The 144,179-nt window shown below is 42.6% G+C and overlaps 2 protein-coding genes, 1 long non-coding RNA gene and 2 pseudogenes across 6 annotated transcripts; 1 reads left to right on the top strand and 4 right to left on the bottom strand.

Moving 5' to 3' along the window:
• Positions 1-899: 899 nt before the first annotated feature.
• Fbxo16 (F-box protein 16) lies at positions 900-53,729 on the bottom strand. 4 transcript variants are annotated; one of them, XM_085828725.1, is made up of 9 exons: positions 53,254-53,729; positions 49,196-49,331; positions 38,905-38,940; positions 36,429-36,502; positions 31,862-32,068; positions 30,293-30,457; positions 26,371-26,600; positions 22,795-22,897; positions 900-2,295 (listed from the first exon to the last, which is right to left on the bottom strand). In XM_085828725.1, the coding sequence occupies exons 3-9, from the start codon at positions 38,906-38,908 to the stop codon at positions 2,131-2,133; spliced, it is 948 nt and encodes a 315-aa protein (XP_085684851.1). In that variant the 5' UTR covers positions 38,909-38,940; positions 49,196-49,331; positions 53,254-53,729; the 3' UTR covers positions 900-2,130. The 4 variants fall into 4 exon arrangements, with proteins under 4 accessions (XP_085684851.1, XP_021038175.1, XP_029325052.1 ...); XM_029469192.2 differs by lacking the exon at positions 36,429-36,502 and adding an exon at positions 3,430-3,465 and having other exon boundaries at positions 2,159-2,295; positions 53,254-53,723; XM_029469191.2 differs by lacking the exon at positions 36,429-36,502 and adding an exon at positions 3,440-3,465 and having other exon boundaries at positions 2,241-2,295; positions 53,254-53,724.
• A 3,714-nt stretch (positions 53,730-57,443) lies between these two features.
• Fzd3 (frizzled class receptor 3) lies at positions 57,444-129,238 on the top strand. The gene is made up of 7 exons (XM_021181966.3): positions 57,444-57,566; positions 66,553-67,071; positions 79,974-80,170; positions 84,065-85,082; positions 109,225-109,373; positions 111,490-111,723; positions 118,796-129,238. Exons 2-7 carry the CDS (start codon positions 66,883-66,885, stop codon positions 119,007-119,009), a joined length of 2,001 nt encoding a protein of 666 aa, XP_021037625.1. The 5' UTR covers positions 57,444-57,566; positions 66,553-66,882; the 3' UTR covers positions 119,010-129,238.
• On the bottom strand, positions 91,805-92,591 carry LOC110309354 (securin-like; annotated as a pseudogene).
• LOC110309353 (RNA polymerase I subunit H pseudogene) lies at positions 114,038-114,882 on the bottom strand (annotated as a pseudogene).
• Positions 129,239-137,383: 8,145 nt separating the features above from the next.
• Positions 137,384-143,801, bottom strand: LOC110308933 (uncharacterized). The gene is made up of 3 exons (XR_003834833.2): positions 143,733-143,801; positions 139,471-139,646; positions 137,384-137,989 (listed from the first exon to the last, which is right to left on the bottom strand). It is a non-coding gene; the product is annotated as an uncharacterized LOC110308933 (long non-coding RNA).
• Between the last annotated feature and the right edge of the window lie 378 nt (positions 143,802-144,179).

Below are 144,179 nucleotides of genomic sequence, written 5' to 3'. Positions count from 1 at the left end.
TGCGACCCCAAGTTATGTACAAAAATCACATCCTGGTTGTCACACTCGACTTAGCAAGGAGCAGAAAGACAGAAGCCGAAAAGCAAGGTGAGTACACGTAAGGACTTTCCTGGAACTGCCCCCTAGGTGTTGGATGTGTTAGGTCTTTGTTTCCATGTTGGCAGGTACTGGGGCCTGTTGTGTTGTGTTTTAAGATCAAAATGGTGCCTCTAACATTCATGAGTTGTGTTAAGGTCTGGGAGCCTGTTACATGAACATTCACGTCTGTACCGAGTTGTTGTGGATTTGGTTTCATGCTTGCATTATGTTATTTGGGTTTCCAGAATCACGGAACCCGCATGTCTGCATGTAAATGCTGAGGGTCCCTACCCCAAGTTGGCTTTGATTGGTAAATAAAGATGCCAGTGGCCAATGGTTGGGCAGGGAGACAGAGACAGGACTCCAGGGAAAGGGGGGGGGGAGGCAGGGGGAGAATGCGACATGTTGGGGAAGAAGAAGGACCAGGCCTGGGAAATGTAGGACACAGAGAGACAGGTAGACTACCAACATGTAAGAGTCATGGATCATGGCCCAGGAAAGCTGCAGGCCTGGATCCAGGGTGGCCAGGATGGAATACAGGTTTTGGTAAGTAATAAATCAGGAGTATGGGAGGGGAGAGTGTGCTAGCGACATGGAGGAATGAAGTGGCCCAGCCACTGGGCAGATTAAGGCAAATTAAATATAAGGCTGTGTGTGTGTGTGTGTGTGTGTGTCTGTGAGTGTGTGTCTGTGTGTGTGTGTCTCTCTGTGTGTGTGTGTGTGTGTGTGTGTGTCTTTCATTCCTAGAATCCAGAGCATTGGGGTGGGTAGCAAGGAGCGTGTGTTCCGCCACAGGGGAGGTAAGAGTAGATTAATCTACTCCCGCTACACTAAGTGATTTTGTTCTGTTTTCCAGCTACTCCAAAGCTCTTTTAAATTGCTTACATGCCATTGTCACTCCTTCAGACATGTGCTCTGTTACTGCTGGAGTGGGAAGTTGGTGCGTGCAGAGGCCAGAGGTCACCTTTCAGGAGTTAAGTTCTCGCCTTCCACCATGGATTCTGAGAATGGAACTCGGGTCATCAGGCCTACACAGGATGCTTTCTTTGGCTGAGGCATCTCACTGGTCCCAGCCCTGTACTCTTTCCCTCCATGATGCTGATTATTTTCCATGGTTCTGCCTAGACTTACTGCTCAGCCTTGCCAGTTCTGCTCTCTTGCCTCAGGAGGCTGGCAGCTAAGGGCAGAACCACTAGTACCTTTTCTTCTAGTTCCAGATGGGTGACGCCAGGAGTGTGGGAGAGTGTAAGAGAGAAGAAGAGTTGGGTATCACTGCTTCCCTCCCCACATTCCTCTGCCACCTCCAACACACCATGTCTGCCAGCCTCTCTCTGAAGGCCGCCGCAGAAGCTGGACCCAAGACCTCCACTCTCCCTGCTCTCTTCATCTCTTTGGCGCAAAGGATGACAGTTTCTCACTGCTGCCAGGTCCAGGGGCTTCAGCATCCTATCTTGATTTTCTTAATCCTGCCCCATAGCATGTGTTTCTGGCTGAACCATGTCTCTTATAAATCTACACGCTGAACTCCTATCTTCGATATCTTATAAAGGGCCTGCCTTTGACTTAGAAGAGGAAACTCATGTAAAGACAGGAAGAAGATGGCCAATGGAGAGAGACCTCGAGACCTTGGTGTCACTTGCTGACACATCATCTCAGACTTCCAGTATTCAGACTGTGAGCTAATGCACTTCTGTTGCAGAAACCTCTCAATTTGTGCTATAGCTAACGCCCTAAGCATCTCCTTTACCAACTTCTGAAGGAGCCTGGGGGGTGTCATTGCCTTCCCAGGCCTGATTTTCCCAGTATTACCAACGAGGACATTAGACATCCCCCCATCAAACCCAAGATGTCTATTGCCACATTTCCAAGAGTCTGCGTTTGTCACCATTTCTGCTGTTCATTCTCTTTTCCTGAGATACACAAACTCGCAGGACCATTCACAGTAAGGTACTTAAGCCAAAAGAGTTTAATGGCGGGACTAGCTAGAATCCAACTCTCAGCTGTGAAGAACACCTTGTCGTTTCTAGAAAAAGTCCTTTTCCAACCCTTTAATCAGCTTTGACTCTGGAGCCTCAGCGAGGGTGACTGAAGCCCGGGGTGTTTCTGAAGATGCTCCAGGAGAGCTTCCGTTGCTGCTTCAGGGTCTGAGGGTGCCACTGGCAGATGCAGAGGCCAGGCGAGACGAACTGGAAGTTTTGGAGGGGAACTCAGGGACATCTAGGGAAGAAAGAATGCCGTTAGAGGGAAGGTTGTAGAAGTGCCAAAGGAAGCCATGCATTTAAACTTCCTATAATAATGTGATGTAACATAATGCAGTCATAAGGCAGGTGGGGATTTCTGAAATTCCCTAGGAACTTCTACATCACTCCTATGCAGTCTTTACCTTGAACTACAACTAGTAAAGTTTCACCTTCAAATGGTCTTTCACAAACTCAATGTGTGTGTGTGTGTGTGTATGTGTGTATCTTAGCACATACCCATGCACACACGTCAGGACATTAAGTTCATTCCTTAAGAATTGCCCATCAGGCTGGAGAGATGGCTCAGTGGTTAAGAACACTGACTGCCCTTCCAAAGGTTCTGAATTTAAATCCCGGCAACCACATGGTGGCTCACAACCATCCGCAATGAGATCTGGCGCCCTCTTCTGGTGTGTCTGAAGACAGCTACGATGTACTTATATATAATAATAAGTAAGTCTTTGGGAGAGTGGACTGAGTGAGTGGGGTTGACCAGAGTGAGCAGAGATCCTAAAAATCAATTCCCAGCAATCACATGAAGGCTCACAACCATCTGTAGAGCTACAGTGTACTCCTATACATAAAATAAATAAATAAATCATTTTTTTTAAAGGAGTTACCCATCTAGATTTTTGTTTTGTTTTGTAATACAGGGTTGGTCAGTGGTCTGGGCCTCACCAGTTAGGCTAGGCTAACTGAGCCCCAGGGATCCACCTGTCTAAACCTCCTAAGTGCCGAGGTTATAAGCACACACCACCATCCTTTGCTTTTCACACGGGTGCTGAGGATCAACCTCAGGTCCTCATGCTTGCTGGGCAAGCACATTACAGACCGAGCCATCTCCCCACACCCACCACATTTTATATGGACTTTGAGAAAATCATAAAAGAGAAAGGGAGGGATGGAGCCATCCACAGTCTCCATTTTAGAAGTAAATACAAGGGGGGAACAGTGACAGGGCACAGTCACAGCTTCAATGTCACAGCTGGCTCTGGAGACTTCCGAGTCTTAGACCAGGGAATGCCAGCACTGTCCCCATGCCTTTCACCATACGCATGTATCTGCATGCACCCTTTTAAACAAGACAAATGGCCCAAGGTGACATCCCCACCTCAACTCACAGTGACCACAGATCTCTCCTTGATGGCTGGCCGTGGGCAGGAAAGGGAGAGGGAAAGCAGAGAGTGAGAAGATAAGGCAAGCTGAGCTTGAGGCAAGAGTTCGGAAGTGCTTGATAAAGTTGGCCTTTGAGGCCAGGCACTTGGGAGGAAGAGGCAGGTAGGTTTCTGTGGACTTGAAGCTGGATCGGTCTACACAGTGAGATCCTATCTCAAACACTAAATTAAACTTTTAAAAGTTTGCCCTTGGATTTCTGAGTTCGAGGCCAGCCTGGTCTACAAAGTGAGAGCCAGGGCTATACAGAGAATCCCTGTCATGAAAAAAAAAAAAAAGTTTGCCCTTGAGCCCATTATGAAGGCATACATCTATCATCCCAGCTGTCTGAACTTAGAGGAAGGAGGGGCTGCTGAAAGCTCAAGGCCAGCCTGGGCCTTGAAACATACCAAACAAACACAAAAAGCAAAGTCAATAGTTTGCCTTTCCCTTGGCTTCAATTGCATAGCAATGAAAGATGATTCTCATGGCCACAGACCCTTGCCCTCTGTCATTTCCCGCCATGCCACCCCACCCCACCCCATGTACGTGCTCCCCCTGACCCCCTACTCCAACTTGTCAGGCAAGGTGCAGATCACGTGAAATCATTAATCCGTCTTATGCTCTGACTCATGCGTTCAGGCTTCCTCAGAACCTTGGAAATCTCTTCATTTTCATTGATTCAGAAACCAGGGATTGCTGTCACTTTCTCTCCCCTTGGCTAACTTTCCCTCAAGGTTACACTGTGTGGAATGGTCTTCCCCCACACCTCTGACCTGCCTGAATTCCTAACAGCTAACTCACCCTCCAAGGTCCACTTTTCTCCTAGAAGTATCAATGTACAAAGTCTCACATAGCCCAGGCTAGCCCCTTCGAACTCTTCTCAAATCCTTCTGCCTCTGCCTCCCGAGTGCTGGGATTACACGGGACGACACTCAGAGATTCTAATGTATTGTAGACATTTTCACACTCAGTACATTGGAGGCCTGAGGGTGACACCAGATGCTTTTCTCAATTGCTTTCCAACTTGATTTCCGAGGCACCATCTTTTGTTGGCCTGGAGGTTGCTGACTCAGCTAGACTGGCTGTCCAGGAAGCACCACTCTTGTCTCTGTCTTCCCAGAGCTGGGATCTTGGGTAAACACATGCCACCATGATCAACTGGGCACTGGCTAGGTGTCAAACTCAGGTCCCCATGCTTGTATGGTAAACATTTTATACTCCGAGCCATCTCCCCAGCCCTGTCTTTTGAGTTTTAGGATAAGATTTCTCTGTGTAGCCCAAGTTGTCCTTGAACTTGCAACAATGCTCCTGCTTCTGCCTCAAGCGCAGGGATTACACATTTGCATGAGCCTGCCCAACTTGAATGCTTTCATCTTCTGGCGTTCTCAGAACATCACTGATCCCTCCATCTTGGCCTTGGTGGCTTGGTCTTGTGAATCACTGTTCATCTCTGTGTCTTGGTCTCCATGCCTGCAAAGCTGGGGCCTTGTGCTTCACTGTTTCAACAGGGGCCATCTACAGAGGTCCAGAATATATTGGGTGGTGATTTTTTAAAAATATTCATTTATTTATTGTATGTAAGTACACTGTAGCTGTCTTCAGACACACCAGGAGAGGGCATCAGATCCCATTACAGATGGTTGTGAGTCACCATGTGGTTGCTGGGCTTTGAACTCAGGACCTTTTGAAAAGTCGTCAGTACTCTTAACAGCTGAGCCTTCTCTCCAGCCCTGGATGGTGAGTCCCCCCCACACCCCCCAAAGTAGACAAAACAAGGGCTGAAGTAACAAGTAGGAAGCGGCAGTATTGAGGGTGGGGGCAGGGGGATAAGAGCACAGAACCTTCCCTTGTTTGGTGTTTTCAGTGTTGGTTTAAGATCCCTGTAGAGACAGATGAGCTCATGCAGGGGACCGAGGCAGAAAGGTTAAAGTTCAAAGCCTACCTGGGCTACAAAAAGAGTTCTAGGCCAGCCCCAGGGAATTTAGCAATTTAGTTAAACCTTGTCTCAAAATAAAGCTGGGTGTGGTGGCACACACACACACACATCTTGGATCCCAGCACTCAGGAGGTAGAAGCAGGTGGATCTCTGTGAGTTCGAGGCCAGCCTGGTCTACAGAGTGAGTTCCAGGACAGCCAGGGATACACAGAGAAACATTGTTTCGAAAAGGAAAGGAAAGGAAAGGAAAGGAAAGGAAAGGAAAGGAAAGGAAAGGAAAGGAAAGGAAAGGAAAGGAAAGGAAAGGAAAGGAAAGGAAAAAGGAAAAGAAAAGAAAAGAAAAACAATACACAGAGAGAGAGAGAGAGAGAGAGAGAGAGAGAGAGAGAGAGAGAGAGAGAGAGAGAGAGAGAGAAGAGCAAGCTCAATGGTAGAACAATTGCCAAACATATGGGAGACCCTAGGTTCCCTCAACCCTCAACACCACAAAAAGGAAAACAAAACAAAAAAATAAATAAGCAAATAAATCATAGATCGGTTGATTTCAGATCCACAGAAGGCAAGAGAATAAACTGGAGTGTTCCTCTGTGCCCTCTCAGGAACAATACAAAGTGCTGCCTACTGAAGGAGGCCAAGGCCTGGCTCTCCTGATAACAAGACAGGGCTTGTCTGCTCTCACCTGTAACACTTTCAGGTTTAATCCTATTACTGAGCCCTGCTTATCTGTCACTGAATTAGAGGAACCCTTTGCTCGGGAGCCCCAGGCAGCCACAGGCCTGGGCAGGCTCTTTGCCGCCCTCCTTCATGGTGGCAGGTCCCAGGGGCTCCCACTGCCTTGCTCCCCCCACACACCCCCATGGTAGCTGTCCCCGCCTGTCCAGTTTGTTGGCTTTCTCTCTTCTGCTGAGAGCAGCTCTGGGAAGCTGGTTTTCTTATATCTATTTTTCTTGTCCTAGAAAGCAGTTACAGACCCTCTGCAGTTTAAGGCTGGGGTTTTGTCTGTTTTGTCTTTTGGGTGTGTGTATATAAGCACACATGGGCATGTGAATGTCCATACATGTGGGAGCATGTAGATGTGTGGATGTCCATGTGAACGCCAGAGGACAACCAGTGTCATTTCTCAGGGGTCATGCATCTTATTTTTTGAGACAAGATTTCTCAATGGCCTAAAACATGGCTCCCAAGAGAGGCCAGGGACCAGCACTGATCTGTTTGTCTTCACCCTCCCAGCTCTGGGATTACAAGTGTTCACTGCCATGACCAGCTCCCTGTCTCACACACCTTACATGGGTTCTGGGACCAAATTCAGGTCCTCATGCTTGCAAGGCAAGCACTTTCCCAATGGAGCCATCTCCCTAGACCCAGTTTACAACTTTAGTGTCAGCCTGGTGGTGGTGGCACACACCTTTAATCCCAGCACTTGAGAGGCAGAGGCTAGCCTGATCTACAGAGAGAATTCCAGGACATCCAGGGCTAGATGGAGAAACTCTGTCTTCAAAAAAAGCAGGAGGGCTGGAGAGATGGCTCAGCAGGTAAGAGCACTGACTGCTCTTCCAAAGGTCCTGAGTTCAAATCCCAGCAACCACATGGTGGCTCACAACCACACGTAATGAGATCTGATGCCCTCTTCTGGTGAGTCTGAAGTCAGCTACAGTGTATTTATGTATAATAATAAAGAAATCTTTAAAAGAAAAAAGCAGGAAGAGGAGGAGGAGGAATAAGGGGAGGAGGAGGAGGAGACGACGACTTTAGTGTCTGCTTTTTTATTGTTGTGTGTGTGTGTGTCTCTCTCTCTCTCTCTCTCTGTGTGTGTGTGTGTGTATGTGTGTCTTTGAGACAGTGTCTTACACTGTAGCCCAAGATGGCTTGGAACTTATCAATATAGCACATGATAGTCTCAAACTCATAGCAATCCTCCTGCCTCAGCCTCCCAAAGGATTACAGGCATGAGCCATAAGCCATGAAAAACAGGGAAGATATATAAAAGGGTGGAAACCTTACAGGCCTGGCCCATGATCTGCGACACCTGACTGTTGTTGAAATAACTAGAAATGTTCCTTACCCTAATCCCAGGGCCCTCCAAATCTTCTCCTTCCTACTGATCTTTGCTACGTTGCCATGAGCTCCCCAAAATAGTCACCTTCTCAAACATAAACTTAGCAACGAGGAAAGTGTTAGGAAGGTGACTGTCTTAGTTAGGGTTTTACTGCTATGAATAGACACCACGACCAAGGCAACTCTTATAAAAGACATTTCATTGGGACTGGCTTACTGATTCTGAGGTTCCATCCATTATCATTATGGTGGTGTCTTAGTTAGGGTTTTACTGCTGTGAACAGACACCAGGACCAAGGCAAGTCTTATAAAAAGCAACATTTAATTGGGGCTGGCTTACAGGTTCAGAGGTTCAGTCTATTATCATCAAGGTGGGAGCATGGCAGTATCCAGGCAGGCATGGTGCAGGAGGAGCTGAGAGTTCTATGTCTTCATCCAAATGCTGTTAGTGGAAGACTGACTTCCAGGCAACTAGGGTGAGGATTTTATACCCACACCCACAGTGACACACCCATTCCAACCAGGCCACACCTATTCCAACAAGGCCACACCTTCAGATGGTGCCACTCCCTGGTCCAGTGATATACAAACCATCACATTCCACTCCCTGGTCCCCATAGACTTGTTCAAAAACATGAGTCTAAGGGGGCCATACTTAAACATAGCATAATGCAAAATGCATTTAGTCCAACTTTCAAAGTCCTCATCGTCTATAACAGTTGCAACAATGTTAAAAGTCCAAAGTTCAAGGTCTCTTCTGAGATTCATTCAACTTAATTAACTGTAATCCCCAAAGCAAGGCAGGAAACCAGCTGGGCAAACTCCAAACTCTGCATCTCCATGGCTGATGTCAAAGTGGTCTTCAGATCTCCACTCTTTTTTCATCTTTGTTGACTGCAACAAACTGCTTTCTCCTGGGCTGGTTCCACTCCCTGTTAGCAGCTTTCCTCAGCATGTATCCCATGGCTCTGGCATCTTTAACATCTGTGAGTCTCCAAGGCAATTTCAATGTTACAGCTTCTTGTTTCAGTATCTGGGATTCCACTTGATCTTTTGGACTCCTCCTAAGGGCTGGCCTCACTTTTCCAGCTCTGCCCTCTGTAGCACTCTAAGCTCAGGATGATCCACTCCACTACGGCTGCTGTTCTTGGTGATCATCCCATGGTACTGACATCTCCAATACACTGGGGTGTTCCACTCCAACTAGGCTTCACCAATAGCCTCTCATAGGCTCTCTTCATGGTGCCAAGCCTCAAATTCTTTGCATGACTCCTTCAGTCCTGGGCCATCAACTACAGCTGAGGCTTCACCTTCTCCAATGGCCTTCCCTGGCCTCTCACAGTGCTAAGCCTCAGCTTCTCTCCATGATCCCTTCATTCCTTCACAAGCAGTACCACCTGAGTGACTCTTACACATTACCAAGTCCAGCCGCAGCATGAGGTACAACCTCGGGTATCTCTGGAACACAGCTTCTTTGTGCTCCCAGAAAACAATTTCCAGAAGATTTCACCTCAGTGATGCTGGTCTCTTCTTAATCACTGCTAATTCCTTAGCTCCAGCTAACCAGCATCAATTTTCCCAGTAGTTCCTTCCATTCTTAACTCTAGAGCCAGAGCCACGTGGCTGAAGCTGCGAGTTCTGCTGCTTACAGGAACTAGAACATGATCCCCTTGTACTATAACATTACCATTAGCTTTATGTTTTCTAAATCCTTCACTGCCTAAGCTTGGCTATCCTGGTTCTTGCTCTGTAGATTGACCTTGAATGCAGAGATCAGTATTCGATTAAAGGTGTGTACCACCATGCCTGGATCTAATTAAGCTGGGTAGAATCTTGCCCCAAGGTCACACTCCCTTAATCTGTTATCTCCTAGAACAACAAGATTTTGCTCCATTTCACTTCCTGGTACTCCTTTAATATTCGAACAATTTATTTTATATTTTGCCTTTCTAAGCTTGCTATGCTTGTTCAAACTTCTCTTTGTGAGACTTAACCAGAGAACAAAGTCTCTGCTGGGCTTTTTTGAAACTTCCTTTGTCAATGCAATTAATCCAAGTCTCTTCACCTTAGCCTCAGGCAAACTTTTCAGACAAGGGCAAAAAGTAGCCACACTCTTCACCAAAATACCACAAAACCAGTCTTTATGCCACATTCTGAAATTCTTCTCCTTTGAAATCTCTTGGGCCAGGTCAACACAGTTCAAATTACTCCCAGCAACTAAGTCTTCCATATTCCTACTAGGATGACCCATTAAGCCCCATTTAAAGCATTCCATTGCTTTCCAAATACAAAGTCCCCAAATCCACATTCTTTCAAATAGAAACATGGTCAGGCCTATCACAGCAATACCCCACTCCCAGTACCAATTTGTCTTAGTTAGGGTTTTACTGCTGTGAACAGACACCAGGACCAAGGCAAGTCTTATAAAAAGCAACATTTAATTGGGGCTGGCTTACAGGTTCAGAGGTTCAGTCTATTATCATCAAGGTGGGAGCATGGCAGTATCCAGGCAGGCATGGTGCAGGAGGAGCTGAGAGTTCTATGTCTTCATCCAAATGCTGTTAGTGGAAGACTGACTTCCAGGCAACTAGGGTGAGGATTTTATACCCACACCCACAGTGACACACCCATTCCAACCAGGCCACACCTATTCCAACAAGGCCACACCTTCAGATGGTGCCACTCCCTGGTCCAGTGATATACAAACCATCACAGGTGGGAAGCATGACAGCATCCAGGCAGGCATGGTGCTGGAGGAACTGAGAACTCTAGATTTTGTTCTGAAGGCTTTTAGGAGAAAATTAGCTCCCACGTGGCCAGGAGAAGGATCTTAAAGCCCAATCGTACAGTGACACACTTCCTGCAACAAGGCCACATCACCTAATAGTGCCACTCCCTGGGCCAAGCATATTCAAACCACCACAGTGACAGAACTAATTTCAAGTTGTTCATTTAATCCCTGAGCACTTCAGGTTAAATCTGTTTTCACTAACCCCCCCCTCCTACATGGGGCTTCTTCCCCAAGGGCTCCAATAGGGTCTTGGAGATTTTTCTCCCTTTCTTTAAAATTTGGGTTTCTTGGTTTTTTTGCATAGGCTACTTTTCTGCATAATTTAATTCTCAAAAATTGAGAAAGTGCTCAATTAAACTTTCCTCTGTTCATCTCCCATGTTCCCCTTTACGAGGCCAGCCAAGGTTATCTGTTGCTTTATAATCTTCTAAAGATATTGTGTGCAATCACAATGTTCACAATAAATATAAGTGCAAATGTACACAAGAAAATACAAGCATTGTCTATGGGAACACACATGCACAAGTGTGCACACCACACACATGTCAACACAAAAACACAGGATTAGCTATTGTTCCTCTCTCTTTAAAAATATTTTTGTTTCTTCTTTGACAAGTTCACAATGCATATAATTTATTTTGATCATATCTGTCCCCTACTACCCTCCATGACCCCTCTTACACCCTCTGAATCTCTTCTTCCCAGCAAGTCCTCCTCCTGCCTTCATGGCTTTTAAATTTTCATTATTATAACTCTGAGTTTAATTAGTGTTTACTGGAACATGGGCAACTTACCAGCGGCCACAGCACTGAAGAAAAGTGACTCCTGTTCCTCCAGCAGTCATAATGTCAACGCTCCTTAGCTAGAGCTGGGACTGCATGAACCTGCCCCCGTTCATGATGGACAGCTGAGTGGCCTCTTCTTGTGTGGGTCTTGCGCAGCTAACCACAGCTGCTTCAAGTTCAGCATCTCTACAGTGGAGTCGATGGAATTCACTTACGTCCTTGGCAGCTACCTAGATCATCATGGCTGAATCTACTTCTACTCTTGTCCAGATTTCTGGCCCTTACATCCAGACCTCCTTTGAATGGTTCACTTGGAGACCCACAAGTCCCTCAAATCTGCCATGTCTGCTGGGTTCTGGCCTCAGTTGGTGCTTTCCCACCTTAGCCTACAAGCCACCAGAGGGCAGGAACGGTGTCTTATCCTGCAGTTTCCCTAGTGCCTGGTCCAATGCCTGCCAAATATTTGTTGAATCGGTGCGATCTATCCCAGTGGCTCCGTTTTTTATTATAGGACAGCGGATGCTGCTGATAGGTTGGATGCCAGAAAAGTGGGTGAGAGGACCCAGAGGCCACTAAAGTGGAGGGATTCATAAAACAGTAGTGCCCTAGAAAAGTGGTAATCTGGAAACCACCTGAATGAATAAGTTGATAGACAGACCTGCGATTTTCATCCTGTAGTTGATTTTTAAAAAATTCATGTTATGTGCACACACACACACACACACACACAGAGGGCTTGGCATGGGCTTCTGAAACCTCAAAGCCAACTCCTACTGACATACCTCCCCAACAAGGTCACACCTCCTAACCCTTCCAAACAATTCTTCAGCTAGGAAGCAAGCATTGGAATATATAATGCTATGGGGCCATTCTGCTTCAAACCACCATTCTGCATGTGACATTATGATGCCAGGACCCTGACTCCACTGACTCCTCCCTTGGGCCTGAAAAGGTGCCGGATGGGTTGCCACCATTTTCTGAACATGTGACCAATGGAGATCAATAATTATACCTAAGCATGCCGCTGATCGTCTCACTTCGAGACTCCCCTTTCCCCAAATCATAAATCATCTATAACTATCCAAAAGCCCTATCCTCAGGGAGACAGATTTCAGACTCGAAGCACCCTGGAATACTTCAAGAATAGTGCTTTCTCTTTGCTTAACTCCCAGTTTTGGTGACTGGCATATATGTGGTCACTGTTACCCCTGTAACAAAATGCCCAAGAAAGATAACTTCACAGAGAACAGGGTTCTGTTCTGGTTTAAGAAGTTTCAGTTCATGGCAGGCTAGTTCCATTGTTTTGGGGCCTGTGGTGAGTCAGAGCCTCTGGCAGAGTGTGGTGAATATAGTTGTTTACCTTGCGGTGTAATGGATACACACAGGCAACAAAGAGAAGTCCTGAGACAATGTTTGTCTTTTCCAACCCCTGCAAAGCATTTTGTCCAATCAGGCCCCAGTTTCACAGCTACTTGGAAATTATCAGTTATATGAACAACACCATTGGATACACCCATCAATTAAGAGCATTAGGCAAAGCACTTAGAGAGTATGGCAAATAAAGAGATACAGTACTGAGGATAGCATGTAAGTTGCGCCAGTCGCTCTTCCAGAAAGCAAATGGCCATCGATGTAAGTACCTGGAATCAAACATTCCTTAGTTCATTTAATCTTCCTAGCACTTCTATGATGTGGAAAAGAAAAGGAAGGGGCAGAGCCGAGCACAGGCATGTACCTACAGTCCCAAGTACTTGGGAAGCTGAAGCAGGAGGATCATTTGAGTTCACTTATTTGAGGCCAATAGAATGAGATTCCATGCTGGGCAGTGGTGGAGCACGCCTTTAATCCCAGCACTTGGGAGGCAGAAGCAGGCGGATTTCTGAGTTAGAGGCCAGCCTGGTCTACAGAGTGAGTTCCAGGACAGCCAGGGCTACACAGAGAAACCCTGTCTTGAAAAAACAAACAAACAAACAAACAAACAAACAGAATGAGATTGCATGTCGGAGAGGTGGGGATGAGACATGGCAAATCTTTACTTTGTAGGAGACCTCACCACCTCCTTCAGGGTTTAGGAATTATGTCCCTTATTTTTATATCATGACTCCTAGTTAAGGTGATTACACTGTGTCTAAGTGTGGACTACTATTTGACCAAGATGATTTAAGCACTGGCTGGTGACTGTCAGGGGAGATGAAGGCTCACTGAGTGAGTTCTCAGTCCTCCAGGGCAGGATTTATGACAAGCAATGGCTGATCTATTTCTGCCAGGGATTCTGTAAGGAAGACCCCTGCCCTGGGGAAACAGAAATGCTGTATTAGGGGGAAATCACCAGCACTGCCTGAAGATGCTTCCAGCATGGCTTTGTGCTTGGTTTTCCTGAGGCAAAACTGTCAGCTGCAGAGGAAGATGAGGCAATGTAGCCAGGGTTTTGAAACTGTAACCCAAGACTTCAAGTTTCTGCCACTCAGCCATCCAAGTAGGTGAAATAAGGCAGATACCTTGCAAAATACACACAGGCCATACATGTGGGCCAAGGGCTCACTCCTGCTTCAAAACACCCACATCTTAGCGCATGGGATTCTAGCAGAATTTTAACAAAGCCCCATATTACCAAATGCTGCATACACAGAGAAATACATAAATATACATATGTACATACATATACAGAAATACATAATATATGCATACACATAAAATACACATTTACATATATGCATACACACAAATATACATACATACAAACATAAACACATAATTCTCACAATTCAGATGTATATGAAATATACACATACACAAATCCACATACATACACACATATGCATACATTTATACATAAATACACACATATACACATACATTAACACAATACATACATATAAATACATACATACAAATATACATTCACACATATACACACATGCATGTATACACACAGATGCATATACATATACACCCTCCACTACCTACATTCTTATATAGTTAAATACTATGAGAGGAGTGATTAAAACCTGTCATCATGGATACAACAACATATAATTCACAAGTAAAATTCTTTCCTGGTAGATCCTAAGTAGATGCTACTTTGTGCCAAATGTTTTGGTTTAAATAGCCATTTGACATCTGTCTAAATGTTTGGTGACAGAGAAGCAGGAAGGCCCCTCTTAGTTGGAAATGCCGAGGTCATTCATTATGTCTAGAATGCCGACACAGGAGGCTATGAAACAGAGCATACACTCAGCCCCCTGAACAGTAAAGGAGAAATGCTGGCTCTAGACAGGTTTTCCAGGCCTTTTTCTTTCAGGAATTAACGCCACCAGCCAAAGTTGGTGGTAGTGTACTCAGTACCCTGGGCTTCAGTATAGGAGGGTGGAGTGAAACATGGCAGTACCAGGGAGCCAGTGTAGGGAATGTACACAGATACACAACACATATACAAACAGATACATAATATATATAAAACAGATACACAACATATATACAAACAGATGCATAATATATATAAAACAGAAACGGATACACAGTGATGCAGAGGCCATATGGGCAAAGAAAACACATGGCTTGCACTTCCACTTTGACTTTATTTTGAGACAGAGTTTCTAGCCCAGGCTGACCTTGAACTCCTGTAGTCAAGATTGACGTTGAACTGATTCTTTCTCTGCATCACCTGATGCTCAGCTGATGTGGTGCTGAGGATTGAACGTGGGGCTTTATGAATGCTAGGCAAGCACTGAGCCACAGCCCCACCCACTCCAGAAGGCAAACAAAGAGGAAAGGAGACTGGGGGGAGATGGGGATAGTCCGGACATTCCCATGACTGGTTGGAACCCCTGTGTCGCTACCTTCGGTCTGTAGGGCTGGTCTCTCTGCCAGTTCCTCCTTTGTCTGCTTCTCAGCAGCTGTCCCTCACACCTGCTGTGTGGTCCCAGGTGTGATTTAGGTTTGTTTGTTTGTTTGTTTGTTTGTTTATCTACTGTGGCTAGTTACAGTAGTCATTATCTGAAATGTAGGGGAGCAGAGGTATTTGATTTGGGAACATTTGCGTATGGGTGATGAGACACCTTCGGGATGAGTCCTGAGTCTACAGAGGAAATTCACTGATGTTTTGTGTACACCGCATACACGTACCCTGAAGGTGAGTGTCTGGGTTATTTTTCATGCACTTGACATCTTTCTGTGACCTGTGTTAGGAGGTCAGGTGTGGAATTTTCCCTGGTGTCACTCGGAAAATGTGATGTTTAGTTTTAGTTGTCAACTTGACACAATCTGAAATCACTTGGAAAAAAGAGTCCCAGTGGGAGAATGCCTGCAGACATGTCTATGGGGGTTTGTCTTTATTGCCTTAATTGATGTGGGAAAACACTGCCTGAAGAAAGCAATGGGTGGCACTAGTTTGGGGTTCTGGCCTATACAAATGTAGAGAGATGCTGAGCACCAACAAACCTGCATGCATCCGTTTTCTCTCCGCTCTTCAGATATAACTACATGCTTCTAGTTTCTGCCTTGAATTTACCGCAATGATGGATTGTAACTCAGGATTGTGAGCCAAATAAGCCACTCCTCCCTTAAGGTGCTTGATGTCAGGGTATTGTATACAGTCAACACAAGCGACAGGAGAACACAGAGCATTTCAGATTTGGGCTTTTCAGATTAGGGATGTGCCCCACATATTACCATGACTGGCAACTACTTGAGGGTGCTCACTTTGAGCTAAGAACTAACTGCTTCGCCTCCTCCCAACCCTGTGTCAGTCCTATTAACTCTCTCCATTTTTCCAGATGAGGAAATCGTCCCCAGAAAGCTTAAATGCCCTGGGTTAAATTTCCAAGCTACTGAAGTCAGGATGCTGGGCATTGAGGCTACCCTGTGTTCTTAGACAGCAAAGTAAACAACAAGGATGGTGTGTAACAGAGGAGAATGTAGACACGTAGTAGGTGCTTGTGATGGCTAGTGTTGGTGTCAGCTTAACAAGATCTCAAATCAGCTGGGAGTTGGGTCTGTGAGTCTATCTGTGGGGGACTGTCTTAAGTTAATGGATGTGGAAATACCCTTCTTGATTATGGGTGAGACCACAAGCAGGGAATGCAGAACCGTAGAGAGCGAAGAGGATAAACTGAGCTCCACCATTTACTCATTCGGTCATTGCTTTGGGGCTTAACTGTGAATGGAATGCGGCAGGCTGTTTCAAGTCCCTGCTGCCTTGATTTCCCCACAATCACAAACTATAACCCCAAGCTGCTAGCGAGATGAACCGTTTCCCCATAAGTTGCTTTCGTTGGAGTATTTTAACGCAGCATTGGAAAAAGAAACAGAGACAGATATAGGTATCAAGGTGTGTTTTTGCTGCTGTTATAAACCCAACCATATGGCTCCTAGGCCTTTGGAATTATTCTGTGGGAGGAATATGGAAGACATTGAAACTTGTGCTAGAACAACCATTGAATGCTGTGATGGTTTGAATAGGTCCCTATGGCCCCTATAAACTCATGTGTTTGGATGCTTGGCCCATGGGGAGTGGCAGTATTAGTAGGTGTGGTCTTGGAGTAGGAGTGGCCTTGTTGGAGGAATTGTGTCACTGTGGGGGGTGGGCTTTGAGATCTCATAGTGCTAAAACACCAGTGTGGAGTAAGAGTCTCCTCCTGGCTGCCTGTGGAAGACAGCCCCTCCTGTCTGTCTTCAGATCAAGATGTAGAACTCTCAGCTCCTTCTCCAGCACCATGTCTGCCTGGACACTGCCATGCTTCCTACCACGATGATAATGGACTGAACCTCTGAAACTGTAAGCCAGTCCCAACTAAATGTTGTCCTTTATAAGTGTTGCCTTGGACATGGTATCACTCCACAGCCGTAAACCCCTAACTAAGACAAATGCTATGAGCCCTGCCAAGGTGGACTGTTCTCTAGACCTGTGAGTCAAACCAATTCTTTCTTCCTTAAATTGCCTATGCCAGGGTATTTAATCTCAAGAGTGAAAGAAACCAACATGATCCTTATTTATATCTTACATTTATGTGCTAACACAAACCCTGTAAGATAAAGGCCATGATTCCCATTTTATAGATGGAGAAAATGAGGCTCAGAGAGACTATCTCACCCACAGTCATGCCATTTAGCAAAAGATCCCAATTTCACCTCTATGTATAGCCACATTCTTTCTGCTTTTCTCCAAATGACATCTCCAGATGTTTCTTTGGTGGAATTAGATTATTTTAAATCGCTCCTGTGGAAATGTGTAGTTTTGCATACCCAAACCAAATAGATATTATAAAACAAACAGGGAGAGTTTGCTGGAATTTGAAAGCAGTCATTGATGACTGTCAGCAGGAAACCAGTTTAGGTTCTCTTTTGTAACTTCCTTCATCTTAGGGAATCTTATTTTCCAAAGTTCAAAGAAAAAGATGAGAGGGTAAACAAGAATTATTGGCTTAAAATTCTCAAATGGAATGGCTTACCTTTGGTATTCTACCTCATGTTAGGTTAATCACAGCCATGGCCTCCAGGAAAGGAGAAAAGGAAGCAATCACACATTCATTAGGTGACTAGGGGACTCTGTAGAGTCAGATCCAACCTGGAATGTGTGTGTGCATGTGTGTGCATTTGTAGGTAAAAGCCAGATAACTTCTGGTGTGGTTCCTCGGATATAATCTACCTTGATATTTGAGACAGGGTCTCATATGGGCCAAGGATTTAGCAATTAGGCCAGGCTGGCTAGTTAGGGAGCCTTAGGCATCCCCTCATCCTTGCCTACCCAGCACAAGGACTGCAAGCACATAGCACCACTCCCGGCTCCCCCCAACGCCCTCTCAGCCCTGCAGGTTCTAGGAATTGAACTGCGGGATGGCCATATTCTTAAAAGGCAAGCCCTTTGCCAACAAATTATCTCTCTAAGGTCCACCCCCCCCCCCAAGCTTAGAATAGACTTTAACAATGACACATTTTATACACAGGAAGACAGAAGCTCTAAAAGACTGGCTGTTAGAGTTGAAATGGGACCCTAGCTTCTTCTACTCTTTCTACCACACCGTCTGGAATTATTTTAGCGTATATTTTCTCTCCTCCTATTTGATTTAGCAAGGCACAATGAGAATACTTAAACATTAAAAAAAAAGTCAGGACACTAAGAGTAAAGTGAGCCTGGAAAGAGGTGAACAAAGTAATTGCCTTCTGGAGGCTGGAATTAGCAGTGGGTCTTATCTAAGGCAATTAGGGAGAATCAGTGGGTAATTAAAGGCTCAAGAGCTTGCTGAAATCCCCAGCCCAAACACGACCTGGGAAGCAAGAGCTAATTTCCAAGGAAAGGTCCAATGGAGATAAAGCTGTGTGCATTTTATACTCAACCTGGTGGGAAGGAAAGGTCAAAATAAGAGGTCAGCTGAGGGATGTGTGTGTGTGTGTGTATGTGTGTGTGTGTATGTGTGTGCGCGCGCGCGTGCTGGAGAGCTGAGCGGGTTCAGTGGTTAAGAGCACTGACTGCTCTTCCAGAGGACTGAGGTTGGAGTCCCAGCTCCACACAGCAGTACACAATCACCTGCTGCTCCACTTCCAGAGGATCTGACACCCTCTTCTGGCTTCTGTAGACACTCGTAATGTGGGGTGCCAACATACATGCAGGCAAAACACATGAACATTCTAAAATGAATCCTCTCTCTCTCTCCCCTCCCCTACTGTGTGCGTATCTATGTCATCTGTGGTCTTACGAGTCTAATTCCGGGAAGTCTGATACTCACAAGAGACTTGTCTTCTTGAGCGTTTAGATGTGTAAGCCCTTACTTGTATGTATATATATATATATGGTGAGTAGAATTTACCACAGATCCTTTCCCTGGTCTCAAGCACCATAAGCACTGTAGGCTTAGGCTTCCCCTTCTCTGCATCCTGGTGTCTGCTAACACATGCTTTTCCTGCCCCATTCCTCTCTACAAAGTCACCAAAGCCTCCCTGCAGGGAGACAGACCCTCCTTCTTTAGAGGCCAGCTGTCAAGATGTGATGTGTGTGTGTGTGTGTATGTGTGTGTGTGTGTGTGTGTGATTGATACCAGACTGGGAAACCTTTGAAGTTTAAAGACGAGGGCATGGTGGCATTGTGGTGTGTGTGCTTTCTAGTTGCTTTGTTTGGGATGGGGTCCTGTCATGACTAATAGTGGTGGGGATTTCTTCATCTGAATGGACATTTCCCAGAAAATCTTGGAGAACTCAAAGCATCCCCAACCAGAGATAAGCTTGATTCCCATCTTCTAACAGATGCTAGCAGTCGGCTACATCCCAGGCAGCCCCTGGGGATCTCATGTAGAAGAGAGAACACAAGAGAAAGCCGCCTTCCAATATCTTCAGTGCTGTTAAGCCGGAATCAGGCAAGCTCACAGTTCCACGTGTAAATTAGAAGTGGGTGCCCTGGGGACATTTCTCTTTAGACGGAGCCTCATCTCACTTGCTCTGAGGACACAGGCAGAAGAGAAGCTGGTCCCCACAGCTGCAGCTGGGACCCTAGCGCAGGCCCACAGAGTGTCTGTTGTGCTCTTTCCTAGTGTGTTTCTGCTTCCTTCTTCCCCAGAGCTTTCCGTTTAACACTTTACCTTCTCCGGCTACCACACATCCCTCTCACATAGGACAGGCACACGCCCCAGATTACAGTAGTCTCAGGCAGTCCTCTGGTTGGGTGATGGAGGCATGCCAGTTTATCTGTGCAGTTAGCACTGGCTGCTCCCCAAACACGTTGCTCTTCCACCACAAACCTGCTGAAAAGATCCTAGAATTTCCCATCAAAGTCCTCCTTGGAATCACTGAGGATGCGGTCTCATGTGTGTAATATTCCCCCTCCTTATGAAGGATAAAGTCTTCAGTGCCTGCTCCCTCCCCTCTCTAGGCTCCCTCAGCACCTTGTCACTATCACAAGGCAGGGAGAGGGAGTGGGAGGTGAGGAGTGGGGATGGGTGGGGACAGACGCAGGGTCTGGGTTAGCTCAGGCTGACCTTGAACTTGCTAAGTAGCTGAGGATAACCTTGAAGTTCTGATCCTCCTGCCTCACCCCCCAGTACTGGGTTTACAGGTATGAGCCACCATGACCAGGTACTGGGTTTACAGGTATGAGCCACCATGACCAGGTACTGGGTTTACAGGTATGAGCCACCATGACCAGGTACTGGGTTTACAGGTATGAGCCACCATGACCAGGTTGTGCGGTGCTGGGGATTGAACCCAGGGCTTCATGCGTGCTAGGTGGTAGATTTTCCTTTTCTAGGACTGTAGCCTATAGTGAGGGCAAGCTGCCGCGCTGTAAGAGAGAGGCCCTGAACACATTGCAGCCTCAACAGCCAAGCTTGTCCCGTGGGCCAGCACGTCACAGGCATGAGTCAAAGTCCACATCATAGTTCAGGGGTGGGGGTAGGGGTGAGGTCAGTAAATTATACTCCATCTTCTTTATCAAAACTACCAAATGTATGATGTAATTATAATTAGTGTACTTATAAAGCCAAACAAGTAGATATAATAATCATATGTTTAGTAATTGCTAATTGTCCTCTGTCACTAATTCATTTGGTCTTCTCTGTTAGCCCTAATTAGCACAATCTCTTCATGGTTATTGTATTCATTCATTCATTCATCTATTCACTCATTCATCTACTCATTCATTCATCCTTTTACCTATGCTTTTGAGGCAACGTCTTGCAGTTGGCTCTGGCTGTCCTGGAACTTGTGCCGATCCTTCTCATGCCTCAACTTCCCCAATTTTGGGATTACAGGGTGTATCAGCACACCTAACCAATTTTTTCCTTTGGTATTTCGAGAGAGGGTTTCTTTGTGTAGCTCTGGCTGTCCTGGAACTTGCTCTGTAGACCAAGCTAGCCTTGGACTCACAGAGATCCACCTGCCTCTCCCTCCTGGTGCTGGAATTAAAGGCGTGCACCACCACTGCTCAGCACCTAAACAGTTTTTAATGTCTTCATTGGTGGTGGGGGCACAGGGTCTCACCTAGCCCAGGCTGGCCTTGAACTTGCTGTGTAGCCAAAGATTACCTTGAAGTTCTGATCGCCCTGCCTCACCATCCCCCCCCCCCCAGTACTGGGTTTACAGGTATGAGCCACCATGACCAGGTTGTGCAGTGCTAGGGATTGAACCCAGGGCTTCATGCGTGCTAGGTAAGTACTCCAGCTGCTGAGTTACGCCTCCAGCCCTCTACTTTTACATCTTTTTTAAAAAAATAATTTATTCAATTTTATTTTATGTGCATTGGTGTGAGGGTGTCAGATTCCCTGGAACTGGAGTTAGAGACAGTTGTGAGCCTCCATGTGGGTGCTATGAATTGAACCCGAGACCTCTGGAGGAGTAGCCAGTGCTCTTAACTATTAAGCCATTTCTCCAGCCCCTACTTTTGAATTCTAAAGAATATTTTAAGAAAGCTCTGCCAGTGTTTGATAGATGGTTAATGTCCAAAGCTATCTATTTTTGTTCTTTTCAAGCTGGAGAAACATTCAATTGCATTGATTATTTCTAAGCATACATTAGCACCAACCCTTATTATCTTCATAGTCCCTCCCTCCCTCCCTCCCTTCCTCCCTCCCTCCCTCCCTCCCTCCCTCTCCCTTCTCTCTATCTCTGTCTCTTGGTATTTTGAGTTCTGTCTCCAACCCAGGCTCCTGAGTGCTAGAATCGAGTGAGCCACAGCATCCTGCTCAAATTCTGGTAGCAACTAGGTAGAAGGTCTCACAATGGCCTATGTGATAAGATTCATACTGTCTGTTGTTGGTGTTGTGTTTCTACTTTGGTCGTTGCAATCAGCAGATTCACGGACAACTTTCTGCTTTGGTCCAAGCCTCACAGCCTGTACATACCTACAAGGAACCTCCCCCAGTGCAGTAGAACTAGTCTTCAGCACAGAGGCAGGTCTATTTTAAGAAGCTCATTTCTCTCTCTCTCTCTCTCTCTCTCTCTCTCTCTCTCTCTCTCCCTCTCTCCCTCCTTCCTTCCCCTCCTCTTTCCCTCCCTCCCTCCCTCCTTCCCTCCCCCATCTCTCTCTCCCTCTCCCTTTCTAAAATAACACTTGAAAATACATTTCAGTAGAAACTAACATGTTCTCAATCAGAACTGTAGAAGAGATTTACTCCCAAGTGGGTGCAGATTAGCCCACCAATTGATCTCCATTCTCTATTAATTTTCCTGCAGTGTGTTCTCAGTTTTTCTCTCCATTCTTATTACGTCGCGTGCACTTTTCATCTCACCCATATCCTTCTGACTTTGCTCTAAAGCCTCTCATAATGTGATAAAAGGGAACCCCTGTGGCCCAAATCACAATTTCGGAAACTCTGCTACAAATGAACTGTGCTCCCTAGGCACAGTCACTGACATTATTTTGTTGCTGATTACCTGCTTTTTAACTGGAGACAGAAAAAAAATTTTAACTCAGTGTTTTGGAGTCAGTTTATCTATTTATTTGTTCATTTCTTTCTGAGGCTAGGTTGGCTTTGAGCTTGCTTTATAGCCAAAGATGACCTGGACCTTCTAATCCTTCTGCCTCTATCTCCCAAGGGCCGAGATTACAGGCAGGTGCCACTGAGAGGTTGTTGCTGTGCTGGGGATGGAAGCCAGGACTGCGTGCTGGCAGTTGCTCCAGCAACGGAGCAGCACCCCTAGCCCCAGAGACCAAGGTTTAAACAACCACTTGATGATTCTGATTTAGCCAACAAATTCAATTTCGCAAATAGGATTAAGGATCAGGGTAATTTCCTGATTGCGGGAGGAGTGTTCTGTAAGCAGACTCACCAATGACTGTGCTTTCCTGAGCCTGGCTCTGTCTTGAAGCTTATTTTTCTTATCTTGCAACTGGCGCTTGAAGTCTGGGGTCACTTCGCTTCTTTTTCTTCTTCTGCAAAATTGCAAAGTGATGAGGACATTATAACGGATCATTTTAAGTCTTTAGCAATCCACATAGTTATTTTTTCATTTTGTTGACTCTTGTTGGTGTAGTGATTCAAAGACTGCCTGTACACCACTGGAAATGAATCAAATGTCCATCTATAGAGAGCTTGTACAACTAACCCTGGCCCCATAACACAACAGAGAGCTATGAGCTGTAAAACGGAAGGCAGAATGTTTCTGCAGACAGTGCACAGTGAGCCTCAGGATACAACACATGAAAAAGAAAACCAGGTCAAGAAAGGCAAACATATTATGCTGCTGTTCATCTCAGGAGACATCTAAAAACATGTCTGCTACTTGCCAATACTTTTTAAAACATTGTTTTTATTTTATGTGTATGAGTGTTTTGCCTACATGTTTATATATGCAGTGTCTGTAGGAACCAGAAGAGGGCGTCAGATCCCCTGGAACTAGAGTTACATTTTGAGCTGCCATGGAAGGGGCTGGAAACTGAACTCAGGTCCTCTGCAAGAACAGTAGTCCCTGTACTTTCTAGTTGTTAAATTTAATTATTACTTTGGCTTGTACTTTTTAGTTATTATTGATTTGTTTGTTGTTTGTTTGTTTCTGAGGCAGGGTCTTACTATATGACCCCTGTTGGCTGTTTTTGAAGCTTACCGTGTGCAGACCAGGCTGCCCTAAAACTGCCCAGTCTTAGGAAATAAACATTGTTTAATATCGTTTAATACACAATCCATATTTGAATTCCTGCAGTTGTTCTAAGAATGCCGTTTGTCGTTTCTTTTCCCTTCCCTCCCTCCCTCCTTCCCTCCACCTCTTTCTCCCTCCTTCGCTCCCTTCTTCTTTTCTCCCTCTCTCTTCTGTCCATTCCACTAGGAGCTCCTCTAGATTCAAGCTACATTTGGTTATAGATCCTATAACTTTCCTGCACCTCCTCCTTTCCTCAGTACACAGATTTTTTTTTTTTTAAGCCAGCTTCTACAACATTCCAGGGAACTTAGCACAGGCTAGCTTCCCTTCATTGTTTCCTTACAGTGTCTCTTATTTACTTCTTTGTTACCTATATGTTAACAAAAATAGAATGTTCTTCCAGACACATGATTAGTTTCCAGTCAGACTTTGGGCAAGATGTTTGTATTTAAAAGTCTTGTATTCTATCAGAATAGTTGATGATCAGGTTTTCTGGCTATCAGTGATGGTAACATTGATCACTTAACTAAGGTGGTGACTGTTGGTTCTCTCAACTGTGTTGATACATTTTTTATTTATTTTTTTTTTTTTTTGGTTTTTTCGAGACAGGGTTTCTCTGTGTAGCCCTGGCTGTCCTGGCACTCACTTTGTAGACCAGGCTGGCCTCGAACTCAGAAATCCGCCTGCCTCTGCCTCCCGAGTGCTGGGATTAAAGGCGTGCGCCACCACGCCCGGCTCTAATTTTTATTTTTTTTAGCCTTTCCAGTTAGTGTGTAAGTATTACAATACTGTTTTGTCACCCTGAGAACTTCTAAGTTCCAAATTTCCAGCAGGGCCTGGTACCCTACACCTGGAACTCCAGCACTTAAGAAGCTGAAACAGGAGAATTGTGTTGAGTTTGAGGCCAGCCTGCCTTACATGGTGAGTTCTAGAACAGACTATTCAGGCTAAGAGACTTTGTCTCAGAAAATGAAACAAAGAAACAAGCAAAAAACAACAAACAAAAGCAATTTTTAACTTCTGCCTTCCTCTCTGTCCCTCATGCCCCAGTCTGTCCTGTTTCTGGTGTGCACGCAATGCTTTGTGTGCCCCAGGAAGAGCTACCTACACACGATGGACTCTGATTGCCAAGCCTCACATCCCCCATTCACTCTTTCAAATGCAGGACAGGAAGGGAACTTCCAGATCATGTTTGATCCTGAAACTACCTTAAATTGGCTTTGTCTGTCTGATTTTGCCACTCCATCCAGCTTGGCCACACGCAGGGAAAATGAACAGCCACCAAATTACAATTTGATGGAGCGTGTCGATATAGAGGAATTTCAGAGGTACAGGAAAGCCAGACATGGAGGCACACATTTATAATCCCAGTACTCAGGGTTCTGAGGCAGGAGGAGCACAGATTCAAGACAAGCCTGGGCTACAAAAGGAGACTCTATCTCCACCAACAAAGCAGCCTCCAAGAGGCAGGAAAGTTTAGAGATTAACAGTACAGTGAGGAACCACACTGTCTCCATTTCACTTTGACAACTGATAGTATATTACTACATATACCTTAACTTTCTACTTCATCATACTACACTTTTTGGTCTGTGTTTTCTGTTTTGGGAACAAGATATCTTTATGTAGCCCAGGCTGGCCTTGAATGTGCTACCCTCCTGCCTCAGCCTCCTCAGGGCTAAGATTACAGGTCTGTATCACCATTATTTCAACTACCATTTTCCTTTTGAGACAGGGCCCCATTACTTAGCTCAGGATGCCTTGAACTTGGTCTGACTTTTTTTTACAAGTTCGTCCCTACTTACCTCGGTTTCCCTGGCCATGAATCTGACAGAAAGATCAGTAGCTGTCTTACTACCTTATGTTCTACATGGGGGGATCAAAATCAGTCCCTCCCTCCTTTTGTTTGCTGACTCACTGATAAAGGAAGGAAGTATAAAAAAAACCCACTTGATGCAGGCTTATAATTAATATTAAAATACTGAATGACAGCTGGGGCTGGAGAGGCAGCTCATCAGTTAAGAGCTCTTACTGCTTTTAAAAGGACCTGTCTGTGTTCAGTTCCCAGTATCCGTACTGGTCAGCACACAATCACCTGTAACTCCAGTTCAAAGGCCAGACAGCCACCCTCCTCCCCCAACATACACACACACAAAATAAATAAATTATATACACACACACAAAATGATGATATATATATATATCACATTTACACACACACACTTACACACACACACATATACACATACATATAAACACTCACAAAATGATGATACATATACACACGCACACACACATATATATATATATATATATGTATGTATATATATATATATATATATATACACATACATATACACATACACTAAATGATAGGCTGGCCAGATTGCTCAGTGGGTTACAGCCCTTACTATACACCTCTAATGATCTGAATTTGATTCCCTGAACCCAGAGTGGAAGCAGAGAATTGACTCCTAGAAGTTGTCCTCTGACATCCACACACATGTGCCGTGGCATGCACACACAGTAGCCACAGTATTTAAAATACTAAGGCACTTGTACTGCTGAGTCATCACAGCTATAAGAACTGGACAGATGAGGACCAAAAGGCCAACTTGTTAAGGCCGGTCAGCCCACACCCACCTATGGAAAAGCTCTGTAGTTCACAGTGAGTTCCAGGATTACCTCCCCCGCAGCCCCGCACCTACTCAAGTGTCAATAAACGATTCTGCAGAACAAATAGGCTGAGAGGGGCGTGGAGCTTCTCACCCTAGCCTGAAGAGCGTGGGGTCACAGTTGTCTAGATAATTAAAGCGGATGATGTCAGTGGGATGCTTATCTGACGATCGCCAAGGTGGAAGCTCTTTCTCCCCGGGGTTATTCTTCTTTCTTAAGGAGGAGGAGGACCGAAAAGCTAAGGAAGGGGACTGCTTCTCATCTGGAGAATTGCCAGGAATTGGCTGAACATCGGCAGTTGTGAATCCATCCTTTGGAGGTGTCTAGGGGAAGAAAATGAATTACCTCTTCTCTCAGAGTACTGGACTAGCAACAGCAATAGACAAGGAACACAAAAACCTTCACCACCTTCCCAGCCATCCTCATCCTCACTATGGCAACGCTGATAACAGTGATGAGGACTACAGCCACTGTCCCAGGAGCCCTTGGATGTGCATATAAGTTTCGTTGTATTTTCATATTCTATCTTCATAGTGATTTATTTATTATTTACTTATACTAGGTCACGTGTTGTCCAGGCTCACCTCAAACTCCCTATATAGCCCAATATGACCCTGAACTCCTGATCTTCCTGCCTCCGTCTCCTGAATTCTGGGATTACAGGCCTATAACATCAGGCCTGGTTTATCTCGTGCTGAGGATTGAGTTTAGGGCTTTGTGACGGACAGGCAAATGCTCTGCTGGCTGAGCTGTATCACCAACCTTACTTTGGTTTAGAAAGACAGTTCTCAGTCTGTGACCCAGGATGGCCTAGAACCAGGTAACTAGGCTGGCTTTGCATACACTGCAGTCCTTCCCCAAACTCAGAAGTGCTGGGATTACAAATGTGAGCACCACTCCCACCCATCACAGTAAAGAGCTCATCACTGCTCCATTTCACAGAGGCAGAAGCTGAAGCCAGAAGAGATGACTTAAACTGACCCACAAGAACATAAGTAGAATTTGAATTTGAATCCAAAATTCAAATCCTAGGTCCTACCCTTAATGGCCTAACAGGTTCAAGTTGCACCGGGGTGGACGTAGATATGACAATTGTCCAAAGGCAAGCAACTCCCTGAGAACAATTCTATCTCACTTCCCAAATTAGAAATCTTTTCTATGCTCAGTTCAGAAAGTGTTTTCAGTGTGGGTTTAGCCTAAGGGAAGTGGTACTGGTATGTTGGGAAGCCATTAAGAGCTCAATTTTTGTTCATTAAGAGATTAGGGAAGCTTTGCTTGGTAAATTGGCTTGCTTCAAATGTGAGTTTTTAAAAAAAAAAATCAAGAATTTCCCCAGTTGGGACTGGGGTGTAGCTCTGAGGTAGAATCTTTGCTAGGGTCTTATATTCCAAGCCCAGCATCACCAACAAAAATAAAGAAGGAAGGGAGGAAGGAAGGAAGGAAGGGAGGGAGGGAGGGAGGGAGGGAGGGAGGGAGGGAGGGAGGGAGGGAGGGAGGGAGGGGGAGGGAAGGAAGGAAGGAAGGAAGGAAGGAAGGAAGGAAGGAAGGAAGGAAGGGAGGGAGGGAGGGAGGGAGGGAGGGAGGGAGGGAGGGAGGGAGGGAGGGAGGGGGGAAGGAGGGAAGGAGGGAAGGAGGGAAGGAGGGAAGGAGGGAGGGAGGGGAGAAAAGCAACCCTCTTAGTTCCTCAAGCATAACAAGGTGGCTGTGCATTGAGACACTCCTTGTTTGTCGAATTCATTTCTACTCCGAGATTATCCTTCGTAGTGTTTCAGATGCAGTGTTTATTTGGGTGTGTCATGGCTACGAGGCTGAGGTCTGTGGAGCCCTTGGTTAGGATGTTTGTACTCTTATCACCTAGCACATAACAGTGTTTGATAAATGCTCACTTCATGAATGGCTATGGCTATATCAAGTTTGCTGTCTGCTGCTCTGATAAACGCTATGACCAAAGGCAGCTAGGGGAGGAAGAGTCTATTTCATCTTACAGGTTACAGCCCATTGTCGAGGACATTCAGGGAAAGAACTTGAATCGGAAACCATGGAGGAATGCTGCTCGCTAGCTTGCTTCCAGGATCATGCTCAGTTACCTTTCTTATATAGCTCAGGACCACCCAGCCTAGGGTTAGTACTGCCCACAGTGGACTGGGCCCTCCTCTATCAATTCATAATCAAGACAATGCCTCACTGATACGGCAACAGGCCAATCACAGGTATGACAATCAAGGTTACCCATCACTCTAGCCCAGTAGCCAACTAAGAAGACATTTAATATTTGTAAAATTCTGTATGTTATGCAGGTCTCATCTAGAAGGGACATTCATTTCTATTAGCTTATTTAGAAAGAAATTCTTGTGCTTTTGCTGGAGGAGTTCTACTTTTAATCCTTGTAATGGTTGAAATTGTCAATTTGACAGGACCTACAATCATTTAAGAAACAAACCTCTTGGCACGTCTGTGAGGGAGATTCTAGACTGAGAAGACCCACCGGAACTGGGGCAGCAGCGTTCTGTGCATTGAGGTTCCAGACAGAATGAAAAGGAGACAGTGAACTAAGCACCAGCTTTTGATCTCAGCTTCCTGGCTGAGGGCGCAATGTGAGCAGCCACCTCACGACCCTTCAGCCATGACTTCCCACTACTGTGGACTGAATGTGCCCTTGTACCTGGAGCCAGAATAAACCTTCCTTTCTCTGAGTTGCTTTTTCCAGGTGTTCTGTCACAGCAATGAAGAAAGCAAGTTGATACAACAGTGTTGGAAATCATGATCATTTAAAAAAAAAAAAAACAACAAAAAAACAAGGGAAGTATTTAAGTATCAGTGACTGTAACATGTAGAAAAATCAGTAATTCTGAAAGGCACAAAATGCTTGGCCTGCTAACTGGCAATAATGAAATTCACAGCAATGAAGTAAGCAAGTTTTGCTCTTACCATTTGAAATATTTTCTGCTGGGGCTGGGGTTAAACCCTGAGCCTGATGCATGGTAGGAAAGAGCTAAGTCTACCTACTGCTGAGTTATATTTCCACCCTTGATATAGTCATAGCCAATATATTTCCACCTTTCAGGAATTCTGTCATCATGAATGGATGCTGAATTTTGTTAGATGACTTGATTGTATATCTGTATTAAAATGATCTTGTGTCTCTTCTTTGATTCTGTGAATGTTCATATCAAATGACTGTATGTGTGTGTGTGTACTTGTGATTGTACATACATATATGTGTACATGCGTATGTGCACATGTGTATTATGCAGACATGTGTGAATATTATAGTGGAAGACAGAGTTAACCTTTGGGCTCAGGGTCTCTCACCGGGACCTGGCGCTCTCCTATGCGTCTTACCTAGCTGTCCAGTGTGCCCAAGGGTTCCTCCTCTTTCCACCTCCACAGTACTGGGATTGCAATTATATTATGCCACTTCTGGTCTTTTTTATATAGGTGCTGAAGATCAAAACTTAGGCCATGGCGCTTGCATGAGGTCCTAGTGTGGAGCATCCATAACAGCTAATAAATAAATTAACAGCCACGCATGGTGGCACATATCCATAGTAACAGCATCCCTAATGCTGAGGCAGGAGGCTCTTGGGATCAATACCAGTCTAGGACACATTGTCTCAATCACTGAACTAATTAACCCACTGACTGACCAACCAGCACACTTCATCTTAGAGAATCATAGTAAATATGAATGTGTCGATTCTAATGGGCCATAACTGAACATAATGCAGAATTACCATGTCAGAGCTATATGGTGTCTGAGGGAGAGGCAAGTAAGTCGGAGGTGGAGATAGAGAGAGAAGCACCCCAAATCCTCACTTCTAAAGGTATCTGTGTTTGGAAGGCACTGGGTGAGAACTATCCTGAAAGGGTCTGTGAAGCCTCTGAAGAGAAGCTTGGAATCACGGGGTATGTCCTTTGACTTTTCCTACGTTTCAAACTGGATCATGAACTCACAGCGCTAGAATCTGCTACTGGCGCCCGTTTCTGAGTGTGCTGCTCTCTGTCTCAGACTTGCCTTGGGCTTGGTGATGTGAAGTTCTCTCACCATCTGTATGTAGTGCTTTTTCCAGACGCCCTGCTCAAAGGGCGTTGGGGAGAAGCTGATGTACCAGTTGAAGCGCAGGCACTTGAGCATCCAGAGCTGGTCCAGCTCAGCCAAGCTCTTCCAGTACCAGCTCACCTGGGAAGACAAAGCAGCCTGCTCAGTTCCCAAACTCATTTCCTCTCCTGCCTGAGCTGCTTTGGGGAAGCCCAGATGATGTCTGTCATCTGTCATTTTCCTTGAAGGCTCAGCTCCGTAACTTAATACTTCTGACCCTCCTGTGGTGTGCTGGAATTACAGGTACGCCCCACCAGACCTGTGTTACAGGTTTATATCTTAATTTAACTGCAGTTTGACTTTTATTATTTCTGAAACATTTACTTATTTTTACTCTTAGGTGTCTGAGTATTTGCCTGTGTGTATGTATAGGCATACAGTACAGAGTATGGAGTCAGAGTCCCTGGAGCTAGAATTATAGACGGTTGTGAGATATCACATGGGTGCTGAGAACTGGAGCTGGACCCTCTGTAAGAGCAACAAGTGCTCTTAACTGCTGAGCCATCCTTCCAGTCCCTTACCTTCAGTTTAATACAGTAAAAATTACTTGAGAAAAATATTAGCCTCTTTTTTCCCAAGCCCCTGAGGGTATACTGCCGCATTCAGATCTACCTATCTCTTTCTAATTTTTTTTTTTTTTTGAAACAAGGTTTCATTCCACAGCCCAGAGTAGCCCATGGTTAGCCTTAGCTATCCAAGTGCTAAGTTCACAGGTATGCAACCTCGCATCGATACCGTTCATTCTCATCCTCTTTGGACATATCTCATAAACACCCTCTTTTGAGCTTTTTATGTACAGGTGTCCTGCACTGCACAATCTAGGGCAGCGGTTTGCAACATGTGGGTCATGACCCCTTTGGGAAGTCAGATGACACTTACACAGAGGTCACCTAAGACCATGGGAACACACAGATATTTACATTATGATGTGTAACAGTAGCAAACTGAAGTAGCAATGAAATAATTTTATGGTTGGGGGTCACCACAACACGAGGAACTGTATTAAAGGGTTGCAGCATTGGGAAGGTTGAAAACCACTGGTCTAGGGTGTTAGTTTAGCTGTGTGGGAGGTGGCAAGGCTGTCCTACTGAGGATGTATGTAACTGTTAGTCGTTTTTCTTTGATCCTGCAGAGTTAGACAAAAAATAAAAAAATAAAAAAAAGATCAAGGATCATTCAAACTTTGCAGACTGAAATCTATTGCTTGGTGTTATGCACACACATGTGGGTTTCATCTTTTTTTTTTTTTTTTTTTTTTTTGGTTTTTCGAGGCAGGGTTTCTCTGTGTAGCCTTGGCTGTCCTGGAACTCACTCTGTAGACCAGGCTGGCCTCGAACTCAGAAATCCGCCTGCCTCTGCCTCCCGAGTGCTGGGATTAAAGGCGTGCGCCACCACGCCCGGCTCGTGGGTTTCATCTTTAGAATATTCCCCTTTCAGAGCTTCCTAAGTCTGTTCCAACCAAATTCCAAGTGCCATTGCCATTACCTGGGCACAACGGCAAAGACTCCGGGGATCCAGGAAGGAAAAGATGTAGACAGATAACACCCTCGGAAGCTTGGTAGTAAAATCCAGGGCCTCTGCTGGGATTTTTTCCTGCAGCTTTCGACAACAGAACTTCTGCTGGGACAGGGAACAGCGCTCTAGTAGGCCTGTAAGAATTCTTCTCCTTTGAGAGTCTGTCCATTTGTCAAACTGAGGAAACAGGGAACAAGAGAGTCGCAGGTGTATTGTGATTGATTATAGGTAAGAGAATGTCATAGAAAGTGAGTTTAGTAAGTGACTGCTAATACTTAGCATGCATTTGTTTCTGTCTCAGCTCAATACATTCCACATTTCGCCACCTATGTCTCCTTTCTCCCACTTCTGTGCACATGACCAGACTGCTACTACAGAAGCACATCTGACCTACACCTTCAGTGGATCTGCAATGGTTAGTCAAATGATTGTGTGTGTGTGTGTACTTGTGAATTGTGTATACATACATGTCACCCTGACACAATCTAGAACCACCTGAGCCGAGTGTCTCATTGAGGGATTGTTTAGATCAGGTCGGCCTTTGGAAGGATGGTCTTGATTGTGTTCATCGATGTGGAATGATGTAGCTACTGTGGGAGGTGCCATTCCCTGGGCAGGGGATCCTGGACTCCCCCAAGTATAAAGAGAAAGCTGGCCACAAATGTGTATGATGCGCTTCTTTCTTTCTGCTGCTCAACTATAGATGTGACTAGCTATTTTAGGTTACTGCTTTGATGTCCCTACTTTGATGGACCATAACTGGAACTGTGGACTAAGGTGAGCCCTTTCTCCCATTAACTGCTTTTTGGTTGAGGTGTTTTACCACAGTAACAGACACGACACTAGAGAAGTAAAACAAACAAACAAATAAATAAATAAATAAAAAGTGTGCATAGAACAGAGAGAAATGAACTATCTTAGCTTGCTCTCAACTACCTTTCTCCTGTCTGCTATAGTTCAAAAGCTCATGATTAGGACACAGTATTACCTACAGGACCATCTCCCACAGACGTGCCCACAGGCCAACCTAGTCTAGAGAGTTTCTCAACTGAGACTCCCTTCTCAAATCAGTCTAGGTGGTGGCATGTTGACAGTTAAAACTTCCCTTCACAGTGAGTATGTAAATTCACTTTTGTTGGTATACAGATATGAGAGATACCACTTTAGAGTTTGCCCTTCCGGCCCCCCTCATACTCCTTTCCAACATCAAAAGGAACTTTTCTTTCTTTCTTTTTTTTTTTTTAAGATTTATTTATTTATTATTATATGTAAGTACACTGTAGCTGTCTTCAGACACTCCAGAAGAGGGAGTCAGATCTCGTTACGGATGGTTGTGAGCCACCATGTGGTTGCTGGGATTTGAACTCCTGACCTTCAGAAGAGCAGTCGGGTGCTCTTACCCACTGAGCCATCTCACCAGCCCCGGAACTTTTCTTTTGATAATGTAAATTACCTAGTGATGAGTTTAGAACTTGTCTGTAAAAGTCCCACTTTTTCTGCTTTCGTCCAAACATTGATTCAGAGCTATTAGAATCAGTGTCTCCTGGATTACAGTTTCCCAGACCTCACATAAAATTTGCTTACATGTTCTAAGTTTGGATTGTCTGACATTCGTAAATACTCAGGGTCTTGCTCTCAATTATCTACTGTTTGTAATATTCAAAATTTCCTCATTTATACATTAGGGATCATTGTATTTACAGTGTAGGGCATTGTGTGAGGATTACATATATGCATGTATGTATATATGTATGTGTATGCATGTATGTGTGAATAATTATATAAAGGACAACTATTATTCTAAAATGCCATGGCGATCTTAAAAATAATACATGCGTGGTTAAATCAATGTAAAAAAGATATACAAAAAAACTTAAAAAGCACCAAGCTGACATGCTTGTGCCTAGAAAAGGACGAGGCCAGGTAGACTCACCAGATTTCCTTAATGCCACAGAAGAGAATGAACTCAAATTATAATGTGACTTAAAATGAATGTAAAAGAGCATTAGAATCATAAAAACCTATAAAAGAAAACACGGGATCACTCTCTCTGGAGATTAAAAAGATAATTACATGGGTTCTTCATTTGTTTCCCTGATCTAGAAGGTCCAGGATAATTTACATTTGGCACCGATAGGTGTTTCTGCCTCTGGGTTATTCCTTTCTAATTGTGTTTGTTTAAGCTAATAGGAAATGAATTTGCATTCCTTGAACCCCTACCAATTCAAGGTTGGGGGATGACTCAGAATACTGAGCAGCAGGGGAAAACATTCCCTTGGAGAGTGTTCCGACAAACCAGAAGGTAGATAATCCATGCAGAGTTCTCTGTGCCGGAGTTTAATAAATCTCGCTTATTTCTTGCATCAATTTTCCAGTAAAACCCTGCAGCACAAAAGTGAGGGACCAGCATGTGAAGCTGGGGAGCCATTAGGGTTCTCATAGTCTCCTGTCACACGGTATCCGGGTTCTCTCTGGAAGGATCCTGTTCTGTGGGATATACTTGGTAACTTCATGCTATTTTACAGCCCAAGTCGCTGTAGCTAGGGCTGTTGGGGTTTACTAATCTCCAGATGAACCGCAAGCATGTGGAATGATTAGGGAGGTTCCCTCCTCCCACACATGTGGTATGTGTCCAAGATTGACGCTGGGAAGCATTGTCTAGGACTTTATACATCAAGGCAGGGTCTCAGCCAGATGCAGAGGTCACAGCCAGGGTCATCTTTCTAGGCAACTTGCTCTTGGGATTCCTGGCTCTTCCTTCAGAGGCTAGACTTACAGACAGGTACCTAACTTACCTGGAATCTATCTGGGCTCTGGGGATCCAAACTCCCATCCTCACACTTCTGATGTGAGTGAGTACTTTAGTCACTGAGTGATCTCCCTATCCCTACAGAGGATTTTTTTTTTTTTAAGAGAGGGTCTTATTGTGTATCTCAGACCACCCTTGAACTCACAATCCTCCTGCCTCAGCTCCTGGAGTGCTATAATTACAAGTGTGCAATACCACACAGTGCACTGCCATCCACAACTTCAGTTTCTTGTTATTATTTTGTTTGTTGCTATTCTAAATATTAAATAGAACCATGTGTACATGCATGAACATACATGAAATCACTTATGGGGCTGGTGTGTTAAGAGCATACTGTTCTTGCTCAGGACCTGAGTTTGATTCCCAGTACCCCTGTCAGACAGTTCACAACTACCTGTAACTAACTCCAGCTTCAGGGATCTGACACCGTCTTCTTGGCCTCCCTACCAAATCTTGGTGTTGCAGACACTGAAACAAGGGAATCTTTGGGGCTCACTGGTCCCAAGGTCTGGCTGAATTTATGAGTTCCAGGCTTAGTAAGAGACTCTACCTTAAAAGTAAGGTGGAGGGCCAGTAAGATGGCCCAGCAGTTAAAGGAACATGGCATGCATAAAAATCCGGCGACTTGAGTTTGATCTCAGAGATCTACACAAAGGTGGAAGGGGAGAACAGAGTCCACAAAGTTGTCCTATAACCTCCATAAGAGCGTTGTGGTGCATGTGCCCTTATACAGGTGTTTCTCATACACACAGCACGCACTCATGCACTTACACACAAAGGAAAAAAAGTGTACAATGGAGTGTGTTTTAGTATATCCAGGAAATCAGAAAGCCATCACCTCTGTCTAATCTCAGCACATTTTCATCCCTGCTCCAAAAACAAACAAACAAACAAAAAAAACCAGAAATGGTACCCTGTTCTCTGAGGGTTCCCTAAACCCATTTTTTTCATCTGTCAACTGCTAGCTTTCAGAAACTCAGTAACCAAATCTCTCAGCCTGTGAGCCATGAAGTCATCTTCCTGCCCATGTGTTTGGGAGCCAATCTCACCCTCTCCTCAGACTGTAGGCGAGGCACTCACAGCAGCACCCACCAAAAAGCAAACACATTTTACGTTTTTAAATTACCATAAAATTCCCATTATTAAAACAGTTGCCATTAAAAATTACCATTAAAATTCCCATTATTAAAGATGACATGATTTGAGAAAAGGAATACATAAGCATCTCATCCTACTTTAAGCATCTTTGGGGGAGGGAGGAGGAGGGCTGAGGAGGGCTGGGGAGGACTGGTTTATGAAAACAAGAGTCTCATGAGCTCAGGCTAGCCCAGATCTTGGTATGCAGCCTGAGGCTGGCCTTGAGCTGATTCTCTTGCCTCTGTTTCCCAAGTGGTGGGCTTACAGGCTTTTAGTACCCAACCTGGTCTTTTTACTTTGGTAAAAATAAATATAAAATTCACAGTGTTAACTATTTATGTGTAGAGTGGCATTTAAATAAACTCACATTACAGCGCAACCATCACTACCACACGTGTCCAGGACTTTCTCAAACCCATCAAACACTAGCTCCCCAACCCTTGGTCCCCTCTACTCTATTTCCCATCTTTGTGAATTTGCCCACTCTAAGTACCTCATATAAAGTAGAGCTGTACAATATTTGCCTTTGTACCTGGCTTATTCCACTTAGAACACAATGCCTTCAAAGTTTGCCCATGTTATAGCACATACCAGAAACACTTTCAGCTTGTCGATGAATAATAACTCCATCCAATGAGCATAGCACATTTTGTTTATCCATTTACCTGTGGATGGATATTTGGATTATTTGTGCTTTTGACCATTTTGATTACTGTTGCTATAAACACTAATGTGCAAGTTTTTGTATGACCATATGTTTTCAATTCTCTTGAGTGGTGGAAAGTAGTTAGTTGAGACTGTAGAGTAATTCAACACATAATTTGTTGCCCAGAAACACATAATTTGACATTATCCAGTGATGGATAATGACCTTTGGGACTCTGTCTCCTCGTTAGAGGAACAGATGAGAGAGTTCCCATTGATGACGAAGGGTAGCTGTATCTTGTTAGGCAAAAGAATGAAGCCATTAGTGTTCTCATGTGGAAGTTCAAGTGTATACAAAACTGGATGCTGAGAGCCCAATAGATGAGCTGCATTGGCTACTAAGATACTGTCTCTCAGATCCAAACCCGTATCTCTATACTCTGTGAGTCCAGGAGGCTGGGACTCTGTAGCCATATTTCTTCTTTGACAGCCAGCTCTCTGCTAAATGCTGCCTGTGAAGAGGGAGGCACACAGGGAGAAACTGAGGAAGAAGAGACATATTCCTCTCTGTATTGCCTGCTGTTCGTGTCAGAACTACCTTCACCCTGATCCCTGGCTCCAGTTTTTCCCCAGTCAATCTAGAACCATCATGCTTCCTTGGATATATCAGACCCAACTGGCTGTGAGATGCCGACTTCATTCCTCAGGGGTGTGGGTACCGGCTGGGTTGGAGCTCTTCCTTCCAAAGCACAAGGAACTCTGGCATCTGCCCAGGTCTGTCTCCTCCGACCCCCGTTGATTCCTTCCCGAGACTTTGTTTTTTAATATTTGTTCACCAATCCTTTTGATTAAATCATGACCATTAAAATAATGGATGAGTTCTGTTTTTCAGGTAGAAGCTAAATGGAAATAATCAGTCATGCTTCCTAGGAAAGAGCCAACATTGCCTTGGGTACGCATTCCATAGGCACCAAGATAATGCTACAGACTGAACATTTGTGTTCTGAAACATTCACGTGCTGAAATCTTTTTTTTTCATTCATTCATTCATTCATTCATTCATTCTACATTCCAAAGCCAAACCCCACCTCCTTCCAGTCTTCCTCCGATAATCCCTCTCCCACCCCCTCTCCCGCAAGAATGGGGAGGCCCCCTGGGCCAACCTCTCATTCCACACTCCACACCCCCTCGCACCCCTCTCCCCCAACTCCCCCACCCTAACACATCAAATCATTGCAGGACCAGGCACACCCTCCTGCCACCGAGGCCAGACAAGGCAGTCCAGCCAAGGGAACAGGATCCAAAGGCAGACAACAGGTTCAGGGACAGCCCCTGCTCCAGTTGTTGGGGAACCCGAATGAAGACCTAGCTGCACATCTGCTACATATATTTGGGGAGCCCAGGTCCAGCCCATGCTCACTCTTTGGTTGGTGGTTCAGTCTCTGGAGGACCCCTAGGGTCCAGGTTAGTCAACTCTGTTGGTCTTCCTGTGGAGCCTCCATCCTCCTCAGGTCTCTCAAATCTTCCACAAGACTCCTCTTTACCTCAGCTAGGGGGAATATCCACCTCCATAATCCTAGATTTATAAAGATCCTTAAAGGTATGTAAGTTTCAGGCTGGTCTAGTCTGGCCTACCTAGTGAGCTCCAGGACAGTTTGGGCCCACAGAGTGAGATCTGGACTCAAACAACAACAGTAGGGGATACAGAAATGATTCCATGGTCCAGATTTTGCCCCAGTATCTACATGGTGGCTCACAACCATTTATAGCTCCAGTTTCAGAGGATACAATGCCCTTTTCTGGCCTCCATGGGCATCAGGTACCCACATGGTGCAAAACACACATATGTATAAAATAAAATTTTAAAAAGCTAAAAACAACATGAAATTCTAACCTGCAGGGCGAGGGGTGGGGAGGTGGGGTGGGAGTGGGGTTGTAGGTACGATCTTGGGGAGGTGGAGCCCTCAACAGGGCTCCAGATTCCACGAAACCTTTCCCCTTTTTGCCATTTTAGGAGGCAGCAAGATGGCTGCTCTCACCAGACACTCATCACCAGCACCTTGATCTTGAGACTTTCAAACTCCAGAACTATAAAAAAGAATGGATGAATAGCCACTTGGCCTGATTTTTCTGATAGTAGCTTGGATAGACTAAAACAGACAATACTCCACAATGCAGAAACAGGCATATTTTATTTTTATTATCACCTACCTACCTACGTACCTCCCTCCCTCCCTCCCTCCCTCCCTCCCTCCCTCCCTCCCTCCATCCATCCATCTATCTATCTATCTATCTATCTATCTATCTATCCACCCATCCATCTATCTGGTGGTACTGAGAATTGAACCCAAAGCCTTGTGCATTTTAGCCAAGTGCTCTGAGACCCACATATCCCCAGCCTTGTATATTTTAAATACTTTACCCATTTTCCCAGCAGAGCTCTTCGTTCTTCAAATACCTGCAACAAATAAAAGAAAATAGGGTCATTTGTGCATCATGGTTCAAGACATCCATTCTAAACAACATCACTGAAGGGTCAGTGAGTATTCACTATCTCAGCTGAGTAGGAAGAGATGCGTTGCATGCCAGAGGGCATTTCATTTATTTATTAAATGACCTTGAACTCTCTAAGTAAGCCGAGGATGACCTTGAACTTCCTATCCTCCTGTCTCTACTTCCAAAGGACTTGGATTTCATGTCTGGTTTATGTGGTGCTGGGGATCAAACACAGGGCTCTGTGCATACTGGGCAAGCACCCGACTGCTGAGCCACACTACCAGCCCACCTTACTTACTTTTGACCTACAATGAGGCCTCTTTCTCTTTTTAGTTTCTGTATATGGAATAATTCATATAAAGGAAGTAATCTACCCTATCGTCTTTCTTCAGGTCCTTCCTTTCTTTTTCTTTTTCTTTTTCTTTTTCTTTTTTTTACTTCAAGACAGGGTCTTACACTCTGTAGTTCGGGTTGGCCTGGAATTCAATACATAGCCCAAGCTAGCCCAACAGGCTTGATTTTCCTAACTTTGTCTCCCAATACTGGGATGACATATATGTACCGCCAGGATGACTCACTGAGAAACTGTTCTTTAAAAGAAATGAAATATGAGAGAGAAGAAATTGTGAGGAGTATTCACTTATCAAATTTGAAAGGTCATAATCTAACGCAGGTAAGTAAGAAAATGGAGTTCCCAGACATTTTCAGAATTTAATCACACAATATTGTATAAAATACATGAATGAGCAGCTCTCTCTCCCGTGTGCGTGTGCGTGTGCGTGTGTGTGTGTGTGTGTGTGTGGTGTGTGTGTGTGTGGTGTGTGTATGGTGTGTGTGGTGTGTATGTGTGTGGTGTGTGTGTGTGTAGTGTGTGTGTGTGGTGTGTGTGGTGTGTGTGTGTGGTGTGTGTATGGTGTGTGTGTGTGTGGTGTGTGTGTGGTGTGTATGTGTGTGGTGTGTGTGTGTGTGTGTGGTGTGGTGGGAGTGTGTATGTGGTGTGTGTGGTGTGTGTGTGTATGTGTGTGTGTGTATACGTACAAGTATGTGTATGTAGAGGCCAAAGATCAACAACATCAGGTGTCTTCCCTAATCCTCCCAACTTATTTTTTGAGACAGGGCCTCTCACTGAACCTGGAGCGCATCAGCCTGGCTGGCATGGCTGGTCTGCCTGGCCCTTGTTTCTGCCTCCCAGACACTGAGATACAGATGCATATCACTGTGTTCAGCTTTTTTGCAGGTTCTGGGCATCACACTCAGGTCCTCATGTTTGCTGGGCGAGCATCAGTGTATACCCAGATCCATGGTCATCCATGGGCTCACTAATTATAAAATTAGTAATTTCTGTATGTGTGCCTCTGGGCCTGCAACTTTGCGTCTACACAGGTTTGTTCTTATATCCTGTTTTGGATAGAAACCATGTCTGCCTCCTTTGACACATTCAAGCAGAGTACCGGGAGAGCATATCACAAGTCGCCGAGATAGTGGAATCCGATGGATGTGACTGTGAGAATTGATGGCCTTCTGGGTGTTGCATTCCAGTGTGAGGGAATGTATATGTTGGTGTTTCTCTGAGCCCCAGAGCATATGTGGGTTTGAGCAAGTGAAGAGAAGACCAACGTGGGTATATTTGGCAGAGGAAGGGTTATGAAGAGAGGAGGAGAGAATAATGAACATATGCGACTGTCTCTGCGGCGCCAACACAGACACCCTCTGTCGGCTTTCAAACGGGGATCAGTGTTACAGCTCTCGAACAGCTCTGCAGGAACAAGAGGCAGCTAGGCGAGACGGTGCAGACCTCGGGGCCCTCCTGACGGTGGAGGTTGAGAAGATGCCTTCGGGCTGTCAGCGCCTCATCTTTTCCCTTCTTTCTCAGTCGCTCCCACTGTGGTTGCCAAAGGCATATTGAAATAGGGGCTGGAATAGTGGCCTCAACAAGTGCCATGAGAAGTCCCCACTCTCCTGTGTGAGGAATCCCATATACCTCATGCTTTTTGCATATTAAGAAGAGAGAGTGCCCCTCTCACTGCCACAGGGATGTTATGGCCCTATAATAATGGCAGCAGATAAACTCAGGGTAATACATGCAAATAGAAGAAGAAGTAGAAAGCACACAAGAGACAAAACTAAATCTGGATTCAAATGTTTCTGGAGCTCTTTCTCCTCTATATACCTCCTCCCAAGCCAAGCAAAGCCACCAGTGCCAATGCAATCTGATGCCCATGGCCCCTCCCCTTTCTGCTCTATTCAAGCACCATGGGGACTGAAGAGTGTCTGGATTTTTGCTTGTTTGGTTTTTTATTGTCGTTGTTGCTATTTTTTGAGGCAGGGTCTCTCTATGCAGCTTTGGCTAACCTGAAACTCACTATGTAGACCAGGCTGGCCTCAAACTCACAGAGATCTTGCCTCTGCTTCCCATGTTCTGGAGTTAGAGACATGTACCACTATGTTCCGTTGAGAGTGTCTGGTTTTGCCTCTAGTAGCTCTTGTTCATTTTAACTCCCCATATGCCTTGAGAACCCCTTTCTCTTACATGCTCCCCAGAACCAGCAAGAACAGGTTCCATCACAGATTCTCGATGGCACTGCTGGTCAAGCAACGATAATGAAAAGGTTGCTGAAGTCATAGGAGCTCAGAGTTGAAAGAAATCCTAAAGAGGAGCTAGAGAGATGGCCCAGGGGTTAAGAGCACTTGGAAGCGTACATCAACTTGTAACTCCAACTCAAGGAGATCTGACACCCCCTGCTGGACTCTGTAGGCACTGCACTCATGTGAACATAACAATACCCACATATACACATAAATTGAAATATTAAAATAAATAAATAACTTAAAACCCTAAAGAGAATTTTGTCCAACTTCCTTATTTTAGATAGGACATGTAGACTTTCATGAAAGCTGCTTTGTCCAGATTTTTTTTTTTCGAGACAGGGATTCTCTGTGTAGCCCTGGCTGTCCTGGAACTCACTCTGTAGACCAGGCTGGCCTCGAACTCAGAAATCCTCCTGCCTCTGCCTCCTGAGTGCTGAGATTAAAGGCATGTGCCACCACACCCGGCCTTGTCCAGATTTTTAAAAACATAAACAAATCAGCTGGGCACTGTGGTTGTCTAGGTTAGGGTTTTACTGCTGTGAACAGGCACCATGACTAAGACAACTCTTATAAGGGACATTTAATTAGGGCTGGCTCACATTTCAGAGGTTCAGTCCATTATCATCAAGGAAGGAGGGATAGTAGCATCTAGGCAGATATGGCGCTGGAGTTGCTGACAGTTCTATATCTTGATGTAAAGGCTCCGAGGAAGATTGGCTTCTGCAGGAAACCAATGGAGGTTCTCCTCCGCACTGGGCGGAGCCTGAGCATAGGATCTCAAAGCCCACCTACACAGTGACACACTATCTCCAACAAGGCCACACCTCCTAATAGTGTCACTTCCTGTGGGCCAAGGATTCAAACACATGAGCCTATGTGGGGAGTAGAAGGGGCCAAACCTATCAAACCACAGTAGTGGTGCAGGACTGAAATCCCCATACTCAGGAGGGAGAAGCAAGAAAACAGTAAGTTTGAGGCACAAGTGGGCTAACAAAAAGACCAAAGGCCAAGCATAGTGGCACACACCTGCACCCTCAACACTTAGAAAGCAGAGGCAGAAGGATCTATGCAAATGAATCCTCTACTACATAGTCAGTTTAAGGCTAGACTGGCTTACATGAAACCCTGTATCAGAAACAAAAACAAACAAAAAAGGAAGGAAGAAGGAAGGAGGAAGGGAAAAAGAACAGAAGGAAGGGAGGAGAGGAGGGACCCTGGTACCAAACTCCCTATTCAGCTTAACTCTGCCCTGGTCTTTCACTATAATCATGGTCTTCTCCATCCTGACTGCCTGGAACATATTGTGTAGCCCAGATGGCCTGGCATGGATACTTCTGCCGCAGCTTCCTGAGTGTTGAGATTATAGTGAATACCACCAAGTCTGCAGTCCTAAAGTCTTCAGGAGCTCCTGCCTCTGTGCTACCTGGCAGTGGGGTGACGACTGGGTCTTGACGTCATAACTAAATTTTCAAAAGGAGGTTGGGCTGTACCATCACGGTGTTCTCCGTGGGTGTGGCTCACGGAAACAATAGGCACCAGTATGAGAGGAGAAGACAGTCCACAGAAAGGTATCAGAAAAGGAATGAGGTGGGAAGTGGGTTCTGTCACGCAGCAGGCTAAAGCAAACACAATGTCTGACTAAGTCAGACCTGGTGGTGCCTTAGCGACTCAGCTGCTCATCCCAGCTACTCAGGAGGCTGACGCAGGAGGATCACAGATTCAAGACCTGCCTATTTATATTTAAATAAATAATTTGGGCAAATCATTTTGTCGTCAGTCCTCGGTTGGACTTGTACTCTTATGTTCCCTGCATTACAGTGAATTTCCATTCCAAAGATGTGCAATCAGGGTCTTCCTTTTTAAGAAGCTGGAAAACAGACTATCTCTTTGAAATGGCAATATTAAAATGGCTCTTCTTTCACAGACGGCTGCAGTCTGTTTATATCACAGTTTACTCACAACCTGCTGTTAAGTCAAAATCCCTTGGTTGTTATTTTAGTCTGTTGACACTGCAATTACATATTTCCTCGTGTGACATCATTACAGTGGAGGAGGGAGCTATTTGGAAATCCTAAATTATGATCGATGGATGGCCACAGAGGTGCTGTCACCCAGAACAGCTTTTTCTCAGGCACGACGGGGTACATGATTCCATGCCCACAGAAGTGGGGATGTGCACTTTTCGTGTTTCAAAATCATATATATTTAAGGTGTGCAATATGATGGTTTGGGATGCATATACAAGAGAGAAATAATCACTAGAGTGGAGGTAATTATCCTGCCCATCCCTGTCCACGGCTAACTTTGCGTGTAGGGGAACATGATCCTTCTAATTACAACACTGGCTGGCAGCACAGGTACTATTACAACACTCTCCCCTAGGAATCCTCAGTCCCCAAATTACTCTGTAATCGGCTGCATTTGCCTACCTTGATGATGCTTTATATTTTTTTAAGTTATCTAAATTTGAATCCAGTCTCTCCGCTGAAAACCTGCTGTGAAGTTAAAACCCCAAGTCTCTTATTTTAGGCTGAGTTGGTTATTACGTACTTCATATTGTATTACAGAACAGAGGGAAGACAAAACTTAAGACAAAATGAAGGGCTGGAGATGCAGCTCAGTTGGTGGACTTGTTACTTAGCATGCATGATGCCTGGGCTTCAACCTCCAGCCCCTCATACTCGGGGCTTAGAGCCACATGTCCCTAACTCCTGGACTAGGACGGGGAATTCGGGAGGATTAGAAGTACAAGGGTATTTATGGCTACATAATGAGTTCAAGGCCAACTGGGCCTACATGATATCCTGTCCCAAAAGAGGGGAATGGGTGCTAGAGAAGTGGCAAAATGGTTAAGATCACATGCTGCTCTCGTAGGGAACCCATGGTTCAGCTCCCAGCATTGAAGTAGGGAAGGACACAACTGTCTGTAATTCCAGCTCCAGGGGAATCTGAGCACTTACTCTCTCTCTCTCTCTCTCTCTCTCTCTCTCTCTCACACACACACACACACACACACACACACACACACATTAAAAATAAAATATATATATTTACAAAGGATTTCACAATGGTATATATACGTTTTTTAAAAATTCATTTGAAACCAGAAACTAATAACTAAATGATATTTTTTTGCATCTGAGAGTTATGATTGATGAGTATTTTCTCTAAAAAAATCATCACTAGATGTGACCAAAAAATATTAAAGAACAAAGATAAGACCATGCCGTGTTTGCTATGTTGTATTGATCCTTTCTAGAACTGGGGGCTTTGTTTAGTATCCATTGGGAGGCAGATGGTTGACAGCCAGAAGCTCAGTGGAGCTGCCTTGGGCCAAGGTTGTGACCTTGGAGGGGAGAGCAGCTGGTCACTGAAAGGCAGTGTCAACTCCCGAGGCCAGGCCTCCTTGATGAGTTGTGGGATGATTCTGAGGAAACCTAACAGCTGGTGCCCTGTGGGGCCAGTGGAGATGTCACAGTGACTGCACTGCAGTCATCCCTGGCCACAAACCTATACCCTCCCCTTCTGTACCAGCCAGAGTTCTCTAGAGGGACAAAACTTACACACATATGCAATATTTCCTAGGATGGCGTACAGGCTGTGGTCCAGCTAGTTCAACCATGGCTGTCTAGCAAAGGAAGAGCAAGCAGGCAGAGAGCACGCTTCCTTACACTCTGTCCTTTATGTTACTCTGGCTGCCACCAGAAGGTGTGACCTGGATTAAAGATAGATCTTCCCACTTCGAATGATTTAATTAAGAAACAGTCCCTCACAGGTGTTCCCAGCCATTTGGGTTTTAGTTAATTCCAGATGTAGTCAAGCTGACCACCAAGAATAGCCATCACACCTTCTTTCCACCTTCATGAGGGTCAATTCCTACATGCTCAAATCCGCTTTTCAAAGCTGGGGATGTATATCAGTAGGAGAACCCTTTGTGCAGGGATGCAATGACCTATGTTCCATCCCCCAGCACTGCCACATAACACCACCAATAATTAATAAAGGACCATTCTTTATCACTCCACCTACAAATGCACCCAGGTACTTTGCAGACTATTAAGATGATAGTTTTTAAAAGATTTTATTAAAAATTTAATTATGTTTGTTTGTGGGCATGTGCACATGACTGCTAGCACCCCCAAGAAGCCAAAGGTATCAGATTTCCCTGGAACTGGAGGTACAGGAGGTTGTGAGCCACCCCATGTGGATGGTAGGAATTGAACTATGGTCTTCTGCAAGCTCTGATGTGCTCTTAACTGTGGAGCCATCTCCCCCAGCCACCAATTAAAAGAAAAATGGCAACAGAGTCTTGTATGCAGCCTTGCCTGTCCTGGAACTCACTTTGTAGACCAGGCTGACCTTGAACTCACAGACATCCTCTTGCCTCTGAGATCTGGGATTAAAGGCATATGCCACCATGTCTAGATGAAGATTGTTTTGTTTTTTTTTTTTTTTTCACAGTGGCCAAATTGATCAAGAGTTTTCTTGGAAGTTTTCTGAACATGAAGACACTCAACAATTTCATATTTCAACTCAAGTCACTTTCGCACACATGTGCAAAACCTTCACAATTCAACGAGAAAACAGATTTCCAAATCTGACACTGACGTTGGAGGAATAAGCTGTTATATAAACTGTTGGGGAGCTACGAGCGTCACAACAGGTGCTCAATAAATAGTTGTTGTGCTGAAAGAAAAAGATTTCCATACGTTCTTTTGGTGCTGTGAGGCCAGGCTCCATCTGCCTCTGCTTATCCTTTCATTCCCGAGGGCTCCTTTCTTCCATCTCTCCCTGCCTCCTTATGTCATTTCTGCATCTTTTTCCTTTATAGCTTCTCCCCACTTTATTTCTCAGGATTCCAATCTCTTACACACACACACACACACACACACACACACACACACACACACACCATTTACTATTTACTCCTATATCACATGAGATTAGGAGAAAGTTTCTAGTTCTAAGATGAGAGACAGGTTTGACTATGAGCTTTGCTTAGGATTATAGCAACAATAGAGCAACTCCAGCCAAGGAAGGAGCTGAAAGGGCTTGTGATGGTTTGTATATGCTCAGCCCAGGGAGTGGCACTATTAGGAGGTGTGGCCCTGTTGGAGTAGGTGTGGTATTGTTGGAGTAGGTGTGTCACTGTGGGTGTGGGCTTTAAGCTACTTATCCTAGCTGCCTGGAAGCCAGTCTTCCACTAGCAGCCTTCTTATGAAGATGTAGAACTCTCAGCTCCTCCTGTACCATGCCTGCCTGGATGCTGTCATGTTCCTGCCTTGATGATAATGGACTGAATCTCTGAACCTGTAAGCCAGTCCCAATTACATGTTGTCCTATATAAGACTTGCCTTGGTCATGGTGTCTGTTCACAGCAGTAACACCCTAACTAAAACAGGGCCCAAAAATAAAAGGCAATGAATGTCTAAGAAAGGGCCCAGCCAGTGAAATACTTGTCTTGCAAATACAAGTTAATTGCATCCCCCAGAACTCACACTAGAACATCAAGAGTTGTGGTGTGTTTAAAATTCCAGTGCTGGAGAATCAGAGACAAGCAGATCCCTCGGGCTCACTGGATAGCCTGCAGCACCTGCTTGGTGAGATGCAAGCTTATGAGAAACCCTGTCTCAAAACACAAGGTAGATCACACCTGAAGAATAAGAGCTGAAGTTGTCCCTTGGCCTCCGCTCCCATGCACGCACATATATAATTGCAGTTGCATATGCGCGCACGTGCGTGCGCGTGCACACACACACACACACACACACACACACACACACACACACACACACAGTGAGATGACTGGACTTGTGTTCTGGAAGCCACACCCAGACTTGTGTATTCTGAGAGAGTGGGAGAGGAGAAGCATGCCAGTCTCAATGGGCTAAGGCTGAATGGGAAAGCCAGAGACAACAATGAGAAATAGAAGGACACAGGAAGTGGTGGTGCTGTCGAAGAGGACACTGAAGTGACTCACAGGGGGTGGGCAGGAGGTGGGGCGCTGTGCACTTCTCCTGGCTAGCCTCAACTGCCAGGGAGTCACAGCAAGGGTGGGATCTGGAAGGTTAGCTGGGGCCAGGGCCTGAAGGGACCTCAAGGATGTGTATGCATGGTGGGGTTGGAACGTGCCCTTTGGAGTAGACCCCATTTTCAGCCTCACATAATAGGATTGGTGTTTCAGAAAGGTCTTTCTGGAGCCTTAATAGAACAGGTTAGAGACAGTGACAAGAGCCAGGGTGTTATGGTACTGTGCCTGGCAAGGGATGCTGGTGAGGCTGTGAGCAGAGAACATGGAGTTGGGTGGATTAGATCTAGAGAGAAGATTCACAGACCCAGAGAGCACATGGGGTGTGGAGGCAAAGGTGTGCAGATGGATGTTCCTGAACAACCTTCTGTATCCTAAGAGTCTGGGCACGCTGAGAAGTCAAGGCCCTGAGAATTCTTCACGTGGACCTGTTTTCCAAGTTGCAATGCAGGAAGGCATCCTAGAGGGAGGAGTAGTTTGCATTCGCTGCTTGCTGTGATGTAGTGGATTCCCTATGCTCATCGGTCTTCAGCTGCCAGGAAACCCATCTTGTGGGTGATCGGCACCACTCAGTGGGTCAAGGTTGACCAGGAGACCCAGTGGTTAGGCTTGATGCAGAATGGTTGCCCTAACAGCTCTGCTGTGAGGGGAAGTTCTTGGTCCCTGCTCAGATGCTTGTGTCCTTTAGTAATGTGATGAAATAGTACCGTCTTTTGTTCCACCAGCAACAGGCTCATTGTTAGCCTGTAAATTATGGTGAGGAATCAAGCCCCACACCTGACAGGGAAAGGAGAGATTTTCTGTACTGTGTCTGGCAAGGGGTGGTGGTGAGGCTGTGAACTGAGAACATGGAGCGGGGCCGACTAGGTCTCGAGAGAAGAAGACTCACAGACCCAGAGAACACATGGGAGGGTCATGGAGGTAAGAGTGTGCAAATAGATGTTCGTAACATGGGCCGACATGATAAAGCACCTCCGGATGATGGTACGAAGTGGGAAGATAGTGAGGTCGGTTTTACACAGTGAGAGTGGCTGTTTCATTGCCCTGTAGGTGTGGTCCTGATGTTCAGGGACTGATCAGAGTTCTGCAGCTCCCAGAAGCAGGAACACAGTACCCTAGGGGGCTGCCATTCTCACCACCCAGCCACGTACCATGATCCTTTATCACAGGTATTTTACATGTGTCTCCCTAGAAGTCAGCTGGGAAGTAGACTTCTGAGGAGAACATCAGTCTCATGAGTATTTGGCTGACATATAGTCACTAAGTGACCTCCATTTCATCCAGAAACTTAGGGAAATCCCTCCTGGACATCTTTCCTCCCCTCCCCAAATTCTATTGGCTCCAAGGAGATCCAGTGAGGATCCAGTGCAGTAAAGAATGACAACTTTTCCCTTGGGCAGGACTCTGATCTATTTTTCAGTCTTGTCCACATAGCAAAGATACAACTAAAATTATTGTTGTTGTTTAATAGACCTTTTGTTTTGTTTTTTGTTCATAGACTGCCATCTTAAACAATTCCTGCTTATATTCTGATGATCAGAATTTTACTTTTTTTCCCCTCCTCACGGACCCAAATGAGCAAGTCTGTCTGGCCACCTACCTGGTCATTCAGAAGTTGATGGTTGAGAGGTGTCCAGGTACTCATCTTTGTCTGCATTTTGGGGCCATCGATGCTTTTTGGAGGTGCAAATGCCATCATGAAATGAACTGGTATTTTTCCATAAGCAAGACTACACCTATGAGGAGAAATGAATCGCTGAATCTTCTGAGAACCGAGTAAAGTTAATGGTTTTGTTTGATTGTTTGTTAATTTGTTTGTTTTTGTATGTTGAGAGAAGGCATGGGTGGGTAGATTATTTACCGAGAGCCTTGTAAATTTCAAAAACCTCATATGTCTGATCAGTACAAGTGTACAATGAGCTGGTGGCAAGGTTGTGGTTCAGTTCCTTAGACCACTGGAAAAAGTGAGGCTCACTGGGGTTATACACACACCCCCCTGTCCAAGATCATCGTGAGTGGAAGAGAAATGGAACCACTGGGTCATGGGGGTGGGGTGGGGGGCTAGCTCAGAGGCATCCTTAGTTCATAACATAGTTTACTGGCCAGAAAGAGAAGCGTTTCAAATTGAGGGTCACAGTGCAACATAACACTCTTCACCCCAACATAGGGGAGGCAGAGGTAGGTGAGCCTCTTTGAATTTAAGGCCATATTGGTCTCCATAGAGATTTCAAGGCCAGCCCTGGCTACACAGTAAGATCCTGTCTCAAAACAAACGTCTAATTTTTGTCCTTGTGTCATTAACACTCCTCCTCTGGTCTTAGTGTAAAAGAGTTCCAGCCTAAGACATACTCAAGGAGCAGACATGTAGTGGTCAAGGCCACGGCTTTGGAGGTGGACAGACAAGTTTATTGGGAAGAATTCTGCCAGTTTTGATGATCTGGTATACACTCTGCCTACTTTTAATCAACGTAGCTTAATTTCCATAAAAAATTCCTTTTCTCCACTGGTGTGAGTTGGTTGGCTGATTTTCAAGGTGTCCAGTTGCTGCTTTCTGTCTTCCTTTGGGGGCCATCAGTGGCCCTCTCATGACAACAGCTGCTGGGTGATTGGATCACATTACAGATGGACTGACCGTGGCTTACCCTTTTCTGCATTAGTCACCCGAGCAGACTACAATGCTGCCCCCACTCCTCTGACCCCCAGAAGCTACACGCCCTTTCCTCTTCTGCATCTGTTAGCTAGATGCTGTGTCTAGTTTTGTAACATTTTTTTTTAACCTTGTGAAGTTTTTTTTAATACTAGTTCTTCTATTTCTTTAAAAAATTTTTTCTTAAACTTATTTATTTTTGTGTGTGCACGTCTTGTCTGTCTGTATGTATGTGCACCACATGCATGGTTAGTGACTGATGAGTTCAGAACAGGGCATCAGGTCTTCTGGAACTGGAGCTATAGATGGGTTGAACCATCGTGTGGCTGCTGGGAATTGAACCTGGGTCCTCTACAAGAACAACAAGCAGCCCAACTTCTGAGCCATCTCTCGATCCCCACTTTGTGCAGTTTAAAAAAAAAATCCTATGTATGTATATCTCCAAAATCATGCTTGAAAGATAAAGAGAGGAAAAGTCCTGCCAAGGTGGCCTGAGTAACCTCCTTCAATCTTTCTTAGAACTTGTCAGATATAGAACTCCCAAAACCTGTACTTTGGGGGACCATGATGGAATATTTTACAATGGACAGTAGTGTGAGTGCCTGCCCTCAGTGTTTCTAACCCCCCCCCCCAAAAGATGGGTTTGCACATACAAGTAGAATGGTGGCTGAGACGACTCGATAAATGAACAATGTTGAGAAGTGTTCAATAGTCAACACCTTCCCATGGTCCTGCCACTGAAGCCCTGGTATGAAGGGGCTCAGATTAGCCTTTGGCCTTTCTCAGCTCCTAATGTCTAAGTTCCTACATTTTTAGGTAGGTTACAAAAGGCACAGGGAATGCTTTCATTGCAGCATGGCTAACTAGCAGCCACACACACAGGTGAGCAGGCAGACCACAGATACAAAGCAACGCCACCTAGTTCATATCTGTTCAGGTAAAATTGTATACTGCTTGTTGTTTTTTATCTTGAGACAGGGACTTACTGTAGTCCAGGATGCCCTCAAACTCAAGATCCCACCACCTCAATCTTCCCAGTGCTGTGATTACTGGAGTTTGTCACTGTGCCTAGCCCCCCTTCTTCTTCCTTTAAGATAGTAGCTGCTTTAAAAATCATAAAGCTGCCGGGATAAAAATCTATGCATCTCTTCCTAGGAAAATACACAGGAAGCTAAAATTCTGCTTCCCCCAGGTTAAAAAAAATCTCTGTGTTAATCTGAGAAGCTCCCTTGCATGTATGGAAAGCCATTTGATGTATTCTAGGCACCATTTCTGAATGAAGCTAAAGTAGCTTTTCTCAAAGACACCCTAAGGGTCTGCCTAGGCTGTTTTCTTCCTCCTGGTTCCTTGGGACTGAAAACCACTTTAGATTAGGCTTTTTTCAAAGCAGCAGCGGTGGTTTCCAGGAGGTGGGGTTAGCCAGGAGGCACTACTCTTGGTGACAGTCATGGAGAGGCATGCCAGTGGGGATGTCTTATCTATCTTTTGTAATTCTCCTTTTCTGATTCTTCCCTCCTCCCTCAATCCCAGAAGATGAACAGTGTACATAGTTTGTATGCATACACAAGTTCACAAATAGACTACTGGCTACTATTCAAAACACAGAAGTTTTCACATAACACACATAATAAATAATTGCATCCTGTCTACCAAGACAGCAAAGATTGTCTCATCTTTGTCCACAGGTACAAGTTGCGGGTACTTATGACTTCCTTTCCTTTTAATGGCTGCCTGTCATTGTGTTTCATGTTCCTTGGGATAAAACTGTAGAAAGAAGGCCCAGGGATCTCATCCCCCTACATATGGCTCCAGGCTCATGTCCAACACCCAAGCAGAGGTCCCAGTCGTCACATGCTTCCAGTCTGACCTTCTAAATCTTCTGAGCCACTGTCCACACCATCCCCATTACACAGTAATTTTCCTAAGGATCGATCCCAGGCAGGCCTCAAACCTGCTCCTGAAGTCATGGATGACCTTAAACTTCGGATCCTTTTGCCTGCATCTCTCAAGTTCTAGATCGCAGTGTTCGCCGCACGCCTGATTGATGCAGAGTTGGGTTCTGGCTTCATGCATGCTGGACAAGCATTCTACCAAGTATTAGATACGCCAAGCCCTAAGTTTCGTTTTGTTCTGTCTCGATTTTGTTTTTGTTTTGAGATAGAGTCCGCCTCATACCCCTGGTTGGCCCGGAACTTGCTATGTAGACCAGGCTGGCTTTAAAGTAACAAAGATCCACCTGCCTCTTGCAGGGTCTGTGCTGCCAAACCTTCTCATCTCACTAATGATTGGAATTCCAATTCCTCAACTCGAAGCCTTGGGTCAACTCAATGTAACTGTTTCAACCTAGTGCCCCCTTTTCCTGTACTCTCTCCAGATCCACTGACAGCCTGACCACTCTAAGGACGGTGGCATGAGGCCCTGATGCTTTGGGGCTCGTGTATTCTGTCACTGCTCATTTAAACTCCAATCACAGTATCACAGTCATACATAGTAGATGCTCAATAAATGTTATTCAATGGAAGGGGGAAAATGTCCTGGTGGAGCATGGGGAGGGGGAGTTTGAGAATTAAACCTTGTGGGACTGCACACTGAAACTCAGAACAAGCTGACCCTGGCACAGAGGAAATACTCAAGGTTGTCAAGAGTTTTATTTGGAGGTTACAACGAAGACTAGGATTGAGTTTCTCTGCTAACACACAATTCTCCCACAGTACACTGTAATATCACCAGACAAAGGGGATCTCGCACAGTATCAGAAATAGAGGGCGGGTAGGTTTAAATAGGAATTCACCCTATATTCAAATAGTTAAAACCGAAATAAGCACTGTAATGCATGGTTCTCAAAGCTACTGCTTGACCCGCATTGTAATTGTTGGTTGTTAATTGCAGACGTGTGAAGCAGTCATTGAAACCGCAGCGCACTTTAATCCCCAGGAGCCCCAGCAAGCTTTTGGGAAGCTGGGGAGCTCTCTCAGAATCTCCATGTTTTTCCTGCTCTACCCACTGCTCACCTCAGCAGCTGGCTTCCTTCTTCAAGCCTCTGGTTCTGGGGTTGCTATCGTTGCACTAGGGCAGCTTTCTTTGACTCCTTTCAGCCCCCACCTCACCGCTTCCAGCAGTCCAATCGCCATCTATAAATCCTGTCGCTGGCATCCGGGGTCTCTTAGGCAACAATGTGTGGACTCTTGATTGGCCAGGGCATCCAAGGAAGGCTGGCTCCAAAATTGGGCACAGAGATAAAAGGAGAAAGTGTGGCGGTCGGGTGAGTGGGAGGAGCTGTAACATCTTGATAAAATTCTTAGAGGAAGCTGTATCCAGTCCTGAAACCAGCAGCCTTGAGAAACCTCCCTTCAAGACTCGCTGCGTTTATGTTCCAAAACAGCTCTTCGCGACCGAGCATGCTCAGTTGTGTTGCTCTGGTCACTCGGGAGCTCCGAAACGCAAACTCCATTATGCCAGGTTTTAAGACTGCCCAGACGGAGGAAATAACAATTGGCTACGGGTCAGATGGGAAAAAAGCACCTGCAGAGGGGGAAGGGAGGTCGTGGGGGAACTGCCCCAAGCCAAGTGACAGATATGCCAGGGAACCAGCAGATGGCCCTTATAAGAATAACTGTATTTAGGTTTTAAGACCCAGTCACATTTAATTAACTAAATGTATTGAGCACCCACCTTGTAGTGAGAACCACAGAATTCAAGAATTTAAAAAAAGAAGAAAGAAAGAGAGAGAGAAAGAGAAAGAAAGAAAGAAGAAATCTGAAGGCGGCATGGTAGCTGAAGCCTGCAATCCTAGCACTACAGAGGTGGAAGCAAGAGGGTCAGGGTTCCTAGGAAAGTTTTGGCTACAAAGGGAGTTGGAGATTAGCCAGAACTCCAAAACCCTGTCTAAAACATAAGAGAAATCTAATGAGAGAAACTCAACAGTGTAATGTGCAAATAACCAACGGATCTAGTAGCTGTGATAACAAGTTCTGGAGAATTCCGAGAAGTTCGAAATCCCATGCCTGTGTAAACAGTGCAAAACAATTTTGATAAGCAGCAGCAACCCAAAACTTAACCCCAGTACCTAAAAAAAACCCACAACTTTCCAAACTACCTTTGCGTACTAAAACAACGGACACCTCCAACTTAAGCAGTCCTACAGATCCTACGTGTTTCATCATTTTTTTTAAAAAAACAGTGTAGTTTTAAATTTAGGTTTATTTACATGTGTGTATCTATGTCTGAGTGTTAGCCTGTGTCTGCCTGCCATGTGTAGAGGTCAGAAAACAACTTTCAGGAGCCGAGTCTGCATCATGTAAGTCCAGGGCTTGAACTCAGGTCATAAGGCTTGCCACCAAATGCCTTTACCTACGAGCCATTTTGCCAGCCTTCCATTTCATTTATTTATTTTAAATAGGCAGCATTTGCATATCTACCATTTGAATGAAAAGGGGACAGTGGATCTCGAGGAGGTTGGCGCTTTCCCTAAGTTAACAGTGGTTCCGTAAGTGGCCAAGCTGAAATGAGAACCTAGGTTGTCTGGATTCCAACTTAGTGGTTTTTCCAAATGACCAGCTTGTATGTAAATGAATAGACAAAGCCTTTGGGGATGTGAGGGGGTGGCCTGGGGGAGGCAGGTAAAGATGTCATACTAAATTACCATGCATTACCAGTTAACATTTATGGTTTCAAAAAACGGGTTCATCCAGAAAGGCACCAGTTTTAACAATGCCTAGGTGGCTGAGTCTCTCTGTGAAGTTCCCCCCTGTTAAAGACTTTCTATTAGTGGTTACAACATGGAAGGAAAGGGAGATGGGACCTAGAAAGCATCTGGAGTTATCCCCATGGGATTTGAATGTTTCCATTCCTCATAGAGGATCCCCCTTCCTCTCTGCTCTTAACAGTACCTTCTGGGTCTCCTCATGTCCCACAGCTCCTCCAACTGACTGCTCCCCTAAAGGGGAATGAGTCACCCCGTTCCCACTGTGTTCCTTGTGAGTCATCCCATTCCCACTGTGTTCCTAAGGAACATGCACACATAGCCCAGTGTCTTGTGATACTTTGACATTACTTCTATTACTTCTGTATGGAACATATCACACATAAAGAAAAGCTTAGAGATTTTATAACAAATACTTGTATCTCCACAAAGATGTTTCCACCAATATGTGTGCTCTTCTCTCTCTCCTTCCCTCTCTCTCCCTCTCTGTGTGTTTACCAGACATGCATGTAGTAGCCCTTTTCGCACACAGATCCCATTGTCCCCCCCCTATGTCTAGAAAACCATTTGTGCACCGCCTTCTTGTTCCTTTTTTGACAGTTTCATTATATATATGTTCATTCTTTGTTTTGTTTGTTTGTTTGTGTTTTTCAAGACGGGGTTTCTCTGTGTAGCCCTGGCTGTCCTGGAACTCACTCTGTAGACGAGGCTGGTCTTGAACTCAGAAAGTTGCTTGCCTCTGCCTCCCAAGTGCTACGATTAAAGGCATGCACCACCACTGCCCAGCATATATGTTCACTCTTACAAGTGATTTATTCTTGACAGTTTTTAAAGATGCACCACCACTTACCTATAGCAGTTTCCTTTTCTGCTAAGTATTGTATTTATTTATGGGACCTGACGATGTAGATATATTTGTAATTGTGTCTGTGTCATCCCCATCTGCTGATGTGAGCAGTGGCGTGGCCTGTGTCGGTTTTTATAGCGTGCTGTGTACACTGAGTAAGAAGGCTCCTGCAAGCACATTTCCAGTGCCTTAGTAATGGGGATCTAGCACTACATAAAGCTATGACAAAGTTTCTCCTCCGCCCCCATATACCACCTGCCTCTTCATTTACTCTCATCAAGAGACACCACTGGGTCCCTGGGACATGCTGATTTGCCTGGAATGGCCCTAAGAATCAGTATTATTGTCCTGAAAATGTTACTGCACAAGTGCCAATAAGGAAAGTGGAAATTGCTGTTTCAGATTTTGTTTATCACGCAGAATTCTGTCAATTCTGATGTGAGACTGACCTGAGCACAAGATTTTTCAGTATTCACTAAATTACTTGAGAACCTTTTAAAAATTTTATCTGTCTCTCTGTCTCTTGTCTCGGTGTCTCTGTCTCTCTGTACACCTATAGGCCAGAGGTCAACTACAGGTGTGTTAGTCAGTTGCTCTCCACCTAGTTTTTGAGACAAATCTTTCACTGGCCTGGGGATTCACCAAACGGGCTAGGCTGAGTGACTAGCTAGCCCCAGGAATCACCCTGGCTCCACCTCCCCAGCACTGGGACCACAAGTGCCTGCTATTAGGACTGATTTTTGTTGTTGTTGTTGTTGTTTTGTGGGTTCTAGGGATGTAACTCAGGTTCTTCCGCTTGTATAGCAAATGTTTTACCAACAGAACTGTATCTTCAGCCCATATGTTATCATCGTAGCCATTTATAAACATAAGGGTCAGTAGTGTCAAGTACAATCACTTGCAACAGGGCCAACGTTGCTGTATGTCCTGTGAGCTACCAAGAGAACCAAATGAAGCCATGGACTCTAAGTTGAAGATGGACAAAAAGAAAGATAGGTAAAACCCTGTAACAAAGAGAAACGCAATCACAATTAATTGAATACAGGCTCTTCCATTAAAATGCTGTGTGATTAAGTAAGACATCCAACCTTTCTGAGCGTTCTTCTCCCTGTTGGGAAAAAATAAAATTGTGTTTAGATGACCTCTAAAGAATCTTTCAGCTCCTCAAGCCGTGCATATAGCAAAGGGGGTGGGGAGCCCTCTAAGTGGAAGATGAGGCATGTCACCAGCGAGCACAAGCTCCGTCTGTTTATAGTAAGGTCTCGGTGGAGAGGACGCGAAGTGTCCACCTGCTTCGCCGGTCAGAGTGCAGCGTTGCAACAGACCGGGTGTCCCTTGCTACCTGTGCGCGGCACTACCCTTCACCGTGGGTCCCCGAGGTCCGAGGTTGGCACACTGGCTCCCGCACTGGACCCGCACTGAGAACTTGGCTCAGGCGGACTTTGCAAGGACTGGGCACATGTCGGATGAATGCCTCCAGCGCTGGGAACCACCAAACCGACGCGCGGCAGCTCAAGACGTCACTATCACCTAGGACGCCAGGCTGAGAACAACGAAGCCGGTCAGCGCTGCACAGCCAGGAGCAGGCTAGGAGGCTGGCCGTAGCGCGCATGCGCGGCACGTGCGCGCGCACCTCCCTCCCCGGGCCGCGCGCCTCGACGCTCGCGAAGGCTCGGCGCGCCTGCGGTCCTCGGCCGCTCGGGGAACCTGAGGGACGCGCGGCCGCCTGCGGGGCCAGCGGCGCTGCCCGGGAGAGCCCGGAGGCCGGCGGTGAGGTGAGTCCTGCGGCCGACGTTTCCTCCGGGGCCGGGAGGGCGGGAGAGGAGCGGTGCGTGTGGAGAGCGCCGAGGCGCCTGCCCCAGCCCAGCCGCCCCTCGTCAGGCGGCGCTCGCTGCTCGCGTCGCGGCCGAACAAAAGCCCGAGGCCGGCGCTGCCGAGGCGGGCGCGGAGCTGCGGCTGGCGAGCGGCCCGGCCCGAGCCGGGTCGGAGTGGGCGGCGCGGAGTTCGGGGCCGCGGCCGCGCTAAGCGAGGATGCCCTGGGAAAGCGGCGGGGCCGGTACGTCCCGCCCGCGCCGGGCAACCTGTGCGAGTGTGGACGCGGCGGGTCCCCGCGCCGGTCGCCTGCGGGGAACGAGGCCGGCCCCAGCCGGTTTCTGTGCTCGGCGCCGCGGGGGCGTGGGCGGGAGGACGATGCGCCGGGCTCCGGCGCTGCTGCTTCCCTGCAGCCCCCGGCCGACCCCTGACACCCAGCGCCCAAAAGTTGTCCCCTGCCGCCCATCAGTTTGCAAAGTCGGAGGCTCCCAGCGCCGCGCGCTCCCCAGTTACCCCCGCGGTGGGGACTCGGGGTCGGCGGATCTGCCCTGGGATGCGGCGGTGAATTCCTAGCCTCTGGAATAAAGGCACCGAGATGCGGGTAGCGTTAAGGTTGTAAACATCCCATAGGCTTTTCGCATCTTGGGACTCTTGGAGGTAGGGACTTCCCCAAGGGAAGAGGAGAGGGCTTTTTCATTTTTCTTTTCCTCTCCCTTTTCCTATTCTTTCCCCTTTGTGGGTAGAAAAAGAACAAAAGCGCATGCCATTAATTAGGCAGAAGAGACTTAAAGTTGAAAAACGTCTCGAGAGGTCTGGGTTTTCGCCCAATGATAGAATCACAATTTTTAGCTCCCTTCTGAATTTCTCAGACTGCCGAACAGACGCACCAGCTTAAATCTCACGGTGGGAAAGTCCTTCAGTACATCCAGAATGTTTGTTGATGGGAATTGGGTTGCTTTGCAAAACCAGTACATGAGAGCAGGGAAACAAAGGCCAGCTGGGCTTAAGGATGCCACCTCCCTTCTCAGCCTGCTTTGGTCCTCGGTGGTCTACTGGGCATAATGAGCTAGAAGAGGACTAGATCAAATCTAGTTGTGTATTAAGAAGCGGGTACTCAAGTTGTGCATGATAATGGCTCATGCCTGTAATTTGAGTAATCGGAAACTAAAGCAAGAGAATCTCAGAAAGTTATAGGCCAGAATAGGCTGTGTAGTGGACCACTTTCTCAAAAAGGAGGCGATAAGACCTTACATTCTATCTTTACCTTTAAACAAATCAGTGTTCCAACCCCCCACCCCCTGGGAAACAACACATTTTCTTAAACCACAGCATAAAGGTAAAAAGATTCAGGGTTAAGGAGCCAGGGAAAGGAGTGTAAATATTTGGAAGGATAAAACCTAGATAAACTATAACCCGGTTGCAGCTCTTACCATGCTTCCCTAGACTTAGTAAAACAGTGCGTAGTGTTGATCTGTCTGCCCCCAAATGCTTTGAAACTGTTAGCAAAATAGGCATATTTTTAAATAAAGTCTAGAATTCTCTTTCATCTTTCCTGTTTTTTTTTTTTTTCCTTTTGTCTGGTGATAATGTGCCTCTCATCTCTTAAAAGGCTAGTAAGGTTCCATTAATGGGAGAGAAAGTGACTGTGGCCTCCTCGTCCGTTTCCCCCCAGAGTTCTATGAATGTTATTTTCTGTTTTGGGTCTTCAAGTGGATGGTTGTTTTGTTTTGTTTTAATTCCATGCTTGAGATATTTGAAGTAGAAAGGGTTGAGAGGAATTAATAGTGATGTGTATAATACAGTGTAAGTCTTTGTATAATACAGCCTGAAACCTTTATTGTGTAGGAAGAAGAGAGGAGGGGGGTTCTGCTTACAAAAGAGTGTTTCCCTGCTTGACCTCTGGGAGCTGGGAATCTACCCAACTTATGTTTTATATTAGTTTGTTACTAACACTCTATAATGATTTTGTATGTAAAACTTCTGAGCATGAAATCAGGTGTGGTGGCACACACCTTTTATTCCATCACTTAAAGGAGGATCTCTGTGAGTTCAAGGCTGGCTTGGTTTACATAGCCAGTTCCAGGACACCCAGGACTACATAGAGAAACCTTTTCTCAAAGAAAAAAAACCAAAAACCAAAAAAACCCAAAGCCTTCTGAGCATCTTGGTATATTGATTGTTCTTAGGAGGCAGGTGGTAGGTAGCAGTTCTTAGCACATCATTATCTTCATTCAGTAGAGACCTGTGCAGAGAGATACAGTAAGGTTCTGAGGAAAAAAAGGAGTGTTCAGTGGTGGTACTTGTAAGGCTGGGAATAGCAACTCTTCATTGGCTCGCAGAGACTTTTAGCTGCTGTTTCAGAAATGGTCTCCCTCTCCAATTTCTAGTTTATCATTCTGGGAACCACTAGCTTCAGTGCATCCAGGGAATGCACTATAAATGAAGCTTTTGAAGACTATAACTCAGGGAGTGAGCTTAACACATTCCAGTCTCCCCCTCATTATGTCTCACCAAAACAGTACTTCACTGAAAGCACACAAAGCATGTGGTTTCGCTAAGGGGAAAACACGAGGACTTGCTATTTCCTCACAAAAGCTCAGAGTTCTCGGACCACCTCTATTTATTTTATCCTTTTTGCCAGCCTCTATTCAACTTTAGGACTCGGGATACAGCCCAAGATGGTAGACCCTGCTTACCTGGCACCCACAAGACTGCGTCCAGTCCCTAGTACTGCAAACAAAACCAACCACGCGTACAGAGTCTGTCTTTGAATTTGAGTTTTATTTACAGGTTAACTTTGAAAGATTGTTTGCTTGTCTTAGTTTCAGAGCTTATTAGTTTGAAATTTGGTGCCTACCATTTGCTTTAAATTCTGAATCGAAAAGTACTGTTTCTTTAAGCAATACCTTTCAGCACACTGAGAAATGAGAGGATTGTAATTAGTAGATGGCAAAATGAAATTTAAAAGTTAGAAAGATGATGGGCACTAAGGCACATCCCTGTAATTGTAGCACTTGAGAGAGAGGCAGGAGGCTCAGGAGTCAGGTGATAACCTTAGCTGTAAGACATGGTGGCTGACTCCTTGCTTCAGGCAAAAAAAAAAAAAAGAGATTAGAAAAGAGTTACTCTGATATTAATACAAATATAGATTCTATGAATTCAATATGATGTTATATGAACTTTCTTTTTTGGCAATAGCTAAGAGGCAGTTTTGTGAGGATGAATTTTTTTTCTTTAACTGTATGATATAGAGGTCTGAGGAGGTGGCTTCATTGATAACGCGTTTGCTGTGTGTGAATGAGGACCTCCATAGTCATGTAAAAAGCCCTGAGGGGCAGTGGGTGCTTGTAACCCAGTGTTGGCCAGAATGGAAACAAAAAGATCCTGGGGGCTTGAAGCTCTTCTAATCTAGCCAGTTGGCAAGCCCCGGTTTCAGTGAAAAACCTTGTCTCAAAAAAAAAAAAAAAAAAAAAAAAAGGTGTAAGGCACTAGAGGAAGACACCTGGCACCTGGCACGTGCAGGACACACATATACCCCTCCCCCCATAAACAAATGGAAAATAACAGGCCAAATTCTGAGTAGGCTTTAGGAAAAGGGAAGTGATACTGGAGGAGGTAGTAGGAAAAGGTTTCCTTCAGAGGGACTGACTTAAAGCAATCCATTGCTAATCCTTCGCAATGCATTCTTGAAAAATGTGTCTGAAAGATGGGAACATCCTGGCTTTCCATGCTGTAGCTAGTGTATCTAGCATTACAACTTACAGATGAAATTTCTGAACTGCCTGTATTTACAGGGTGTCAAAGTTAAATGTAAACTAAGAATAGTGAGATGGGCCCTGTCTGTGGAGAAAGTGATGCAGAAGCATTTGTGAGCATAGTCTTTTGTTGCCATTTTTCTTGAAAAGTGTGTGCCCCTTGTGCACACATTTTACGTGGTTGCATCTGGTATCTGCTTGCTTTTCCACCTGAGTTGTTTGGTTCTGGCTTTGTTTGCCAGGCTGGGAAGACAGCCCTTCAACATTTCATTCATCTTTTTCTTGCTGTCCTTCAGATCATGTGATCAGTTCATTAATTTTAAAGAACTTTACTTTTTCTCATCAAAATGGGCAATAATTGGAAAATACGAGATTCCCGATGATCTACATTCATAAAACTAAAAACACATACATTTCTAGTATTTCCCATGCCCCACCTAGTATAGGAACTCAAACCATGGCTTCACACACACTAGGAAAGCACTTTAACATCAAGCTATGTCTCTAGCCCCAATCAAGAATGTTACCAAGCACTAACAATCGATTTTCCAAATATTTGATATTGTGCTGTGGAGAGGTGAAAGTGCCTCTTAACTCATAGTGCATGAACTGTCATAGCATTCATTTTTGCTTGGACTCTGGTGCCCAGAACTGCCTACATCTTCTGTTAGCTCAGTGGGCTTCTTTATTCTGTTGGAATCCTACAGATTCTTGCCAAAAAAGAAAAAAAAAAGTATAATAATCAAAATATTGCCTCCAACAACTTTAACCTTTATTTTATTTAATGGGTTGCTATATTTTATCTTTTCGAGTCAGAATTACCTGTTTCTTGCTTTTCCACCTGAGTTGTTTGGATCTGGCTTTGTTAGCCAGCCTGAGAAGACAGCCTTTCAACATTTCACTCATGTTTAGTTTAGAGCTTTTCCATGGATGAGCCTACCTTGAGGAAAAAATGGCACCTTCTCCTGATTCTGATTAGAACCAGATGTTTCAGGGACTCTAGAGATGGTTACTCACTAAATACACAAATGAGCCTGATCCATGGTACATACATAAAAAAGATGCCCTGTGTAGAAGGTGCATGTGTCTGATTCCATCTTCAGAGACAGGTGGATTGTTGAGACTGGCTCACCAGACAGCCTAGCTGGCCCTTGGTAAGTGACTTGGTCATCTCAGCAAAACAATGTGGATGCTTCTGAGAAAGACACCTGAGCCTACACCTTACCTCCAAATGCACGTGTGTATAGGTAATTCACTGTTCAAATGCGATGTGGAGTGTGTGCAGGATGCTTTAAAGCACACACACCATTTTTGGGCTGATAGGTAACCTGAATTTTTCAGTGTTAAAAAAGTCAAGTTTTGCCAGGTGTTGTGTGCCTGCCTTTAATCCCAGCACTCAGGAGGCAGAAGCAGGAGGATCTCTGAGAATTTGAGGCCAGCCTGATCTACAAAGCAAGTTCCAGGACAGCCAAGGCTGTTGTTACACAGAGAAACACTGTCTGGAAAAATCAGACATCATCACCACCAACAAAATAGTCATTTTGTTTGGTGTTTTTGTGTGTGTGTGTGTGTGTGAGACAACACGTGTGTGATGTGTGAGGAGGTCAGAGGATAACTTTGGTGAGGCACTCCTTCCTCTCTGCCCTGAGGCTTCTGAGGCTTGGACTCCTGTCAGCCAGGTCCAGTGGCAAGTGCATTTACCTGATGAACTGGCTGGCTGGCCTGAAAAATCTATTTGCGTTGTACTAAATTATCACTCCTCTGATTTTTTTACTACCTGCAGTGATATATGTAGCATATCCCTTGGCTTGTTGCTTTAATTACCAGCCCATAAACTGTTCAACTAGCATTTATTCTTGTCCTCCACTGAGCACACATTTGTAGATTTGAAGTTACATCCTCTATACACAAAGTAATATAAAGTCAGGTCTTTCATAAAATTCCATAAGGCACTTATATTATTTTTAAATAATTGAAATGCCCTTCCTCTTTTAAAGATGGTCATAATTTGTAGCCCAAACTATTCTCCATTTGTCATCCTTCTGCTGAGTTCTGGGATTATGGGCATGTTCCATGACATCAGGCTGAAATAGCTGGGGTTTTTGCATATATGCTTTTCTGACAGAAGTTAGTTATAGATGCATACTGTTTCTTAACTCCCTTAAGAAACATCTTTGTATTGGGTTGTATGTGGTGACTTATAATCCCAGTCCTTGGGAAGCACAGGCAGGTGGATCTCTGTGAGTTCAAGTCTAGCTAGGGTCAAATAGTGAGATCTTATCTTAAAGAAACAAGTGTGCATTTGTGTGTGTGGTGTGTATTTAAGTGTGTAAATGTAAGAGTACTCATGAATGGCACATGCATGGCAGTTAAGACACCTTTGGATACCAGTGTTTGCCTTCCATCAGAAGACTGGAACAGTCTTCTGCTTACTGCTGTATATGCCAGGCTGGTCGGCTCTCCGGCCTCCGGGGATTCTCCTGTATGCGCTCCCCTCTCCTGTCGCGTGCTGGGATTACGGATGTGTGTTATTGTATCCGGCTTTATCTAGGTTCTGGAAATTGAACTCAGTGCTTCACGCTTAACACCACAGTGCTTTACCTACTGAGCACTTTTCCAATCCTGCTTTTTTTTGCTTATCATTTGTTGTTATGTTAATAAATACAATCCATGTGCATCTTTTGGAAGGAAGGAGCAGTGTCAGGGATTGAACACAGGTCTTTGTGGTGTTGAGTACACAGGACCACTGTGGTGTGCTCTTAGTCATGTTCGTCTTTTTAGTATCTATAGAATAGTCCATCATGTGTTGTACCACCTTAGCTAAACTACTATTGGTAATTTTTTTGGTTAATTTCAGGGTTTTTTTTTATTATAAATTACTTATGCTAATATTTCAGTTGTATACCACATGCACTTGTATCCTTCAGGAATAAATTATGAATAGGTTTGCTGGATCAAGTTGTGCCCATTTGAAATCTTTTGGTATAGAAAGTCATTAAAAATTAGTTACCATGTGCCTGCAGTCCCTGAAGAGGCCAGAAGAGGGTATTGAATCCCCTGGAGTTACAGATGTTTGTGAGCCACCTGCAGCTCAGGAATTGGACAGAGGTTCTCTGGATGAACATTACGTGGTTTTTTTTTTGTTGTTGTTGTTGTTTTTGTTTTTGTTTTTGTTTTTTTTTTAACCACTGAGCCATCTCTCTAGCCCGATAAGTAGTCATTTTTAAAAAAAAGCATCAACTAGTTTAGATTCTTATCTCAAGTATTTTGAAATGCTGAATATAATTTCTTCCCTACAATCCATGTTATACTTCATTCTGTCATTGTTGAAGTATATTTTGTATATTGGATTAGCAGAAGAATTCTGTTTGCCCTTTTTATTTGAAGTTTTTTACTAGTGAAGTTAAACATCACTTCATGCATTTATTGACCATGTATGCATTTCTTTTGTTCTTTGATACTTTTTCTAGTGTTCTTTTTTAACTATATGTTCTATATGTATGAAATTGCCTGCATGATGTCTATGCACCATGTGCATATCTGGGGCCCTCAGAAGAGGGCATTGAATTCCCGGGAACTGGGGTTATGGATAGTTGTGAACTACCATGTGGGTGCTGGAAACCAAACCTGAATCCTCTGCAAGAGCAACAAGGGCTCTTAAGCCCTTAGCTATCTATCTCTTTAGCCCTATTAGTTATTTTTATATCCATTTACCTCTTAATTTCTTGTAGGTTATTATATATAAATGTACTTTTCTTTTACTTGTTCTATTTTAGCATAGCATTTCACAAGACCTGACTTACAGGACATTTGTAACTAGGACCATCTTTAGGAGTAATTCCTTAGGTGGTGGTCCTTAGGCAGTGTCTCTCTCTTTATTTTATTTTTTTTAAATTTTTTTTTATTTATTTTAGAGGAAGTTACCACTAACTTGGAATCATTCCTAGCCCTACTCTGGCTTGTCTACATAACTAGGCCTTGTGGTGACCATTTATTTGTTGGTCATGTGTTTGAGATTCCAGGAGAATAAATATGGCATTACATTTTTGTGTTATCTAAAATGATGCAGCATTGGTAAAACTGGCTGGTAATACTTTTGGAACCTTCTATTCGTTAGTTCAGTATTGGTTGATAGAGGTGGCCTTTTCAACTGCAATTCAGTACCCCAACACCTAATGCAGAATGCTACTTTTTTCGATACATTATCTCATAATTTACTTGTAGATTCTCATGTTCAAGAAGTGATGTGTAAATAATTTTCAGGAAAGAAAAATATGGGTTAAGTGACAGTATTCACAATGTAGCATTAATAAGCTTTAATCTTTTTTTTATAAGCTTTAATCTTATTCCAGACCTTTTACAGCTACTTTCTATCAAGTCAGTTAATAAAAAAATGTACTGCCAACAACCAAAACATGTCAAATAAATTTGAAATTCCATAATCTATTTTACAACAAGTATTATTTAAACACAGTTTGGGACAATGGAAAAGACATTTGAAATGGATCATTTATAACTTGTGACAGAATTCTCTGCCATGTGTTATATATGTAACTTAGAATATAAAAATATGCCAGGCATGGTGGGTTATATATGTAACTTACAATATAAAAATATGCCGGGCATGGTGGCGCACGCCTTTAATCCCAGCAATCGGGAGGCATAGGCAGTCAGATTTCTGAGTTCAAGGCCAGCCTGGTCTACAAAGTGAGTTCCAGGACAGCCAGGGCTACACAGAGAAACCCTGTCTCGAAAAACAAAACAAACAAACAAACAAACAAAAAGAATATAAAGATATAATTATAGGGCTGGAGAGATGGCTCAGCAGTTAAGAGCAATGGCTGCTCTTCTAGAGGTCCTGGGTTCAATTCCCAGCAACCCCATGGTGGCTTACAACCATCTATAATGGGATCAGATGCCCTCTTCTAGTGTGTCTGACAGCTACAGTATACTCATATACATAAAATAAACAAATATTTAAATATATATAAATATTAAGTATTATTTAATGACTATTTTTAGTGTGTGTGAATATATACATATATATATCACCTACAATAATATAGAAAACTGTTACTTTGTGAATACTCTTGTATTTTCTATTTTAAATCAGTATGATGTCTTATCAGATATTTTAATGTTGTTTGCAGTATTTTGAGAAGTGATTAACTTTCCCATTTTCAATATTTTTCAGATATTTCAACAAGAAAGAAATCACTCTCCTCCTAAGATGGAATCTGTGATTTGGGAATGCGGTTGATCGAGTTGATATGCTGGCCAGATGTGCCCAATGTAATAAAATGAAGAGAAGATACAAGATGATGTCATCTTCCCATATTGTGAAACCAAAAACAAATGCCCTTTGTGAGACCAGGTTAACAATTCTTTGACAGTACAGGGAGTTTTCAACTGAGGAGCCTAACAGATAAGGGGTACTTTCAAGCTGAGACCTGCAGGCTTATACTGATGTAAAACGCATCCTGTGTAGATCTGATCATCCGAGCTTCATTCTGATCCAGGAAGAATGGCTGTGAGCTGGATTGTCTTTTATCTTTGGCTCTTGACTGTGTTTCTGGGGCAGATAGGTGGGCACAGTTTGTTTTCTTGTGAACCTATAACCTTGAGGATGTGCCAAGATTTGCCTTACAATACTACCTTCATGCCTAATCTTCTGAACCATTATGACCAACAGACTGCAGCTTTAGCAATGGAGGTAAGACACTGCAGAAAGTCACCTGTGCTTCCAACATGACTCACCTCGTGTGTGTGAGAGAAACAATGGGGGAATAGTGCTGTTTTAAACGTTATCTTGCACATATGAAAATTTATGTACTTCGGGTCATACTAAAATAGATTGAAGAATTTGTGTTTAAAGAGATTCTGCTCCTGAATTTATTTTTAGACATGTTTTTATAAAGAAACATGGATGATGATACCTCTTCAAAGATTACATCTCTGTTATTTAACTAATAAATAACTGTATAAAGATGGTAGAGCATAATATTACATAGCGTTCAGTAGCTGAGTATGGAATATAATGCAATTTGTTTTGTTTTTTTTTAAGACAGGGTTTCTTTGTGTAGCACTGGCTGTCCTGGAACTCAGTTTGTAGACCAGGCTAGCCTTGAACTCAGTTCAGCCTGCCTCTTCTTACCCAATGTATGTTACTACCACCTAGAATAATGTAATGTTTAAAGGCTGAATTCTTTTGTTTTTTAGGTTTACAGTCTTCCTCCCCCAACACATACACACCCCTTAACGTCCAAGATGATTTCCTGGTCATGTTAAGTTCACATCAATTTAAGAGTAACTTTCAAGCAATGAGAAAGGTTTTGTTACACTAATTCTGTTCCTGATGGTTAGAATTCTGTGTAAATTTATTGCCTTACTTGAAGGTACTTATTTTCCAGGTACTTCTTAATTTTGCTTCAGAAACTATGTCCTATTGATGGATATGGTTGATCTTAGGTTTAAAAGTGTCTGTAATGGTCTTAGATGTGAGGACAAAGATATATTTATTAGATAGAAATAGGGAGGCAGTAAAAGTCTGATGAAGAATATGGGCTTAGGAGCAAGGCAGCCTAGTGTTTGAACTGTGGCAATTTGTGTGAACCTTGCTAACCTAGTTCCTTTGATTTTTGTAACACCAGTAGCCTGGTGGTGGTGGTGGTGGTATAAGCCAGTATGTGGAAGGTGGAGGCAGGAGGATTAGGAGTCTGCTATAGGATGAGGTAGAGGCCAATCTGGGCTGTATATAACCCTGCCTCAAAAAAAGCCGGGTGTGCTGGCGCACACCTTTAATCCCAGCATTCGGGACGCAGAGGCAGGTGGATTTCTGAGTTCGAGGCCAGCCTGGTCTACAGAGTGAGTTCCAGGACAGCCAGGGCTATACAGAGAAACCCTGTCTTGAAAAACAAAAAAAACAAACAAAAAACCAATAAAATAAGGTTAGTAATAGTTATACAAAATTTCATAGTACAAAATTACAATATGCCTATAGAGTTTTTAGTACACACTAAATACTCTCTAAGTGATGGTTTTTGCTATTTATTTATGTAAGACAATGTCTCACTATATAGCGCTGGCTGGCATGGAGATCTGCCTTTGCCTCCTGAGTCCTGGGATTAAAACGTATGCCACCACACCCTGACTACCTATATTCTAATATTAGCATGACCATGTAATATAATTTGGATAATGCCTTATATTTTTATAAGTGTGACAGTGTTTCAGAGTCTACATTTGGGATTCTTCATTTTCAAAATCTTATATAAATCTGGTGAAATTTGTAGAAAGATCATTATTCATAGTATTTCAAAGTATAACAGGCATGTTAAATTATCCAAATACTTAATGATGCTGTAGAGATTGAACAAAACATTTTCTGCTCTTCCTATGACTATAAAAGGTCTAACTAATAAAGAGAAATACTTGTCCTTGGCCATCAGACTAGGATATAAGAAAGGGCTATTATCTGATGGCCATAAGTTGGCTCCTGCATGATAGATGGCTGTAGTAGTCTTTGCTAGGTGCTGAAGATTGAATTAGAAACACTCTCACATCTAGTACCACTGCCAAGTTGTGATTTCCTTGGAAACAAATGATAAGGATGCCTGTACTACTCAGGTTCTACTTAGACTCTGTCATGCTTAGGTATAAGACTTTGGACAAACTGCCATCATTCCTACATCTTGTTTTCATAACTTAGGCAACAAAAGTGAAAAAACTTAGACATGCTTGTGAGGATTAAATGGGAGATTTGTGAGTAGCTGTAAAATGCATGGTGTACAAATTTGAATTCTGGTCCTGATCCTGTCTCTAACTTGTCAGAGTTGCCAGTAAAGGATGGACTTGCATCATTACTCTAGGGTTCATGGGACATTCAGAATAATGGCATGATATGCTTTCTCTGCCTTCTCAAATATGCCCAAGTCACCCATATAGTTTATTTTCATCAGGTCTGCCTCTTTGAATTTGATAGCCTAGGAAGAGTCCATAAGTGGGAAGTAGTTTCTAAGAGAAGGCTTCAAAGATTTGACGAAACCCTGAAGAAGTTGCTTATTTCATGGCTGTCATAGCAGGGCGGGGTTGCCACTGATAGTGAGTTTCAGGCACTGTTTCCCTAGTGCTGGGGATCAAACCAGCACTGTGTTGTTGTTGTTGTTTTGGGTTTGGGGGTGATTTTTTGAGACAGAGTTTCTCTCTGAGGCTGAACCAGGGTCTTAAACTGTTAGAAAAATGTTTTATCAAACCATTTAATGTTTTGAGGAGCTGCTGAACTGCTTTCTGCAGCGGCAGCAGTTTCAGGTGCCTGGTAACACAAGGATTCCTAATTTCTCTTCTTGCTCGTGAGCATGTGCTTGCTCCTCCTCCTCCTCCTCCTCCTCCTCTTCCTCTTCTTCTTCTTCAAACAATTTTTTATTAGATACTTTCTTCATTTTCACTTCAAATGCTATCGTGAAACTCCCCTATACCCTCCCTCTGCCCTGCTCCCCAACCCACCCACTCCTGCTTCCTGGCCCTGGCATTCTCCTGTACTGCGGCATATAATCTTTGCAAGACCAAGGGCTTCCCCTCCCAATGATGACTGACTAGGCTATCTTCTGCTACATAAGCAGCTAGAGACATGAGCTCTGGGGGTACTGGTTAGTTCATATTGTTGTTCCTCCTATAGGGTTGCAGACCCCTTCAGCTCCTTGGGTACTTTCTCTGGCTCCTCCATTGGGGGCCCTGTGTTCCATCCAATAGATGACTGTGAGCATCCACTTCTGTATTTGCCAGGCACTGGCATATAGCCTCACACAAGACAGCTGTATCAGGGTCCTTTCAGCAAAATCTTGCTGGCATATGTAATAGTGTCTGGGTTTGGTGACTGCTTATGGGATGGATCCCCAGGTGGGGCTTTCTTCTTACTCTTAAAAAAAAAAAAACTATAATAGCTGCACTACTCCAATGGCTATGATGTCTTTGATTTTTACAGCTACTTTGGGTTGGATAATTACCATTTCTTCACTCAATACTTACTGATGATACTGGGGATTTTTTCTATCCTTTGCTCTTAAAAGTGCCACACGTGTGTTTTCATACTTTGGCTGATACAGTTTTGAAATGAAATTCAGATATTCAAAGAAAATGTTTTCATTGATAGTTTTTTTAAAATTTATATATTATGTATACACTGCCTGCATGTGTGCTTGCAAGCCAGAAGAGGGCACCAGATCTCGTTATAGAGGGCTATGAGCCACCATGTAATTGCTGGGAATTGAACTCAGGACCTTTGGAAGAGCAGTCAGTGCTCTTAACCTCTGAGGCATCTCTCCAGCCCCAAACCAAGTCAGTTGGTGGTGACACACACTTTTCTTTTCTTTATTTATTTTTTGGTTTTTCAAGACAGGGTTTCTCTGTGTAGCCCTGACTGTCCTGGAACTCACTGTGTAGACCAGGCTGGCCTTGAACTCAGAGGCTGCCTCTGCCTCCCAAGTGCTGGGATTAAAGGCATGCACCACCACTGCCCAGCTCATTGATAGTTTTAAACTCTTGATAGAAGTTGTACAGTAAGTTTTTTGTTTTTTGTTTTTTGTTTTTTTTTGTCCAAGGTAGCAATGCATGAGAGACTGTTTCTCCTTATTAGTAGACTCTGTTCTCTGTCTCTGTATTAGAAAGTCACTGACAGAAACCTACAGGAATAAATAAACATAAAGGTTTATTTTGGCTCGAAGTTTACAAACTTCCATTGCATTGTGGGGGATGGTGTATCGGAGTGGCTCAGTTTATAGTAGACGTTTGTGGTCCTACTGCTCACATTGCAGGGGACCCACAAGCAGAGAGAATACTTGAGCCAGCAGGTGAGCTTAACCCTCAAATGGACACTCGAGTAGACCTGCTTCTATCAGGTAAGCCCCACCTCCTAAACCTTCTGTTCAAAACGGGAGCCTCTGGGGCTATGCAGATTCAGGCCACAGTATTCAGTAGTAGTACTAACCCACTCCTGTAGCTGGTAAATAGCATCTCCTGGTCTTTAGCACTTCCTTTACAGAGACAGGAATTGCATCATATGCAGAAGTAGTTAAGTAAAGATTAATTACACTGTAATGAAGAGGGAAGAGGAAGTTTGGAGGTCCAGTAATTCAAGCCCAAGTTTCCTTACTTATAATCAGTGTAGCTGGGAAAGTGTCTTACACAACCATTGTTAGATTACATTGGTTACAAAGATCAAACAAAATATGAAAATTACTTTTTTAAGTAGCAGTGCCAATCCTTGCCCAGAGGATCCAATTTGAAGCATCATAGGCATTTCTACATGGCTTTTACTTTAACAGTTCGTCTCAGTGGTCTTCAGAAGCCATTCAGCACATTCGCAGTTCCTTGACCATACATATCAAGTCATGGTAAACACCACATTTGCTGGAAGGCTCTGCCAATATCTGGTTGATATCTTACTTTTTTTTTTTTTCAAGGCCTGGCTTGGGTCTGATTTTGATTTCCTTGTGGAACCTAGGAAGACCAAAGTTTGTGCCCTTACCTCCATACTTAGCAGTGTGCTTTGTTTATTCCTGGTGTGTGTGTGTGTGTGTGTATGGTTTTGTTGTTGTTGTTGTTGCTGCTGTTGTTGTTGTTGTTGTTACAATATTTATTTTTTGTTCCACTCCTGGAATTTGTCCTTACCTTTGTATACCTAGGACTTAACCCAGAGCCTCACATACCGTATTTACAAATAAGTAAATGTTTGAATTAAGCTGTAAGTTCCTTAGGATTGATAGTTATGTCTCATTGCTATACCTAAATCTTGCTCTCCTGGGGTTGAAAAGGGTTTGGTGGGATAGTGATTTTGATCATAGTTCCAAAGCTACCACCTGCCAATGAACACTAGTGTGATACTGCTCTGTCTCTTTGTCTGTCTGTCTTGTCTTTTTTTGGTTGTTGTTGAAAGTGATTGGAAGCTTTCAATGTAATTGTTTGCATTTTATAAATAATGTAACTAATAAAAGATTGAAGCAACATAACTTTCCTTTCCCTAAGATCTTGTTTTGCTTCTGCTAAAGTGTACCTCTGCTTGTCCAAATCCTGTTGTTCTTGACCTGTTCTTAAGATGAAGAAAAAAGTACACAGAGTGTGTGGCTTAGCCAAAACATCTGTGATCCTGTGCTGGTTAGTTCTGTCAACGTGATGCAAGCTATAGTCATCTGAGAGCAGAGAGCCTCGACTGAGAAAATGCCGGCCCGCAGGTGTGCCTGTAGAACATTTTCTTAATTAGTGATTGATGGGGGAAGGCCCAGCCCATTGTGGATGGTGCCACCCCTGGCTGTGGTGCTAGGGTCTATAAAAATGCAGGCTGACCAAGCCATAGCAAATAAGCCAATAAGCAGTACTCCTCCATGGCCTCTATCTCAGGTCCTGCGTCCAGGTTCCTGCCCTGTTTGGGCTCCTGTCCTGACTTCCTCCAATGAACAGTGATGTGGATGGAGGCTTAAGCCAAATAACCCTTTCCTTCCCAAGTTGCTTTGGCCATGGTGTTTGATCACAGCAATAGTAACCCTAACTAGGGCAGGCTAATATAAGAACCTTCTAAATTAAAAAGCAGAAAACTCGTACATACAGATAGTGGAGAATTATTTGCAGTTATTTCTGGTTTTGGGAACAAAAATAACAGCTTTTGAAATTTTGAATGTACCCCAATGAAACAATACCGATCCATATTTGTGGATAGGCTTTTTAAGGAAGAAAAATTCTTTTCTTTAAGCTCATATTTTTAACTGCTAGAATACACCATATTTACTTTTTTTTTTTTTTTTAGGTTAATTTTTTTTTTTTTTTGAGAAAGAGTTTCTCTGGCTGACCTAGAGCAAGATCTATAGAGCAGGCTGGCCTCAAACTCAGAGATCTACTTGCTTCTACCTCCAGAGTGCTAGGATTATAGGTTAATGTTTATGGGAAGATTTTTTTCTAAGCAAACAGTGTAGTGAAATGACCCATTTTATTATCTGTATTTAATTTTGCAGTGCTGGATAGCAAACCTAAGGCTTTGTGTATGGACCTACATCCCCTTCCCTAATAGATACGGCTTTAGAAGCCAGTTTTGTGACTAGGGTAAACCAAACAGAATTAAGAAACTTCTAAATTAAAACACACACACACACACACACACACACACACACACACACACACATACACACAGAGTATTGTTCACAGTTGTTTCTGATTTTAGGAATAAAAATAACAGCTTTTAGAAATTCTGAATTGGTTTTCTTATGATAAATTACATTAAAGGAATCTTTTGAAATTCTTGCTTTAAATCAGATTATTAAGTAGAGTAGGATTTGCCCTATAAAGTATTATTTTTTAAGTATGTCATAATCCAGAACTATCTACAATAGTGAAATGTTAAAGAAGTTTACTAACCAAAGAAGAGTCTTATGTACTGTTTTAAGAACTCTACTTTGACGTATGAAAGTGAAGAGATTCCTGTGATAATGTCAAATTTCCAAATAGATTATTCAATTTCCCAAGCTATTATCAATGAGTAGACTACCATGATACATTTTTGAAAATTAAGGCTTGAAAAAGAAAAACAGTTACTGAATTAAAGGTGGTTTTGTTTTTGTTTTTGTTTTTAACTCGAGCTTTTTGGCTTAGTTTTATTTTGTAGACAGAAAACAATTCTTAAAAGTTTGCACGTGGCATCATCAGAAGCTTTATTGTTCCAGAAAGGGAGACTGGACTTGGGGTTTTGTTTTGCTTTGCTTTGATATTTTGAGTCTCATAATTTTACTTATATAAATATTTTCATAAGTTGTTTGGAATAACTTCTTATTCCAACTGGATCTAAAGTAGCTATGAATAGGAGTTTTGGATTTTCAAGGCTGTTCTACATTGGTTCACATTTAGTGAGTTTAGTCATGCTGTTCCCAGACCTAGTGTGGCACAGTTTCTATAGTTACCAGGCCCTTTGTACAGTGACAAAGGTTGGAATTCTGATTCTCCTGAGTCAGATCTTGGCCTTTGACACTGTCCCCTTTTCACACCCTTGCTAATCTTGGACTGTGGCTATGCTTGAAGGTTTGTCAGTTAGCAGGTTGCTATGGTAACGAATGAAATTTGAGAGTTGAAAGAATGGGAGCACAAAGGCTTGGTTGATTTGAATTTAAACAAAGAATGCAAGGTTCCATGCAGTGCACCTTTGTTGTAGAAATCAGAAATCTAGTTTTTAGAAAGTTACTTTCCAGTTTGTAAACTTCCTATACTCAGGTCTTGATTTAGGGAATAAAAACATCACTGCTTAGAGGAACACTCAGGAAGAATCATTTAGAATTCAATCAGCCATGTTCCTTTCTCTTTCATAGACTGTGAGTACTGTTCCTTATGTTATAGATATAGATAGATAGATAGAGAGAGAGATGTCCTCAACCTAAGTGTCAAGACCACGTCATTTAATTTTATTTTGCTGTGATAAGAAATTGTTAAGACCAAGAGGATTTACTTAGTTTTTCATAATAGCTTTATTGGGTTATACCATATATAGTAAACTACACTTATGTAAAGTGTTCCCTTTGATGAGTTTTTAACAGCTCCAGTATTACCATTATCAAAGTATAGAACTTTTCTGTCACATCAGAAGCCTTCTCATATCCTTCGTCGTCCACGGTCTCTGCTCATGCTTTCAGCTTTCACCGATGTGTTCTCTGTCCTTATGGATTGGTGCACGTGCTAGTGTTGTGTAGGCATGGACTCATATGAGATCTGCTTTTTTAGATGTTATTTTTAGTTATAGGTATGTGTGTTTCTGAGTGTGGGTTTATGCAGATGAGTACAGTGCCCATGGAGGCAAGAAACGGTTATCAGCTCTCCAGGTGGTTGGCAGCTGCCTGATGTAGGTGAGGGAAAATGAACTCTGTCCTCTGCCAAAGCAGTTTGTGCTCTTACCTGCCGAGCCATTGGTCCAAGCCCACAGTATCTACCTTTTTATATCTGGTTTCGGTCTCCTATCATCATGATTTTGGGGTTACCTACTTTGTTTGACATTTTGAGAAAAACTCCACTTGAGTTTCCCCATTTGACAGTTGAGAACAGGGAACAAAGTCACCCTGCTATAGCCCTACTATACATGAAATTATTTCCTATTTATTTATAAGTATTATTTATTAGTTATGTTCTACTTGTATTAAGACCGTTTTATAAAAGGGCAAACTAAAGCAGAAGTTAAGTGAAACAAATTGGGTAAGTTCAAGGGATCTGTGTAAAAATGTCAAAGTTCGCCTGATGCTTATTAGATTTGTGTTTATAGTTGTATGACCTTGGACAAGTTAGCATTTTGTGTCTGTTGTATGAAATTATTCAGTTTGAGGCACTTTAAGCCCTACTGTGCTAATAACTGTCAGCCAAAATGTAGCTTGGGGTATTTATAGTTCAGTGCAAACACACAAAATGGTCATTAAAATAAGTTTTATAACTTAAGATGGATAGTGCTCACAGATGAAGATTTTGATAACATATTAACAAAGATACCTCATCATCTGGCAGTTTACAGTTTGCATGTTACCACACATATATGTGCATGTTTGTCACATATATACATACATCATCATATGAATGTAATTCTTTTTTTTTTTTTTTTTTTTTTGTGACAGTCATACTGTAGTTCTGGCTGACTTGTACCTTGTTATAGATCAGTCTGGCCTTGAACTCATGGAGATCTGCATGCCTCTGCCTCCCAGGTGCTGTTAACTTTGCCTTTAATTTTTAAATAATTGTAGTCTTTTAGGAAGTTAGGAATTTGCAAGAATGGGACACAGAGATTACATATGTTTCTTCTCTATTTTCTGTTCTTATCTTACTATTTTATAAAATTTTGATATCTAGTTAACATTGAAAGATGTATGCATTTTTCCAGGTCTTTGCTATTACAAATAAAACTTGGCATAAACATTTGTGACAATTTTTTCTGTAGACATAATTTTTCATTTCTTTGGGATAAATGATCAAGAATGTGATTGCAGTGTTGGATGGTAAATATGTTTGGGTTTTAAGAAACCATAGTGGTTGCACCATTTTACATCCCTACCTATAGGATTTAGTATATCTGTTCTTCTCACATTATTGCCACCATTTGGTATTACCATTGTTTTTGTCTTGAGCAGTGCAGGTATATATGTAGTATTAGTTCATGTGCATTTTATTTGTCGAAATAACTGTTTCAGCTTTATGGGTAATTTCAGTTAGATTTTCTTCTTTGTTAAAGGCATTTCAGTTAGCTATAAAGTAGCAGGTTTGATTGTTTTTGCTGAACTCCTCTTTCCTTCCCCATAACCTTCTACCCCCCCCCCCATTTTCACTTTCATGGCTCCTGCATTCCGTTACCTACCCCAACCTCTTACAGCTACTTTTCCTCCTCTGTGTCCCTTACATTTTATTTTGGAGTCTTGGGTTAAACTTTTACTTATTATCATTTTTTTTATTATTATTAATGTGTGTGTGTGTGGAAGGGAGTGCCACAATTTGTGAAGATGAAAGACCAATGTATGGGAGTGAGTTCTTGATGAGGGGTGGATTCTGGGGATTCTAACTCAGGTTACCAGGTTTGTTCAGGTTACCAGTGCCTTTATGAGCTCAGCCATCTTGTTAATCCCTGAGTTATTTATATATTCTAGATACAAATCCCTTATAACTGTAATCCCAGCACCTGGTAAACTGAGATAGGATTATGTTCTGGCCAGCTTGGGCTGTATGGCAAGATACTGTCTCAAAAATAACCCAACTAAAACAAACCAAAATCTTTTGTAGTGTATAAGATTGCAAAAATGTATCCTAGTTGAAAGTTTGTCTTTTCATCTTTTAGGCAGAGCCTTTAGAACAGGAATTTTCTATTGTCTTTTTAGTTGTGTTACCAGCATTTAAAGGCTGAGGCATCTCTCCAACTCAGGAATTTACTATTTTATTGAAGTCCAATTTCCCCTCTCCCCCAACACATTATGGATGTTTTGAGTTTCATTTCTAAGACCTCTTCACCTTGTCCTAGTTCTGAAAGATAATATTAGCATTTTCTTTCTCTGTCTCCCTCTCCCTCCCTTCTTCTCTCCCTCTAGTCTTAACTTGTTATATAGTTATATTTTTAGTTAATACTGGCTCAATATTTAGACCTTATCATATTTATTTCACCAGTTTTTTGTTTTATGTTCTTTTGGATTTTTTGAGACAGGGTTTCTCTATGCAGTGCTGGCTGTCCTGGAACTAACTCTGTAGACCAGGCTGGCCTCAAAATGAGAGATCCACCTGCCTCTGCCTCCCAAGTGCTAGGATTAAAGGTGTGCACCATCACTGCCCAGCTCCGGTTTTGTTTTAATGTGTCTGTGTGTGCAGGTACATATGTCCCATAGCACAGGCATGGCAGTCAGAGGATAACTTTCAAAGAATGAGTTCTTGCCTGTTGTCATGTTGAGCCAGGGTCTCTTGCTGATCTGCTTCTGTGCTGTGTAATCCAGGCTAGCTGGCTCCCGAGCTTGCAGTGGTTCTCTGCCTCTCTCTCCATGTCTCCGTGGGGATGCTGGGATTCCTGGTGGTGTGCCACAGTAGCTAGCTTTTTATGTGCTTCTGGGTAGCCAGCTCAGGGTGTCAGGCTTGCATGGCTGGCACCTTTTACTTTCTGGCCTTTGCCAGTCTTTATATGCACATGCACTCACTTGTCGGTTTGGAAGAGAGTGTGTACAGGCTGTCATTGTCTTTCTAGCATGTTTTCCATTGTTTTATGTTTTACCCTGAAATTGATACATTTTTGAGGTAATTTTTTATATAGGACATGACTAATTTTTGGCTTATGGATATTCATTAATTGAAGCACCATTTTGTTTAAAACATATTTTGTCATAAGTTTTAGAAAAAGCTTGGTTTTGTCTACTAAAAGTCATGCTAAGTTTTTGAGTATGTGACTATTGGTAGGCTTAGGATCAAACCTCATACATAAAAGAAATTTCATTAAATTTTAGAGATGATTTGTGGAAGAATTGGCATCTTTACATAAACTCTTGTAGTCCATGAACAATTATGTTAAGAGTTTGTGTCTCCCTGAAATACATCAAACGCTGGAGTCCTAAACCTAGTGCCTCACAGTGTGATTTGACTTCAAAATAGGGCCACCCAGATGTAATTAGTATATGAGGGCTCTTGATGTAATGTGATCTGACTAGTCTGTCGCAGATAAAAGGGACATTTGTGTATAGAGAAAGGCACACCTACAGGGAAAATGATGGGTAGCCATGGGGAGAGTGCTGAGTGAAGTGATCGCCACCACCGTGAAAAAAACTTGCAGAAGAGTTCTGGGACAGGTTGTTCTCAGTGGCTTCAGAGAGCACTGTCTCAGACAGACAGTGAAGTTCTGTTGCTTAAGCCACTCCATTTATATCTCCATATATCTGAATAATCTTAGTTCTTTTGTCATTTTACAATTTTTAGTTAAAAGATTCAGCCAGTGCCTTCATGCAGACATGGCTGCCTTCTCAGGCCCTGCTCATGGTTCTTAGGTTCTTTTTCATGAGTGCTTCTCCAGCAGCTTAAGTAATACCTTAAAACTTGGCTTTTAAGTTGTTCTTCATGGAAGCTACTCTGTCATACTGAGAAGTGATTGCTGATTGTTATATGTTAATTATGCATACTTTACAGGTAGTTTCTTTGGCCTTGATTTAACTGACTCTTGGTTTCCTGATACATTGAAACAAATGAATTCTTGTTCAGTAGATAAGCCCAGTGTTAGAGTATAACCAGTTCACAATCAGCTGTAGCTCAATTTCTTTTAAAAACAACTGGAAAAATTCTCAATAGTCAGAAATACAGATGTACTTTTGGGGAGACGTTTGATCTATTCCTCTGATTACAGTAGGTCTCCTAGCCTAGTTTTATATTTGGGACCACAAGTTTTCTTTTCATCAACATAGTATCAAATTGTAACATTAGCTATATTTACGACATTTGATTTCAGTTTAAAGGATTATTTAGAAGTTTCAGTTATTTATGTTTTAAAAACTGCAAACCAGTCAGCAAAAGGTAAGATTTGTTTTCTGTACCAGAACATCCTTTACTGTGTGCAATTTCTGGATGCAACTTTTGAGAGGCCTTTCCCACCCCAACCCTTTACACTGTAACTACCTGTCTTCTCCCTTCCCGCCCTCCCAGAACCACTTTCTGCTACTACTTCACTCTTTTTTTGATGGCTGTTAATTGAAGAAAATATAGAAATTGAAAAACATAAAAGAAAGTTAAAACCCTTATAGTCACACCACTAAATAATAAAACTTCAATCATTCTTGAGCTTTAGCACATATCTTGTATAATTTCTTTTCTTTTTCCTATATTAAATAAGCTGTATTATTAGTAACTTCTAGCCTGCTTCTTCATTAATATCGTCTGTAATGCTTAAATATATACCAGGATTTATCAATTCTGTGATAGTCCTTGGATCTAACCAAAATAAGCCCTTGAGAAATATCTCAGAGAACATTTTATTTTTAAAATAATCTTAGAAATATTAATATTCTTGAGAAGTTTTAAAAATGAATAAAAAAGAAACAAGTTATTAACAAATTTGTCTAAAGCTTTGTATCTAATTACTCAATTTTAATTGCTTCCTAGCCCTTCCACCCTATGGTGAACCTGGATTGTTCTCGGGATTTTCGGCCATTTCTTTGTGCACTCTATGCCCCTATTTGTATGGAATATGGACGTGTCACACTTCCCTGCCGTAGGCTGTGTCAGCGTGCCTATAGCGAGTGTTCAAAACTCATGGAGATGTTTGGTGTCCCGTGGCCTGAAGATATGGAGTGCAGTAGGTATGGGTCATATTTTTATGCTAATGTGTGTCTTCTCTTTAACTTATTTTAAAGAGCAGGGTATTTTTTTAATGTATGAGTGTGTATACAAATACTGGTTTGCAATATGCAATATTTGTATTGCAAAACAGTGCTCAAAACATTTTAGCACTGTTTCATGATCTCAATTTTTTTGTAGAAATTTGGAAGAATTAAAATGAAAGAAAAAAGATACATCTGTGAAGAAATTTATAAGGGTTAAGAATTACATAAACAAAACCTTTGGTTTATATGGTTTTTTTCTACTTTTAAAATACTTTTCTGAGCCGGGCGTGGTGGCGCACGCCTTTAATCCCAGCATTCGGGAGGCAGAGGCAGGCGGATTTCTGAGTTCGAGGCCAGCCTGGTCTACAAAGTGAGTTCCAGGACAGCCAGGGCTATACAGAGAAACCCTGTTTTGAAAAAAACAAAAAACAAAGCAAACAAAAAAAAACTTTTCTGGTTTTAGAAGTAATGCCATTCATGGAAAATTATCAAATAGAAAGAAGAAAATAATTACTCATAACTAGAAGCTTAAATGCATTTGAAACAGATGTTTTGATATCTAAGGCTGCTATTTTGGCTTTGTGGTTTTGTTTTGTTTTTTCATTTTTTTCTATCTCATTAACACCCAGTTGAGAAAATGTTGAGTGCTTTTCAAATCTCATCTGTATAACTGTGAGCTGTTATAGGATTTGTTCAGCAGACGCTCCTGTAGTGTGTAAGAGTGAGCATTGTTAATAGTAATAACATATGACTGTTAGTAATAATATAGTGATTATACAACATACCTTTTTATTGTCTGAAATAGTTGTAGTGTTTGCCTTCAGATCTTCTTTTAAGAAATAAAACAGTGGGGCTGGAGAGATGGCTCAGTCGTTAAGAGCACTGACTGCTCTTCTAGAGGTCCTGAGTTCAATTCCTAGCAACCACATGGTGGCTCACAACCATCTGTAATGGGATCTGATGTCCTCTTCTGGTGTGTCTGAAGACAGCGACAGTGTACTCATATACATAAAAATAGATAAATCATACAAAAAACAGAGAAAGAAAATAATGTAGATATAAGCTGAGCTTGGTGGCATATGTTTGTGATCCCAGCATTTGGGAAGATGAGGCAGGAGGATTGTGAGTTTTAAACCAGCATAGGATACATAGTATCCCTGCCTGGGGTGGGGTGGGGTAGGATGGGGTTGGGGGACTCTGTAGTACAGTTACATGTTGTGTTGGTCCTTGTCTTGCTCACATTCCCTTATTTTCTCCCCAAGGTAAGAAGAACATCATGGTAAATTAATTATTAATTACTTCCATACTTGATTTTATACATAAAATATAAACATGCATATATGCCATGAGTAAAACATTTTCTCCCTTTTTAAAAAAATTAATTTACTTGTGTTATATATATGAGTATACTATCACTCTCTTCAGACACACCAGAAGAGGGCATCAGATCCCATTACAGATGGTTGTGAGCCACCATGTGGTTGCTGGGAATTGAACTCAGGACCTCTGGAAGAGCAGTCAGTGCTCTTAACTGATAAGCCATCTCTCCAGCCCCATGTTTTTCCCTTTTCTCTCTCTTTCTCTGTGTGCGTGTGTGTGTTTATATGTAGGTTTGGCTCATTTTTGTAATTACTTATTAAAAGTTAGTATTTGATAGTTAACTGTGTTAATATCCTAAAGTTATCTCCTATTGATAATTACTTAGGCTGCTTCACAATTTTCATTAAAAACTGTTCATTTCTTCTTTAAAGTAATTTTGACTGTGATCTGATAGTAGCTAGAGGAGGCATATACCGTATCCTCACACAGTAAAAGGGCTAGAAAGCAAGAAGGCAAACTCCTCAGATCCAGGAGGACTTTGCCCTCGTAACTAGTACCACTAGAGTGAGAATTACATTTCAGCACATGAGATTTGAGGGCATTCAGGCCATTCGACTCATTCCTCGGCTTCACGGACATCCTCCGTTTCTTCCCCACACTCTGCTTTTTCCATTACTTAGTGTAAGCTTTGTCACCTATCACTTGAAATAATATTTTTGTTGATAATCTCAGTTCATTCTATCCTCTGTACTTGTTTAGATCTCCAAGTGAAGTGCTCTGACCCATTTCTTGTACATTAATACACTGTGTATTTATTTGCCAAGCCATAGCTATTCTTTTCGTTATTTGTAACTATTTGTCCTGGTTTTAAAAAAAAAATTCTCTTGGTCCCTTCAGCACCTTGGCTGATAGAATTTTAGCTCGATATGGGCAGGGACTGTTCATTGTTTGTCTTTATCATCTACAAGAGTCTAGCTCACTGAAAACGCTCCATAGTTTTTTTAATTTATGCTTGTTAGATAAATATATTCATGTAACTCAGCCTAAGTAATCTAAGAGAGAGCAATATGGAAGACAGATTCAACCTGAGCAAAAGTATATGCAGAGAGCCCATTTGGCACATAGTTATTAATACATTTAAAAACCAAGAACAGAGCCAGGGGAGGTAGTAAGAGTGAGGCAGATCTGAAAGCAGCAGAGTTCATAGCTGATTGGATATAGGGATTGAGTGATGAAAGCAAACAGAGAACTTGCAGAGAACTAAGAAAACAAAAGAAATACATTTCAGGCATGTTAAAATTGAGATATTTAAGACAAATTTAAGAATTAAGTTCCTGGCATTTATTTAAACTTGTATCTTATTTAGAATCTAAATTAAACCTTAGAGTATCCTCTCAGAGCTGCTGTGTTCACTGTATCAGACCAGTGGGTCTTGTTTCCTTCTTGCGTGCTCTTCCTGTGTGTCCCTTGTGTTAGGTTCCTTACAGGGTTCAGATTTTGCTTTCTTGTATACTTTCCCTGGAATCTCACAAACAAGGATCAGCAAAATAAGAAAATTAAAATAGTTACTATCTGATTATAATTAAATAAAGCTAGAAATGAACACCTAGAGAAATTACAAAATACATAGGCTCATGTAGATTAAACAATACACTATAGAATGTTGAGTGGGTTGTTGAAGAAATCAAGAAGGAAATCTTTTTAATGCCTGGAGCCAAATGGAAATGAAAATACAGCACACCAAAATCTATGGGATATAATGAAAGCAATCCTAAGGAGGACATTGTAGCTTTCTGAAATAAGATTTGTGGTGATAGGTACATAGAGTTTTCTTTTTAAAAAATCCTTAATTTTATGCATATCCATGTTTGGCAATAACTGAATTTAAGGGTACAATGTATTGATGAGAAGTTGTCAGGATGGTAGGAAAAAGTGAGGAGACATTAAAGACCTTAGTGCCCTTTAGTTACCCAGGAAGATAAACAGGGACTGGGCTGGGGGGTCAGTTACGTGGTTGAGTGCTTGCACAGCATTCATAGAAGCTCTAGATCCTAAACCTAGCTTTGCCTCCCCATAGAAAGTAGAGAGTGTGCATGAAATTTAAAAGTCATCTGTGAGGTTGTTTATTTCTGATCTAACTCACAGCACCGTGGACATTTAAGGAAGCATTAAAGGGAGATTTTTAAATATTATATTTAAACTTTTAGTTATTCTTTTGGTACAATATACTTGCACATACACATGCACACATATTTCACGTTTGGAAACTACAAAGATTGTACTAAGTACACATCCCGTGTATGTGCTGTTTACCATTAATAACTGGGTTGACTGTTTTAATGGAGTACCGATTTTGAAAGTAAAACAAATTTAATTTTAAGACTAATGCAATTTAAAATGTTTGAAGTTCCCCAGATATTGCCATTTTCTTTATTTCTATTTATCCTAAGTGAATAGATGAGGTCGTAGGTGCTAAATTTAGAAATTGAAATCGTAAGTAACAGCAGATTTCCCTGGAAGTAACTATGGTTCTCATCTTTTGATTTTTAGGTTTCCGGATTGTGATGAGCCATATCCCCGACTTGTGGATTTGAATTTAGTTGGAGATCCAACTGAAGGAGCCCCAGTTGCAGTGCAGAGGGACTATGGTTTTTGGTGTCCCCGAGAGTTGAAAATTGATCCTGATCTTGGCTATTCCTTTCTGCACGTGCGAGATTGTTCACCACCATGTCCCAATATGTACTTCAGGAGAGAAGAACTGTCATTTGCTCGCTATTTCATAGGCCTGATTTCAATCATTTGCCTCTCTGCCACGTTGTTTACTTTTTTAACCTTTCTAATTGACGTCACAAGATTCCGTTACCCTGAAAGACCTATCATATTTTATGCAGTCTGCTACATGATGGTGTCATTAATTTTCTTCATTGGGTTTTTGCTGGAGGACCGAGTAGCCTGCAATGCATCTAGCCCTGCACAGTATAAGGCTTCTACAGTGACACAAGGATCTCACAATAAGGCCTGTACCATGCTCTTTATGGTACTATATTTTTTCACTATGGCTGGCAGTGTATGGTGGGTAATTCTTACCATCACATGGTTTTTAGCAGCTGTGCCAAAGTGGGGCAGTGAAGCTATTGAGAAGAAAGCATTGCTGTTTCATGCCAGTGCCTGGGGCATCCCCGGAACTCTAACTATCATCCTTTTAGCGATGAATAAAATTGAAGGTGACAATATTAGTGGCGTGTGTTTTGTCGGCCTCTACGACGTTGATGCGTTAAGATATTTCGTTCTCGCTCCCCTCTGCCTGTATGTGGTAGTTGGGGTCTCTCTCCTTTTAGCCGGCATTATATCCCTAAACAGAGTTCGGATTGAGATCCCATTAGAAAAGGAAAACCAAGATAAGTTAGTGAAGTTCATGATTCGGATTGGTGTTTTCAGCATTCTCTACCTTGTGCCACTCTTGGTTGTAATTGGATGTTACTTTTATGAGCAAGCTTACCGCGGCATCTGGGAGACAACATGGATCCAGGAACGCTGCAGAGAGTATCACATTCCATGTCCGTACCAGGTAAGGGAACCTTGCTACAGTTCTCAGAATGTGAGGGAATAAAAAGAGGGTTACTATAAGGAGGGGATCTTTCCTACCGTTTTCTTTCTAATTCTTCATGAACATTAAGCATGCACGTTGAAATTTTAAAGTGAAGTAATTGATAAATATAGTGAGTATATAACACACATATTTGTATAGGCTTTCATTTTAAAACATGATTTACATTTCCATACTAGGAACTTAAAGTAACTTATTTCCATTACCACAGATGTATTGATTCTTTGGAAGTCAGGCTTTATAGTGGAGAAAACTGTTTTAACTCTGAGATAAGGGTCTTCTGTGGATATTTTCTTGGTGGTCAGATTAGTAATTGCTTGAACAGTTTTACAGAAATAACAATTCAATTACATAAACTCTCTTGGCATTATTTTTCTTGTTTGCATACTGAATATTTTGTGATGTACCTTTTAGTTTGAAGAGTCACATAATCAGAACTTTTGATCTAGAAAGAAGTTTAAGAATCATTTATTTGGTTTGTGTATATAATTTAAATCTTTATACATGTCGATTTTGTTTGAATATTCGAAGTACTGAATGACTTGCCATGCTTCATGTGTGACCGACCAGCTGGTAGTCCTAGGAAAACAGCTTGTATCCTCTAGATGGCACCTGATCTGCTTCCTTTTAAAAGGAGGTTTTTTTTCCTTATTTTTAAAAGTTTTGTTTATTTAATTTTATGTGTATGAATGTTTTGCCAGTATATACATACATATATGCACCATATGTGTGCCTAGTGCCAGTGGAGTTCAGAAAAGAGCTTTAGATCCACTGGAACTGGAGTTATAGGTGGTTGTGAGCCATCATGTAGGTGCTAAAACCAAACCTGGATCCTCTCCAAGAGCAATAAGTGCTTTAATTGCTGAGCGGTCTCTCAGCCCCTCACAAGGAGTTTTCTTAAGAGAGTGTTCTGCCATTACATCTATTCCCTGTCTTTTAAGTGTACCAGCCATTTGTACCTCCTGGCATTTCTCAGACCTCTAAATACTATTAAAGGTACTTACATCTGAGATTAAAGGGCCGTGTTCATGTATCTTTTCTTCCTACTAGACAGTGAACTCTTTGAGAGCAAGAACTTTTTTTTTCTTTTATTGAAACTGGAATTTATTCTCATACAATATACCCTGATTATAGTTTTCTCTCCCTAAGAGATAATAACAATCAAACATGACAAAATAAAATATAAAATGAAGTAAAACTTATCAAGTTGAAGTTGGACACAACAGTCCAGTAGGAGGAAGAGTCCCAAGAGTGGGCACACTTGTTCTCACACTAAGGAATCACACGAAGATACCAGCTAATGGCTATAGTGTCCACGCAGAGAACCTGATTGACGAATGAAGGCCCTGTGCTTGCTGCTTCAGTCTCTGTGTGCTCATATGCACCTTGCTTAATTGATTCAGAGGGCCTTGTTCTTGTTTCCTCTATCACTCTGGCTCTTGCAATCTTCCCGCCTTTTTTGTAGGATTGCCTGGACTTGTGGGAGGTGGAGAGGGGGATTTGATGGAGACCTCCAGTTTAGACTTTGTCTCTGCATGATGTCTGGCTGTGGGTCTCGGCATATGTTCTTATCTACCGCCAGTGGAAGCCTCTCTGATGATGACTGGATATGGCACTGATCTATAAGTATAGCTGAATATCATTAGAAATCATCTTACTGATTTTTTTTCAGACCAGTGGTGTTTGGTTTTACCTTCTGTCTCTGAGCTATCTAGTCTTTGGTTCTTGGCTATCTAAGCAGTGTTTGGGTGTGGATTCTTTCTCATGGAGTGGGCTTTAAGTCAAATTAGATATTGGTTGGCTACTCTCACAAGTTTTGTGGCTGAGTTGGTGTCCACATTTCTCTTTCAGTACTGCAAAGTACTTTCCTTCACCAGAGACAAGAGCATAGGGGTAAAAGTTCCATGTAGGCACCAGCTCAGCTTATCCATGTTCAGTGAGTTGTGTACATGTTATCCTTGGCAAATGGAGCCCTGCCGTCAGTTTGTGGAGAGTCATCCTATGTCTCAACAGCAACCTGGGTTGTTTGGGGTTTTTCAGGGACCCCTTTGGCCAACTCAGTTGAATGCAAACCTGTCCCGCTACTGGAAGCTTTGCCTGGCTACAAGAGATGGCCACCTGAGCCCCTATATCCCTCATTAGGACTGCCTTTCATAGATTCCAGGAAATTTTCCCTGAACTAGGTTTCCACACCATCCTCCAAATGCCTCCCAATTCCAGCTGTCCCTCCTAGTATTCTCACACCTCCACCCCATCTTCCACCACACTTCACCCACAGCAATCTCATCCTCGGGCCCCTCAAGTCCACTTGTAAAATCTATTTTCCCCTCCCAGGGAGACTTACGCGTCCCCTCCAGACCTCTCCTTGTTATATAACCTCTTTGCTCTTTGGATTATTTATAGCTTAGTTGTCATTTACTTAATGGCCAATGTCTACATATAAGTGAATACTTGCCATATTTATCTTTCTGAGTCTGAGTTAACTTCATTCAGGATGATATTTTTCTAGTTCCATCATTTGCCTGCAAATTTCATTTTTTTAAAAAATAGCTGAGTTATACCCCATTGTGTAAATGCACCATATTTTCTTTATCCATTTATCTGTTTAGGGGCATCTAGATTATTTCTAGTTTCTGGCTATTATAAATAAAGCTCCTATAAACATAGTTGAAAAGTACCCTTGTGATAGAAGGGAGTGTCCTTCGGGTGTATGTCCGAGAGTGGAATGCTGGTATAGCTGGGTCTTGAGGTAGATTGATTCTGAAGAATTAACTGGTTTCCATAGTAGCTGGACAAGTTTGCACTCCCACCAGTAATGGAGGAGTGCTTCCTGTGTCCCTCATCCTCAGCAGCAGACGCTGTCACTTGAGTTTTTGATCTTAGCCATTCTGACGGGTGTAAGATGGAATCTCAGAGTCATTTTTATTGAACATCTCTTTAAGTGTTTCCCAGCCATTTGAGATACATCTACTGAAAATTCCGTTTAGATTTGTACCTCATTTTTAAAAAAGAATTATTTATGTATATGAGTACATGGTAGCTGTCTTTAAACACACCAGAAGGGGACATCAGATCCCATTACAGATGGTTGTGAGTCACTATGTGGCTGCTGGAAATTGAACTCAGGACCTCTGGAAGAGCAAACAGTGTTCTTAACCACTGAGCCATCTCTCCAGCCCTGTACCTCATTTTTGTTTGTTTTTTGGTTTGGTTTTTCTTTTCTTTTTAATTGTCTTTAATCTTTTTTTACAGTCCAGTGGTATTCCCCCTCCTGGTGTACCTTCCCACAGTTCTTCATCCCATCCCTTCTGCCCCCACCAACTCTCCCCCAGTCTCCAAGAGGATGACCCCACCCTACCTCACCCCACCAGGCCTCCCTACTCCCTGGGGCCTCAAGTCTCTCAAGGATTAGGTGTTTCTTCTCTCACTGAGACAGTTCTCTGCTGTATATGTGTTGGTGGCCTCGGACCAGCTAGTGCTTGCTGCCTGGTTGGTGGCTCAGTGTCTGAGAGACCTCGGGTGTCCAGGTTAGTTGAGACAACTGGTCTTCCTTTGGGGTCACCCTTCTCCTCAAGTTCTTCCAGTCCTTCCCCAATTCAACCACAGGGGTCCCCAACTTCAGTCCATTGGGATGTAAGTATCTATTTGCACCTGTCTCAGTTGCTTTTTGGGCCTCTTATAGGACAGCCATGCTTCTGTCTGTAAGCATACTATAGCATCAGTAATAGTGTCAGGCCTTGGAGCCTTCCCTTGAGCTGGATCCCAAGTTGGGCCTGTCACTGGACCTCCTTTCCCTCAGTCTCTTCATTTTTGTCCTTGCAGTTCTTCCTGATAGGAACAATTCTGGGTCAGAGTTTTTGACAGTGTCCTTTTGAATCTGAGTTACCTCACTCAGGATATTTTCTAGTTCCATCCATTTGCCTGCAAAGCTCAGGATGTCCTCGTTCCTAATAGCTGAGTAGTATTCCATTGTGTAAATGAACCATGTTTTCTGTATCCATTCTTCTGTCATGGGACATCTAGGTTGTTTCCACTTCTTTTATTGTTCTTATTTTATTTTTACTATACTATTATTTTAGCTATCCTAGGTTTTTTTGTTTTTTCATATAGAGTTGAGACTTGTCTTCTCAAGGTCTGTAAAGAATTGTATTGGAATTTTAATGGGTATTGCAGTGAATCTGTAGATTTCTTTTGGTAGGATGGTCATTTTTACTATTCTAATCCTACCGATCCATGAGCATGGGCGATCTTTTCATCTTCTGAGACCTTCTTCTTCAAGTTCTTTCTTCAACAACTTGAAGTTTTTAATATGTCTTGCCTTTACTTGTTTAGAGTTACTCCCAAGATATTTTATATAATTTGTGGCTATAATGAAGCATGTTGTTTCTCTGATTTCTTTCTCAGTCCATTTGTCACTTGTATATCAAAAGGCTACTGATTTATTTGTTTGTTTATTTATTTATTTTAATTAATCTCGTATCTGGCCATCTTGCTGCTGAAAGTGTTCATCAGCTATACAAGTTCCCTGGTAGAATTTTTAGGTTTAGTAATATATACTATAATATCACCTGCAAATGACAGTACCTTGACTTCTTCCTTCTTAATTTCTATTGCCTTGATCTCCTTTAGTTATCTTATTGCTTTACCTAAAAATTGAAGTACTTTATTGAATAGATATGGAGAAAATGTACACCCTTGTTTCTTTAGTGGAATTGCTTTGGAGTTTCTCTCCATTTAAGTTGATGATGCCTGTGGGCTCACTGTAAACTGCCTTTACTATATTGATTATGTCTCTGTATCTCTAATCTCTCCAGGACTTTTATCATGAAGAGGTTTTGGATTTTGTCAAGGAACTTTTCTGTATCTAATGAGATCTGTCAGGTCTCTAAACACTTTTAAAACGTTTACACCTCATACTAAAGGGCTTGGTGTTCTTGTATCTTTTCTTCCTATTAGTGAACTATTTGAGAGCATATTCTGTAAATTAGTGAATAATAGCAGTAAGGATGTGGATACAGAGATGGAGAAGAAAGGCCATCTTAAAGAAATAGCTACAGTGCTGGGCTGTGCCTCTGTCACTGCTGACAGTAGATGCTGAGATTGACAACTTCCCTGCCCTGATGTCGTAAGAGACTGCCCTACAGCCAAGCATGGTTTCTTTACTAGCCCTACAACGACGTATAATTGAATCCTAGGTAATATAGATAGGGAAGCAGCTAATGTGACTCAGCTACCTCTTTCTTTTACTTTCAGGTCTGAAGATTGTATTAAGACGTTTTAGTAACCCAGTCTGGTAGGAAAATCAATAGAAGTTCAATTATTATTTTCCCTAGCCTATAAATTATTAGTTTTAAAGATAGTAGCTAATATTTCTTACAAAGATAAAAGTACAGACTATACCACAAAGCAAAGGAGAAACTGTCACTCATCATCTGTGAGCACTGACTGTGGTAACGTCATAGCTATGTCCCCAGCACCTCTGTTACCATTTCTTTAAAATGATATTCCTCTTCATCCATAACCCACATCGTTTGTAACACACTGTCCTGGTCTCTACAGGTTATTTACCAAAGTCTGCAGTTGTTGCATTGTAGGATTCTTTTGAATCCTCTACTATTTTAATTTACATTCAGACATGTGTCTCCCTTCTATGGGTATCAGACATGGAAGGTTTGCTGCAGTGTTTGCATCCCTGTATTAGTGATGAGATGAGATGAGATGTCTATGTGCCTATCAGGCTGTGGCCTCTCCCCTGTGATTTGCCTGTTTGTTACCTTTATACACTGCTTTCATGGGTTGCCTCTTCGGGCTTTTGTGATTTGGAATTTTTGTTTGTTTAGGATCTTTTTGTTGTTTGTTTTTAAGTTTTAATGTAAGTTAAATCTGATCTTTTTTTTTCCACAGATAGATTTTCTAAAACTTTTTTTTCTATACACACAATTTTGTTGTTGTTTTGCTCTTTTTGTTATTTTGTTTTGTTTTTTTTTTTTGGTCTTGGGTTTTTTTTGTTTTGTTTTGTTTTGTTTGTTTTTTTCAAGACAGGGTTCTCTATGTAGCCCTGGCTGTCCTGGAACTCATTCTGTAGATCAGGCCTGCCTCAAACTCAGAGAAATCTGCCTGCCTCTGCCTCTGCCTCTGCCTCTGCCTCTGCCTCTGCCTCTGCCTCTGCCTCTCTGCCTCTGCCTCTGCCTCTGCCTCTCTGCCTCTGCCTCTGCCTCTGCCTCTGCCTCTGCCTCTGCCTCTGCCTCTGCCTCTGCCTCTGCCTCTGCCTCTGCCTCTGCCTCTGCCTCTGCCTCCTCTGCCTCCTCTGCCTGCCTCTGCCTCCTCTGCCTCCTCTGCCTCCTCTGCCTCTGCCTCTGCCTCTGCCTCCTCTGCCTCCTCTGCCTCTGCCTCTGCCTCCTCTGCCTCCTCTGCCTCCTCTGCCTCCTCTGCCTCTGCCTCTGCCTCTGCCTCTGCCTCTGCCTCTGCCTCCTCTGCCTCTGCCTCTGCCTCTGCCTCTGCCTCTGCCTCTGCCTCTGCCTCTGCGCCTCTCTGCCTCTCTCTCTGCCTATCTCTCTGCCTCTCTGCCTCTCTGCCCCTCTGCCTCTGCCTCGAGTGCTGGGATTAAAGGCATGTGACACCACTGCTTGGTTCATAAATGTTTTATTAATACAACATATGCAAACTATAAAGGAGTAAGAAGCTTAAATATCTGCATCATAACAAACAGGTAGCAATTCGATATCCAGGGTGGAAGGAGAGCTGGCAGGAGGCTGCAGCAGACTGATTCCCATGGGGAGAGGGCATCTTTATAGACGAGGGCTCAGGGTCCAGGTTCTACAGCTTCTCAGGCTCCCTCTCTTGCTTACTGTCATGAGAGGTATGCCATCCGAAGGGAGGGGTGCAATCTGGTGTTCCTCAGGCAGGTCAAAACCCAAAAGTCTAGAGTACTGGTTCTCTACCGTCCTAATACTGCAAGGATTTAATACAGTTCCTCATGTTGTGGTGACCTGCAACCATAAAATTATTTTAGTTGCTACTTCATAACTGAAATTTTGCTAGTTACGGGTCATAATCTGATGAGCAGGATATCTAACTAGTGACCCCTGTGAAAGGGTTGTTTGACCCCCAAAGGGGTTGAACCCACAAGTCAAGAGGATTCCAAGGGAAGAATTTTTCTATTTCTGGGTAGGTGTCATCAGAAGCAGGAACAGAACTTTGTACTTTAACAATTTTCTCAGTGATCTTCACAGTTGGTTGGTTTTGTTTGAGGGATCTCTTAGTGGTCACTGACTTTTCTGTAGCTCTTTCCAGCCTTTCTGCCAGTGTCAGGTAAGACTGGTAGGCCACTGAACACTTTGCCAACTTGTGGTTTTTAAAACCTGCTATTTCCCATCTGAGGTTTTGATACAGACTCTAGCCTCAACCTATCCTCAGCCAAATGTTTCCAGATTCTCCATTCTCCTCATCAACAGAGACCAGAGTAGCCATTCTGGATTACTGTAAGACTGTTCCATGTTTTCTAAAACTCCATGGGGATATTTTTGTACATTCACATCTCACGGTTATGAACACTTGTATGCATACATTTAATTTTTTTCTGTTATTTAATTTTTCTTCCATATTGATGTTAACTGTTTTCTTCAAATAATAGTGCAGTCTAATGAATTCCTTTGTGATTTCATAATTTTTTATCTCACTTGAGTAAATGAATTGAACCTGATATATTTAAAATGGTGAAGTACTGTGAAGAATTCACGAGCTCTATTGACTTGGTGGTGGGTAAAAGCCAATGATGACATTTGGTATGCACAGTAACCTCATAAAGTATGTAATATGGCTTCTTTCTAAAGCACTTGGAGTTATGAGGCTTACACAGTCACATTAGCTAAGAGAACAACCAGCAAAAGTGACCTATTCATACTACACTTCAGTGACTACAGGCTGCCCACACGTGAGTGTAAAAATACATACTATGATCCTCTCACCCTTTTACTTTCTTCTTCTCTTTTTAAGACAGTATTTTATGTGGGCCAAGTTTGCCTTAAGCTCACTATGTAGCCAAGAAGGACCAAGTTTATAAGTGTTAGGGATGGAACTCAGGGCTTTGTGCTTGCTAGAGGAGTGAAGGGACAAGAGATGCTCTACCAATTGAGCTACACTCAAGTCCCATTTAAGCATCTTTAAGTGTGTCATTCCAAGAACATTCACAATTAGCAACCCTCCCTAGCACTTTTTTTTCTTTTAAAGAAATGTTTTCGTTTTCTCAATCTGAGGCTAAACTTTAACAGTGATCGTGCCCTTACTCCCCACAATTTCTGGCACTCACAGTTCTACTTCCTTTGTGTGACTGCTCTAGTACCTGGTAGAAGCGGAATCCAGAGCATTTGTTGTACTTTATGGCTTTTAGAGTGTTTTAAGCAGTAATGGGGTAGCTGCCTCAGGTAATGTAGAAAGACTAAATAGCATTTGAATGAGTTTGATTAAAAATACTGACATTGCAAGCCAGGTGGGACAGCTCATACCCGTAATCCAAGCACTAGTGTGTATGGACAGCCCAGTCTACATAGTGAGACCATAAATAACAAACAAAGCACAGCAAGTAAGAAAAAAGATATCTGGCTTCTTAAAAAAAATAGTAAAGTTGGCCTCTGATATCTAAAAGATCAGTTTGTGAGGTAATTTATCACATTGTTTAAAATACCAATTGAATTTAATGCAAATCACATGTACATAAGCTTATAATTTGAATAAAATGAGCTAAATATAAGCTAGTTTAAAAATCTTTGAAATGAATGTTCTTCCTGAAAATGGAATTTCACTGCCTACACTTGTACCAACTGTTTTTTTTTTTTTCAAGAATGTTCATTTATTTTTTTTAAAATGTAGTCAGTCACACTGTAAACCGTATTATTTATGGCCAAGGATATGTCTCAGTTGGTAGAGTGTCTGGGAAACACAAAGCCCTAGGTTTCATCCTGACAGCATGGAAACCCACTGTTAGTGGTGTGTACGTGCAATCCCAGCACTCTGAAAGTAGAAGCAGGAAGATGAGAAGTTCAAGGTCATTCTTGACTGTATAGAGAGTTCAAGGGCTGGGCTGAGATACGTGGCATACTGTCTCCAAAAATTAAAAAAAAAAAAAAGAATATTTAAACCTAAATTTACTCAGTCATGCTTATTTTACAGCTGGAAAAGAGTGAAGGGGCTAGAGCCATGGCTTAGCTGTTAAGAGTGTGCACTGTTCTTGTGGAAGGCCTTAGTTCAATTTCCAGCACCCACACTTGCCCTTCAGGGAAATCTGACTCCTCTGCCCTCTCTGAGAAATGCACTATAATTGTAAAAGTAATTGTAAAAATATCTTTTAAAGCAGTGACATTTACTTCTGGAGCAGGTGTCATATTGATAATTTCCCAGGTACTTGGGTATTTTTTTGTTTGTTTGTTTTTTCCTTAAAGAATTCCTTTTATTTAGTTAGTGTGTCTTAAGAGATTTGAAGCATTTTATAAAAGGTATATTTCTCAAAAGTTGTTGATAATCCTAGAATAGATTTTTTTTAGTGTAACTGGTACAAATGAAACATTGAATTCATACCAACTGTTTGCCATTATTCATATAAGGAGATAATATGTTACCTTTTAAGTGCTGTGAAGACTAAACAAGATGAATTTTAATCTCTTACCTGAGTGTCTTCTATAAAGTATAATTTCACTGTTAGGATAAGTATATAATTCTTCTTGTGTTCTCTGCTGTAATCATCAGATTTTCTTCCAAACTTTAATTTTCAAAAGCATATGTTTTTTCAAGGTTTTGATTCATCTAACCAAGGAGTGCTGTATGTCCTAGGGAGTCTGACACTGGTACTTTTGTTTCAGTCATAGAAACTATGTTGCCATCGTACAAGCAGCTTACTTCAGGCACATTAGAACCATTTGCAGAATCTAAAATGATACATTTTTATAGAACAACAAATATCATTTACCCTTCCAGACACACAAGACGAGCCATCTGTTGTTTATCTAGTCTTGATTCTGAAAAATATAAAAATAGAATGACATTAAATCTAATTTGTTGTGATTTTAGCTTCATTTTCTAATAGGAGTTTTCCCTTTGCCAGGCAACTTCAACCATACTTAGGAAAGGACTGTGAGGGAAAGGAGTTCTCTCTCTCTCTCTTTTTTTTTCTTTTTTTTTTTTGAGACAGAGTTTCTCTGTGTAGCCCTGGCTGTCCTGGAACTCACTTTGTAGACCAGGCTGGTCTTGAACTCAGAAATCCACCTGCCTCTGCCTCCTGAGTGCTGGGATTAAAGGGAGTTCTCTTCTTACACCATGAAAGACAGTGAAGGATTCATCTTGTAAATGTATAGTACTTCTCATGTTCTGATGGAGGTATCTACGAGTCTTTAAGGTGGAAGCTGTCTTACTTGTAACTTCTAAGTTCAATAAATTTATTCTCAAAATGTTTTAGTTTCTGTTAAAGAAGAAAAGTGATGATAAGAGCTGCTGCTGTGGGGGGGCGCTATGGGGGACTTTTGGGATAGCATTGGAAACGTAATTGAGGAAAATATGTAATAAAAATATTAAAAAAAAAAAAAAAAAAAAAAGAGCTGCTGCTGTTATGGCCTCCATGGCACAAAACAGCTTAAGCTATGAGCTCAGCCTGGTGGATAAACTTTGTTCTTTTTGTTTGGGTTATGAAGAAGGAAGCAAGGCTAGATCTCACTCTTGCTGTGTAGCTAAGGCTAGCCTCAAACTCCTGATCTGTCTCTGTCACCCAAGTGCTTGGGCAATAGGCACGTACTGCGATGCTTGGCAGTTTTTTTTTTTTCAAAGTAGTTATCTTGATCTACAAAATGGTACTGCAGCCTTTCTATAAAGGGTCAAGTGTAATAAATATGGGGGCTTTGGTGGCCCAGCGCTTAGCTTTTGGTGTCTGCAAAGACAGTCATAAGCAAGGAGGCAAATGTTGCAAGGAACTTTTACTTACCCAAGAGTGGCTTCACCTACAGGCTGTGATTGGCCAGCCCCTAGTCAGCATCAAGCATTGTTCTATGTAACCTCAGTACTGTGTTAGCAACTCCTAAGAGCAGGTGGTACTTCTCAAGAAAGTCGTCAGACCTGCAGTCTCTACCTGCATCCTTTGTCATCATTTTATAGATAATGGAACTAAGATATTTAGTATAGTTTAATATTGCTATGTCACTGAACTAAATAAATAAACTGACTTACATATCACTGTAAGGCATGTTGGTAAAATTTATTCCTAGTAGTCTTTGAAAGTTTCACTGTACCAATTAAAGGAAGTAAATTTTGGTAGTTTATGCTAATGTAATATCAGCAGTACAGCTTAATAATTGTAGTAGCTGCCAAGGGATGTGTGTGTGGTGTATGTGTGGGGGTGTGTATGTTTGTGGGTGTGTATGTACATACCCACAACACAACATGTACGAACACATGTGAGCAGGGTATGTGTATTTTCCAGTTTGTGCTCATGCATGTGAAGGCCAGAGGACAACCTCTGGTGTTGGCTGACTGACAATGGAGCCCAAGGATAATTTTACAAAATAAAGAAACTAAGTGTGAAACACAGTTTAACCAAAGTCATACAGTAAGTGATAGAACTGAGATGTGAACTGCCTGATTTCAAAGCTTGCAGTCGTAATATTTTATGCCTTTTTCTATGCAAGAACACTGATGTATTTGGAGGGTATTTTCCTACTTGTGATTGTATCACTCAGAAGCTGTGTCTTTAGGTCAGTCACTTGTTTATCATTTCATTAGCTCTAATTTTCTTGTTTGTTTGTTTGAGACAATATCTAATGTAGCCCAAACTGGCCTCAAATATACTAAGTGGTAGAGAATGACCTTAAATTTATGATCATCCTTAGCCTCCCAAGTGCTAATATTAAGATGCATGCTGTCACGCCCAGTTTATATGTTTCTGGGGTTCAAACCCAGATGTTGCGTGCTGGGCAAGTGCTCTACCAAATGAGCTACACATCCCAGCCTGAGCTCCGAAATCTTACAAGATGTCTAAAGTTCTTCTCACACGTAAAATCAAATGAATCTGAAAATTGCCTTACTATAAACTACAACTTATTTTTTACCTTTAAATAAAGTTCACTAATTCAAAATTATTATATCGCTACTCTTCTGGCATGTTGATGGTTGCTGTGGAAGGTAGGAGTGATTAAGATACAGCCACTGTCTTTAAGGAGCTCGTAGCCCAGTGGAGGGAAGTAACTGTGAGTTAGGTACCGCCAAAACTAAAGCAGCATAATGTGTGAGTTCTTCCTGTCTTTAGTCCCTTTGGTCAGGCAGTGGTGGTGCACGCCTTTAATCCCAGCACTTGGGAGGCAGAGGCAGGTGGATCTCTGAGTTGGAAGCCAGCCTGTTCTATAGAGTAGGACAACCAAGGCTACACAGAGAAACCTTGTCTCAAAAACACACAAAAAAATACTTTTTAACATGCACCAGAAAAAAAATATGTGAATAACAACAAACAGACCTGCAAACACCTAGTAAAAACACCTTAAAGTTAAAAAAAAAGGGTAAAGTAGTTTTGTTTTTAAAGATTTATTTATTTTATGTAGATGAGTACACTGTAGCTGTACAGATGGTTGTGAGCCTTCATGTGGTTGTTGGAAATTGAATTTTAGGACCTCTGTTCTCTCCGGTCAACCCCCTTTGCTCCAGTCAACTCTGCTCTCTCTGTCCCTGCTCGCTCCAGCCCCAAGATTTATTTATTATTATAAATAAGTCTTCAGACACACCAGAAGGAGGAGTCAGATCTCATTACAGATGGTTGGGAGCCACCATGTGGTTGCTGGGATTTGAACTCAGGACCTTCAGAAGAGCAGTCAGTGCTCTTACCCTCTGAGCCATCTTGCCAGCCCTAGCTTAAAGTTTCTATAGTAGCAAAAAATACAAAGTTTGTTAAGTGTACTAAGATTGTATTTATCTTTCTAGTCTTTATAACTAGATTAAAATGTCTCTGAGTAAGAAAATCTTACGTCAGATCCTGAAATTAAAAGTTTAGATTTACAGACAAAAGCTTTATTAAGTCTACCTGAAAATCAAACCCAGCATTTAAGGGGCTAAGCAATGGTTCCACGGAGGACGCAGGTTAAGTTCCCAGCACCCACATTATGGCTCATGGAAGATAGTGCTGGCTGGTTGTAAATCGTGAAGCTGTGCACAGTCGGGAAAGTTGTAAGATGTAATTTGTAAGCCTGCTCTATCCTTGCCAGTGTGTACACGGCTGGGGAAGATGTTAGGGATTTATGACAGTGTTTGATAAGGGAGAGCTCTTGTTTGGTTTATTGTTCTGTAAAAACAAACTAATTCTTCCTTTCTGATTATCTTTTAGTCTACATTTGAAAAAGACAAAACCTTGCAAAATAATTTACTTTTTGTGTGATTTGCTTTAGGAAGAAAAGCAGTAGTTCTTTTCTTATTCTAAGAGAGGAGTTACATTCTGCCTGTGTGAGCATGATCATTCCACTATGCATGAGGGATCTCATCCTTAGGCTCACCAAGATTGCGATAGCTCTGGAGAGTTTTTCATTGTTACTGCATCTATTATTGTGTGATCTGTGTGGACAGTGTTGTTTTCCTACTTTCTAGCCATTCTTTGCTGTAAGACACACAGCAACATCACTGATGGTCAACACCGGTCATGTAAAATTGGATGAAAGTTCAGGCTGTTGCCCTTTGCTTATTCAAATATAACTTCTTCATAATGTCATAATGCCAGCAAGGCAAAGGATGATAGAATTGAGATAACTTTATTGCTTTTGTTCTCATTTTGAGCTCTTAAGTAAATGTGGCTTTTGGTAGTTTTCTGTGGGGTGTAGTCTATGTTGCTGTATGCATGACAGATCTGTCGGGTGGTCATAGACCAGGATAACGTCTGAGAATATGCACTCTGCTGAGCATTTCGTTCTGAATCAGCTGGCACGTTCTGCTCTCCTTTGTCTCTGCTGCTGACCTCTTACTTGAGAAGTTGGGGACATGAACAGTAAGATGCAGAGTTGTTCTTTAGTCATGAGTTTTCACTTTTTATTTACTTAAAGATTGACAGTGAATAGTAACACAGCAGTTATTATAAAGTTACTAGAACCCAAATTGTAGAATTTCATTACAGTTGGCCACATTGGCTGCTCTTACTTTGTATGAAGTAATTATTTTTAGATGACATTCTCTTGTTCAGAAATTCAAAGCTTATTTATAAAATGTTTGAAAAGTGAATTTATATTGATTTCCTTCCCTTCAGTGATTGAAGGAAAATCTGGAGGTTGAAATCCTACTTTATAATACATTTTTTCACAGTGACACAAGTAAATTGATGGTCCAAGGATGGGAGAATAAAGATTTAGAGAAGAGGAGAAACAAAACTATGAAAGAGTGAGCTGCTAACAGCTCTTTACCTGCCCAGCTGTGTGCTGCTTTAATTTAAAGCTATTGCTCTCCTGAAAGGACAAATTACAGTTTATAAGCCATGCCTGATGTGCAGGTAGCAGTTAGTGTTTCCTGACTTCATCCCTGCTGCACCGCTCAGTATTGCTTCCTTAGTCAGACATGAAGAATTCACAGCAGAACTTGCTGCCCCTCTGTTCCAAGGCCTGATGTCTCTGTGCTACGTTATCTTAATTACTACAGCATTATAAGAGGCTTTTATGTCAATAGGGCAAGTAATTGACTGTTCAAAGTGTAATAAAAGTAAAGGCTGATAAAGCAGCATGATGTAATTAAGACGTGTATAAAAGTTGTAACTGGAAGCTTCTACTCAAGAACCGGTGGCTATGGGTGCGGCCCGGTGGTGGAGCATTTTCTGAACATACAGAAGGCCTTGGGTCCTATCCTCAGCTCTCAAGAATATGACAAACAAGAGTCCACCCTCCTCCATGTTACTTGTATAAAAGGCCTCCTCCAGGTTACTTGTATAAAAGGCCTCCTTCATGTTACTTGTATAAAAGGCCTCCTCCATGTTACTTATATAAAAGGCCTCCTCCATGTTACTTGTATAAAAGGCCTCCTCTGACCTAACCCTGAGGAACAGCTTACTTTCCATGGCTTTACATGATTATAGGCTTGATATAAGTTAGTGTTTTGTGATTAACTTATTTTAAAAAATAAAAGCTAATTCAACACAGTATGTACCTCCATTAGAAAAATACAGATTTTTTTCTTGGTAGGGCAAAAGAGCTAAGACCTGATTCAAAGCCAAAGCCTCAACAGTGTAGGCCACCCAGTAATGTGATTATACCTTAGACAGTTTCCTTTTTATTCAAGCCCTCCCTCCTTAGTATGAGTAATTTTTTGCCATTTACTTCAAAAGAATTTGAACCTCAGAGCTTTGTTAGGTTATGAATCTAAATAGGAAAACCAAGATATAAGTGAATGTTTTTCATATGATGCTTAAATAAAGCCATTTACTATATTTTAGCCAAGTACTATTGGCTAAAATTAGAGTGATTGTGGAGACAGTATTTAGAAGATAATACATAGAGTTTATTTATAGCTAGCCAAGGTCGATGCTGGTGTTATCTTTGTCTGGGATTCTCCTTGGTTTCCTAGATGACAGGGCAAAGAAATACAGCCGATGAATTGAGTTGTTAGAGTCCTGTGATTGTTTGTTTTGAATGTCAACCTGATACAGTCTCTTCAGAAACCACCCGGAAGAGAGTCTCAACAAGGGGTGATCTAGATCTTGTCAGCCTTTAGCTATGTTAGTGGGAATTATCTTAATGACAAGCGATGATTGGTGTTGTGACGCAGTCGACTCTGGGTAACCATGGGTTTGGGGCCTAGACTGTGAAAGTAGAGAGAGCGAAGCTGAGCAGCAGACATGGATGCAGTCAGGGTTTCCCTGCCCTGCCCTGCCCTGCCTGTGGGTGTGATGTGGCCGCCCATCGAAGTCCTGCTATTGTGACCCGCCCTGGAGTGCTAGGCTGTAACTTGGAATTGTTAACTAAAATAAACCCTCTGTCCCAAGGTTGTTTTACCACCACAACAGGAACACAACCAAGACAGATGATATTTTTTAACGTGAGAAAGATCTTGACATTTTCAGGAAATTTAATAAAAGAAAAAAAAAACAATTAAGTGCTTCTCATTTGTCCCTTTTGCTATTTAAGGATTGACTTATTTTTCACATTTAAAAAAAGATTCGGTTCATTATAAGGCTGTTTTAAATAAAACTGGACAGATAGTTCCTTTATGTAAATACACTTACTTGCTGGGCTTTGCCCTGTGCGTTGTGTTTATATACGTCCTACCTTTAGCATTTCCATGCTCTCTGCGATGGATAACCAGATAGCACACTCTCCAGCTCTCTTTCTCAGTCGTAGCAGGGAAGTCCTTTGCTTTTACAGATGCACTTGACCATTCCCTCTGTGTCTTGGACTTCTGCTCCAACACTCCTACATATTTCTGAGTCACCTCTTGCTTTTAAAACTTGTCATCCACAGGTGCTGACTTGTCACCCCTGAAATTTTTGCACTTAACTGGAATCTTGTGGTACAAACTGTTGAGTGCTCATCTCTGCTCTCCTTCCTTTCTTCCTGTGTTCTTTATATGACTGAAGACGTGGGTGGTTGCTTTGGGTATTGCGGATTTTGTTTTAGTACTCCTTCCCTTTAATTCAAGCATTTATGATGGGTGAGCAGTGTTGATTCATAGGAGACTGTGCTAAACAGCGTACAACACTAGAGGAAAGAACTTGGAAACAGGATTTCTTGCCAGTGCTCTGTTTCTCTCCTCCTTTCTGGACAGTCTTAAGCTCCCTATGTTTTAGGCATGTATATAAGCTCCAAATTGCCCATTTGTGTGATGATTCCTAGCTCAATTTAGAACTCCTAATATTTCTCCTAAGACCTGATTTCCTGTATCTCACCCCCAGTTTCTCCCATCCACTGAATGGTATTTGCATTCCCTTGTTGCTCAGACTCTTACGTTGGAGCCATCTTTGAGCCCCGTCTCCTCTCATACTTTGCATTTAACCCATCAGCTTTGTACAGCCTCCACTTCTTCACTGCTTTCACAGTGGCCTCCTGACTCATCTTCCTGCATACACTCTTACCTTTCACAGGAAACGTAAATGAATGTGGTTGCCTCTTTGGACAAAGCCCTTCAATGGATTCTGGTTGTTCTGGAATAAAATCTGTATTCTCATTGCAGGACCAGACACATTGGTTCCTGCTCCTTCTCTGCCTGTGTCTCCTGCCATTCTCCTTACATGCTCAGCTCTAGCTTTACTAGCCACTTTGTTTTTCTTAAGATTATCATTATCATTGTTTCTGTTTGAAATGCTTAGGCTCCAAAATATATCCCCAACTTGCATTTATGTATGTCTGTGGAGAGACCTTGACCACTGATCTCGCATCTAATCCCTGTCTCTCATTTCATACTCTAATGATCCTCTCCTCTTTGCCCCTGACCTTGCTTTAGTTTTTCCTGCCCCCTAGACACCTGCCATTTCCTCATTCCTTATGTAGTAGCAGCAGTCTACCCTGCCTCTCCCTAGAGTGGAAATTGAACAAGGACACAGAATTTTCTGACTCATCTGCTGTATGTAGGACATGATAACACTCAAAATTTGAATGACTGAAGGTAAAATATATTTAACCTTAAGATGGATCATTTTGCATTTCTATGCTTTGATTCCATAAGTATAAAATGAAGGGCTTATTCAAAATCTAAGAGCATTTATTTTAACCTCAGATGATCATTCCCTTATAGTTGTAAGCTCAAGGCATTTAACTTTTAAGTGATTTTTTTTGAAGACACATTGCTCAGGCCAGTACTTGCCAGTCACAATACTCTAGGAACTGTGTATCTCTGATGTCCTCTCTCCCAGTGTACTTTCTTGTTTACAACTTTCCCAGCTCTGTTTTCTAAAGTTACTACACATTGTCTACTTCTTTGTATTATTATTTGAATTTCTTCATTATTATTATTATTACTTATGTGTATGAATGTTTTTGCTGCATGTCTGTCTGCATGCATGCCTAGTGCCCAGGGAGGCCAGAAAAGGGCATCTGATCCCCAAGAACTGGAGTTATATATAGATTGTTGCAATTCACCATGTGGGTGCTAGGAATCAAACCAGGCCCTTTGGAAAAACAGTGCTCTTAACTTCTGAGGCATCTCTCCAGCCCCTCTTTGTATTACAGAATTAAATTGCCTCTCTACACTTAAAAAAAAATTTTTTTTCTGATTAGTTCTCATTTGACATTCATTGACTATAAACAAATGTGATTTGAAGCCTATTTCTTTTTTTTTTTTTTTTTTTTTTTTTTGGTTTTTTCGAGACAGGGTTTCTCTGTGTAGCCCTGGCTGTCCTGGCACTCACTTTGTAGACCAGGCTGGCCTCGAACTCAGAAATCCGCCTGCCTCTGCCTCCCGAGTGCTGTTGAAGCCTATTTCTTAGCTTGCTCTGTAGAGATTCCTCTTCCCAACTCTCTCCAGATACCGACCGTCCTGGCGACTGTCCTGGTTACTGCATGTGTGTTAATTGGTTTGATGGATTTTTAAATCATGGAGAAGAAAACAAAATTAGATGTAAAATTTAGTCTCTCATTTTACTGCAAAGTGTTTCCAGCCAGGGTGTGGTGGTGCACATCTGTAGTCTTGGTGCTTGGGAAGTTGAGGCAGGCGACCAAGTACACGTAGCAGCTCACCCTGTGCTATGCACCCCAGAAGTAGAGGAAGAAGACTGCCACAAGTTCAAGACTAACTCGATCTTTAGAGTGAAACCTTGTCTCTAAAAACAGAAGCGAAGTGGTGGAGTCAGAGTGCAGGAGAATGAATGTGTGCTGGTTCAAGGGCAACCCATATGAAAAGACATTGTTTCAGAACAGAAAAATAAAAAACTTCTGAGATGAATAGGCTCATAGACTATAGGACAACGCCTCGAATGTGCCCTAACCAGCTAAGGACTCAAAAAAAAATAAGAGGTAAACAGCTTGCTTACTCCCAAGGCTTTTCAGAAACTTCCGCAGATTAACATATAATCCTTCAAGAGGCGATTGCAGTATCCATATTTTCTTTCACTACAGAGTATCTTTTTTAAGCTTTATTTTTATTTATGTCTGAATGAGTATTTGCCACATGTTTGGGTGCTTGAGAAGACCAGGAGAGGGTTTCAGATCCTCTGGAGCAGGAGATACGGTGTTTATGAGACTCCCCATCATAGGCACAAGGAGCTGTAGTCAGCAAATGCTCTCAAATGCTGAGCCATCTCCAGCCTCACACAGGAGACAGCTGTGCTCTGTGAAACATAGCTTTGAACATATATAAAGCATTGTTGTAACTACTTATGGATCACTTTTTATGAATTATACATTTGTTCCTTAATATTTTAAGAAAAAAAATATGTTCTGGGTCTGTAGAGACAGCTCAGATGCCTAGAGAAATGGCTCAGAGCTCTTGCTGTCTGTGTAGGAACCAGGCATGCAAATGGCATACACCTGTACACATAAAATAAGTGGATGTTCTTTAAAATGTATGTTGAAGCTGACATGGTGACACACATTTTGAATCCCAGCAGAGGCAGGTGAATCACTGAGTTTGGGGACATCCAGGGCTACACAGAGAAACTTTTCAGACAAATAAACAAGTAAAAATGGGAGATTGATGGCTCAGGCCTTTAATCTGAACACCTGGGAAGCTAAGGCTAAGGCTGCAAGTTAAAGGCCAGTCTGGGCTACACAATAGGCTGGACAGGCTGGACCAGAATAAGATCCTCAGATATAAAAATACTGTACCATATCAGAGAATGAATTCTAGATTATGTAAGGAGATGTGTATAAATCTGGTGTGTGTATAAATGCATTCTGTAAATTTCAGGTATTGGTTCATTTACAAAACTATTATTTTCCATCTAGTTGATTTTTTTGCTACTTTATATCTTTAAATTTTTTATGATATAAACCATATACTACAGACTATCCATCAATGTAATTATTGTAGAACATATATTGATGTGTGCTGTGACCAAATGTACATTTTATTTTATGAATTTTTAGCATTTCTCTAGAACATTTTAAAGGTTTTTCTGATTAAATACTTTGTCAATTTTAAATTTACAAGCAAAAATTTTACACTTAAAAATTAAAAAATATTGACCCAGGCACATGATTTTAATTCTAGTTTTTTGGAGACAAACATAGGCAGATCTTTGTGAATTCAAGGCCAGACAAATTCTCTGTCTAAAAAACAAAAGCCCCGAGAACTCAGAAGCTTTGAACATGTGGCACTGGCTTTAGAGTGAAAAAATAGAAGGGACTCCTGGGACAATTGATCCTAGGTAGCAGGAGCTAAGGAATTAGTGGTGATTAGGAGGAGACCAGCATCACTGGGGTAAAATCTTCTGGGAAGTGTTTTCTGAGATCACAGAGATACCAAGGTTGTACCTCTTGTTGCAGTTGGACTTGGTAATGTGTAAGAGTCACCCAGGTGGTACTGGTTTTGAAGGCATGAAGGTATTATGAAGAATAGCTGAGGCTTGGCACGGTGAAAGGCCATGGAAGACCATTGGTGAAGGTACAGTCTGAATTGCAGCTGAAGGCCCAGGACTGAAGGGGTCATGCAAAGGAGCTGAGGTTCAGCACCATGAAGAAAACCTATGAGAGGCTATTGGTGAAGCCTAGGTGCAGCAAAAGACCCCAGTGTGTTGGAGATGCCAGCACCATGGGATGATCACCAAGAACAGCAGCAGCAGTGGAGTAGGTCAACCAGAGCCTAGAATGCTACAGAGGGCAGAGCTGGAGAAGTGTCCTGAGCCCTTTGGAGGAGTCCAGGAGATCATGGGTAGATCCCAGACATTGGAACAAGGAGCTGTAAAGTTGAAGTTCACTTGACTACCCCAAGATATTAAAGATGCCAGAGCAATGGGATACTAGCCAAGGAAAGCTGCCAAGAGGGAGTGCAACCAGCCCAGGAGAAAGACGTTTGTTGCAGTCAACAAAAATGAAAAAGGAGTTGGAGATCTGGAGACTGCTTGGACATCAGACATGGAGATGCAGAATTTGACGTTTGCCCAGCTGGTTTCCTGTCTTCCTTTGGGGATTACAGTTAAGTGATTAGATGAATCTCAGAAGAGACTTTGAACTTTGGACTTTGGACATTGTTGAGACTGATATAGACTATGGAGGCTTTGGAAGTTGGACTAAATGTATTTTGCATTATTCCATGTGTAGGTATGGCCCCCATAGACTCATGTTTGAACAAGTCTCTGGGGGCCAGGGAGCAGAATGTAGTGATTTGAATATGTTTGGGCCAGGGAGTGGCACTGTCTGGAGGTGTTGCCTTGGAGTAGGTGTATCACTGCCTGGAAGCTAGTCTTTTCCTGTTCGCCTTTGGATGAAGACATAGAACTTTCAGCTTCACCTGCCCCACGCCTGCCTGGATGCTGCCATGCTCCGCCTTGATGATACTGGAATGAACCCCTGAACCTGCAAACCAGCCCCAATGAAATGGTGTCCTTATAAGAGTTGCCTTGGTCATGGTGTTTGTCCACAACAATAAAACCCTAAGTAAAACAGGCAGTGACCTGTCATTCTTAAAAAAAAAAAAGCCCCAAAATTCAAAAAACAACAAACTGTAAACTGTGCTCAGAGGAAAAGCTGCTCTTCATCAGTACATCTATGATTTACATTCTACAGACTTTTCTAGACACTTTGGTCCTATGTTTGCTAATGTTCAGAAATGTCTACCCCAGACCCTGTCTGCAGTCAGTGAAGCATACCTCTTGTGCTCACCAAAGCCTTTGCTTTGAATTAGATAGTCTTTGACTTGGTTTTGATTGATAGACTTCAAACAAAGGTGACTGATTCTGCATGAACCTGAAGTACTAGTGTGGAAAAAAAGGATCTTGTTCCGGATTTGTCAAGTAAAATTGTAGAATGCCTGTCTCAAAGAAAGGATGACAGGAGGGTAAGAGAGAAGGCAAGACTTGGAGGCACTCTTGGGATGAGTATAGAAATTTTAATAGGGGCTATGTAGAAAATATTATTAAAGACTGTTCATCTCCTACTGAGCAGTGATGTTAGTAGGCAGATGTCCTCATTTTAGGAGGTTAAGGTGTTGCTGTGTTAAATAAGACCCTGGCAGAGGGCTGGAAACCTAGAAAAGCAGGCCACAGTCTTAACCATCAAAACATGGAGTCCTTCCCAGGTAACACAAATGCTGATAGGCTGATTTTAATGGGGTCCTGTTAGCTACTTAAAAATAAGCATGTTTAATATTCTTAAAAATATAAATAAAACAATGTTTAGGAAAAAGATAGTAATCAGGATAGATAGTTGAATACCAAGACTGATTAAGCATAATCGAAGTGAAATACAGAGTTACAGAGATTAATCAGCAGATGACAGTAAAGCCTAAAGTCAACATGGATGAAGAAAGAATTAATAATTGAAGTAAGAGATGGTTCTGAAGAGTTTGCCCTGAGTATAGAGTAGAGAAAAGTCTCCAGAACTGTGCAGCGATACAGTTGCACATGAGGGAAAATTGAGAGCCTCCATTTGGGAGGTGGCTGTGAGAGTGACTAAGTGATAGCCTAAGGCTAAGAATGGCTTCCAACTTGGCACAATTAAAAGTGTGGTTAAAGCCAGGCCATGGTGGCACACAACTTTGATCCCAGCACTTGGGAGGCAGAAACAGGTAGATCTCTGAGTTCAAGGCCAGTGTGGGCTATAGAGTGAGTTTCAGGACAGACGGGGCTTCACTGAGAAGCTCTGTCTCAAAAAAAAACAACAAAAATAAAAAACCTGTTTGAAACTACAATCAGAATATTAGTGATAAGTAAAAGTCAACTACGGTAGGAGTATTGAGTGCAAAGTTAAAGACGACCAGAGGCCAGAAGTCTCTAGAAGAAGGGAGGGACTTGTCCAGCAGCAGTGGGAAGTGCACACAATGGACTTTAGGACGCTAACAAAGTTAAGTCCCTGTGCCACTCGCTCGTCCATTCAAGGGTAAGGAAAGAGCTGCCTTTAGACAAAAGTTTGGCAAACTGTACCCGAGAAGGCATCCAAAGGGCATTATGTCATCTAGAAAGGACCCAAAAGGAGTAATGTGTAGTTTTGGGCAGTTTGGGGCACAGTTAATGATGATAAAATATTTTTGTGAACGTTACTCTGAATACTTCAAAAAATATGCAGAAGATAGATAGCTACGACGGGAGCGCTGTCTTGTGAAGGGGATAGTGGCACTGAATCAGTTTGATTCATTTCTTCCTAATAAAACCAAGCATAAGTAGCCAGGTATGGTGGCTCACTCCCTTAATCCCAGCCCTCCAGAGGCAGGTGGATCTCTGTGGGTTTGAGGCCAGCCTGGTCTAAGTATAGAGTTCTGCATACTTACAGGGATACGCAGTAAAACTCTGTCAAAAATACATATGGTTTATTGAGTATCAAGCATGTGTTGAACACTGCTTAAGGCCCTGGGTATAAAACGTTTGGAGGGTCTTTACATTTTAGTAATGTAACTACACATTGCTTTTAAAAGGCACAGCTAGCCAGGCTTAGTGGCGCACACCTTTAATCCCAGCACTTGGGAGGCAGAGGCAGGTGGATTTCTGAGTTCGAGGCCAGCCTGGTCTACAGAGTGAGTTCCAGGACAGCCAGGGCTACACAGAGAAACCCTGTCTTGAAAAACCATTTAAAAAAAAATCAAGAGGGGTTAGGGAATCCTTGAAAACATGTTGATGTAAGAAAATAGCTACTGATGGATGGTGTTAAAGAAAATGGTAGGCGAAAAAGTGTTAGCAAAGTAAGACAAATGGTAGTAGCATGTCCTCTCTTACCAGCAGAATACAAAGTGACAGTTGACAGGATGAGAATGGGCAGTTTCACAGTCGTGTGAGTGTCTAGTGTATCTCTGAAAAACTGAAAGGGAGACAGAAAATTAGTCAAGAGTGTAAGATTTAGGGTTAGATAGATGGCTCAGTTAAGAGTACTTGCTGTTCTTTCGAGGATCCAAGAAAATTATTTTTAGAAATTTATAAATGAAGATACTATATTTGTAACATAATTTCACTGTTGTCTTTTATGCTTATAATTTCTATAATTGCCTTTAGTGGATGCACATATTTAAGATGATTTTCTTTCCCTCCCTGCAGGTTACTCAAATGAGTCGTCCAGACCTGATTCTCTTTCTGATGAAGTATCTCATGGCTCTCATAGTTGGGATTCCCTCTATTTTTTGGGTTGGAAGCAAAAAGACATGCTTTGAATGGGCCAGTTTTTTCCATGGGCGTAGGAAAAAAGAGTAAGTTCATAAGTTCTCACAGTATTAATAACAGCTCCTCTGTGTGTGGTGTGGTGTGTGTGTGTGTGTGTGTGTGTGTGTGTGTGAGAGAGAGAGAGAGAGAGAGAGAGAGAGAGCGCACAAGCACTTCAGTATTCCAGTCCTTTAGATTGGAATTGTGGAGCATTCAAAGAATAATTTTCTTGAAACTAGAAACAAGTGAATGCTATTTCTCTTCATATTTACCTGGCCTTCCTGGCTTCCTGTGAAGGCTGGTGTGTATTCTCATCTTTTCTCAGATGAGAAAACCAAGAGTAGCGTAAATGTCTCCCATGTCACCCTGTTCAGTGTAAGAGGAACTTCTGTCAGAGTTTCCCATTGCTCTTCCAGGTCTGTCAGACCTGTGAAGAGATAGACTAACACGCCATTCTAATTCAGTGCATGTTCAAATTTTATAACCTTGGTTTTTTGTTGTTTGGTTGTTTGGTTTTTTTTTTTTTCCTTTGTTTTATTTTGGGACAAGATTTCTTTGTATAGCCTTGACTGTCCTGAAACTAGCTTTCCTTCTTTTATCTAATTGTAGTCTGAAGCTATTGAAAGATTAGTTAAGAGTGATCATAGTAGATAGTATTATATTCTTGGTTTTAGTGAAAGTATTTGTAGTTAGCCAGGCAGTGGTGGCACACATCTTTAATCTCCGCATCTGGGAGGCAGAGGCAGGTGGATCTCTGAGTTTGAGGTCAGCTTGGTCTACAGAGTGAATTCCAGGAACCAGGCAGGGCTACACAAAAACCCTGTTTCAAAAAAAAAAAAATCAAATAAATAAATAAAAGATCTTTCTAGTGGTTATTGGTGTTTCATTAAATATTTTGCTGCTTTTGGAGTTGACGTGTTTTCTCTCTGTAAGAACCTACTCCTCATCTATTGGTGTTATGTTATATTTTTAAATATCAAGAATAACATTAAATGGACTAAAGAATCTATGTAAAGTACTCCTCAAATATCAGTCTCTAGCCTTTCAACCCAGTACTGAAAACAACAGGAACGGCAGCAGTGCTGCTAATTTGAGAACTTAGACATACTTTTTCAGTATACGATCCAGTCCTTAAATGTTGGCATTGCTTTTTTAATCAAGCCATTTAATTTTAACTGTAGCTGATTCTCACAGATACATTGCAGTGATTTAATTTGATTTTTTGTTAATTCAAGTCTTGCTTTGTTCAACATCATGCACTTCTATGTACTCTCCACCCTTTCTTTCATAGCATTTAAAAAACCTTATTATGGTTTTTGGGGGGTTTTTTGGGTTTTTGTTTTTTGTTTTTTGAGACAAGGTTTCTCTGTGTATCCCTGGCTGTCCTGGAACTCACTCTGTAGACCAGGCTGCCCTCCAGCTCACAGATCAGCCTGCCTCTACCTCCTGAACACTGGGATTAAAGGCATATGCAACCACTGCTTGGCCACTTTTAAAAACTTTTATCTTTGTAATTTGTCCCTTTAAATCGTTTAGGACTTCCTTGAATATTTGCTTAATTTAATTTTTTATATTAATTTGTTTTAAGGTTGACCACTCGTGACTGTTCTAGTACTAGGCAACTGTTTCTGCCACAGAACCCAGAATCAAAATGGAGTCTTAAAAATGCTCTTACAAGTTAAAATTTTACCCAGTTATCATGAGGCTCTTATTACTTCCACAAAGCACAAAAAAAAAAAAGACTTTTTTTCTATCTTATAATTATTTTTGAAAATGTTTTGGGGCCTAAAGGATTACAAGTGTCTTTAGCTGAAAGGGCCTTTTAGAAACAATGGACTTAGCAGCGTACTTTTCATAGATAAAACAAAGGAAAGACCAGGATGGTGACTTGCTGAGACTGTGTGCTCACAGAATTGCTGTTTCAGCTGTGTGAAGATGACCTTGAACTCCTGATCCTTCTATCTCAGCATCCCAGATGCTAGGATTACTGGCATCATTTTGTTATATTCTATCCTCTGCTGAAAATGTTACCTCAAATTGGTACAAAAGACTTGGTTTGGGGAACAGTTAACTTCAAGACTAGTGTCAACTGGTAGCAGTATTGATTGCTGGTCTATGGGAGGGATGTTAGTTTGTATCTTAAACTCCTGTTGTATTGTCTAGGATAGTGAATGAGAGCCGGCAGGTGCTCCAGGAACCTGACTTTGCTCAGTCACTCCTGAGGGACCCAAATACTCCAATTATAAGAAAGTCAAGAGGAACTTCCACTCAAGGGACATCCACACATGCTTCTTCAACTCAGCTGGCCATGGTGGATGACCAAAGAAGCAAAGCAGGGAGTGTCCACAGCAAAGTGAGCAGCTACCATGGCAGCCTCCACAGGTCACGGGATGGCAGGTAAGCTCTGGGAGCAACCTAGCTTATGTATTCAGTTAGGAACACACAGATTAAGAGACAGGAGCCAATTCTGAAGTAGAAGTGGAACATTATTAAGCTTTTTAAACTTGGGTATAGTTGTTCCGGTTTATGGGATTTAAAGCCAAAGGACTTTGGAGTTTAGACCTGATGGAAAAGCAATATGATGTTACTGTAGGGTACTGAGTGGAGATAAAGAAGGCAGACTGCTCAGTTTAGACAGATACATTTGATCGGGTGGTGATGATGCACACCTTTAATCCCAGTTATTGGGAGGCAGAGGTAGGTGGATCTCTCTTGAGTTTGAGGCCAGCCTGGTCTACAGAGTTCCAGGATGGCCAGGACTACAAAGAGACACAAAAAACAAAGTAAACAAACAAAAACAAAGAGGAGGAGGGAAGGAGGAGGAAGAAAAAGAGAATGGATGAATGAATGAATTTAGCCACATTTCCTATACTGGTGCAGTGTGAACCTCTGGGAATAGAGAGATTATGCGCCATGAGCTTTGCACTTCATAGATTCCCAATCTAGAATTATGGTGTATTACTAAAAACAGCCTGTCTCAGTATTAGACCACAGTTCAGTTATTTTTTTTTAATAAATTATTCCTGGCAACTTTATATTTGCCTCTAAAACAACAAAACAAAAACAAAAACAAACACGAATTGACAGACATATGGACAATTTGGTGCACCAAAAACAGATAATAGACAGGCAGGGAATAGAACTTGGTGTCTCAAAGGGACCCAGGTGTCCTAACCAGAGCTAAGAATATCTCCATAGGAGACAGAGAGGAAACAGGATGTCTCCCGTTTTCCTTCTGTCCCTAGGAGAGCTCTGAAATGGCTTATTTTCATTTTTCTCTTCTTATATTTCTTATTTTATATTTCTGTGCATGCCTTCTTTTTCATTTCTCTCTGTTTCTGATATGCTTCCCTGGTGCTCCTGCAAAAGTTGCTACCCTTATCAAGGCAAGCGACAATTACCGGACCTACTGCGTAAGAAAGCATACCTCTCAGAGACTCACATTAATTTCTTTTTACTTACTGGTACCACTGTTCCCCAGCTGAAGAGTTCTGAATCCAGGCAGTTGAATCCTTCTCAACAGTCTGTGTTGCGGGAACACTTCATTAACCGCTCCTTCCCCGTGATGCAGTTCTGAATCCTCCCTGTAACAGGGGGTCTTCGCTCATGCCTGAAGATGTTACTTCCTGGGTTTCAGCACCATTTGTGGGACGCCTGACTCGCCAGCAAGAAAGACACCACAATAGGATCCTTCTGCACACGTTTATTGGGAAAGCATTGACTGTGTAGGCGAAAGTCCCACAGTTCAGTTATTAATGTTAATAAGCACATGAAGTAAAATATATTCCCAGGGCTGCAAAAGTGTTTAGGAGCCGTATAGTAAATACTTTAGGATTTCTAGTTACAGTGACAGCCAGTGCTCAGTCCTGCTGTGGCAATCTGCAGTCAGACAAGACACATCTCAGTAACTTTATTTATAAAACCAGGAGGTAAAAAAAATAAAACAAAATAAATAAAACCAGGAAGTAGCAGATGTAGCCATTAAACTGTCGGCCCCTACTATTTGATGGGGGTACTGGGGTTTAAACCCAGAGTTTTGAGCATCCCAGGCCCCAGCCCATGTTTATTAGGAGCAGTGGAAGCAGAGACTAGGAGTGATTCTTTCTGGTATCATGGGAAGCATCTCAGAAGATGCTTCACAGAGAAAGCTTGAGAAACCTGGTTGTGGGTTTCTCTTACATTTGACTTGGGATACTGGAGCTAGGAACTGTTTAGGAGGTGGCACATTCAGTCGTTGGCAAGAGAATACGAGTTTATCAGAGAGTAAAAAGCAGTGGCAAGAGCAAGCTGAACAGCCTACTTGAAAGGGATATTTTTAAGAAAATTAACATAAATGTTGGAAGGATGGAGAGGAGATAAGAGGAACATTGCTGGGGAGGATAGAAATTCTTCCAGCCCCTGTGGACATCATTATGGAGGTCCCTCAGAACTAAAAATAGAACTGCTTTAGGGCTCACCTATAAGAGTCCTGAGGAGACACCCAAAGGGATCTAAGTCAGCATGATGCAGACAACCCGCTACCCATGCTTACTGCACCACTGTTCAGAATAGTCAGCTTGTAGAATCAGCTTAGATTTTCATAACTAAATGCTGTGCATATGCACAGTGAGGTTTTATTTAGCCATAAAGAACAATACAATAAATCTTTGCAGGGAATTGAGTGGAACTAGAGATCATCATCTTTTTTTTCCATTAGCAAAGCTCTGAAACTTTACAGATCCTTTAGTTTTCCTACTTGAGTTCTCAAAGAGGGTGGTACAGCTAAGAATCTCCTTCCAACAGGTTTTATAATTGTGCCCAAGTCTTCATCCTGAGATTTTTCCATAAGAACATCTACTTTAATCTGACTGGTACAGGATGGCTGGGAAAGTGGGTGTGCAACAACTACCCCCTCAAACTCTGTTCTCTGTTTCTTCACTCGATTGCCCTTCTCAGGAAGTGGGATCTGGCTCAGGCTTTTTTTGTTTGTTTGTTTGTTTTGTTTTTTAGATTCTTTCTTTGAGCCTTTGCTGTAGAAGTTCCCTCTCTGGAATCATGTGCTCCTGGTGATCTTTAATTTGGAGCAGTTCTTTCTCGTGTGCCTGCCTTCTTTTCTGTGCTTGTGGGACGCTTTCCCTCTCTAGCACAATTTTGGGTGGTGTTGTTTCACTGAAGAGTCGTGGCTGTCTCCAGGGTTCTTCCTTAAATTCCCTGGCCTGGCCTGTTCTATGAATGTGTCTCAGGCACCCAGTAATGCCGTTTCTGTCTCTCTGTGAGTGGTGGTGGTGGTTCCTCTTCCACTTTTGTCTTTGTTTCACCACCTGTGTCTTTTTTCATTATGTCCATTATTCTTTTATTATAATGCGACTCTGCTTTTGCAAGCCAGTAGTCCAGAGAATGAGCTTGCTCCTTGCAGAGTGCTTTGCTCTCCTCATGGCATTTCTGAGTTACCAAGTGTCTTGCTACTGTTGTATGCACACCACCAAAACTTTTCTCCAGTGGAGACCGTTGACCTTCTGAAATCCTAGGGTCTCTGGATTCTTTTGCCCAAGCCAATCTTAGCTTACTCTATGTCATAGTCCTAGATGCATACCGCTGTAAATTCCCTTCCACCATAGGTTTGACTCCCTCCCTTAAACTGCCTCAAGTATATGCACCATTAGTTATCGAGATCATCATTTTAAATGAAATAAGCTAGGTACTGAAATATAACTCCTTCTCCCTCTTATGGAGAACCTGAATTGTGTGTGCATGAATGTGTGTGTAGGCACACAAATGTGTACAAGATGCTTTAGGACCTCAGAGAAGAGCACCATCTACCTCATCACCGACAGTCAAGAACAGCTTTACAACTGATGGCACTTCTACTTCAAATCGAGGTCAGAGGAGACACTCGGGAATGAAACACAAGGGAACAGCATGCAGAGCAAGAAGAGGAAGGCAAGGTTCAGCTACCCAGAGCATGGCGTGTGCTGGGACTTTCAGGAGACAAGACTGTGCTGAGGGTTTGTTTCTCTCTGACAGTGAAAGGATATTACAGGAGGTGGAGTACTAGAATAATGCAGTCTGACTTAAAACCATCCTTCACAATAGCATGACAAAGGAGAGTATAATGAAACCATCAATTTGTGATCTTAATTTAAGATGCTGATAAGGAGATAGGGGATCTGGTATCCTTTGGAATGTACTTCATCTGTAAACTCTTAGCAATGATGTTGAAGTCCTGATCTATCCTTTTCAGAGATGAACAGACATTACCACAGTAATACTTCTGTGCATATGGCATTCTGTACATAGAAGAGGAAGGTTTGCATTTCTATATTCTAGGAGCACAGACCTTTATAGAAAAGGCCTGGTGCATGCATATGAAGCAGGATGATGTGGTTGCAGTCTGTTGAAGGCATCCTGTACCCAGGTGGGTGAATATGCCGCATCCATAGGACTCTTCCATGCCCAGAACTGGAGGCAGGTGTGAGAGGTTTCAAGATGACATTGAAACTGAAAGTCTACACAAGGGGTTTTCTAATCCAAAAGGCCTTCTCATGCGGACTTGTGCTTCAGTCAGGCTTTAACTGCATGTTGCCGCTGTCTTCTTTCCTGGCCATGGGTCACAGATTCCCAGTACTCACCTTGGTTCAGTACTTGGATAATTATTGGTCTGGGTACTATATACACCTACCTGTAAACACCAGTTCAAAGAATAAGTAATTGGTAGTTAGATGAGAGGATGGGTAGAAAAGAAAGTAAGTGGGAAGAAGTTTGGGAATGTGTGACTAGATTGGTGCATAGGTGACCTGCAAGGGAAAGCTTTGAGCCGAGTTTGATTTAGTTATTTAGATGAATGGTAGCAGATAGTAAAGAGAATCAAAACAGAAATCATTACTTTTTGACTGATTCTGGAGTGCCCACACTATAGTGTTGAGGTTTGGTCTATTGCTATGTATTGTAATGCTAAATTTTATTCCCAAAGGTCTAGGCCGAGCAGTGACTTTTTATGTTTATAAGAGTTTGTTGTGCAAACCTTGTTCTTTGATTTAAAACTGTTGGTTAAATAAAATTGGCTACAGCCAATTACTGGAGAGATTAGAGGTAGGTGGGCTTACGGGGGAGGGGAGGAGCGTGTCTTGAGACAGGGTTTCCCTCTGTTAGCCTTGGTAGGCCTTGAACTTGTAGAGATCTGCCTGCCTTTGCCTCCTCCTGTATGCTAAAACTCAAAGTGTGCACCATCATGCCTGCTCCCTAGGAGAGGTTTTTAAGACTGTTTTCAAAGGACTTCTCAATTTTAAACTCTGTAATTAAGTGAAAACATCTGTTGACAAGCACTTCGAAAGCTAGATGGCTGCCTCAGCAGCATTCAGAGCTTTTAATTTTACAAAGATTCTCCTTAAGTTACGACTTTTTTAAAGCAGTAGTCCTTTAGCTGCTTATAATGGTTTAGTCTGATGACCATTAGAAAGGGAATGAGCTGGGCATGGTGGCACACACCCTTAAATCCAGCTCTCAGGAAGCTTAGGCAGGAGGGTGTCTGCAAACTCACAGCCAGCCTGGTCTACATGGTGAGCTCCAGAATAGCTAGGATTATTTAGAGACTGTGCCTCAGAAAGAAAGAGTGAAAAGGGGAGGGAACCTGGGCTCGTTACTCTGTGGAGGGCCCCTTGCCCAGTATGCCCAAGGCTTACTTTAATCCCCAGCTCTATAAGCAAAACAGACAGACAAAAGCCAGAGTAGTTGGCTCTGTTCTGAGGTGTTCTTGTCTTTCTTTTAGAGTGCTATGGATGAGGCCCGTGAACATACATCTAGGTCAGTGTGTACGAGTGTACTGCATCCATTCCTTGCCCTTGGTGTGGAGACAGGCTTGCCTTGAGTTCTCAATTCTCTTGTCTCATCACTGAGGGCTGGGATTGTAGGCCTAACAAGCATTCCTGGCCCTATTACTTTTAGAAACATTGCCTAAAACATTATATCTAGGCAGGGCTTGTAGTCCAGGACCTCTTACCCCTGTGCTATAAACAAAAGCAGCACACTCATTAAAGTCATCGAGGAGTCTCAGTTCTCATTTGCTTTTATTATTCTAAATTATGTTTTTCAAAAGAGTATGTGTATGAACACAGGTATTTTAGAAAAAAATTCTCAATGCTCTAAAGATTGGAAGATAAAATACAGGACTGAAGAGATGGTTAAGAGCACTGGTTGCTCTTCCAGAGGTTCTGAGTTCAATTCCCAGCAACCACATGGTGGCTCACAACCATCTGTAATGGGAGCTGAATGCCCTCTTTGGTGTGTCTGAGTACAGCTACAGTGTACTCACATACAATAAATCTTAAAAAAATAATAATAAAATATGGTGCTTATCCTTGAAGAACTTATTATTAAGCCAGAAAGATTGACAAATACCGTGTGAGCTTTTGTAAGTGGACCAGTAAAAAAGATGTAATTGGTCTTCTTAAGCTTGACTGGCCTAGAACTAATAATTCTTTATTCCAGTGGCTGAGGGATGATGATGATGGTGATGATGGTGGTGGTGATGGTGTTCTGCATGCATGTATGCCTGCACACCAGAAGAGAGTGCCCCAGATCTCATTATAGATGGTTATGGCGCCATGTGGTTGCTGGGAATTGAACTCAGGAACTCTAGAAGAACAGCCAGTGGAAATGTTCTCAACCGCCGAGCCATCTCTCTAGCCTATTGGCATTTTTCTATTCTTGCCTCTGATGTGGCTCAGTGAGTCAGGATTTCAACAAAAGAAAATTTGAACAGTCACTGTTGTGTTTCAGGATAGGAAGGCTACCTGTAGTAAGCTGTGTAGCCCGGCTGATGTGTGCAAAGCCCAGCTAGGAGTGCACATAATTAGGAGAGAATTGGATACAGAGTATCAGGATGCAACTGCCAAGTAGACATAACTTCTGTAAATTAGTATGGACACAGCTGTAAGCCTGAGGAAAATAACTAAGCTCACGTACAGATGATTGATTGAGCTGTTGACTAGCTCAACTAGACAATGTGGGCACAGATGTCATCAGTACGTGGCAGTTCATTCTTCTCTGGTTTCGAGTGTTCCTTCCTCCAACCCAAGTCTTTTAGTAAAACTGACGTTTGCACTGCTGCTGCATTACTTCAGCTTGTAGAGTCTAAAGGGAGGCCTCAGTCCCTTCCTCATCTCTCTGATCCCAGTGTTTTTGAAACGCACTTGAGTAAGGAAAGTATCCATACTTAACATAGCTCCAAGTAGGTCGGTTTTACCTAGTTACCTTTTGCCCTTTTGCAGGAAATAGGACCTTCATCCTGGACCTAAGTGGATTATCTCTTTCTGTTAGCCACACTGGATAATTCTACAGCGTAATGGAATTACTTTAAATAATCATGTCAGTTACTGCCTTCTCACTGTTGATTTACTGAGCACTTCAGTTACTAAGGCATTTTAATGAAAACTATTAGTTCTATTTTCTGTTATGTTCTGTTACCCACTTCAAGACCACCTCTCTTGTGCAGGTACACTCCCTGCAGTTACCGAGGAATGGAGGAGAGACTACCTCACGGCAGCATGTCACGGCTGACGGATCATTCCAGGCACAGTAGTTCTCATCGGCTCAACGAGCAGTCCCGACACAGCAGCATCCGAGACCTCAGTAACAACCCCATGACTCACATTACACATGGCACCAGCATGAACCGTGTTATTGAGGAGGATGGAACCAGTGCTTAGTCTTGTCTAAGGTGAAATGTGTGCTGTTGAAAAGCAGGTTTTAGTTTTTGCCTTCGCATGGCTGGCTGCTGTAACTCGCTGTCGCTCTGCTTTCTTGGGCAGAGTGTGCCCACTGGGAAAGTAGATCTTTGCTCTTTGTATCACATCAACCCTGGGATGTGAACACATCCCAAACCCTAGGGATCATGTCATCACAAAAGTAATTCTTTCTAGGCTGTGAAGAGATGATTGTCTGGTGAGCATTTTTATAAACATGCTTATTTTATATCTAGAAAAATCCTCTATGTGTGGTGACTGCTTTGTAGTGAATTTTCATATAATATGAACTAGTTGTGAAATGACATTCTGGTAGCTCTGTTAATAAAACAAAGTTTCAGAATTAAAGAAAATTTCTATGCAAGGTTTATTTCTCAGATGAATACTAGGACTTTGTAGGTTTATTTCCACAGAGTGAAAAAAGGAACCGCTTTTAAACTGTAGAAGACTTTGATAAGCCAGCAAGAGTATTTTAGCTAATAAGATAACAGCGCCACAGAAGATCTGGTTGGCCTGTGGGAGGTTGTCTCAAAGTCTGTCAATCTTCCCCCAAGATATGCAGGCTGTGGATGAGCACTGGAGTAAAGGCAGAGATGAGCATTTCCCCTGTAATTGGATTGGTTTTTGTTTTGTAAATATTACTTTTATGGGCTATGCTTTTATAATATCCATATGCATGATAGAAACATTTTAATTTGTGGCCATTTTTCCCAGGAAATAGTAGACAACTTCATGTTCATATATGTTCTGTGGAGGCATGCAGTAAGATAAGCATCACACATTATAAGGGGTTTTAGTGGTAAAAAAAATTACAAATGGCAAAATATTTTCTGTGTATTCATTGTCGTATTTTTCTACAGTGAGATGTGATCTTGCCAAAGCCATCAGACCTTGGTACCCAGGCCCTCCTATAATGAGCTGATTGTCTGCCCCGGATTCCCCAATAGCCAGTTGGCTACAGCTTTTGCCTACATCCCTATTTTCTGAATTACTCTGGTTTACAGCTGAAATATATACTCTTAAGTCCAAAATGGTGATCGACCTGGGTTCTTGAAAATCATTTTAACTAAGTGGAGCATGGTTACTCTTTCTGTGAATATTGTTTAATCTTAAAAATATCAAGTAAAAACCTCTTGACATTTTATTTTGTAAAGATTAAATGATGTAGGATATGAACTGTGAACTTTATTTGTATGAAATTGATCAGAAAGAAAAATTCTTGAAAATGCTAATATGTGATTCAGAAAACATAAGTGATCCTCAGCCCTGATTGCAGGTACAGATCACTCTGGAAACTCTCAGTAGCCAACATCTTTCTGTCAGGTCTGAGTTGATGCTTTAAAAACAACCAGCTTTTCAGGTGATTGTTAGTGTAGCCAGGCTTGAAGCTGTTCTTTTAAGCTCATTTTCCCCTAAAGATGGGTTGATGGCATCAGATTTGACCACAGGAAGATGGAGCCAGACTCAGTGGTACACTTACATTGTTTCCTGATATGAGGTTGTTTCTTACTCTGCTCTAATCCACTATAAAATGCAGAATTCTCAGCTCTCATCTCTAGAGAGTCTTACTCAATAAATCAAAGGCAGTAGGATTTCACAAATGTGTATTTCTAAAAATACCACAGAAGAGTCTTAGCAGGTTATCCAAGAATCACACTCAGAAAAAAAAAAATACCCTAGACTCTGGAGAGGTCTGGCTTTGCCATATGCTAGTTTTCAACTTTGAACAAGTCAGCCTCCATGAGCCTAACTCCTCTTGTTTAAAGATGAAGATTGAAGATGAATATCTCCTCTACCTACCTCACAAAGTTGTCAAATTGAGATCAAATGAAAACAACAGTCTGGAAGCTCTTTGAAACTGAAGTGTTGTGAAATAAATGTGCAGGATTAAGATTCTTGAGGACTAAAGAGCTTTATTGGAGGTCTACTGTAGTACATTTCTTGACACATGTTTAATTCGTGTGTCTGCTTCTCTCGCCCTTTAAAACTAAGAGTGCCCACATGACAGAAGAGCCAGTTTCCTGGTAGCCATGATTTTTTTGTGTCATGTTGCTTCTCTGAAGTATGCATCAGTAGAGATTACCCATTCTTCATAAGACACATTTGAGCATTTGGCCCCACATGCTTTCTCTTTCTTCTGTCCTGCCAGCTTTCTCCTTGGAACTGGGGTTACCACTTGGAGAGGCCCAAAGTCCCTTATAACTGATAACTTGTCTATAAACAGATCAATAACTCACGAAGCTTCTGTCTGAGAAGCTCCGGGAACAGCATGAGCAAACCCAAACCAACATCCACAAACCAAACAGCAGTGAAGAGAGGAGACCAGTGTGAGCTCAAAGATGTCGTCTGCCACCATCTGCATCACTACCTATTGCCAAGTGCTGGTTGGTTGTCCTTTAAAGTGGGCCCAGTGTAGACAGTGAAGAGAGCATTGCCATGAAAATCTCACCTTTGTGCTTCCAGAGTTTGTGTGTGTTGTTGCATCTCCTCTTGCTTCAGCAGTGGTGATGCGTATATGGATAATGTTGGCCTTACAGTCACCTTCACCAAGTACCATCCTTCACTTGTTCTGTGCACTCAGCACAGTACTGTTTGGTTTAAGTAGCTGTTCAATTTGGGCCATGCTCTTTATCATGTTACTGCGCCAGGTTTTAAGAATCTTTTTTTTTTTTTTTTTTTTTTTTTGAAGAAACCATTGAAGAACTACAGCGGAACAGTTAATTCCAAATCCTAACCTGTTTAACTTGTCTTGAACAAGTCTGGACAGTTTTCTTACCATATAGGTTACTTGAATTTCTGTTGTGATTGGCATATGTTAATACTTAGTGTTTTCTTTGTTCAATTGACAACCAAGAAAATGATAGTGCACTCTAAAATATTAATATTATTAAAAGGGTTTTGAAAAGAACTTTGATTTTTAGCAATATGGTTTTATTCAATAATTAGGCAAAAAGATCCAAGGCAGTATTAAGCTCAAAACAGTAATTTGTTTCAGAGAGCAGTTGATGAATAACAATTAGCACAGGGCTTAGTACAGAGTAAGCTTTCCAGTAAATGTTTAGCGACCTGCCAACTACATGGCACTCAGACCATGAGAATTGTTTTTATACACACACACACACACACACACATTGTGAATTTATTAAAAATCTGTGTAAAGTAAGAATCCTTTTCAGTTTCACACAAAAAAATGCAAGAGATAAAAGGTTTATAGAACCTAGGTTTATAAGTAAACTCAGGATTCTTTTAAGCTTCTTTTATGCCTTTTTGTGATCAGCTAGGATGAGAAAAGCTTGGGATTGCAGAAACAGTTCAGTGGGTAAGTGGACCTGCTGCTTTTCCAAAGGACCCAAGTTCAGTTCCTCCCACCCTTGTTCTCACAGTGCCTACTGTAGCTCCAGCTCTGGGGATCTAACATTCTCTTCTGGTTTCCTGACACCAACACACTTGTAACACACACAAACAAATACAAAATATGAAAAATGTTCATTTAATTCAACAATGTATAATGTATATACATTTACATAAATTTGATTACTGTATATGGAAATGCATTGGCATTTGTGCATCTCTTCCTGGCTTTTCTTCCTTTCCATTTTTTGTTGTTACAGCCACATGAGTCCTGGGAGAGGCATAGGAAGAGTAGACACACTTCCCCATGCGCCAGACTACAATTGCTTTCTCTAATCTAATTCTAATCCTATTTATCTTTAGCAATTCTACTGATACAGAATAATGCTTATCTTTCAAGATCCAAATCTGAGAGAGAAAAAACAATATTAAAAGTCTGTTCAGACCGCCATTTTAGTAGACATAGGTGTTTAGTTAACTTATAGTCAGCACATAGTAGTAAGTGTGTTTATCCCTGTGTTCTCTAACTAGGAAGTCTGGCTTTAAAGATTTTTTAAAGTTTCCTCTAATTTTTTGGTCAAAGGTCGAGCGAGTACAAAATGCATTAAGTTCAATATATTTAACTATGTTGAATGATAAGTTATGTTTACCTTTTTACCTAAATAGTCACCAGAAACCTATCTTGCCCTTTTCGGGGATTTTTGGGGGGATGGTAGAATTGTTTATAATTGACTCTAGTTTTATTAGCACCACTTCCCATAGTTAAAAATATTTTCTACTGTCTAATAATTCAAAAGTTTAAAATTTGCCAGGGGTAGTGACACACATCTTAACACTCAGGAGGCTGAGGCAGGAGAATCTCTTGTGAGGTCAACCTGATCTTCATAGTGAGTTCCAGGGCAGTTAGGACTATATAGAAGAACTTGTCTCAAAAAAGAAACAAAGATTAAGAAATCTTAAGGTAAAGATAATTAAAACTTAGTGATTTTTATTTATAAATATTCAGTGTTCTATTATTCTACTCATTACCACTGTCGAATTAGTACTTTTGACCTTTTCGAGCTTGTTATATTTCCTAAAGCAGATAAGTGTATTATTTTATTAGTAGTATTATGGCCTTAAGCTTTTTGGTATATAATCGGGCTTGCTCAAATTTGCAGACTTTTAGATGATTCTTTGTTTTTGCTACCTGGCTTTTTAAAATTTAGAACTCAATGGCTTTGTTTTGGCAAGGTTTTAGTTAATAACTAGTAAGAATGCATTGTGTTATTTTTAAAAATATCCAAGGATTTTTGAGTCAGGAAAGCTGATATCTAGTTTTGCCTCTCCTTTCAGTGAGCTCTGTTAACCCCAGACAGAGTGTTTTTGTTTGCAGTTGAAAGGAATTCAGGAATTAGATTAGGAGTCTCAGATTCCACCAGACTCTAATTTGTTTCTCCCTTGACCATTTTATAGTTGTTGTTGAGAGCTCACTTGTATTCTCTTCCCATAAACTCTGTTTGCTTGATCAGCTTACTCAGCTAAGGCAGCTGCACTCTAGGACCCCAGTGCTAGAAAAGTATCCTGCCACTGGGCTCCATTTCCAGCCCCCTCACAGACTAGCTCAGGCTGATCTCAGAGGCTTAGGTGTATCCCAGGCTGGCTTTGAGCTCACGGAACTCTCACCTTTGCCAGGCAAGTGCTGGGATTTCAGACATGCCACCATGCCCTAACTTAAGCGATTTTTAAAAGAGGAAAATTATAGATAATAAAAGTAAAAGAAGTTATAAATACCAGACATGGTTTTTAATGGGAAAAATTTAGATGTCAACATAAGTTGATAAACAAAAGAAATGACATATTTTTGATATTTGTTCTCTTAATTATGAATATAGATTTTCTAGTCCAGCCCTCATACCAAATGCATTTTGTAGAGCTGTAGTGTAGCTCATTGGGAGAGTACCTCCCTAGCATGTGTTCAAAATAAAATCAGTGATGAACAGATCGCTGACAGCACTGGTCCCTTTGCTAATTAAAAGGCTGTCAGGTTTTTCCAGCTTTCATTAGTGTTGTTTTTACTACTGCTGCTGCTGCTGCTGCTGCTACTACTACTACTACTGTTATTTTGGTTTTTCAAGACAATGTTTCTCTGTGTAGTCCTGGCTGTCCTGAAACTTGCTCTGTAGATCAGGCTGACCTTGAACTCAGAGATCTGGTTGCCTCTGCCTCCCAGGTGAGAGGCTTAAAGTTATGTGCCACCACTGCCCAGATTGATTATAAAGTCTAAAGAACTTAGAGAAATGGAATAGAACTCTTTAACTGCCTCCTCAACTTCATTGAATATGTGTAGTTGCAGATTGCCACAGAAAAGCGACGACCAATTTTAAAATATTAGCAGGATTAGGATTTAGCTCAGCAATAGACAGGGCCGTGGGTTCAGTCCCAGCATTGAAAATAAAACTCATAAAATATTGTTAGAGATAAATGTGACTTGTTATTGTTCATTTGTCCTGGCTTTGCAGAAAATATTACCATAAAGCTCCCTTAATTCTCCTGGGGCCAGTGAGATGACTCAGCAGGTACCAGCACTTGCCACCATGCCTGACAGTGTTGATTTCTAGCCTAGAGACTCATATGGTGGGGGAGAGAACAGACTCCCACAAGTTGTCCTTTGACCTCCACGTGTGGGTTGTAGTGTACGTGCAAATTTAGGCACACATGCACACACATAAACAAAATAAATTAATAAAAAATTTTAAGTAGTCTTTAATAAAACAGATTCCAGTAGCTTCATCCTTTCAATAGAATTCTCTTGTAAATTAATGATGCTTTCCATGAATTGGATCAAGGAAATCTCACTTGCTATCTTCTAATTTTATGTGTTTGGATGTTCTGCCTGGATCTGTGTCTGTGTACCATTTGAATGCCTGGCACTGAGGGATCCCCTGAAATAAGGCTATAGAGGGTTGTGTGCCACTATGTGGGTGCTGGGAATCTAACCCCAGTCCTGAAAGATCTTCTAACCACTGAGCCATTCCTCCAGCCCACCCATTTGGAAGATGGGTTTCTTAGCTCTGACTGTCTGCATCCCTTCAGATGTCTTGAATGCCTTGGACTGTAGACGTACAGTGTACAGTTGAGACTGAAGTCTGATGAGTTCATAGCATTAGGAAGTAGGTATAGGTTGATGTACTGGTTTCTAGTGGGATTTTTTTTTCTAACTATGTCAGTTTTGTTGCCCCTCCCATCCCCTTTGGTTCTGGTGAACAAGCATGTGCTAGGCAGCCATTCTACCAGTGAGCTATATACACAGCTTCAGTGCCTATTAGATTTCCTTAGCTACATTTAATCCCTTGTCTTAGGTCTGTCACTGGTTCTCAGAAATTAAATTAGATGCTCAGTCTCTCAGTCCTATGGCCATATGCTGCATAACGATGTTTTAGTCATTTTTAGTTAAGAAACACATGGCAGCCTAAGGCAGGAGGATCTCAAGGTTAAGACCTGTTTCAGACATCCTGTCCATACAGCAGTGGTCCCATAGGGTCATATCACTTAGTAACATCATAGGCATGTGATTCGATGAGTGCATGCTCTGATGTTGCAAAGTGACCCAGTTGCTTAGCAACATATTCCTCAAATGTATTCTGCCATTAACCATAACCGTTACAATTTTTTTAAATTGTCTCTAAAAACAGCACGTTTATTTTCAGTTTTCTGGCTCTTACAAGTCCTTGTTGTTGCATACATTGACTCTGAAGTCCAGTTTCAATGAATATTGGGGATTGATAATGCGAAGTTCTATAAGAAAATACAAGTAACCCTAGAGGGGTGGTTTATAGTTATCCTTCTTTCTTTTTCTGTTTGTCTAGCTACCCTTCCACCCTCAGTTTTGAAAAGCTGGCACATCTCTTCCCTCAGCCCTGTCTCAGGTCGTTTTCCCAGAACTAATCGTGTCAGCAGGAGCACTTACTATGAAATCATTTTTTTAAAGAAATCTGAAATCATTTTTTTAAAGAAATCTACACAGTAGATTTTTACATTGAGCTGAGATGAATATGCCTTGAAAATGATATCAGTGTGAAATTGTTTAAATCATAAAGTGGATTCTCTAGCATGAAAATGTTTGTTTAAGCTAAGTGTGGGGACTCACACTGGAATCCCAGTCTCTTGAGAGGCTAAGACAGAAGAATTATACATTTAAGGCCATCTTGTGCTGCATGGTATATAATTATAGGCCAACCTGAGCTACATAGTAAGACCGTGTCAAAAACCAAGTAGAAGGAGAAGGAGAAAGGTCTCGTGTTTCATGTTTGTTTGCTTCATTATTTCCCCTGGGACGAGGGCCTTGCCTGCTACCAGAGCCTTGTGTATATTAGGCAAGTGCTCCAGCTCACCAGACCTTGGTCTTTTCTATCGGGTATCAAGGCCTTGAACTTGCTGTGTTGTGTAGACTAGCCTTGAAGCTTACATTCTTCCCGCATGGCCTCCTGAGTGCCAAGGTTGCAGTCATGAGCTTCTCATGTACTTAACATCAGCGTATATTTTTCCTTCCTTCCTTTCCTTCCTAATTGTGGGGTGTGTGTGTCTGTCTGTCTGTCTGTCTGTCTGTGACTAATGTGGAACCAGGCCTTTCTTTTATTATCCACACCTTCTGCCACTGAACCATATCTCCAGTCCTTTAATACCAACTTCAAACAGCTTTTCTGCTTTTATTTTCAGTTTCTAGATTTTGATTTTTGAGTCTTACTTTCTCACTGAAGTTTAAAGCTTTGTTTCCTCGTGGTAAAGTACACATTGTCACTTCCCCCTCTCCCCCCGCCAGCTTCCAGGGTACAGTTTATAGAGCTTGGAGCATCGTGCTGGCTTATTTCCTTTGTAGGAACTGTTATAAAAACTAATTCTCAAAATTAAAATTTTAAATTAGGAAGTGTTGTTTTCAAACCCAACGTGATAGATACATGTCTGTAATCCCAGCATTTAGGAGGCAAGGCTAATTGAGGCCAGAGGATTGCCAGGAACTGACAGCCAGACTGAGCTACATACAAGACCCTGTTTTCAAAAATGAAAAAAAAAACACTCTCTGATATTTAAATCTGATAGGTTGGAGGAGTATTTATAGAAATATGTGTCTATGATGATAGTTATTCATTGTCTGTAATACAGAATATCTAAATCCCATGTTAATGAGCTGTCTCTTCCTTTCTTGTCTCAGTGAACAACTCTGTTCTCTGACAGTTGAGCTCAAGGTTCTCAGTCTGAAGAGTTGGAAATGCTCTTCTAAGCAGGTGAGATTGCTGTCTTGGGGGGAAGTAAGCATGTGTTAGCAATTTAGGCTGTTTTAGAAGAGGTGTTAGCTTTTCACCTCTACTCTTCCCAGGCTATCAGAAGAGAGAACTCTTAGGTCATCTCAAAAACTGCTCTGTCTTGTTGTTGAATTCCTGCTTTTAAAGACACTTTATCAACCTGAAGTAAATACCTTTGAGAACACTTAAGATACATAAGCTCTTCACTAAGTCTGTGTTTGATTTTCAAGCTTTTATAAGCTGACATACTGTCACAATGTCAAGGGAATAGTCGACAAATACCATTTAGAGGTAGACTAATCCCCTCGTGTAATAGGTACTCAATTTTTGCCAACTACAGAGTTTTATCCTCCAAAATAAATGAGTGCCATGCTATACAGCCAACACATGTTCTATAAGCTTTCATCTAAAGATTTTCTTTATACTTAGATTGCTGGTCAGGGGAACAAAGGTATAGAAATAGAAACACACAGATAAGAATATGAAACTCCTATCCAGGAAATTCCCAGTTTTATGGTCCCAAAAGGTATAAACCAGGTTGTTTCAAACTCAGACTAAATTGCCCCACATTGTTGTGAGTAATTCAAATGGTTGCTTGACGTCAACACTCAGTACCCATTGCAGCCTTGGAGTTATTCTGGGTGTCTCAGTTCTCGATGCATTCTTGTGTTAGACAAAGGCGCTTTGATCTCAGTAGAGACTTGGTACACCTCTTCCTCAGTGATGCCCTCAGAGAGCCCTAATTTAGCTTGATCTGATCCCCAAATGCTCAGCCTGAAACCTTTCTAGTTCCTGCTTGTTCCAGCGGCTCTGATCAGTCTGTCCAGAGTGTGACCTACTTCAAGTGTGAGGAAGAGGCAACTTCAGACAACTCATATTAAATTGTCAGTCACTATAATCTTGTTATCTTGCTGAAAGAGAACCAAACACATAAACATTGACAGCTCTGCTCAACGACAGGAAATTTACAGGTGAATACTGTCCATGCTTGCTCAAAAAAAAAAAAAAAAAAAAAAAAAAAAAAAACACTTTCCCTGTTTTCTGTTGACAAGTTTTCAAGGAATATGGAGGTGGGAAAACTACTCCTTTTTCATTATTCTGAAACTTATTTTTAAACAACTGGTACTTAGCAATTTAGTTTTTAAAACACTATTCCGAATTAAATTGCTGAGGTGACTAAATTCTAGACCTAACCTTGTTTTATCATACAGCCATCTAGTTAGAAAGTGTTTGTGGTGAAGACTTGTATCTTGTGGCACTAGTTCTTCATGTTTCTTCTCCATGTGTCGGCTAAAACAGTTCATTTCCAGAAGAGTGGAAAGTTACTGTTGTTGGGGTCTGTGTAGGGCGGGCACACCCAGTTGGAGCATGGGCTGTACTGTCACGGTAGCTGGGTGTGCTCTGCACTCTGCTGTTGTAGATTTATTTTGTTTACAGTAGACTGATGTCAGTTTTGTAAATGTTTTTCTTAGCACTTTAACTGTGAGTGTAAAAACTGATTTTAAATGTAGTGGTTGTATATTTTGGTTATAAATTGGAAATTTTTAATAAAACTAAATAACTTGTTCTCTTGTCTGTCACTAGTATATTATTGAGCATAATTTCCTATGTCATCATCCAGACTTAGTGTAACACATTACATTACTTCTTTGCAGGTTCAGTTTCAGGGGTCTGGGGAGATGACCCGGTGGATAAGAGCACTGGCTGCTCTTCCAGAAGACCCAGGTTCAGTTCCCAGCACCCACACTGCAGCTCACAATCATCTATAACTTCAGTTTCAGAGGCTCCCACGTTCTCTTCTGGCCTCAGCAAACACCAAGTGTTCATGTGGTGCACAGGCTTACGTGAAGGCAGAACACCCATACACATAAAATTATATTTAATTTAACTTTAAAGAATACATTTCTCTTTTTTTCAGTATTTTTATTTATAATTACATAAGCAACATTAACTTGGCTGGACAGTGGTGGCACACGCCTTTAATCCCAGCACTTGGGAGGCAGAGGCAGGTGGATTTCTGACTTTGAGACCAGCCTGGTCTACAGAGTGAGTTCCAGGACAGCCAGGGCTACACAGAGAAACCCTGTCTCAAAAAACAAACAAAAAACAAAACAAAAAAAAAAAAAAAAGAAAAGAAACATTAACTTGGGATTTAGAAATATATAACACACATTGCCTGTTGGGAGAATGATCTCTGATAACCATTTAGTTTTTAATAAGTGATTTTAAGTATTTAGCTAACAAAAGTAAGAGAACAAATAGTGAGCAGAGAGACCTGACTGTAGAAGCTTGTAGCATCCATCAGACATGATGGTGGAGGTCCTGCTTCATCACACAGGGGTCCCCCAGTTGAGAGATTTCTAGGCAGGGCTGTCTGTCACAGCAGCACAAAATAGTTTACCAGTGCAATTCACACTATCCTCTATTACTTTCTTTTTTTAAAGATTTATTTATTGATTATATGTAAGTACACTGTAGCTGTGTTCAGACACTCCAGAAGAGGGAGTCAGATCTCGTTACAGATGGTTGTGAGCCACCATGTGGTTGCTGGGATTTGAACTCCGGACCTTCGGAAGAGCAGTCAGGTGCTCTTAACCCACTGAGCCATCTCACCAGCCCCCTCTATTACTTTCTTTTCTCTCTCATTTTTATCAATATATAATACATATATATGTATATATGTTAATTATATCTTATTGCAATATAAAAGAGGCTCAATAAATGCTGGTTGAAAAACAGCCCATCACACATGCTCCACTATGTTCATAGCAGCCTTATTTATAATAGCCAGAAGCTGGAAAGAACCCCAATGTCCCTCAACAGAGGAATGGATACAGAAAATGTGGTACATTTACACAATGGAGTACTACTCAGCTATTAAAAAGAATGGATTTATGAAATTCCTAGGCAAATGGATGGACCTGGAGGGCACCATCCTGAGTGAGGTAATCCAATCACAAAAGAACGCATATGATATGTACTCACAGATAAGTGAATATTAGCCCAGAAACTTAGAATACCCAAGATACAAGGTACAATCTGAAAAACACATGAAACTCAAGAATAACAAAGACCAAAATGTGGACACTTTGCCCCTTTTTAGAATTGGGAACAAAACACCCATGGAAGGAGTTACAGAGACAAAGTTTGGAGCTGAGACAAAAGGATGGACCATCTAGAGACTGCCATACCCAGGGATCCAGCTCATAATCAGCCTCCAAACGCTGACACCATTGCATACACTAGCAAGATTTTGCTGAAAGGACCCTGATAGAGCTGTCTCTTGTGAGACTATGCCGGGGCCTAGCAAACACAGAAGTGGATGTTCACAGTCAGCTAGTGGATGGATCACAGGGCTCCCAATGGAGGAGCTGGAGAAAGTACCCAAGGAGCTGAAGGGATCCGCTACTCTATGGGTGGAACAACATGATGAACTAACCAGTACCCCGGAGCTCTTGACTCTAGCTGCATATGTATCAAAAGATGGCCTAGTTGGCCATCATTGGAAAAAGAGGCCCATTGGGCTTGCAAACTTTATATGCCCCAGTACAGGGGAACGCCAGGGCCAAAAAGTGGGAGTGGATGGGTAGGGGAGTGGGGGGACTTTTGGGATAGCATTGGAAATGTAAATGAAGAAAATACCAAATAAATAAATAAATAGAAGAAAACAGCCCATCAATTTTCTCATAAGCAGATAGTTTCTTAGGTGAATTTGTTCTCAAACACAGATCAGGACTTACATAGTTAGAAGACACCTAGAAGTCATAAAATCCAGTCCCAGCATTGGGAGGCAGAGATGGGTAAATCTCTGTAAATTTTTTGCCAGCCTGGTCTACATAGGCCACCTAAGGCTACACCGTACCCATCTTGACAAGAAACCATAAGGTCTGTACACACTTCAGGAGTGCATAGTAAAATTGGGATAATAGATTAGCATGGCTCCTGCCCAATAGGAACTAGTAAGTTCTGTTTCAAAATGGAAATCCCAAAGTTTCTCAAAACCTTTTACTGGCCATGAGTTGGATGATGCCAGGAGCCAGCTGCCCACTGTTCTCTGCAAGGCCCTCGGTTGTGTTTTGTGAATGAAAGGCTTCCTGTAAGTTGAGTGTGCAAGGTCCCTTTACCCTTGGTTCTGTTTGACAGAAACAGTAATTCTTCCCTAGGAAGGCTTTCCCCCAGTCTGAGCAAGCGTGACACACAACGTTCTCCCGGCAGCATCACTGTGAGGCTGTGGTTTTCCTTTCCAAAAGGCCTCAGTTAACTATCCACAGAAGAGCCCCCAATCTCCAGATGCCCTGAAGCCCTAAGAGGTTGTACACCATGTTCTTCCCACTGCCCTTTAATTCTACGTTTACCTTGCAGCTTCCCAGCGATCGAGGGATCTAGCCATCCACACAATAAAATATGTAAGTGAACGTATTCTTCAGTTGTTGAGATTCTTTATTTCCAACAGGCACCGCTTGACTCCTGCTATGTGCCAAGCTTGTAAACCAGGCAGTCATTAATAGCCCATCAGTTCACTTCTAAACAGATGTCTTAGTCAGGGTTTCTATTCCTGCACAAACATCATGACTAAGAAGCAAGATGGGGAGGAAAGGGTTTATTCAGCTTACAATTCCATAGCACTGTTCATCACCAAGGAAGTCAGGACTGGAACTCAAGCAGGTCAGAAAGCAGGAGCTGATGCAGAGGCTATGGAGGGATGTTCTTTACTGGCTTGCCTCCCCTGGCTTGCTCAGCCTACTCTCTTATAGAACCCAAGACTACCAGCCCAGGGATGGTCCCACCCACAAGGGGCCTTTCCCCCTTGATCACTAATTGAGAAAATGCCTTACAGTTGCATCTCATGGAGGCATTTCCTCAACTAAGGCTCCTTTCTCTGTGATAACTCCAGCTGTGTCAAGTTGACACAAAACTAGCCAGTACAACAGAATATCTAAGATGGAAGAAATAGACTAAGTTTGCTAAGCTTTAAAGTGTTCACATTTAAGGGGATGTGGGAAGGTTTGGGTCTGGAACGTGTTTTGTGGTGTTGGCTGGTTAACTTAACTAATACTGGTCACTAGCGGGTCGAGAGTTCCCATAATGCCTGAGCTGGAGTATGCAGAGGCATGCACCCAAGTGTCTTCTTTCCAAAATGAAAGTATTGGGCTAAGCCAATGGCTTTTTAGCTGTGAAGATCCTTTCATCAAATAATAGTTTTTAAAATGACTAAATTCAGGGGCTGGAGAAATGGTTCAAGAGTTAAGAACATGTACTGTTTTCCCAGAAGGCCTGAGTTTCCTTCCCAGTGCCCACACCAGGCAGCTGACAACCACTCATAACTCAAGCTTTCAGCGCCCAACCCTCTCCTGGCCTCTGCTCTGAGAGTGGCACATAACGTATTCTCTCTCTCTCTCTCTCTCTCTCTCTCTCTCTCTCTCTCTCTCTCACACACACACACACACACACACACAAATATTTTTCACAATTAATACACCCAGCCAGTTATGGTTATACATAACTGCTGGAGGCCAGCCTGGGTGGCATACATAGCACGGCCCTATCCAAAAAGAACTCCATTGTCTGTGCCTTGGCTGTGATGGTGCTCACTCTGATCTATATATGAGAATGTGTATGGATAGGCTTACACACATGAGTGAGTGTTTCTATAAGGAAGAGTGTTTTGTAAGGAAATCTGAGTAAGATAGATTGTAGCTATCAAACCAACTTCCTGGATTTGATACTGTATTGTGTTTACAAAAGAAACACTGCCATTGGGAAAAACTGGGTATAGGTATTTTTCAAGTTGCATTTAAATTACTACAATCTCAAAATGAATATACTTCAGTGACTTTCTTTTTAGAGTGTCTTGATATGTACCCACTACTGGCCTCAAATTCTAGATTCTCCCGAGTCTCCCACATACTGAGATTATAGCTCTGAGTCACCATATCTGATGCTCTACAATGTTTAAGTAGTAAGCTAAGGTGATCTCTAGTTTCCTACAATCCTCTCACTTAGGCTTCATTCATTTGCTCTTTTCCTTCCATTGCTTTAAAGACTGTTATCAGCAGTTGTTATATAGAAGTTTGACTCATGCTTGTTTGGCCCTCTTCATGCCCTCTTAATTTAATAGTCTTAAGAGAGAATTAGACTCTGTTAAAAATACTTAGGTAAAGACAGTAGTCCGCAGCAGCTCGTGCTGATCTGCTGGTTTCAAGTCTCCTGATCAGAAGCAGCAACTCAGAAGTCAGACTGCAGAGCAGCGCCAACTCTGGCCAACACACGTACACACACACACACACACACACACACACACACACACTCAAAGGTGCCCCGTCCATAGTCCCAGGTCCTGTAAACAGTCCACCTCATCTGGCATACACACTATTCTGGTTTGCTTATCTGCTGCCGTGGTGAATGCCATAACCAAATGGCCTGAGAAAGAGAGTGTACCTCTGCTTGACACGTCCATAGCAATTCCTCCATTGAGGTGTCTCCTTCCCAGGTCTGTCACATTGAAAATCAAGATTAACCTACCCAGGGTCTTTGCAAATATGACTAGAGAGACTGTCCTGGGTTATCAGTGGGATTCCAGTCTAGTTAACATGATTTGGGAAAAAAAAAATCACAGAATGTTCTTGGCCTGTATTGTAAAGGGTGAGAAAGATGCCATATGGTAAGGACTTATTCTACTGTCTCTGACTTTAAAGATGGATACCCTGTATGCACTAGGAACAGCTTTCAGTGACAGTCACCAAGAATGAGAAATGAAGTAACCCAACCTAGTCTCCAGAACAGAACTGCTAGCCCCTCACTTAGGCTCCCTAAGACCTTCAACTTCAGAGCTACAGAACTGTACGACTGCTAATGTGTATTGTTGAACCCCTAAGGTGGGGATGATATGTCAGGACAACAATAGAAAATATACCTGACTTCTGCAAACAGTAGAGAAGCGGCCCAAGGAATCCATTAAGAATGGAAGAGTTCATAAAACTGGCCAGTTGCAGAGATGCTAGCAGTTGACAGGATAGAGATTCAGTCAGAACAACTGATCCCCTGTGCCTTTCATCAGGGACTCCACCATTTCTAGATCAGTTTTCTTTCCATTAAGTTCATATCCCGAATCTGCCATCCTTCATACTCCCCTCCTCCTGAGCTGCTTCATCTCCTCGCTGTTCATCTAGTCAAGTGTGCGTCTTCCATCAGCCCTGCATTGCCACGGGCAAATCCAGCCATGTGGGAAGGATGGCGGCCCTTAGGAAAATACTGAGACTTTCAGAAGGGAGCACAGCTCTGATACCTGGTCTCTGTGTGCTCCCTGGAAGTAGTCACAAAAGAGAATTATGTGTGAAGACATTTATTTTAAAAAAACAAACCCCCCAAAGTCAGACACTTAAAAGTGTTTTGAAATATTTGGACACAGGAAGCTCTTGGCTAAGGCCCATAATGAGTCACCGTCATCTGTTCCTCAACCGGAGACTTAATGCTGAGTCCCTTCCATGTCTTTGTAGACTGCTCAAGTCTAACATCAGATGGGTCTCTCGGGCATTCTTCACCCCCAAATACTATTAGATGAACTGCTGTGTAGTAAATACACTAGAAATATCCAAACACTGTACATGAGATGGGCCAACGAATCAGATGTACTTTAGGAATTTTTTGATAGCAGACTTGTTAGAAATTTGTTTGCTAAATATGGGAAATAAATGCATGAGCTAAGTCTGGAGGCAGCTTCTGCTTTCCCATATGTCCCGAAGGAGAAAACTTGTTCTCTGACAACAGATTGGACACGGTTGAGGCGGTTTAAAGGAACTGTTGGTGATACGCGTGCCCGTCAGCCATCGGTTGAGGACAGGCCGAATGAGCCTTTGTCATAATGACAAGGCCAGGTCCCAGGGGGAAGATGAGCATTTCTGAAAATCCCCAAGGCAGCGTGGCTATAGGAAATTACTTCCTTCCAGGAGCCATCACTATAGTGTTAAAGTTAATTAACAAATCCAGAGGTACTCCAGAGAGCATGCTGAATCCTTTCATCTAAAAGCCTCCCTCCTCCTCCTCTACCTCCTCCTCTTCCTCCTCCTCCTCCTCCTGTTCATTGATAGTTGTTTCACAGAAACAAGATGTAATCAAGTAGGAGCCTGCCTTAGCTGACATCATTCTGGGTTTCTTTAGAGTGAAGGATCATATTTATGTTGTTTTTGTTGTCCATAGGTGAGTTATTTTGGGGAAATGTTTCAAGTCTCTATGACCATTCAGTAACATATGCATTCATTCATTCATTCATTCACCTACTCCATGCTCCTGGTACTAAAACTGGTTAGAAAAGGTAAATGATAGTTTCTACCCTTGCAAAGCTGCATTGTAATGAGTGAGCTTAGTACTTACTATGTATACGCCACTTTCCCCAAAGTATGGTGGGAGCACAAATGTGGAAGAAGGTAATTCTGCCACAAGGAATGATTGTACAAAGAACTTTATAGAATACAAGTGATGAGAGATTAAGTCAGCAATTATTTATTGATTATTAGTTGCTGGGACTATGGGGTCTTAGTTGATTCCTGTTGCTATAACAGAGCACTTGAGGCTGGGTAATTTATAAAGAGGCTTACATGGGATTCAGTCCTAGAAGCTGAAAGTCCAAAACTGGGTGGCTGCATGTGCCTGGCACTTGGGCGATGACCCAGTGTTGCTCCATCTGTGGAAAGAAGCAGAAGAGCGAGTGGGCACATGCAAAGAAGTCTCGAAAAACGAAAAAAAAAAAAAGAAATCTCTTTAATATTAATTGTATGTGCATCAGTGTCTTGCTTACATGCATGTTAAGTATACCATGCATGTGCCTGGTGCCCACAGAAGTAGAACGCCTCTGAGGACCTTAAAAGTAGAGTTACAGCTGCTATGTGGGTGCTAGGAATCCAAGCAGAGGCCCATGGAAGAGTAGTCAGTGCTCTTACTCAATGAGCCGCCTCTCCAGGTCCCAACGCAGAAATCGTGTCTAAATGCATGTCCATGTGTGTGCATGTGTGCATGTGTGTGTGTGCACGGGTATGCGTGTGCATGTGTGCTCGTGTGTGTGTGTGTGTGTGTGTGTGTGTGTGTGTGTGTGTGTGGCTAAGGATCAAACCCAGAGATTTTAGCATGCTAAGTATACACTCTACCAACTGATCTACATCTTCAATTCACATGATGTGTTAGGTACTCTGTGTGTGTGTATGTGCGTTCCATGTGCCTTCGACCTTGTTGAAGCCTGCAAGGCCGCTCTTGTTTCTGTCATTCTTTGGAATATATCACCCATCTCACCCTGGGGAGTACTGGAATTGCAGATACGCTACACTGCATCCAGCTTTTCATGTGGGCTCTGTGGGCGTCAAACTCAGCAAAGGCCTGCCCACTGACCCGTCTCTCCAGCACCCACATAATCCTTTTACATCGCACTCAGGCCTTATAGGGAAAGTACAGAACACTAGAGGGGGGAAGCAGCCATAGCAGAGCCAGTTAAATCACAAAGGAACAGCAACTCCACTGCAGGCTTACTTCTCCACAGCAACAGAAGACAGGAATACATCTTCTTCATTTACTGGGCAGAAAAATATACTGTAAATAAGATTTGTAAACAGCTAACGTGTCTCTGGATGAGTGATAAAATCTGGGTCTGAATATTCAAGGACGGCAGCCACCTACCCCAGATCCTCCCTCGCCTCTTCGTTTTATTCAAGTGGAAGAATATAGCTGTACCGATCCCACTGTTAGCATAACAAGAAGACAAACAGGTTGAGGAAAGAGACCAGTATTTTATAGAAGATATATCTGTTGAAGTCTTGCTGCCAAGCTCTGCAAAGCCAGAGGGTGCAAAGGAGTCAAGGATGGTGAACCTTGAAAATCTAGGAGAATGAGATCGCCCACAGCAGATGGAGAAGGCTCCAGGCAGAGCCTGGAGCTGAGGGTTCAAATATGCCACATTTGATGTCTGTCTGACCTCTAAGTGGCAGGTAGGTCCAGTCTGAGTGTTCCAGGAGGGAGGTCAGAGCTACACCAGTGCCGGTCACATGCACGCACAGATGATACTTGATAACCCAGTGACATCTTGTAAAGAGGAAGAAGAACTCATTCCTGGACACTCCATCCATCACTGGGAAGTTGGGAGGATGAGGAGAGTGAGAGAAAGGTCGTCCACGAGTGCAGGAAAGTGAGTCATGAGCTTGTCAAACTGGATCACGACTCTGTGACTCCGTGACTCCCCGCTGCTGGCCTGATGATGGCTTTGTGTCCACCCAACTCTTAACGGAGTTGGCAGGGAAGGAAACATGCACAGGGTGGGACTAAGAGACCCTGAGATGTGGTAAAGGAAAGACAAGAAATAGATGAAGAGAAGTTATTGCTGGGTAGTGGTGGCACACGCCTTTAATCCCAGCACTTGGGAGGCAGAGGCAGGTAGATTTCTCAGTTCGAGGTCAGCCTGGTCTACAGAGTGAGTTCCAGAACAGCCAGGGCTACACAGAGAAACCCTGTTACAAAAAAAAAACAACAACAAAAAATTACTATTACATTTGTTTGTTTGTTTGTTTGTTTGTTTAGTGGGTTGAAAGTGGGTATGCACAGTGTGCATGTGGAGGTCAAAGTACAGCTTGTAGGTCCCTGGGTTCAAACTCAGGTCATCAGGATTGGTGGCAAGCAGCATGACATTTATACATTCATTCATTCATTCATTTGAAACAAGGTTTCTCTATATAGCCCTGGCTGTCCTGAAACTCACTGTGTAGACCAGGCTGGCCTCAAACTCAGAGACTCACCTATCTCTACCTTCTAAGTGCCGAGATTAAAGACATGTGCCAGTACACCCAGCTTGTCATTTTTTTTTTCAATATGGGGAAATAGTGTGTTTGTATTCTGATGAGAATGAGCTAATAGAAGAAAGAATGCTGTCACGGTGTCCTGAGCAGGTCCTAGTACACCAGCACAGGGATTGTTCCTCCTCCATGACAGGGCATGGGGACACTACACAGGACGAGGTGAGGGTGGGAGCTGGGGGGAAGTTTCTGGTAGTTATCAAAGAGAACAGGAACACAGGTCATTGGGAATGGGTCTGCAGAGAGGAGGCTGGCGTCTAAGGAGACAGGAGAAAGTGTGAAGTCATCACCCGAGAGGATGGGAGAAAAGAACCTACCGGGAACAGGCAGTTTGCTTGCCAGACATTAAAGCCCCAGCAGAAACAAGGGTGGGGCTTCTCTGCCTGCTGGAGACAGGCGCCCAGGCTTCTGGGCTGCTTTGGCGTTTAGCCAGTTTGGGAGAGCTGGTGATTAGAGTCATTATTGTCTTTCTGTGGGAGGGTTGTTTGTTCGTTTGTTTGTTTTTAAGGCAAGGTCTCATGCAGGTCAGTCTGGCTTCAAACTTACACCATGTAGCCAAGGGTGGCCTTGAACTCCTGGTCCTCCCGCCTCCACTTTCCACATGCTGGGATTCTTTTAGCCAATTTTAAGATGTGATTTGATAAAATTGTGGGTTTTTTGGTTTTTGTTTTTGTTTTTACAAATTGATTAGCTCATTTACCTTCAAAATACCATTCAAACTTAAATGTACAAATCACTTTTTTGCTAGTGATACCCATTTAGTACCCAATCACCCACCCACACACCCCTCCCACCTCCCACCTCACACACACACACACACACACACACACACACACACACACACACCCGGCATCATCATCAGCTCTTCAGTGGCCTCCTGTAGTCCGCAGTTTAGAATCCATGCACCTCTAGACATGTCTGTGACAGTGTCTTCAGGACGTTTCACTGAGGGGGAAAACTCACCATGAAGTGGGCTGTGATCCAAGGCTGGATAAAAAGGAGAGGTTGGGTTGAGCACAAGCATCCATCTCTCTTTGCTTCCTGACTGTGGACACCGTGGGGCCACCGTGAACTGTGACCTGAACTGGTGAGGCAAAATCAACTCACATGTGGTGGTCAGTCTCCATTGTGAACTTGGCCTGAAAAGACAGAACCTGAGTTGAAGAATTTCCTCCATCAGATTGGGTCTTTGGGCATGTCTGTGGGCATGATTGACCATTGATATAAGAGGGCCCAGCCTACTGTGGTTGGTACCACCCCTGAGCAGGTGGGCCTGCAATCTATATGAAAGCTGACTGAGCAGGATCAGGGGAGCAAGCCAATAAGCAGCATTCTTCCAAGGTCTCTGCGTCAGCTCCTATCTCAAGACCACGCCCTGGCTTCCCTGGATGATGGGCTATAAAGAGTATGGTGTTCCCTTAAGTGGCATTTGATCACTGGTTACAACGGGGCAGCAAACTGGAGCACCTTCCTTCCTGACACCCCAAGAGTTCCCATGCTGCTGACTCTGCCCTTGTCTTTTGATGACGCTGGGACTATCTTAGCTTATGTCATGACCCACAGTCTTTAGGCTCTGGTTTCCCTGGGCTGGTAACTGTATCAAGCTGATGTCCTTGGGAGAGTTTGCAACGGTTTTGTAAAGTGTGTGGTGTGGATCGGGGACAGAGGTCAGTAAGGGAACACTCTTGGGTTTTATTTTAATTTGGATTTTTTTCTAGAGATGGTGGGTCCCTTCCGGATCCATATGAGACAGAAAGGTCAAGGCAGAGCAGAGGAGACTGACATTGAAGATAAAGCTGTCAGTGTACACCCTGAAGAGCGGAGGACCAGGTGCTACAGTCTCCAGTGAACAAAGGCGGGTGACCAAGTAGTAAGGAGTGTGGATGCAACAAGATGGGGTTAAATGCGCAAGACCGGTGTGGAAAACAGGGTGCATGCGTGGCCTATGCTCTTGGCGGCTTAGATGTTCGGGAATTTACTTCATTAAAATTCTCAGTATTCAAGAGACCAATACATTAAAGTCCTTCTATAATGTAAGAGGTGCGGGTAAAGTGCCTCTTTCTACTTAAGAAGGGCCCTTTTCTCCCCTTCTCCATTAGCGCATCATCAGGGACTAAGTCACAGATCAGCATCTGCTCTGCGTTTCTTAGTGAGTTCACGGGGCATTTTTGTAAGGCAGACGAATACATTTTATAGCCTGGGAGCTTGAAATGGGGCAATGTCTCGATAAGGTGCTTCGTCTACCTGAGTTTGAGACTAGAGGACTCTCAACTAAGTCCAGACTCTGAGCCTGGAAGTCTGCCCGCTCTCCCATCCCGCTTCGGTTTGGTTTCCTGAGGTTTACCTCCAGTCACTTAGTTCTCAGTCCATAAACCCCAACTCTTGGACTGCTCCCTTCCCTCGCCCTAGCCATCTCCTCAGCAAAAGAAACGACAGCCGCAGCTGCAGCATCCATGTAAATGTCTAAGAGACCCAAGACCAACAAAGTCCTTATGCCGCGGAGTCCAGGTACAGGAGCTATGTCCAACAAGAGGCACAGAACAGAAGAAGGAACAGGCGCAGGAACAGAAGTAAGTTGAGGAGGTAGAGCATAGGAATCATGAGGGATAGAGATGGGCTAAGAAAGGGGAGGGACTTCCGGGTCTTCCCTGGGATTGGCAGTAGTAACCAGGAACTAGGTTGCTACCACTTTTCGCGGCCTTCTCGCTCTAGTCACAGCTGCAGGTAGGTATCTTTAGCGTTGGAACAAGGAGTAGAGAAGCTAGGTCAAGTTCACAGTATATGAAAAACTTCTTGATTGTCAACGTGTCTGCATGTGGAATTGAGTAGATCCTGGCCTGGTGGTTAAGACAGACGCAAGCCGGGCGTGGTGGCGCACGCCTTTAGTCCCAGCACTCGGGAGGCAGAGGCAGGCGGATTTCTGAGTTCGAGGCCAGCCTGGTCTACAAAGTGAGTTCCAGGACAGCCAAGGCTACACAGAGAAACCCTGCCTCGAAAAACCAAAAAAAAAAAAAAAAAAGACAGACGCAGGCTGAAGACAGAGAAGCCATGCATTTTCATCGCTGTCCCTCACCCATTGGATATCTGCAAGTTCAATGAAGAGTTAGTGTTCTCAGCAAAGGCAGCCTTGAGGATCCGGGAAAGTAATACAGGCAAACATGATCTTAACCCACATGTCAGATGTGGCCTCGCAGCCGAAGCAGTGTAACTAAGTCAGTTGTGAGCCAGTAAACTAGAGGGTGTGTTCACACTCTTCATAGTGAGAGGCCAAATCTTTTAAGGCCAAACTCCATTTTAGAGAACCTGACCTAAATTTAAACTCAGTTAAACTAACAGGCCAGTAGCTAGCCTTAGTTTCCAAGTTGCTCCCAACAAAGCCAGAGCCTAGCTCCAGTCTCTAGGCTAACCCCCACCAAGACCAACATCTCCAGGTTATCTCCCTCAACAGATCTGCACCTCCAAGTTACAAGCCCACCCCCGCCTAACGACCACCAATGCAGAGAGAAACAGAAATTAAGTTTATGATATGACTTTCAGCATGGTGGCTCTCCAATTAGATACTTAAACACACACACACACACCTTGCTTGTAGCTTTCTATAAAGCCTTGCCCCAGTAGATATTTGGGGCTCCCCCACCACCAAAACAGTCCTTTGTGACAGTGATGTGAGGAGGTAGAGGGGTGAGGGAGTGGGGGAGGGAGGGGGGAGGAAGGCTAGAGCTAGATCAAATAAAAAGGCCCTATTGTGATGTACATCAGATCAGCTCCTGTCTATCCTCCCCCCCCCCCCCCCCAGGATCACTAACACTTCCCTGGCACTACAATAAAATACTTAGAAGTCATCTAACTTGGGGGACAGGCCAAGTTTGTGAGGGGCAAGACAGGAAATATTTTAAGCTACATAATAAAAGCAATGCTCACTGTTGGGATAATCTATACAGACTGTTATCAACTGGCTAAGAAGGTGTGTCCCTGCCTGTATTCTTAATTGTTAATTGCTGAGTGTGGTTTTTTTTTGGGGGGGGTGGGGTGGGACCAGGCTAGCTGGATTTGTAAATGTTGCTTCCTCACCTGCTCAAAAAGAGAAGGCAGGCTGCCTCCCATAGGGGAGGACCTCGGTGCCAAAAGCTAACAACAAGATATGGACTGGGCCTTGTCCTCTGCTGATTGGGTCAGACTGGTAGAGTAAGGAGCGTGGCTCTTTTGCATAATAAAGTGCTGGTGGCTGGAGCAGACCTACCAAGCAGAAAGACCGGCAGAGGGGGGGTGACAGAAGAAGAGCAGGATAGGGAGGTGACAGAGAGAGAGAGAGAGAGAGAGAGAGAGAGAGAGAGAGAGAGAGAGAGAGAGAGAGGCAGGCTACATGGAGAGATAGACACAATGGCGGGGAGTTAAGTTGAGTTAGATGGGCTAGCTGAGGGACTGCCTGAACAAACAGGCCAATGACCATATACTATACAGATGTCTGTGTCTTTATTATTATTAAACCACAAGGGGAACTTCCAAAAACCCTGCAGTATCTCACAGCTCAACTCTGCCCTTGTAGCCCACAAGCTACCCATTTCATTTATACTAACACATAACAAATGGCTGGGGCTGGAACCAAACAAAACTTTATTTAAAAAACAAGCAGTAGGGAGCTGGAGAGATGGATCAGCAGTTAAGAGCACTGACTGCTCTTCCAGGGGTCCTGAGTTCAAATCCCAGCAACCACATGGTGGCTAACAACCATCTGTAATGGGATCTGATGCCCTTTTCTGGTGTGTCTGAAGACAGCTACAGTGTACTTATATATAACGAATAAATAAATCTTTAAAAAATAAACAAGCAATGGGCCAGATTTAGTTCTATGACTGAAGAGAGAGAGAGAGAGCAGTCCACCAACAGATGATAGCACCGGGCCTTGTAGGTTAAAAGAAAATAGAACTAGAGAAACACCTGTCTTGAGTCTCAGAGAAACATTCCTTTCACTAAAACAGGGTTTCCCATTTTACCTGCCTAAAATTCTCCTGGAGTGGAGGCGTTAGAGAAAAGCAGGTTTGGAGACTCTTGGTTCAGGTACTCTGAAGTAAGAACTGGGCTTCTAAATGTGGCTTCTAAAAGTCTGCTGCTGCGGGTGGCCAAAGATCACCCTTCGCCAGGTACCATGTGGTCTTAAGTTTTCCAGGCAACAAATGAGCTCTGCTTTGCAGCGGGGCAGATAAGCAGGTGCTGAGGAAACGTACCAGGTTCATTTTCTTGTCTTCTTTGTTCCAGAAACCCTCAGAGGGCATCAGCTTGCCTGTACATGGTGGGCGAGCAGAAAGTATGCAGGCACCTGCAGCCTGCTCGTGGGTGGAGCCTGCTAATGAGCAACTCCTGCTGACTGACTGGAGGGGTGGTGCTCATTCCAGGCCTCTGGCCAGGAGCCTTCTCTTCTAGGCTTGTCAGAGAGCCAGTGCCACAGGCTTCAGGTTCACCTCAATGGAAAACAGCACCCGAGCCACAGCCCAGGCCGCACATCTCTCTGAGAAGGCTCAGGTCAGCTGGAGGGAAGCTTGTCATTTGGCCCAGAACTTTCACACTTGAACTGTTCCTTTCTGCTTAGTCAGTCACCCCTGCCCAGCCCACCTTGATCTCCTGAATGTAGACATTGTCTGTTCTAAGTCATCCAAAGCGAGGCCTCTGTTCTC

This window comes from Mus caroli, unplaced genomic scaffold (genome assembly GCF_978045245.1).
Source record: "Mus caroli unplaced genomic scaffold, Mus_caroli_1 scaffold_12, whole genome shotgun sequence".
Lineage (NCBI taxonomy): Eukaryota > Metazoa > Chordata > Mammalia > Rodentia > Muridae > Mus > Mus caroli.
Note: the sequence above shows the minus strand (reverse complement) of the source record. Positions and strands in the feature narration are given on the sequence as shown.

Excerpts from the sequence above, each read along its gene's own strand:
- Fbxo16 (XM_021182516.3), bottom strand. The coding sequence starts at position 49,294 with ATGATGGCATTTGCACCTCCAAAAAGCATCGATGGCCCCAAAATGCAG. Across the intron at positions 38,941-49,195 it reads ATCAACTTCTGAATGACCAG|GTATTTGAAGAACGAAGAGC; the intron begins GTAGGTGGCCAG and ends TATTTGTTGCAG. Across the intron at positions 22,898-26,370 it reads CCCACGCTCTTCAGGCTAGG|AAGAAGAAAAAGAAGCGAAG; the intron begins GTGAGAAGCTCC and ends GCAATTTTGCAG.
- Fzd3 (XM_021181966.3), top strand. The coding sequence starts at position 66,883 with ATGGCTGTGAGCTGGATTGTCTTTTATCTTTGGCTCTTGACTGTGTTT. Across the intron at positions 67,072-79,973 it reads CTGCAGCTTTAGCAATGGAG|CCCTTCCACCCTATGGTGAA; the intron begins GTAAGACACTGC and ends ATTGCTTCCTAG. Across the intron at positions 109,374-111,489 it reads CATGGGCGTAGGAAAAAAGA|GATAGTGAATGAGAGCCGGC; the intron begins GTAAGTTCATAA and ends TGTATTGTCTAG.